At 37.5% G+C, this 144179-nt stretch overlaps 7 protein-coding genes and 1 long non-coding RNA gene across 16 annotated transcripts; 5 read left to right on the top strand and 3 right to left on the bottom strand.

Moving 5' to 3' along the window:
• The first annotated feature begins 38038 nt into the window (after positions 1 to 38038).
• LOC145057857 (RING/FYVE/PHD zinc finger superfamily protein) lies at positions 38039 to 42697 on the top strand. The gene is made up of 6 exons (XM_079005767.1): positions 38039 to 39301; positions 39449 to 39777; positions 40251 to 41529; positions 41808 to 41878; positions 42003 to 42125; positions 42219 to 42697. The coding sequence occupies exons 1-6, from the start codon at positions 38458 to 38460 to the stop codon at positions 42579 to 42581; spliced, it is 3009 nt and encodes a 1002-aa protein (XP_078861893.1). The 5' UTR covers positions 38039 to 38457; the 3' UTR covers positions 42582 to 42697.
• Positions 42698 to 42758: 61 nt separating this feature from the next.
• LOC145057858 (glucan endo-1,3-beta-glucosidase 11-like) lies at positions 42759 to 44431 on the bottom strand. Its single transcript, XM_079005768.1, has 2 exons — positions 43097 to 44431; positions 42759 to 43014 (listed from the first exon to the last, which is right to left on the bottom strand). The coding sequence occupies exons 1-2, from the start codon at positions 44255 to 44257 to the stop codon at positions 42931 to 42933; spliced, it is 1245 nt and encodes a 414-aa protein (XP_078861894.1). The 5' UTR covers positions 44258 to 44431; the 3' UTR covers positions 42759 to 42930.
• A 21415-nt stretch (positions 44432 to 65846) lies between these two features.
• LOC145056620 (soluble inorganic pyrophosphatase PPA1-like) lies at positions 65847 to 67701 on the top strand. The gene is made up of 8 exons (XM_079004319.1): positions 65847 to 66059; positions 66295 to 66396; positions 66476 to 66504; positions 66598 to 66771; positions 66878 to 66943; positions 67026 to 67146; positions 67287 to 67368; positions 67483 to 67701. Exons 1-8 carry the CDS (start codon positions 65894 to 65896, stop codon positions 67523 to 67525), a joined length of 783 nt encoding a protein of 260 aa, XP_078860445.1. The 5' UTR covers positions 65847 to 65893; the 3' UTR covers positions 67526 to 67701.
• Positions 67702 to 68867: 1166 nt separating this feature from the next.
• Positions 68868 to 71601, bottom strand: AME3 (Protein kinase superfamily protein). 3 transcript variants are annotated; one of them, XM_079004316.1, is made up of 12 exons: positions 71200 to 71601; positions 71021 to 71117; positions 70895 to 70921; positions 70654 to 70807; positions 70532 to 70580; positions 70241 to 70355; positions 70035 to 70126; positions 69799 to 69946; positions 69654 to 69718; positions 69451 to 69548; positions 69259 to 69361; positions 68868 to 69162 (listed from the first exon to the last, which is right to left on the bottom strand). In XM_079004316.1, exons 1-12 carry the CDS (start codon positions 71314 to 71316, stop codon positions 69016 to 69018), a joined length of 1212 nt encoding a protein of 403 aa, XP_078860442.1. In that variant the 5' UTR covers positions 71317 to 71601; the 3' UTR covers positions 68868 to 69015. The 3 variants fall into 3 exon arrangements, with proteins under 3 accessions (XP_078860442.1, XP_078860443.1, XP_078860444.1); XM_079004317.1 differs by lacking the exon at positions 70241 to 70355 and having other exon boundaries at positions 70532 to 70807; positions 71200 to 71600; XM_079004318.1 differs by lacking the exon at positions 70241 to 70355 and having other exon boundaries at positions 70654 to 70921; positions 71200 to 71224.
• Positions 71602 to 75175: 3574 nt separating this feature from the next.
• On the top strand, positions 75176 to 76767 carry GLB3 (hemoglobin 3). Its single transcript, XM_079006846.1, has 4 exons — positions 75176 to 75495; positions 75964 to 76094; positions 76215 to 76359; positions 76442 to 76767. The coding sequence occupies exons 1-4, from the start codon at positions 75359 to 75361 to the stop codon at positions 76539 to 76541; spliced, it is 513 nt and encodes a 170-aa protein (XP_078862972.1). The 5' UTR covers positions 75176 to 75358; the 3' UTR covers positions 76542 to 76767.
• An 8088-nt stretch (positions 76768 to 84855) lies between these two features.
• Positions 84856 to 94400, bottom strand: LOC145060602 (uncharacterized). 2 transcript variants are annotated; one of them, XR_013686827.1, is made up of 12 exons: positions 94272 to 94400; positions 91742 to 92139; positions 88646 to 88817; positions 86577 to 88555; positions 86465 to 86491; positions 86270 to 86362; positions 86108 to 86186; positions 85934 to 86024; positions 85729 to 85831; positions 85508 to 85624; positions 85284 to 85415; positions 84856 to 85213 (listed from the first exon to the last, which is right to left on the bottom strand). XR_013686827.1 is itself a non-coding variant. In XM_079008249.1 (11 exons), the coding sequence occupies exons 2-11, from the start codon at positions 92084 to 92086 to the stop codon at positions 85365 to 85367; spliced, it is 3057 nt and encodes a 1018-aa protein (XP_078864375.1). In that variant the 5' UTR covers positions 92087 to 92139; positions 94272 to 94400; the 3' UTR covers positions 85283 to 85364. The 2 variants fall into 2 exon arrangements, 1 of the variants encoding a protein (XP_078864375.1); XM_079008249.1 differs by lacking the exon at positions 84856 to 85213 and having other exon boundaries at positions 85283 to 85415.
• A 28308-nt stretch (positions 94401 to 122708) lies between these two features.
• ATS9 (non-ATPase subunit 9) lies at positions 122709 to 125652 on the top strand. 2 transcript variants are annotated; one of them, XM_079005188.1, is made up of 3 exons: positions 122709 to 122866; positions 123551 to 124561; positions 125276 to 125652. In XM_079005188.1, the coding sequence occupies exons 2-3, from the start codon at positions 123558 to 123560 to the stop codon at positions 125535 to 125537; spliced, it is 1266 nt and encodes a 421-aa protein (XP_078861314.1). In that variant the 5' UTR covers positions 122709 to 122866; positions 123551 to 123557; the 3' UTR covers positions 125538 to 125652. The 2 variants fall into 2 exon arrangements, with proteins under 2 accessions (XP_078861314.1, XP_078861315.1); XM_079005189.1 differs by having other exon boundaries at positions 122725 to 122866; positions 123556 to 124561.
• Positions 125653 to 131406: 5754 nt separating this feature from the next.
• Positions 131407 to 134025, top strand: LOC145058284 (uncharacterized). Of its 5 annotated transcripts, XR_013686310.1 has the most exons (6): positions 131408 to 131605; positions 131802 to 131928; positions 132023 to 132264; positions 132680 to 132757; positions 132903 to 133133; positions 133282 to 133541. It is a non-coding gene; the product is annotated as an uncharacterized LOC145058284 (long non-coding RNA). The 5 variants fall into 5 exon arrangements; XR_013686309.1 differs by having other exon boundaries at positions 131407 to 131928; positions 132857 to 133133; XR_013686311.1 differs by lacking the exon at positions 133282 to 133541 and adding an exon at positions 133841 to 134025 and having other exon boundaries at positions 131408 to 131928.
• The last annotated feature ends 10154 nt before the right edge of the window (positions 134026 to 144179 follow it).

The raw sequence follows: 144179 nt of genomic DNA on the forward strand, positions 1-144179 counted from the left end.
CCCTAGCCGCCATATCCATTGTTGAGCCAATTATTGCCTTGAAGAGTGCATTAAAGCTTGGAGAAGGAAGAAGGATCTTGGAGGTGCAAGAAGGGGCTTTAGATCTGGGATTTGGAAGATATTTCTGAACATTTGGAGGTAATAAACTAGTTCTTAGACTCCTTTGCACCTAGATCTATGTGTGAGTTTTGGGGCTTTTAGCCATGATTAGTATCCATTTGAGTTAGAAGCCAGATCTGAAGTTGCTACTTCGAATCTAAGCATATTGTGGCCTTGTGAAGCATAAATTATCTGCCCTTGAGTTGATTTTGGAGCCTCTTTGCCTTAAACGCTAGTTTATGGTGTATTTATCCTAGATCTCCTTCTCTACATGTAAAGTTTGCAACTTTACGTGAGGAATAGGCTTGGGAAGGGTAGATCTATAGTTTGGAGTCCATGCATGACTCAAAAGTCCTCTGCATGTATGAAGATCTAAATGGACTCGGCGAGTCCTTTGAGTGGACTCGGCGAGTAGCATGAAGATTAGGAGGAACTCGACGAGTGTGATGAACAACTCATCGAGTCGGATGAAGTTGGGCAGGAACTCGGCGAGTTTGAAGAACAACCCGACGAGTCTGTTGAAGGTTGTCTTGAACTCGGCGAGTCTGTTCTTGGACTCGGCGAGTCTGGTCGCGAAACCCCAAACCCTTCGAGTTGAGACTCGATTTAGTGAATCGGGTGGAGACTCGGTGAGTTGGACAGGTCAGGACTCGGAAATCGGTAGACTCGGCGAGTCATGGACTGACTCGGCAAGCCGAGTCGTGAATGGAAGGACTCTGAACTTATGAACTCGGCGAGTCGGTAGGTTGACTCGGCGAGTAGGGTTGACCTGGGAGGTTGACTTTGACTTTGACCAGGACTTTGACCAGAGTTGACTTGGTTGTCTTTCAGGGGTCAGTTAGACTAAGTGTTGCATTGATATTGATTAGGGGTGGCAAATTGGGCCATCGTGTCATGTTTTTGTCTGACACGACACGATACGACAAGGTTTTATGTAACACGAACACGACACGACATGATCTCGTGTTTTTTTAACTAACACGAAAACGAACCAATTAAAAAACGACATACACGACACGACACGACAAAGATAACATGAAATAAAAATTAATGTATTTAATTAATATTTATTCATACATAACACGACAAACACGAAAAACACGACAAAAAATGTTAAATCGTGTCAATTTCGTGTCAAATTTTGAACACGAACACGACACAACACGACGTCGTGTTTTTTACACCTGACACGAACACGACACGAACACGAATTTCAATTTCAATTTCGTCTCAATTTTGTTACGTTTCGTGTATTTTTGTCGTGTCGTGTCATCAATTGCCACCCCTAATATTGATAGCTCGGGGAGCTAGTGGAGCAGGAGTTCAGAGAGTTACCGGGCAACAGCTAGTGGGATCATCAGTGTGTTCAGCCAGTGCAGGTGAGTTTCCCTTTGTGTGAATGGGTCTACGGCCAAAATGCCGACCCATGTAGTTATGAGTAGAAGACCCGGGGGTTAGCCCTAGGCACAGTATGCTAGTATGATATTCAGGACGAGGTCCAATGATAGAGGGCGGGTGGCCAAGGAATGGTTTATGTGATAGTTTATACTTGTTGTCTGTGTGATACTTGTATGTGCCTGGTAGGGAGGTGAGTGTGGGCGAGGTCCCGTAACTCACCAATAGCAGAGTGTGGATGGTGTTCCACATCTCAGTATCAGCAGATCAGGGGCGAGGCCCAAGTTAGGGAAGGAGTGAAGGTGGGCTGGGCCCGTACCTCACTATCAGCAGGAGTATGGACGGGGTTCCATGACTCATCAGTAGCAGGACAAGGGCGAGGCCTAGAGACAGGTGAGGCCTTAGGACAACAACTGTTAGTATGTGTTTAGCTTATGTGATGTGACATGTTTATGTGCTATTATATGTTAGCGGACGAGACCCTGTGACAGGCGAGGCCTAAGTGAAACAAATATGTATCCGAGCGGGGCTCGAAGCCAGGCAGTGCCTGGAGCGGCGAGGCCGTTGTAGCGGGCGAGGCCTGAGGTAGGGGCGAGGCCCGGGATAACGGGTGTGGCCCAGTATATGTAGTATGTGATTATGCATGGTATGTGGTAGGGTGGGGAACTCACTAAGCTTTGTGCTTACGGTTTTCAGTTTTGGTTTCAGGTACTTCCGGTAGCGGAGGGAAGAGCTCGGCGTGATCGCATGGCACACACCATAGATTAGACAGCCTGGGAATGTTTCACTCTGATAACGAACATGTGTTTTGGAAACTAATACCCTGATTATGTTTTGAATCGATGATTTTGCTTTAAGTAATGTTTTATTAAAAGAATTTTTAGTCTTAAATTTTGGGACGTTGCACCCAATTCATACTCGCGGACTAGGGACGAATGGCTATGTCTAACCCATGCTCTTGGATCAATGACAAATGTTAGAGTTCTACCCTCCATGTATATCTCACCCATACTCTTAAGGAGATACTACCCAATATTCATCTTAATTAATTTAGGTCTATTTTGTAAGTCCAAAATCATCATATATTATCAGATATGTTCTTAACACGCATTCTAGACAATAGAAAATATCTCAAACATAAACTCTTTAATAGATATTTAATACTTTAATTGATAACTGTATTAAAATCATGCCCATGAAAGGGACTACGCACTCACTTGTTAAAGTGATGACTTGAAACTCGGACAACTCTTCGCTTCTAGCAACTGTCTTTTCCTTTGACATAACCTAGTATCATTATCACTATGTCTTAGTCTAATATTTCTTGCAACTAACTATTAGTATAGATTCATCATTAATTCAAAGTCTACTTATCTATAGCTGATAAGGGACAACTAGGTAAGATCATATCAGAGGTATGGTCCGTTTGGTATACAAAGTATACTGTTTGGAAAGCCCACTTTAAATACCTCACTAAATCTTGCCTTGTCATCATCCCCGTAAGTAGATCAATCAGTATAACGACTTGGAATCACTGATAAATCTTTTTTATAGGTTCATAATAATGATAATGAACTTAAACCTAAGTTGTACTTAAAGCATGGTAAGTATAACTCAGCTTACAGGTGGTTTAGTGAAAAACCAGACTTTACGTGGGCAGAACTTCTAATCCGAAATCTCTATTTCTCAGGACTTTCTGAGGCTCCGGAGCTTCGCTACTAGCACTTAGGAAGTGCTAGAGAAAGGCCTAGGGACCTTGGGAGGGTTTTGGAAGAGATTGGATGAAAATGTATGAAGAAAAGAGTGAAAATCGCCTTTATTTATAGGCTGCCAGGAGGCCCAGTACGTTGGGCGTACTCAACTTACGTATGGCGTACTGGGGCCACATGTCATCATCTGGTGGCAAGTCGTGGGGAGAAAGGGGTGTTCCAGATCGCGACATGTGTCACACTCTTGTTAGTCCATAAATTAATTATCTTGTAAAATCCATAACTTTTCCATACGAACTCCATTTTGACATTCGTTATATCCAGGCTTAGCTATCCACGAGATCTACAACTTTCCTTTATAATCTGTCGACTAATTTTCATTTTATTTTTAAAGTTATATTTTAACAGACTTAGACAGTTAAAGTCCGTTAAAAATTCATAATTTTGTCAATTGATGTCCGTTTTCAATGGTCTTTATATCGTTGAACTCCTATTAACGAGATCTTCAATCCTCGTTTAGATTGTTTCGGATAAAAATCATCCGATCTAAAATTCGATTTCTGAGTTGTATACAGCTACGTTGAATCTTAAAAAAATCATAACTTCCTATAATGAAGTCAAATTTAGACGTTCTCTATATGCAAGCTCTCTGTTTAACAACTACTATGACTTTTGTTTAGACCTCTTAGGCTAAAAAGTAATTTATCAAAAATTCACTTTTTACGATACGCAGAGCCGTGTCAGTTAAATCGTGAATCTTCGAAGAAGCATAACTTCTTCATACGAAGTCGAATTTTAGTGTTCTTTATATATACGTAATCCTTGTCACATACACTATAACTTTTATTAATTTTATTTGTCGTAAATAATCTTCTATAAAAAATTCATTTTTGATGCGTATTATCACTAAATTGACTAGCCCGAATTGGTGGGCGTTACAATTATCTCCCACTTAGGATGATTACGTCTCGAAATCATCAACAAAACAAGGCTTATATAATGACTCTGCACATTATCTTTCCATCCTAGGTGATAATTGTAACTCTCATGTCTTTTCTAACGAGTTTTTAACTCTTAGATTTCTTGGTGATTGATGGTGCTTAATCTTGTACTCGCTCTTCCTTCTAAATTCGATCTTCATTAGAGACTCTTGCTCCTTCTTAACCTATGATAAGATCTTTATTTCAACTACGGTAATAGAATGATGGGTCATGTTCTAACGACCTCTCATCGTATGATGCAATGGCTAGACTCAAGTCTTTTGATTCAGACTCCAACATGGATGACACCTTCCTTCATGGTCTAATGTGATATAATCACATTACAGCAATTCTAGCTACAGGTTGCTTAGCTTTACCGACGATCGCGACACTTATATCGACTGTTTTGATTATCCTTTCTTTTAACCTCCTGAATTGAGTCATATATTACATCGAACATGGTTCTCTGAACCAATTAACTTATTTTTTAGACATATTATCAAGTCGGACTTGATTTGATATGACCACTAAGGTTTGGAATAACAGTCATTTTTGTAGTCATTACTGAAATGATGACAACGACAGAAACAAACGAAACAAACTCAAATACTAATGCCTTAGTAACCTCGTGACTTTCATTGATCTAAGTGTAAGTCTTGTGCTTCCGGTAGTATAGGCATCTACTACCTTTCACACCTACTCATACTCTTCCCTAGAATTGCCTCGCACTCCCCAAGTTCTTATTTCTTAAAATCACAAAATGATTTAAAACATACGAATGTGTCCAAATAATCATAAAAATTTCCCTAGACTCTACTAGGACTTCTTCCATGCATATCTTCAACAACAATTCCACTTCAACTCGGTTAGTGGTGGAAACACCATACGATGGGATAACTTCATGAATTACACCAAAAGTTGTATCATCGATATCTTCTGATAGGTAACATCCACTATTGTAGGCCTCCTTATTTCCTCCATTAGCTCGGTCTAACATGGTTCAAATTATAGCATGAAATTCTACCTTTGTGATACATTCGGGTGCAGGTGCAACGACCGATGCTTGACCCATCACATGCTTAGGCTCAGGCTGTCGACTTCCATTAATATTTCCTAGTATGCTACAATTCTTTACAAGGATGTTCTATACACCAAATCATGTGTTCGGTTTATTAATACAAGAATATAAATATGGAAGGTTTTAGACGTATAATCCTCCTTATTACTCTGAAAAGTTACATGTCAGTTCTAATACCGTAATTAAACGTTTAGAAATCTCAACACATAAAATTTCCAGATCCGGTCGGATATAGACCATAGATTCAATCAAATAATAGCATCATAAAGCATATAAGGCATATTATATCTATAACATAAATCATTTAGCACATGAAAGCAATTTAGGCATCTTTCCTAAATAAACTAGTGCTCGTGTCTATTTAGGTATACTTCCTAAATATACCCGACACTTATCTCACAATCATCGTTTAGCATTCTAAGTTTAAGTCTATAAATCTTCAAATATTCCTAGTTCGCTTAAACTAATGCTCTGATACCAACTATGACATCCCCAATTTCACGGCCAGAAAAGACCGATTATTTATGCTTATTTAAAATCAGAGTATCCTCTTTGAGGAATAATATTTCGAAATTTGTTCCCAAAAACATGATAATTATATTATCAAATCATTTTCGAAGAAATTTATTTTATTTTTATTAAAATGTTGGGATGTCATTTTCAATACATAAACATAAGCATAACAAAATATTACAAGCCTGATTGTAATTAAGCTAGTGGCCTAATACTTCTTGAACCTGTCAGCATAATGTATCTTTTATATCACTACCTGTGATACAATAAACTGAGTGGGTCAGTTGGGAAACCTGGTGAGTACATATGGATTTCAATCCCACAATGTTATAACACACACACACACACACACACATATATATATATATATATATATATATTAGAACTCGCAAGATATAATTTTACCTTATATAATCAATTTACCCCACCCCGTCATTCCTCACCACGATACAATCCATACTTTTGGATCTAAAATGAATGGATTTACTTAATTCATACTCTCGGATCGGGTATGAATGACTATGTCTAATCTGTGCTCTTGGATTAATGACAAATGACTATGCCCAATCCATACTCTCGGATCTTGCATTTAGACATTATACTGGACGGTCATCGTATTTTTTGTAATATCATATGCAGGAACTATAAACTTGACTAGAAAGGAACAGACTAGGTCAAAAGCACATGGTCAAAGCCTTATGAATGTTCAATACTATCAAAAAAAGCGGGTCAAGCATGGATCAAGGAAGATGCCTAGAAGTCAGAATATTTGTTATTGTCACTATGTGTGAAAGCCCCATTGATCATCATTCACACACACGCATACTCAAACCTTTACTGTCACTCTCATTCGTCGACACTTGAGCACTTTTACACCTACTACAAGATCAGCTATGTAATGCCCAGTTTTTCATACCAGGTACACCCTAAAATTTTATTTCTCATTTAAATTTTACAAATAATTTTGTTGTACATTGGCACTCTGGAATACAAGAAGTAATCACTAGGGATCGTATTGGTCACAAGCACATGATCCGAGTCGGGCCACAATAAACTACCTCCAAAATAATCATAACAACAACATAAGTATCACGACTTAGTGAATAACAACTATTGTAACATAAATCACATAAATCATATATGCATATAACAACTCAATATCAATGATAAACAACAAATAAATTACACCACATAATGTTGCTCACATACCCTCTTATAAAATCTAGTGTTAATTAGTTTCTCAATAATAATCAGTTTATCATTAGTAATCATTTTCTTAATAATAACCCAATTATCAATATTGATTTATCTTTCCAGAATGATCTATCTCTCGATAATCATCTATATCGCAACAATAATGTATCTCTTAATAAGGAATCAATTTCTCAATCATGAGTTATCTCTCATCAATGATCGTACTCTCATTAATAATCTATCTCTCATCAATGATCTATCTCTAATCAATGATCAATCTCTCAATCGTGATCAAGATCATAATCGATGATATATCTCTCAATCATGATCTAACTATCACTCATGATCTATCTTTCAATAATCAATCTCTCCATCATGATATATCCTTCAATAATGATCAATTATTTAAATTACAATATATTCACATATAGTGAAACATCGATATCTCAATAATGAGTATTAGAGTAGTGTTACTTACTTGAGATTGGTCAATTCCTAGAGGTTCTAGTATCTGTGACCTCGTTCCCAATTTTAGTTTTGTAACTATTAAAACAATTACCACATACCATTCAATAACCTACTCACCAAATCAACCATCTCAATAGTCATAACTTCCAAATCATGCTATCGATATATCAAAACTTGTTTACAACTTATATTCAAAGTGTAAACATAGTTTTTTTTTACTAATTAACACTATGGGTTTAACCATCAAGATTATACCATAATATGACTTCAAAGTGTATGGGGTTTATCCCAACATATGTTTGAAATACACAAATTAATTGTTGCATAAGGTTACCCTCGATGTCGGTATCATAAAAACCAAGGCTCGTAACAATCGTTGAGCCTCCTGTAGGATTAATCTATCCAAAATTTGCCTCTTTTCACCCCCTAAACCGATCTCTGAGTTCTTGTTATTCATTTGACTTAAAATAATGAAATAGGTGCTTTAAAAACGTTACTTTTTTTAAGTCAGTTACACCATGTCGTGGATGTATCAGCACTACACCGTGGTGTCACGGTTATTTTGTTTCAACTTCGAACGGTCATAACTTGCTCATACGAACTTCGTTTTCAACGATCTTTATTTCCACACGACTTTCTTGGAGTGAACTAAAACATTCCTTCACTACTCTTTTGCTAGTTGTAGCTTTACTGTTATAACATAATATGTAAAAAGGTGTACATATTACCTTGCCAAAAACATTGTTGTTGCACTACTTGAGTTTACCCATGGACATATTTACGCCTATTGAGAGAAAAACTTTAACATTGATTTGCGGAAATGTAAGTTAATCTCAATGGATCTTTTAGAATGTGAAATAATAAGGAAGAATATAACAACAAGATTACTCGGTAAATATAAGCAAGTAGTAATACTTAGTTGAATCGTAAAAAGGTTTGCATTCAAACACACGTTAGTAAATGACGAACAACATAAGCAAGAGATAATGAAGACTTGTAGTCAATAGAGAGTAATACAATAAAAGTCTAGAGATGGTGTTTATATCGATCAACGTGATCATTTATTTATAGCAAAACGTGTTACATGATAAGCAATAAAATACTCCAAATTCAAGGTGTTAACCTTTAATGAAATGATTTCTAGAGCCCGAGAGCGGGAGACTTGTTTAGAGCACCTTGGGAAGAGGGGTATTATGTGGGAGGTCTACGGACAGGGTCCCACGGAAGGGTTATGCAGCATTTTCAGGATTCAATGGTTTTAGCAACCGTTAGTGATTGACGGACGAAAGCGCCAAGGGAAGTAGCTCGTCGCCGAGGTATTAGTTGGAGCATCTATCTATTGGTCTTCAGGACTTGAGTGTGGGGTCATTCAAGCATTAGGGATTGCCAGTTTCACTAGGATTCAGGAAGTGTTCATCTGATTCTTAGAAATGTATGATCATTTGGGATTGGCTAGTAATGGAGCACTAGTTAGAAAGAGTTGTTTGTCATTAGATCGGTCTTTGGGAAGTGAGAAGGATTGGGAATCCTCTGATTTTCATGTATTGTGAAGGCTTAGTCAAATATAAGTGGGGGAGAGTTACCCCGGGATGCAGAAGCGGGAGCAGTTTTGAAACGGGGATAAGTTTCACAACCCGACAGGGAGAATGGAGGCCCTAGTGGCTGCTTGGTTTGAGGGTTGTGTTAGTTGGGGGTTCGCTAAAACTCTCCAGCATAAGAAACACATCTTCTTGGTGATTGATAACATAATTTGGGGAACCAGGTTGGGATCCTAGTCATGAATTGAGTTCAGTTCGGGTGTTCGGTCGAGTGTGTGCTCGACTATGAGGGTTTTTGGTTTGATAGATTGAGGGTTTTGTTAGCTACTAGGGCTCGACAGTACATTCAGCACGGGTGTGCGGGTTATTTAGCATATGTGGTAGATACGCGAGTTAGGGATCAGACCATCGTTTCCTGAGAGGGTGGGCAATCATCATGAGATCTGGAGTTAGGCCGAGATTATAGTCCACAAATTGGATCAGGAGTTTGAAACCCCGAGTGGGGGAGAACCGACTACATCGGAAAGGGCACCAAGATGGGTCCAGGTTTATGATCAACAGACTTAGAGCGGTCCGGATAGACTGGAGGCCAGCGGGGCGTACCAGTCAGGTCGAAGGCTCGGAGAACACTCCAGACATGCTGAAGGTTCTAAGAGTGGTCCAGATAGGCTGTAGGCCCGGTGATGAGGTCCAGTCATGCTAAAGACTATGTATGTATTTTGTTAGATCTACGTTCTAGTATTAAGCGTGCTGCTTTGTGATTATAGCTTGTGGAATTGTATGTTAGTTATGCTTGCTGGTTACCACTTATAAAGTGCCTTAGGAATCGTCAGTGGTCAGGTAGGAGAGCCTGGAAACTCTTGAGTCGCAATTTTCTCCAAGAATGGAATCATTGTTTGTTTGTTGATGAGAGGAACGTCGATTAGGCCCTTCGAGCAGGAGAGGAAAGTGGATATCTACAGGACCGAAGGATGGGCCACTGACGAGAAGATGACAGCGTTGATAGGTCATCGGAAGTAGTAAGGGTTGAGGGGATTATCAGTTAGATACCATAATAAATCCAAGAAAACTTTTGGTTCATAGAGTGAATCGCAAGTTATATGAGAAAGGTATAATGTCGTCAACGGGAAGTCGAGGGTTGATGTGTTAGAGCGTCCCTGTCTTTCAAGTCCTGAGAACCAGGTTAGATCTTGCTCCTAATTATCTATGGAAACACTTTGTGTCGGGAGGGTTGAGGCGGTCCTGTCCGATGCAGTAGGCCAGGATACCCGGTGTGGGCCGACTGTAAGTCGTAGGCACGAAGGCCAGGAGGAGCGGTAGAGTTGAGGCGGTAGGCAGACAAACCCTGAGGACTTCAATCCGGCGGTCGATCGGATTCAACATAATGATATTCTAGCCCGAGGCTGATCGGGCCGTAACAGGCATTGTGGTTATGCAATTAGCAGTCGACTATTACTATACGTGGATTCAGAAGCCAAAGGACGCATCATCCTTTCAGCACAAAAAGAGTTCGCTTTAGGAAGAGGGGAAGTTGGGTTTCCGATACTTTGGATCATCATGATTATTGTCAGTTTTGGCAAGGCAACATATAGCTTATACCTTTCAAAGAAGCTCATTCATATTCGCGACAATTTTCAAATTTGGCAACTGCAAAAGGCGCAAACTGGATAAGGAGGTTGTTGTACCACTGGGTGATGTTTGGGGTCAGAGAGCACTTAAACTATGTAGGGAGACCAGTGGCAGCATCGGAAAGGATCCGAGTAGACTTAGGAGTCGGAGTTCGAGATGCGGGAGCATTATCCTAAATTGTTCGTCGTAGCAGGCTTCGAGGACGAAGCCTAGTTCAAGTGTGCGAGAGTTGTAACATCCCAAGATTTGTCATTTATAGTCCCTGGGGATGGAAGGGTGAAGCCATGAGAAGCCTAAGGACTAAATTGCAATTTAGGGATCAGGAGGAGTACGTTGCGTGTACATAAGGGTACGTTGAGCGTACTAGACGTGCCCTAGTACGCTGGGCATACACTTGTGTACGCTGGGCGTACTTATGTTAGAGGAAACCCTAATATTTAGGGTTGGGGGCTACATAAACATCCTTATGGCTCATTTTCTCTCATCATTCCTAGCCTCCATATTCCATAAACGTCCCAAACCCTTGTTTTGTGTGTGAGTGTGAGTTAGTGTGTTTTAAGCTCTTGAAGGTGAAGGAATTGCATCAAATAGTTGGAGGAGGAAGGAAAGCTTGTAGATCTGAAGTTTCCTTGTGCTATAGAAGCTTCAAAAGGTAAAAAGCTTCAAACTTTATGCTTGTATGATATAGATCTTGCAATGCCAGTTTTATGGAACCATTTCTTGTCCCAAAAGTCCCAAGTTGGTGCAAGTTATGATTTGGATGAGATGAGCTGTCCTTTCCGACCTTAGAAAGGGTCCTAAGTGATAAAAATGAGGTTCCACTGGCTTAGGATGTCCCAAGCACGTAGTAGAAAGGTCTTAATGGATTAAGACCATGTGTTAAGAACTTTCTTGACGTCCAAAGTGTTAAAGTTTGAGACTTTATGATTATTAGGCATATTTGGTCGATGGATCTGAAGTTTGTACTTAAGTGCTTAAGCCATTAAGCAATTGTTAGGGTTTTGGAAAAACCCCGCGTACGCCCAGCGTACTGGGTCAACCACCCCGATGGCGGTCAACGTTAGGAAGAGTACGCCCAACGTACCAGAGGAGTACGCCCTGCGTACGTCCTCTTTTAGGATTTTGACAAATTGGGATTCGGGATTGGGCCGCCTTTAGACTAGTTGGACTTGGGCCTGGATGGGCTTTCTGGATAAGAGTATTTTGGGACAGCTTTGGTAGTGAGTCCTTGAAAGAGGCCCAATTAGGGAGTTGGTCCTAATTTGGAAAATTGGCCCAATGATGAGCCTTATATATGCGGGCTTATGGATCATGGATTGGCATTGGGCCTTGGCCCAAATTGGGGAAAAGGGCAAAATGGACTATGAATAGTTAAAGGACTCTTGGTCAAGATTGGTATTCCCATTTATTGACTTAATATTCATTATTTGGATAGTTCGGGATTTTTGGTGAGACAATGATTCGGGAGTTTGATTCTTCAGTTCAAATCGACATTGCGAGGTGAGTTCTCCTCACTATATCAACATGGTCTAGGGCACCAATGCCGACCCTTGTCAGATCTGCATTCGGGTTTATTGCATGATATGTTGATTGATTTACATCATGGTAGTTAGGATGGTTGTTGTCTTAGAGATTGGTTAGATCAATATCCTGGTTATAGGATGGTTGTTATGTTAGTGATCGGTTAGATTTGTATCATAGTTATAGGATGGTTGCCATGATTAGTGATATGTTAGATCTGCATTTTTACTTGTTTATATGTATGTGCACATGTTTGTTGGTTTGGGGAAAAGGGATGAGGCAGGTCCTGCTGTGTGTAGTAGGCCAAGACACCCTGGGCGGACCTGGTAGACTACAGGCCCAGGCCGGGCAAATCTAGTCAGACCGAAGGCCCAATGAGCGGTCCGGATAGGTTGAAGGCCTGAGGTGGGTTGTCCAGACATGCCGAGGGCTTGGAGAGCGGTCCAGATAGACTGAGGACCTGGAGTCGGTCCAATCATATTGATGGCTCATTATGCATGTTGTTTGCTTATATGTTTATATGGTATGGTTATATCGGTATGCCGTTGGTATTTTGGGGGTAACTCACTAAGCCTTCGAGCTTACGTTTATTGATTATTGTTTCAGGTACTTCTGATGATCGCGGGAAGGCGAAGGCGTGACCGTACACTTCCTCGATTTATGATTATGATTTCTGGGAACTCTGATAAGAAACTATTTTGAAAACACTTTGTAATAATCAATGGCTTTTTAAATGTTTTAAAAAGTTTTAAATTTTCATGAATTTTTATGGATGCTACAAGCGTAGGTTGAGCACCCAGATATGCCTGAAAATATGTTTATGATTTATATGTGGTATGGTGGGGGGAAACTTAGTAAGCTTCGTGCTTACGGTTTTTTAGTTTTGGTTTCAGGTACCTCCAGGTCGAAGGGGAAAGGGCCAGCTTGATCGCATCGCATCACACCATGATTTTCCGCATTAGTGATTTTGGGATGATGACTATGATGATGATTTTGGATGTATTGTTGGATTGCACAACTAAACTATTTTATGTTTACATATGGTTTATTTTATATGATTGATCAACTTAAAAATAAAATTTTCTGGTTTTATATTGTAAGGGTGTTACAAGTTGGTATCAGAGCCTTGGTTTGAGGGATTCGGACACACCTTCGGGGTGTCTGGATTCAAATCGAGGGTTTGAGAGAATTTTACAAGAAAAATATTTTTTCTAAAATTTAAAATAAGGATTTTAGATAAAGAACAAGGAGTGTGATGCGTGCAATCGGTCGAGCTCAAGTAAGTTTTCCCCAAGATACCATACATGTTCGTTATGATATATGTTATGATTATGAGAATTGCATGCTAGATTAGGGCTAAGGATCTAGGAAGGATACCTTGTATGCCTATTATATGTGTATGAGAATTGCATGCTAGATTAGGGCTAAGGATCTAGGAAGGATGCCTCTTATGCATGTTGTATGTGTCTCTTGAACTGCATGCTAGTACTGATTAGTCAGTGCTACGACGGCCTGATTAGGATATGCTTGGTTTTGGTTACTCAATGCTCGAATGATGCTTGCTTTGTGCTATTAAGAGTTCTAGTTATCTCTAACTAACTAGTTACCGAATACACTAAGTTACATATTGCGAGGACTAAATAATTTCAGAAGGTTAGGTTTAGCCCTATTACACAGCTCATTTTTTAGTCCAACCGTTGTAGGGAGTGACCTCTCATTCGATGAATTATCTGGTCCTAGTAATATAAAATGATGTTCGCGAGCTAGTTAGGGAGAGGTAGCAGGGGCATCTTACGCAACTGGTGGCAGAGAGTAGGTTGGAGATTACCCTAGGGTAAGCCTAGGATGAGATTAGTACCATGAGTGATCTGATTGCGAGTTGTATGTGTGGATAAGGAGCAACTTTGGTGACCCAATGCAAACCAAGGGGAAAGTATAGATAGATGCTGAAGGAAGTATGGGATCATACTACTGAAAGCAAAGGATCCGTACTCGACTCTTGGAGAGCTGCGGGGAACCAGGAGTGGTAGAGTGTAAGATCCTTCAATGATTATGTATAATCCTGACAATTGTATGGTTTGTTTCAGAATGGTGGTGACACATCATGGAGCAGGAGGCTCAGGATCTGGTCTGGTTCGGGTACGAGTTCTGAGCCGATTGATAAGCAATTGCACGAGTTCATTGCATCTGAGATTACGAGAGGCATCCTTGAGTCGACCCTAGTGATTTTTGGGTCGATCAGGGAGGGTATCATTAAGATGATGGAGGATCGCCTTAGGGCATTCAGGAGTGACATGACACCTAGCCAGTCGAGGACTCGTATGCTCTCCTTCAAGGATTACAAGGGATGCAGAGCACCAAACTTCAGCGGGGTGAAGGACCCTATTGCAGCCAGACGATGTATAGCGGATATCGAGTGTGATTAGATGACTAGCTTCTGCCCTGAGGGGTCGAAGGCCAAGTTTTCTGCGAGGTGTTTGATGGATTGAGCTAGGGACTGGTGGGAGGATGTCGGTTACGCATTAGGAGGCCCAACCATTATGACCATGACCTAGCCAGATTTCGTGACCCGATTCTGAGCCGAGTTTGCACCAGATGTGGAGATTCAATGGTTAGAAAGAGAGTTCCTGGACATGAGACAGACGACTGAGACTGTGGTGGATATCACCGATAAATTCAGGAGAGGGCTTTGTTGGTGCCCCAGTACGCAGCTGACGAGGAGATGAAGAAGACTCGATACCACGATATGCTTAGACCAGAGATCAGAGAGTTTGTTAGTTACTCGGTGTGCCTGACACTGGACAACATGATAGCCAGGGCACACGAGAGGGAGATTGATATGGAGCATATAGAGAAGAGGAAGGCGGCGTCTGGGCACACAGGAGGGGTTTCTACGAAGAAACCCAAGGGATTCGACTTGAGGTCAAAGGGACATCAGGTCTGGGGCCGCTGTGGGAAATGCGGCAAGCCACATGAGGGAGCTTGTAGGTTGGCGAGCTCAGGTTGCTACAAGTGTGGCAAGACCGGACACTTTAGCAAGGATTGTACCGCTCCCACTCCAACTATTCCGACATCAGATCTGATTTGCTTCCATTTCAATCAGAAGGGCCACATGAAGGTCCACTGTCCAAGCTTAGCATTAGGAGCGCAAGTGATGGCACCGACTCCAGTGACCCTGCGGATCACAGACGGCCAGTAGGGCAAGACGGATGCTCCAATGGTGAGGAGCCGAGCCTTTCAGTTGACCGTCGAGGAGGCACGGGCCGCACCAGATGTGATGACGGGTATGTTTCTTTCCCTTAACTCTTATTTTACATTATGACACTACTTACATTTTTATATGTCTTGTTTTAGGATCGTACCTCATGAATGATATTCCTTTTTGGGTGTTATTTGACTCGAGTGCCACCGAATCTTTCGTATCTCTTATGCTCAACAAGAAGTTTCATGAGTCTTCGAGCATGTTAGACTACCCACTAGAGATGGAGATCGTAGATAAGCGGTCCGTTCATGCATCGAGGGTTCATTGAGGTTGTGTTTTGAGGATGTACGATGAGTGCTACGCTATCGACTTGGTTCCCATCCTTCTACGCGGGAACAAAGTCATAGTAGGGATGGATTGGTTGAGCCCTAATGGGTAGTGATTGATTGCGAGCACTAGATTCTACGACTGCGGACCCCAAGTGAGGGATAGTTGGTGGTCCATGGGGAGAGAGCTCATCGCGACCATGTTTTATGTTCGGCTGCTAGGGCCAGACGTTATCTCCATCAGGGTTGCTCGGGGTTAGTCACTTACGTTAGGGATACATGGGAGCAGGATAGAGCGACGATTAATGAGGTACCAGTTATTCGTGAGTACCCAGATGTATTTCTGTAGAAGCTACCTAGGGTGTCTCCGGAGTGCCAGGTGGAGTTTCGGATCGATATGGTTCCCGGTGCAACTCCCATAACCAAGGCACCATATCGATTGGCCTCACCAGAGATGCAGGAGTTTTCTACACAGCTAAAAGAGCTGTTAAACAAGGGGTTCATCTGGCCGAGTAGCTCGTCGTGGAGTGCATCGATCCTGTTCGTGAAAAAGAAGGATGGGTTGCACCGGATGTGCATAGACTACCGGGAGTTGAACATGCTAACTGTGAAGAACTATTACCCACTCCTAATGATCGATGATCTATTCGACCAGCTTCAGGGGCGTCTTGGTTTTCAAGATTGATCTGCGCTCAAGATACCACCAGATGAGGGTCAGGGAGGAGGATGTGCAGAAGACGGCCTTTCGAACTCGATATGGGCACTATGAGTTTGTGGTGATGCCTTTTGGGCTCACCAATGCCCTGGCTGCGTTCATGGACCTCATGAACCGCGTGTGCAGGCCGATGTTAGACAGGTTGGTGATAACGTTTATCGATGATATCCTGGTCTACTCCAAGACCCAGGAGCAGCATGAAGGGCACTTCTAAGAGGTGTTGGATACCCTGAGGACGGAGACTTGTACACAAAGTTCTCCAATTGCAATTTCAGGTTGCACGAGGTGCAGTTTATGGGGCACCTTGTCAACCAGAACGGTATTCTGGTCAATCCGGTCAAGGTGGAGGTCGTGATGAGATGGGAGGTTCCATGATCTCCATCCGAGATTCTGAGCTTCCTTGGTTTAGCAGGCTATTATCAGAGATTCATTCAGGATTTCTCCAAGATAGCGGTACCCCTGACCCGGTTGACGAAGAAGGTTGTTGTCTTTCATTGGGGGCCTGAACAATAGGCAGCGTTCGAGACTTTGAGGCAGAAGTCGTGTGAGGCGCTGATCTTAGCCCATCCATAGGGCGTTGAGGATTTTATAGTGTACTGTGATGCGTCTATCACGGGTTTGGGTGCAGTGTTGATGCAGAGAGGGCACGTCATCGCTTACGCCTTGAGGCAGTTGAAGCCTCACGAGGCGAATTACTCGACGCACGACCTGGAGTTGGGTTCAATTGTTTTTGCCCTCAAGATTTGGCGACACTACCTCTATGGGGTCTATTGTACCATTTACACGGATCACAAGAGCTTGAGGTACTTGATGGACCATCCAAATCCGAACATGAGACAGGGACGGTGGTTGGACGTGGTGAAGGATTACGATTGCGAGATCCTCTACCACTCAGGGAAGGCCAATGTTGTGACCTATGCACTTATCTGCAAGGCATTTGCGGCCCCAATCAGAGACATCTGCCTGAGGATGAAAGTAGTGACTCTGCTTTTGGAGCAGATTCGAGAGGCTCGGCAGGAGGCTATGAATGAGGAACACCGAAAGAGTGAGCGTATAGTGGGTCAGATTTCCTCCTTCGACTATGATAGTTGTGGGCTATTGATACTCCATCATAGAGTGTGGGTTCCATACACGGGCGGTGTGTTTCAAATCCTGATGGAGGAGGCGCACGAATCCATATTTTCCATCCATCTCGGGGCGACGAAGATGTATAGAGATCTCTATCCTGATTACTGGTGGCCCTGCATAAAGCGGGATGTAGTCTGGTACGTCGAGAGGTGCTTGACCTGCAGGAAGGTCAAGGCCGAACACCAGAGACCTAAGGCAAGACACAGTTGTTGGATATCCCTATGTGGAAATGGAAGGATATTGCCATGGACTTCATTACGAAGTTACCTCAGACGGCGCGTGGAGTTGAGGCGATATGGGTCATTGTGGATCGATTAACCAAGAGCGCCCATTTCGTACCGATTCGGCAGAGTATTTCGGCCGAGAAGTTGGCAAAAATCTACATCAGGGAGATAGTAGCTCGACACGGGGTGCCAGTTTCTGTGATTTATGACAGGGATGTGCGGTTCACTTCCAGATTTTGGAATAAATTTCATGATGAGTTGGCGACTCGTCTGCACTTCAGCACGACTTTCCACCCACAAACGGATGGTCAAATCGAGCGGACCATCCAGGCCGTGGAGGATATGCTATGGGCATACATTTTAGACTTTGGTGGTAGCTGGGATACCTCCCTTCCCTTGGTAGATTTTTCCTATAATAATAACTACCACGCTAGTATCGAACGGTCTTCCTTTGAGATGCTTTACGGGAGGAAGTGCAGGACCCCATTATGTTGGGGTGAGGTTGGTCAGAGGGTCATGGGGAGTACCGAGGTGGTACTCAAGACGAAGGAGAAGATCCTGAAAGTCCGGAGTAGACTCCAAACGGCCGAGAGTCAGCAGATTAGCTACGTTGACAGACGCCGATCTGACTTGGAGTTTCAGGTCAGGGATATGGTCCTTCTGAAGGTCTCACCTTGGAAAGGTGTCATCCGCTCCAGAAAACAGGGCAAGCTGGGCCCCAGGTATATTGGACCTTTCAGGGTGGTGTTCTGGGTGGGCAAGGTAGCATATCGGTTGGACCTTCCAGAAGAGCTTAGACACAACCACAACACTTTTCATACTTCGCAGTTGTGGAAGTGCATAGTCGATGATTCCACGGTGGTTCCTTTGGAGGACATACAGGTGGATGACTGCCTGAACTACATCGAGAGGCCTGTATCCATTCTTGACAGGAAGACGAAGGCTCTGAGAAACAAGGAATTAGAACTGGTGAAGGTGTAGTGGCAACACTGTAAGGGATCGGAATGGAGATGGGAGCCAGAGGACGAGAAGAAGGAGCATTACCCCGAGCTATTCCCAGCAGCAACAGCAGACTTCGAGGACGAAGTCTAATTCAAGTGGGGGAGATTTGTAACGTCCGGGATCTGTCAGGTATTATGTTGCTTTTTATTCAAGTTATAATTATGAAATGTTGGGACTTTTAGGGATGGGCGTATAGAGTGTACGCACGACGTACATATATGAGGCGCGGAACAGGGAGTCCCCAAACGTATGTTGGGCGTATCCATGCGTATGTTGGGCGTAGAATGATCAGATGTAAACCCTAAATTTTATGGTTTTCCTCCTGTTTAAAACAACTTATAAACCTCCAAACCCTTATCCTCTCAGCCTCCCTTGTTCTCTCAGTGCCCAACTCGAACCCTAACTCCATTGCATATATCTTGAGATTACTTTGAGCATTTTGGTGTGGTTTTGGTAGTTTTGAAGAGCAAGGAGTTTGAAGAAGCAACAAGGACTTGAAGAAAACTTGTAGATCCAGAAGTTTGGCATCTTTTCTGACCTATTTGAGGTATCAAGATCCAACATTGACCATTGCATGCTTAGTTGTAGTTTTGGTGTGTTTTATGTGACATTTTGACTCCATAGTTGAGATTTCTTGTATTTTGGTAGTTCCAACCCATAAGAGTTGTCCTTTTGAGCTCTTTGAAGCATTTAGAGTCATAAAAATCAGGCTTTGATGGTTAAGCCACAACCATGCAAGTGTTAGATGGTCACAAAGTGTGTTTAAGGACTTAAATAATGTCTTAACCCCCATCCATGCATGCAAGGGCATAAAGTTTTTAACTTTATGGTTTAGGACGTCTTAACGTACCTAGATCTATGTTTTGTACATTGCGACTTAATGGATTAAGTCACAAGAGGAGTTCTAAGGAAATTAGCCAGTACGTTGGGCGTACCCCTGGTACGTTGCGCGTACTGGGTCAACCTCCCTGAAGTGGTCAAGACCAATGTACGTTGGGCGTACATGCCAGGTACGTCGCGCGTACGCATGCAGATTGGATAAATGAGTATTTGGGCCTTACGATGTTGGGCCTGGAAATTGTTGGGCCTCATGACCCACTGTGGAGTAAGTCTTCTGGTCCTAGACCTAAGATATATGGTATTGGGCGTTAATGAGACTTATTGGGCCTTGAAACTTAAATGGATAGACTTGGGCCTTAATTTAATTAGGATTTGGGCCTTGGGAGAAAGAGTAGGCCAAGGATTAGGAAACCTTGCCTTGGGATATGAATTAGAAGTTTGGGCAATAAGGGAGTTCTATTTTGACCCAATGACTGACTAGGGAATTTATTATGCTTTAGGGAGAGCAGTTACGAGCCAGCCGAGGAGTACGATTTCAGCATATACAATGAGGTGAGTCTCCCTTCGTAGAAATCGTGGGTCGAAGGCACCAATGTTGGCCCACTAGTACTAATACGACTTAGTAATTGTCTTTGTGATAATTATTAAGGCGGTATGTATTGTTTGATGCTTATGTGTGATATACATGATTTATATGCTAGTGGTAGGGGTGAAACAGACCCCGTAATCAATTGGAATAAAACTGATGGGTAGGTCGGGCACCCAGGTATGCCTGACAGGGGTAGGTCGGACACCTCGGTATGTTTGACATGGGTAGGTTGAGCACCCATGTATGCTCAACAAGGTAGTTCGGGCACCCATATATGCCTGACAATATGTTTATGATATGTATGTAGTATGGTAGGGGAAACTCACTAAGCTTCGTGCTTACGGTTTTCAGTTTTGGTTTCAGGTACTTCCAGGTCGAAGGGGAAAGAGTCAGCTTGATCGCATTGCATCACACCACGATTTTCCGCATTAGTGATTTTGAGATTATGACTCTGATGATGATTTTGTATGTATTGTTGGATTACACAACTAAACTATTTCATGTTTACATGGTTTTGGGACCCCATCCCCTGCATCGGACCGAAGTCCGAAACTAACTGCATCGGACCGAAGTCTGAAACTGACTGGGACCCCGTCCCCTGCATCGGACCGAAGTCCGGAGACTGACTGAACATAGCATAGCATAAACATATCAACTAGCATGAATACATATACTGCATATTGCATCGGACCAAAGTCCGGAACACATAACACAAAACATGCTTGAATCACAAAGACATCATGCACTCTAACTACTGCATCGGAACGAGGTCCGAAACTACTGTTAACTAAACGGGCCGACATTATGGCCGTAGACCCGTTCCTACTGGAAGGAAACTCACCTCACAAAGCTGGCTGCTGAGATGCTAGATCTGAAGCTGTTTGACTACTGCTCCGGAACTTCCCGGCTACAAATCCCATAAACACTAAATCAAAATATTGATAACAAATCTCAGGGTAAAATGACTATTTACCCCTGGACAAGTCAACTTCCAGGTCAAAGTTAACTTTTAGTTGACCAGACTCGTCGAGTCCCCATCATCCATTCTAATCCTCTACTCGCTTCTACTCGTCGAGTTTGGCAAAGACTCGTCGGGTTCTTCTTCGATGCTAACATCGAGTCTAATCTTCATCCGACTCGTCGAGTTGTATGAACAACTCATCGAGTCCCCTTTCAACAAAAGAACACACCCAGTCTTTGACTCGCCGAGTCGTATGAACAACTCGTCAAATCCGACTGCTTCCAGATCCAAGTCTTACTCACTGAGTCCTTACTCTACTCACTGATTCACCCTAAACTCTCAAATCGGGGAAATAACCGAGGACTCATGATTCAACTCGTCGAGTCTAAAGAACAACTCGCCGAGTCCCAAACATGCCATTACTATATAGTCGATTTCTCTTGATTCCAAAGCATCCAATTCATAGATCTGGGTTCCTAGGACTGATTTCACACGTAAAGTTTCTAACTTTTCGTTCATGCATGCTCATAATAAGCTAAAATACACAATAAGGAGCTAAAAGAGGAGATCTAGGTTTGGAATGGGTGTTTAGCTCAATAAAGGTGGCAACCTTGAGCTTAAGGAGTCCTGAAATGCTTAGATCTGAAACCCATTCATCTTAACTACCCATAAATCGACCTCAAAGTCTAGAAAAGCCTCAAAAATAACCCTAGCAAGCTTTTAAGGAGATCTACATAATGACAAGCAAAGATTCGAGCTTATACCTTAATGGAAGCTGGAATCACACAATAAACTCATATATTCTTTGCTTCTCTTGAGAACCCCTCTTCTCTCCTCTTCTTCTAACTTCAAAATGCACCAAAATCCTCCACAAAATGAGAAATACTCCAAGGATGCTTAAAGGGAGGCTAGGGTTTAGTGAGGGACGTTCTGAGGGTGATGGAGGCTGCTTTGGGGCGCATAATCATATTTAAATAGGGTGCAAACCCTTACAATTAGGGTTTCATCCAGATTGGCAGACTCGCCAAGTCCAAGGATATGGACTCGTCGAGTAGCCAGCTTAAAACACGGGCAGAACCCGTCTCTACTCGACAATTTGGGCTACAGACTCGTCGAGTACCCCTCTAGAATTGAAACATAATTTATTTAAATCACATACCAGAAAATGGGGCTTTACAACTCTTCCTCACTTGTCTTAGACTTCGTCCTCGAAGTTTGCTGTTGCTGAATCCGGGATTAACTCTGGATAATGCTCCCTCATCTCCTCCTCGGTCTCCCACATCCACTCTGAACCCTTTCGATGCTTTCACTGCACCTTCACTAACCAAACCTCCTTGTTCCTCAAGGTATTCGACTTCCGATCTAAGATCGCAAATGGTCTCTAGATATAATTAAGGCTTCTATCAAACTGAATATCCTCCAAGGGTACAAATGATGACTCGTCCACCAAACACTTCCTCAACTAAGAAACATGGAAAGTGTTGTGGATCTGGCTAAGCTCTACTGGAAGGTCCAACCGATAAGCAACCCGACCCACCCGGGCCATAACCCTAAAAGGACCAATAAACCTGGGGCCCAGCTTGCCCCTCTTCCGGAACCTGATAACACCTTTCTAGGGTGATACCTTCAGGATGACCATATCTCCCACCTGAAACTCCAAGTCCGAACGCCTCCTGTCGGCGTAACTCTTCTGTTGACTATGCACAGTCTACAGTCTGCTATGGACCTGCTGGATCAACTTTGTGGTCTTGAGCACCACCTCGGTACTCCCGATGACTCGCTGACCGACCTCGCCCCAACAAATCGGGGTCCTACACTTTCTCCCGTAGAGCATCTCGAAGGAAGGGCGATCAATACTAGCGTGGTAACTGTTGTTATATGAAAATTCCGCTAATGGAAGATACATATCCCAACTACCACCGAAATCTAGGACACATGCTCGAAGCATCTCCTCGAGAGTCTGAATCGTCCTCTCGCTCTGCCCGTCCGTCTGGGGGTGGAAAGCGGTGCTAAAATGAAGACGAGTCCCCATCTTGTCATGAAACCGCTTCCAAAACCTAGAAGTAAAACGGACGTCTTGGTCTAATACTATTGATACAGTCACCCCATGTCGTGCCACTACCTCGCGCACATAGATATCGGCTAACTTCTCGGCCGATATGCTCTCCTGAATTGGTATGAAATGCGCGCTCTTGGTCAGCCGATCCACTATGACCCAAATCGAATCAACTCCACGTGCGGTCCCGACAAGCAAAGATTCGACCTTATACCTTAATGGAAGCTGGAATGACACAATAAACTCGAATCTTCTTTGCTTCTCTTGAGAACCCCTCTTCTCTCCTCTTCTTCTAGCTTCAAAATGCACCAAAATCCTCCACAAAATGAGAAATACTCCAAGAATGCTTAAAGGGAGGCTAGGGTTTAGTGAGGGACGTTCTGAGGGTGATGGAGGCTGGTTTGGGGCGCATAATGATGTTTAAATAGGGTGCAAACACTTGAAATTAGGGTTTCATCCAGACTGGCAGACTCGTCGAGTCCAAGGATATGGACTCGTCGAGTAGCCAGCTTAAAACACGGGCATAACCCGTCTCTTCTCGACGAGTTGGGCTATAGACTCGTGAGTACCCCTCTAGAATTGAAACTTACTTTATTTAAATCACAAACCATAAATGGGGCGTTGCACCATAGTATGTTGTTATTATATATGTGCTACTTGTTGTGTATTGGTATTTTAAGGGAAACTCACTAAGCTTTGGGCTTACAGTTTTAGATTATGTTTCAAGTACTTCAGGGGATCACGGGAAGGTGAAGGCGTGATCGTGCACCTCCTCATGTTTTATTTTACGATTTTGCGATTTTTCTGATATGGAACTTATTTTTAAAACAATTTGTAAACAATGATGGTTTGTGGTTTGGTTTAAAAAGTTTAAATTTTCAAGAATTTTATGAATGTTACACTATTAAGACACATAAAAAGACACGTAGGAACTATTTTGATAACCAAATGAATGGTCAAAAACATGGTCTTCTATAAAGAAAAATTGCACACGTGAAATCATTATAATTGAAGTGAAAGAAACATGAATTTTTGACACCAAACGGAGGGCGGTTTATCCAAAAATCCAACCAAAATCTTAATCACCAATACCAGCATATAAGAGAACATTTTTGGGAGAATTTTTACAGAAAAACTAGCCTAGAACATGTCTGGAAATTCGGCCATATGAGAAGTCATTATAATTGAAATGAAAGAGATCAAAGAAACAAGAAGCGTTACACCAAAAGAAAGTAATTTGACTCCAAAACTTTGAGCAATTCATGGACCTGATTAATACTACCTCCGTCCAAATTTGATAGTCCACTTTTGACTTTTGAAGTCTTTTTTCTTCAATTTTGACCTTAAATATTTTTACTTTTGATAGATAATACTTGATGCAAAATATATGAATGGATTGTATTTTAAATGTTTTTTCATTTCTATAAGTTTTATCAAGTAATATACAACACAAATAAAAGTATTTACGGTCAAAGTTGAAGAAAAAAGACTTAAAAAGTCAAAAGTGGACTATCAATTTGGGACGGAGGGAGTAACACTTTTGAGGGTGTACATAACAAGATTTTGACAACAATAAACTATCAAAATACGCCCAATGAAACTAGATTTTAATCATATGAACATTCAAAGATTGTATGGAGAAAGAAGATATGATCAATAACACCACAAAGGAAGAAACTAACAATGCTATCAACCAATTCTCATCAATTGGTGAATAAGTTTCATAAGAGAGGAATCAAAGGCTTACCAAAATCAATTCTCTAAACCAATTAAAGCACAAAATCGCAGCTCCTTACACCACTTCTACCCCGGTTCTCTCTTAATGTCAATACCTACTTCTCCTTCGTTAGCAATTGACCTTCACGACTTTTTTTCTTTCTTTGGATCGACGCACACCAAAAAGCGAAGAAGACACGATTGTTTGGTTTCTTGGACTACATAAACGCACACACACATCTAAGAAAAAAAATGCATGATGCCTTAATACTTAATCACGTCCAACAAATTTTGTAGGTTTTTAAAAAAAAAAATCCAATTAGACCCCTCAAGTGCCATAGCTAAATTCCAACCCCTCCTAACCCTAATAAATTAATTAATTAACTTTCTTTTTATGACACCTTGGCCCTCCATTCTATTAAAACCCTTTAAAGGATTATTATTTAAATACCTTATTTCTCTCAAAACCATTTAATTCCATTATTTTCTCTTAATTATTGTATAAATATTTTAGATATTAGTTACATCTTTTTTTAAATAATAATAATTAACACTTTTTTATTTAATTTATTTCAATTTATAACCTAGAATCGAAATTACTTTACGAAACTATATATTGGACTAACAGAAAAGCTAACGTCATTAACAACAGGAGTTTCGGTCGTTACACCAAGTAACTCTCGTAGATGCTACTCATGGTCGCTCCCTGGTCTTGGAGTAGACCAAAAAAAACAATAATTGACTAATCGAGCATCAGTCTACATACTCGATTCATCAGATCCATAAATGTTGTAGGTGCATTGGTGAGCCCAAACGGCATCACCACGAACTCGTAATCTCCATATCGAGTTCGAAACATTGTCTTCTTTACATCTTCCTCTCTGACCCTCGTCTGGTGGTATCCCGACATCAAATTAATCTTGGAAAACCAAGATGCACCTTAAATTTTATTAAATAGATCATCAATCTTAGGGAATGGATAACTATTCTTCACCGTCAACTTATTCAGTTCTCAATAATCTATGCACATTCGATGAGAACCATCCTTCTTCTTTAAAAATAAAATCGATGCTCCCCAGGGGTGAACTGGTCACTCGGATAAACTACTTTCCTAAGAGCTCTTGAAGCTAAGAGGACAACTCATGCATCTCGAGTGGTGCAAGGCAATACGACGCCTTAGCAATCGGGGCCGCACCGGGGACCATATCGATCCAAAACCCAACTTTCCTCATGGGAGGCACACCAGGAAACTCCTTCCGGAAAACATCTAGAAATTCCCTAACCACCGGCACATCCATAACTAACTTCTTCCCCTCAACGCGAGTGTCAACCACATATGGGAGATAACCCGAACATCCATGTTGGAGATACTAACTAGCCCTGGCGGTCGAATAAAAAGTTTATCCAACCCTAGTACCCTCGCCATAAGTTGTTAGTTCTCCCCCACTTGGGGTTCGAAACACCACTAGCTGCCTCACACAATCAATTGCAGCTACAAACCTGCTCACCAGTCCATCCCCACAATCACGCACACATTTCCCATAGGGATGGGAATTAGGTCCATGGGGGAGGGCACCCCGAAAATCTCCAAAGTATAATCCTGAAAAACACTCAAAGTGGAAACCTTTTATTCATTGGCGATGTAAACTCGCAATGGACACTCCAACGCTCCAAGGGCCATAAGGAAATACTCACTGAAGGACTGAGATACAAAGGACCGAATCGTACCCGAGTCGATCAACACAAGAACATACAATGAATCCACTAAGAAGGTACCTATCAGAATCACAAATATAAGCATACAAAAATTTAACTTGACAGAATAATAAATGAATACATACCAGTAACGACGTCAGGCACCACCCTGGCCTCCTTTATAGTAAGTTGAAACACACGACCCCTAGCCCTCAGGGCCTCAACCTTCCCGTGACGGCCATCCATAATCCAAAGAGTAGTCAAAGTCGGTACCTGCACTGGCATCATAGTAAGATCTAACAGCAGTGAAGAATATTTTTCGATATTTGAAAGGCACTACTTCGTTAGGTTTGTGGTATCCTTCAAAAACAGGGTTCTTTGTACAAGCTTATTCAGATGCAGATCTTGGAGGATGCAGTCTTGATCGAAAAAGCACAACTGGTGGATGTCAATTACTAGATGGAAAATTGGTCAGTTGGCAATCAAAGAAGCAAACATGTGTTTCGATATCTACGGCCGAGGCTGAATATGTTGCTGCAGCTGTGTGTACATCACAAATTATTTGGATTCAAAGTCAATTACGTGATTATGCTATAAATATGAAAAAGATTCCTTTATATTGTGATTCACAAAGTGCAATAAGAATTTGTCATAATCTTGTGCAGCATTCGAAGACTAAGCACATTGATCTCAGATATCATTTCATAAAAGATCATGTGGAAGAAGGGAATATTGAAGTTCATTTTGTGAAAACAACGGAACAATTGGCAAATATTTTTACAAAGGCATTGGATGAAAAATCATTTCTTCGTATCTTAGAAGGATTGGGTATGATTGATGGAAATTCACTTACATGTGATCAAAGCAAAGAGTGATGGATCTGAATGATTTGGTGAACTGACGGACAGGGTGATTAAGTGTTAAGAGGTTACTATTCATGGTTAACGCTTCGAATGGTTCACATTCGTATGATTTATTCAATGTTGCAGTTCATATTCAGAGACTATTGTTCCAAGTCAACGGTTCGGATGCTTCGTGTTCGTATGTTTAGAAGATAATACATATCTCAACTAAGGTTAGAATTCTCGTTTTTTTTATTTTCTTCGCTTTCGAAAAACCTGAAAAATCAAAAATATTGTCTTTTGATTAATTTTTTTTTTGAAAAATCAAAAATCCAAAAAGATTTTATTTTGTTATGTTTTTAATTTTGAAAAAAAAAATCCAAAATTATTTTATTTTGTTATGTTTTTAATTTTGAAAAATTCAAAAAAAATCACAAAAATATTTTTGTTTTCTTTGTTCTTTAAACTTTGTGTGCTGAGAATTTAATACAGGGCTAAAATGCGAAGAGCTCATATTTGTGTCTTCTATGGGAAGGTATGATTTCGATAAATTGTGTACTAGTTAGGACGTCCCTAGAAGCATGCTGCTTCATGTTGCCTCAAGCCTCATATGACTCTATGTGTGGGAAATGAAAGCCTTGATGAAATTATCTCATGAAAATTTCTTCCCAACAAGGCTTGTATTCGCATAAGTCAACAAGAGCTACCTTACTCTTCTCAAATGAGTTAAGAGTTTTCTATTTTGTCCATTATAACAGAGGTACATTTTGATTCTTATCCAATCTTTTTATACCAAACAATTTCTTTATCCAAATTTTTGAAGAGATTTGTCCTTGAGGTCTTTGATCAAACCAATCAAAACTTAGACAAATCACAAGTCTGTGTTTATGATCTAACATCATGAGTCCGTGATGGAGGTGAAACCCAAATATCATAAACCTTAAGGAATTGACGGGGAACTATGTTCCAGAACTTACGAAACATTTGTTTCAGTACCTTTTATACTCAAAATCATATTCATTTTTTTAGTGATCTTAATCAAACATTCGAAACCTACGATGTTTGTTCCCAACAAGATCCAGCATAAATTTTTTTTTTGTATGAATATGATTTCTGTGTGAGTATATTTCGAAAATCCTAGTTACTTTGAATATCATTCGAAACCAACTTGTCACTGACTACATTGGTCACACAAATAATTTCGGTTACAATTTATCATCTTATGTTAAGGTTGATATGTAACGAAATTTTCGAAGCCACCCTTATGCCTTATAAAAGAAACCCTTCGAAACTTCTCTACAAGTTATCGATTGTAATTCACGGGAAACCAAGCAAGCTGTTAATTATCTCTCTTGATAATTTTCGAAGAAATATTTGCCCGGGATTCAACATTTTTGTGTCAAATTAAATTTTTGACATCACAGGTTTCCAAATTTTTTTTTATTTGTTTCTTCTCTAATTTTTTTTGGAACACAGCACACACGAAATCCTTGAGGTTTGAGTATTACCAACTCAATCTGATGATTTCAAATCTCTGGCATATGACTTCGTTTTTTCAACCCAAAAGCGAAAGAGCCTTACCTCTATTCGAAGGAATCCGACGGTTACACTCTTTTGGGGAATATCAAACAGTCTTGTCTCTTGGTGACGTATGGTATACGATACGAGTTTTAGGCGTGCTGACAGTTACGATTGTTACTTTTTGATGAGTACGACCCGTCTTTCAAGGCGCCATGTCAGCAAGCATTTAATGAATCCCGCTTCAAATTCAAAATTCTAGGGTTACATATAAAAAGGGAACTCAGAGGTCTATAACACTTTACGCGATCAAACATTCTCAGTCATACAAGTTCTCTTTACAATTCATCTCTCAAACACTTATCTTCTTCAATCATCTTGATCATACTCATCAATGGCGACTCACAAACAAGACAGTGTTACATCATCACCAACAACTGAAGAAGTCGTTAGTGTTCCAATCTTGAAGATCCAAGGTTCAAATTACCAAGTGGAGTCGGATTTATCCAAATACCCGGATGAACTCAAAATGTTGGTGGTTGCTTTACAGAATTCAGTTTTGTCCAAAGCTATGTTTGATTTCTTTGTTGTTCCTATGTCGTGGTTATCAAAGGCTGCTTCCACTGAATCGTACAACAAGGAGACTGGTTGCGTGGAATTTACAATGGTGAATGATACTCGTATTAGGGTATCTAAGCGGTTATTTTGCAAAATTTTGGGGATTCCGAATACTGGTATGTATCACGAAATTTCATCTTCCAAAGTAGTGTTCATGTTCAACGAAATGGGACATCAACCTCCATTGACGCGTATCAGTGACTTTAAGAAGTCTGGATTACCTACGGTATGGAATTTCTTGTTCGACATTTTTCTTCGATGTCTTAATAGAAGAACCGTAGGTCTTGACAAAGGACGAATGGAAGTTTATGCAATGGTGGCATGGATTTATTATGATCTGAATGTTGATTACTCTGAACAGTTGTGGATAGAGTTTTTAACAAGTATTTCCAAGACAAGTGCCAAGCAGGGAATCTCATGTGCTCGATATTGGAGTTTGATCATTCAATATGTTTACAACAAGGAGAAGATCGAAGTTCCCGATTTTGAAGAAAAAGTAGTGTTTCACATGTATGGCAGTCCGAAGGAAGTTGCTGATGATCCTGAGGTTTTTACATCCATAGCTCGTATTCCGGATGCGATGCTCAAGAAGGTGGATCTAACAAATGAAGTTTTGGTGTCATATTTGCAATCAATTGACACAACAGTTGTGACAGGAATGTTGTATGAAGAAGAGAAGAGGAAATCCAAGAAATCGAAGAAGACAGATGTTAGGTCTTCGGAAAAAGTGGTGAAGGATGAGAAGAAGAAGAAGAAATCTCCACTAACTAAATCTGCTACAAGTGAAGATGTTTCTCTCATTTTAACAACAGTTGTTGATACACCTGTTATTGAAGCATCCCCTTCGAAAGAAACTATTCCATCGAAGACAGGAGTTTTTCGTCGAGTAAAAATAAAGCGAAAGTCTTCGTCTCAGCTTGTTAAGAAAACACAAGTTACACATCAGGGAGTAACTGTTAGGGAAATTCCAGCTCCGGTGTCTCCATCATCCAAAAAGCGAAGGGCTGAAGATCTTGCAAAATTTCTAAAGAATAACATTTTTCGATATTTCAAATTTCATATCACAAACTTTCGAAGTTGAAGGTTGATCAGTGTCAATTTTTACCAATAAATCTTCACATTTATCTTTCCCTTAAAAAGAATTTGCTACATTTATTACAGACAATTGAGAACAATCTACATCCTCTAAATCACTAATTTCACTAATATTATCAGAATTATCTTCAATATCAACGAAATTAGATTCTCAATTAGATGTAGAATTCTCAGTCTTTTTCAAAATTCGAATCTGTTCAGATTTAGTTAAGGTTTCATTCACAATGTTTACTAAATCATTAGCATCAAGACAATCTTCGACTTTAGCAATTCCATATCTAAACCTATCATCTGGAACTTTGTTAAAATCAGAAATTTCTTTTTCACAATCATATGAAATACTATCTACCTTAGCTCTGTCATAAGCTAAAAATGGTAGCAATTTTCTATGTTGTTCCGTACTTATCTCACTTGAATGGTGTAATTCAGTTAATTTTCCATATAGTCTTTTTGCAGAATTACAAAAAATATTTCTTTGAGCTAACAACAAATTTATTTCTTTTGAAAAATTCTCCCTACCTGCCATAATATTCGATACTTGCAGTTCTAAGTAATCAATCCTAGTGACTTTTGAATCTAACTTCTTTCTTGTCTCTAGTAATTGATCACTTAACTTTTTCGCTTCATTGCTAGCAGACACAACAATTGAATCAAAGTAAGTAACAGTTTCATCAAAAGATATTAATTCAGAATTATATGCAGAAACATGAATATTAAAGGATTCAAGAATATTATGTACCTTTGTTGTCATCGGTGACTTGTCAGTAGACTTCAATACGAAGCATTGCCCACGCACTTCGTAAGTCTGTTCTTCGTCTGAATCCTCTTCCATCTTTGCAAACATGGCTCCATGTGATGGATTTTTCATCTCGTCATCATCAGAACCTGAAGACCATATTTGATATGTACCATCCGATTCAGTTTCTCCATAAGCTACCAGAGATAGATTCTTTGCCTTTAACTTCACTTCCTCAAGCTTCTATGTATAATAAGCTTCATCCTTTGTTTTATTTTTCTTTTCTTCCCTCTTTCTTAACAAGCAATCTACTGCCAAGTGATTAGCACCATTGCAATAATGGCAATTAATCCCCGTATCACCTTTTAACATCTTTTCCATTTTCTCCATTTCGCTCTTCGAATCCTTCTTTACTTCTTTTAGCTTTTCATCCACTCTGTTTTTGTTTTCAAAATTACCCTTCGAATCCGATGACTTGTTCTTTGTATTAAAAGGTTTCTTAAAAAATTTCTTTACTCGATTGTTTGAGTAAAATGCAACAGCCTCATCTTCAGAATTCATCAGAAAACCTTCTTCTTCATCAGACTTTAATTTTTCACTCTCTCTTTCTAAACCCTTCGAAATGAGTGCCAATAGTCCACCAAGACTTGCCATTGTTTCCTCAGCTATTTCATTAACCTCATTTTCATGAGATTTCAACTGATTGTACAAGTCATTTAATGTCGAAGTGTCAAAACTCTGCTGATTTTTCACCATCATACTTACACTTCTCCATTCCTTTCGAAGTCCCATTACAAAAATCAAGTTGAACTCCATTGATGACCTTATGATACTATAACGATTACAACGGTAGATTAACTCGTTGAATCGATCATAGTAAACTTCAATGGATTCAGATTCCTTCTGTTTGAAATCCTTGAGTTCCACTAGACATTGTTTCACAGATGTGATCTTTGTCTTTTCACTGCCTTGAAATTTGTCTTTGAGATTGTTCCAGATTTCTTTAGCTGTTGTACATGTCCTGACATAATTGTACACAACAGGAGGCAAAGCACCTCTTAATTCCCTCATGCATTTCTTCTCCAGTTGTTTTAAACGATTAGATTGATTTTCAACCTCTGAACTGCTTGAAGATGCACTGATTGTCTGAACTGTTGCAGGTGGATTTATTTCATCTGAAATGCAATTCCATAAATCCTCATCCAGTCTGTTCAAGTAGTCTTGCATACGATCTGCCCATTGATCATAATATTCTGGAATTAGTATCGGAATCTTTGTGGATGATCCAAGTAAATGAGAAAATGATGTCATTGAGTTAAGATTGAATGACGCCATTGTTGTACGGAATAAAACTTCAACAATAATATGAAAACTTTGAGAATTTGAAATCAAATTGTATATTTCAGATTAGAATCACACTACAAACAACCGATTCACAAAAATATTCGCAGAATCATATCCTAGACCTAGATCAAGAAGAATTTTCACATAGAAAAAGAACGAAAACTTTTTGAATCAAACAATAGATTCAAAAATCTTTTTGAACGTATGAAAATCAGATCACAGAAAGGATTCCTGCTCTGATACCAATTGATGAGATTTGGAATCGAGTTTGAATGTAATTCGAGTATGAATTGAGTAAATGATTTCAAAAGAAGAACAGAGAAGTAAATAGAATATTTGATCAGCTCGTATTATGCTTTTCAGTTTACAGAATACAATGACTAAACTGTAAATCTCCGTTCTAGACTTCTTTGAATACTATTACAGACCCCTATTTATAGGAGAACAAAAGCATAACAATACTAAGGACTAAGAGTTAAGACTTGACTTTATAATGCCTTAGTAAAATAACAATACATCCGAAGACCTATATATACGAAGACAACAGATACTTCGTAACAATCAAACTGACCCTTCGACTATTACAACATTCTAGTCCTTACAGAAAGGGACAATTAGCCTTGACATGGCCAACCTGATCACAATGGTAACAAATCATGGTGCTCTAAAGTGGAGCCTCTTGATGAAAGTCCCTCGTATAGTGACCCTCCTTGCCGAAATCGCGACATCTTGTCGATGATCGGCATGCTCCATCATGCATGATATGACCTTATTTAACTATATATTTTAGGTCATTATCTTAATAAATTTGATTAAAATATTATATTATCATATATATGATAGTTAATATGCTTGAAAATGTTTAATTACAATTAAAATGGGAGCTAGGATGCAAAAGGAGGAGAACGGAGCCGAAAAAGACGCAAAAAGGATGTTGTTGGTAGCTCGACCCCTCATCAGTGTTTTGACCATATCTCATGACTCATAACTCTGATTGACGAGATTCAAAATGTTATGGAAACTATAAAAAAATTTAGGAAAAATTTTGTGTTTATGACAAATTCACGCCGTAGTAAAGTCATCTCCACGGCGTGGCAAATTCAGTTTTTGCGTGGCGCGAAGATTCCATCTCCCACGACGTGGCAAGTTGTTGGCCATGCCGTGGAGATGAAAAATATATAAAAATATGATATTTCCAAACCTAACCAGGTTGAGGGTTTTGGCAGCCTATAAGTGCGACTTTTCCTTCGTTTTGAATTCCATAAACCCTCTAAGGGTCGATTTTGAAGCTAGAAATTCAATCGGATCAAGGATTTGAAGATTCAAGTGCTAATACATCGAGATTTCACTTTGGGTTTGCTTGATGATCATGTCTTGCAATATTTTGGTGATTTTTTCTACTTTCGTTTACTGAATATGGTGTAAAACCTTACTTTCACTAGATATTGATGAACCCTTATTGATATGCTTTGATTTTGTTATTTTGAATTAATTGAGTTTGGTTTTTACTTGTGTTTGATAGATCTTCAAGCTAACATGTTAAAGTTATGATTTTTATCTCTTATCTCCAACTTATGTATAGTTGGATGACCATTCCAGTTGCATAAACTTGATATTTAGCTATTTATGATCATTGAATAGTTAGATCTAGTAATTGAACAAATCCTAGGGTTAGGTTATATTGATTAGTAACTTTGACTGTGTTATAGAGCATTAATTATCCATATTATGTGTTTGTATTGTTTTTCTTGATTATAGATAGGTAATCATAAGATCTTATCATTCATAGTCCAAATAATCTTTAAAATCAATTTAATGTTCAACTTGTGTTTGACCATTGTATAGTAATTCATGAATTAGTAAACACTAGGAGTCGGAACTTGATAGCCAGTAATATTACAATTTGGTAATCAACTCATTAATCCATTGTACTTTTAATAAATTAAACACAAAAACTTGGGGAATTTGTATTCTAGTGGAAGTACTTATCTTTTGTTTTAATTTAGTTATATACTTCATTTGATTAGTAGAGCGTTAAAACTAGTTTAATTTAGTTTACACAAAAACCTTATCTTTACTTTTCTGTTATTAATTTAATTAAAATTTTAATTATTTGATCTAAACCATTCTCGTTCCATGTGTTTGACACCCTTTCTTACCTTAAACTATATTACTTCACGACAATGTACACTGTCTATTTGTGTTTAAGACTAGTTGAGATTAGATATGACTTTATAAATAAAAAACCAGTGCATAAAAACACATCAATGCATCTTCCCACACTTACCACAAGTGCGGCCCTTTTGGCCTCCAGATCATGAATCGGCGGGCCTGAACCGCTTCATTGTTGGTTGGGTCTGAACTGGGGTTTGCCACTTCTCTCTCGTTTGCGTCTTAATCTCAATATCTCTCTTCATAGCAAAAGACTAAATCTTGGAGAGGGAACGATATTGTTGTGTCGACACAAAGTTACGGATCTCCTTTTTGAACATGCTCAAGTAACAGGACATCTGAGCCTGCTCCGAAGTTGCATACTCGGGGAAAAAGGAATCTCTCAGTAAACATCTTGGTGATCTCCGTCACCGACTCTATCGTCTGCTTCATCGATAGGTACTCATGGGCTAACCTCTCCCTCTCAACCAATGGAACATACTTAGTGTGGAACATCTTCGTGAACTGATCCCAAGTCACTACGGCCTTCTTCACATGAGAATAAGCACTGGTCACCAGCTTCCACCAATCATTCAGCCGGTCGCCACGTCGTGACCACCCACTGGTCACGTCGTGGCATAATAAAGACAAAATAATTACAAATCAGACTCCCGTCACGTCGTGACGACCAAAGTGTCACGTCATTAGGAACATTCTACACAGATTAATGCCTTAAGCTCTTAATCTTTTAAGCCATGCAACCAATCCTTCTAGAAGGTTTTCTCCATCTATGAATACCATAAAAATTGTAGCTTTTTAGACATGCATGTCGCAAACACAAACTAGGTCAAAATGAAGGGAAAATAAGATTAGATCTCATGCATGAAACCTAAAGCTCTTAATATTCCAGATCTGGGACAAATGGTATCAAAGGAGTATTGAGAAGTCATAAAGTTGCTAACTTTATGAGATCCTAACTCTCAAACTTCCATAAATATTGAGAAAAGTGAGCCAAACACTAGATCTTATTATCTTGAGCTAAAAAGGCAGAAACTTGAGGACTTACAAGATTCCTAATGAAACTCAAGATGATGATGGAGTGGCTAGCAAGCTAAAATGATGCATTAAATATTAAATGCCTTCTCTTCTTCTTCAAGGCTTCAAATCACCAAAAATGGAGCTCAAAGACCAATAATGGAATATTATGGTTTCTGGATGGTGAAGGGTGGTGATGGAGGCTGAGGGAGAGCAAACCCTAGCCCTCACTTCTCATGAATAAGGAGACAACCCCCAAATTAGGGTTTTGGCGTGGAAGGGCTGTCACGTCGTGACCCATATGTGGACATGTCGTGACAACTAAACAGGATGCACGTTTTCTCGGGCACCTCGCGACAGAGTAGTGCTCACGTCGTGACCAAGGTTTAAATCCTTAAAATTTTACTTAATAACTCGAAAGCAATGCTTACCTGGAACTGAGTGTTACAAATTCACACATCCATGAAGCAAAATATCAAACCAAACATTTTGAATCTAACTGATTCAAAGTCTAACTCTTAAGAGAACAATTATGAAACTTACCAAACCATTTTTAAACTTTTCATAACATAAAGTTAATACTTGGACAAAACTGCAAGATTGGTTCCTGTGGTATTCAAAAAACTTTGGATAGGGAAAAAGTTTCCAACTTGCATGGAAGGTCCAAAATCAAAACTTTTCCTTGATCTTGGTCCAAGAAAACTTGAAAAGACGATTATGCCCTTTTATTTTCTTTTTTATATTTTTATAATTATTCTAATACTATTTTAATTAAAAAATAAAGAAAAAAGAAAAAAGAAAAAATATTATCCCCCATCCCACCCACCCACCTCTCTCTCTCTCTCAATGTGGAAATCCATACTATAAATCATAGAAATCCATACCAAAAATCCAATCAACAAATTCAAATCCACAATTCTCTCTTTTGCCTCCGAGCTATTTGATATATCACGACTTTGTACAATTGGGATGGATCGATATGTACATACTAATCTAGCCTACCTCTCTTTACTAGTATTGCTTATAATTTCAGATCTCTTTCTCTCACAGTTGCAGTTGCAAGTTAGAATCCAAAAGAAAAAAATTATATGCCTAGCTCCTACTCTGAATCTTATTTTTACAGGTTTGAGTGTAAGGAAAATGAGAAAAGTGGTCCTTTTTCTTCTTCTTCTTTGCATGATTTATGTATTGTGATTGCAAGTGGGTAGTGTAAAGAAAACGAGAAAAATGATATGCTTACCCCACCACAAATCTTCTTCTTCGCTCGTCTCTGCCTCCGCTTCCACCTTCTCCTTTGTTAATCTCTTCTTCTCCGCTTTCGCTGACCTCTGTGCTTCTCTGCCACAGATCGATAAAGTTGTATTAGTTAAGTCGATTCAATGCCTTAGTTTTTACTGATGAACTTGAATCCCTAAATATCCAGAAGTTGAAGTGAAATCATAAAATGGTTTTCGATTTAATCACTGAAGATGGAGCTAGTGAAGTTGCGATGTCGTCGATTTAATGGTGGCGGTGGAGGAAATCAAAGACTAATGATTTAAATTTATGTATTCATGGGCATCTGATAGGGTTTACCTGGGCTACCATAAAGATTGCATTTTCTTTTAGCTAGACTTGATGAATTAGTCATGATTTATGACTCTAACCATGTGATTCATCAGGTGTTTTTCAAAGATAATGAAACCCAACAAAAACAATTCAGTAGTTCACAAATAAGATGAAGTTCAAAAGGAGTTATGTCACTATAAGAGAAAGAGAGAGAGAGGGAGAGAGAGGGAGGGAGGTGGGGGATAATTTTTTTTCTTTATTTTTAGTTAAAATAATATTATAAAAAAGAAAATAAAATAGCATAATCGTCTTTTCAAGTTTTTTTGGACCAAAATCACATAATTGTTTTGATTTTGGATATTTCATACAAATTGAAAACTTTTTAGACCCTATCCAAAGTTTTTTGAATACCAAACACAAATATAGTTTGTCAAATACTTGAAAACAAGAATTTTACTGGGCCAAACTACACATCTTTGATGGGCAGGCCCATCTACATTTTGGAGTTTGGTGTTTGGACAAACATCGTCGGAAAACAAATTCCCAAAATCAATTTTGAGTTGACGGACGCCACGCCACTCAATTTCATAACCCGCGTATTCCAAATTGCTTATCTTTCTTCTTCATTCCGACTACTTTCACGTCCACATAGACGTCACCAGATAAAAATCGTCGTCTTTGCTTGCTACTTCAAGAATTCCAGGCATCGCAAAAGGCGCCATCGGCCATATAAGATTGTTTTACCCCTTCAACTGGTTTTCTCACGGTGTAAATTCTCCAATTCGGGTATTTTTTTTTTTCTTTTCTCTTAAATTCGTCTTTTTTCGAACCCCCCTTTGATCGATTTTTAAGAAAGCGAACCACTTGGTTTCTGCAAGTGTGAAAAAGTTAAATAGACCGTGATAGATGAAACGGGCGACGGGTTAGCGGGGGTGGTATTGGTTTTTTGGTTCATTTTTGGAGTTTCGGGTTTTTTAGAACTAGGGTTTGGGATGAAAAGCCGATCTCATCGTCTGCCGACGATTTCGGACACACCGGATGACTGGGTGGACGAGTCTTGGACGGTGGATTGTGTGTGTGGGGTTAATTTTGATGATGGAGAAGAAATGGTCGATTGTGATGAATGTGGTGTTTGGGTGCATACCAGGTGTTCGAGATATGTCAAAAGTGAGAAACTCTTTTCTTGTGATAAGTGCAAAAGCAAGAAGCTTAGGAAAGAGAGTGAGGAAACGGAGGTTGCACAATTGTTGGTTGAGTTGCCTACAAAAACATTGAGAATGGATAATCCGTATCCCATGAGTTGCCCTCCTCAAAGCTCATTTCAGGTTTGGACTGAGATTCCTTTAGAAGAAAAGGTACACGTGCAGGGTATTCCTGGTGGTGATCCTGCATTGTTTAGTGGGGTGTCTCCACTTTTCGGTCAACAGCTTTGGAAGTGCACAGGATATGTTCCAAAAAAGTTTAATTCTCAATACAGGGAGTTCCCTTGTTGGGATGAAAGACAAGATGATGATGATGATGATGATGATGATGACAAAGACAATGAAGGACTTGAAAATCCTGCCTGTAAAGGGGCTGATGCCTTGTTTTCATTGTCAACTTCTGGTGGCAATAAAAGTCATGTTAATGAAGGAGGTGTTTTGGATATGGGCCCACCAACTACTGATACTAAGAAGCAAGATGTGAGAAAGGAAAGGAGCTTATTGAAGCCTATTGTGATTCATTCAAGCAACCAAAAGAAAGCTGATTCTAAGGTAATCAAGGACCAAAACAGGAAGAAAAATGTCAAAGCGATGGATAAAGATGGAGATTCTAAGAAGAGATCTTTTGAATCAGGTATTCTTCTCTAATTTCCCTTGTTTTTAGATTTGGTGTTTGGTGTATAGTGATAGTATGTTATCTGCATGAAATTTGTGAATACTAATCAATAATATACTATGGAAGCAAGATTAATAATACATGTTTACTTTACCATGATACTAGTGTCCACCATGTCAAGTGATGCAAAACAATCAGAATCATATGAAGGCAAAGATCATAAGGCTTCCAAGACTGATAAACAAAGCTTTAAACCTGAAAGTTCAAGAACAGATGTGCAGGACAATCATAAATCAGAAGATAACATCCCTTTATCTAGTGGACAACCTTCAGAGAGTGTACCCATTGTTGATTCAATACTAAATCCTTCAAAAGAAGCAAAACAAATGCAAGAAAATGATGGAAATCAAGTTCCTACAAATGTGGAGATTTCTGATGGCATTGCATCATCACTAAAACAGAATCCTGTGGAAACTAGTAGCATTAAAGATGAGGTATGTGACAATGAACCCTGGAATATTATTACACCTACCTGCAAATCACTTAACTTATAAGCTGCTAAGAACTTCATATGACATTCTCCTGAAAACCGAAAGAATCTTGCTTTTCTTTGTTTGTAAGGTTATGGCTGCTGGTTGACGAATATCTATATATTGAAACTATTTTACCCTTCCTCACCAAACTCTGTCCTGTGTTAAATAGGATTTAGTTACAAGTTTGTGCTATGCCAAAATGTGTCTATAGTTGGGAAATAATTTTCATGTTCATTTTTCTTTTACTTAGGTTAAACTTGTTTATTTAAAAGACGAGTGAATCTTATTCCTGTGAAAATGTATATATAAGAAAGAAGTTATTTGAAGTATGGAATCTGTTTAACTTTATTTTGTTGATCTTGATGGAAGTTGGGTTCTATATACTTTTTTGAATTGCATTTTATCTGTAACACTCTTTCATTTTTCTTATTTAGGTTAAGCATGATGATGTTGATGATGCAAATAACAATGAAAGAACTTGTAGCACAAGTAATGGAACTCAGCCCAACATAACCAATCTAGAAAAACCAGATTTGACCCCAAATGTCGATCTTCATATTCCATCACCACCAATTGAAGTAAAACCAGTAGAAACCACTCATCCTGAAAAGACTTCTAATTACCAAAATGCCCCTGCTAGTGATTCAAAGTTAGATAGCTCCAAGACCTTGCCCCAAGATATAAAAACTTCTGATGATCGTTTATCTCCAATTTCTGAAGTGAAGAAGGAATCTGCATCTGTATCCGTGTCACATTCACAGATCCATAAGGTGCAAAATCATGTTGATACTCATACTCAATCAGAAGGCCCACCCAAATCACATGGATCTGTTACAAATCAACGCAAAATTACAGGTAAGCCCTCATCAAAATCATCTATTCCAGAAAAGCCAAGATATTCCAACTCAGAGGGAAAACAGAAAGAAAACAATAGTAAGATCAAAAAAGATAATGCCGATGTTTCTGAGAAGCCAAAAAAAATTGTAAAAGAACTTCCGAAATCGTCCTCTACTTCTGCACTAAAATCATCACATTTGAGCAAATCTTCACATGTACCCAAAAAGAACTCATCTGATTCCAAAGATCCTGCAGTCTTATCAACATCTAAAGCCACCACCACCACCACCCCCACCCCAGATTCCGGTGACTCTGCAAATTCATTGAGATGTGAAAGTGGTGGTGGTGCAAATGAACAGAACAACAAAAGCACTTCAGAATCATCACAAAAAGGTGAAAAGGCTAATCAGATAAACAACAGCAGACAACAGGCTGCAATTAAACATGTTGTTCACCCTCCTCCATCTACAAACTTAAGTGATGAAGAGCTTGCTTTGCTTCTTCATCAAGAGCTGAATAGCTCTCCAAGAGTTCCTCGGGTGCCACGTATGCGCCATGCTGGCAGCTTACCTCAGCTAGCTTCAACCACACCCACAAGCACGTTAATGAAACGGACATCAAGTTCTGGAGGAAAGGATATGAATAATGGGCCAAGAAAAAGAAACAAGGATGTAACAAATAATGTTGAGGGGGCAAAAAAGGGTTCTAGGAGACATGAGATTGTGAAAAATAATGGATCAACGAATAAGAGTGTGCCACCTGTCGCAACAACTGTAAGCAGTGGGCCATCTTCTTCTAATGAAGCTAATGAACATAACATGTCATCACCTCAAAATGCTTCTGATGATGAAATTCCTACCCATCGCACTTTACCAGGTCTGTTTACAATTTACATAAAAACATTCCTGAGTAAATTACATTTTTGGTCCCTGAGTATAGATGATTTTTGGCAATTTTGGTCATAAAATAGTCATTTTACTTAAAACATGGACTAAAAACATTATAGAAACCTCAAATGACGACCAAGTTTGCAAGAGAAAACTTTTTGGGACCAAAATTGAAAAATCCAGCTATACTCGGGGACCAAAAATGTAATCGACCCTAAAATCTTGAGATTAATATATATTTTGTGTGACATGTCTGTTGTTGTACAGGCTTGATTGCTGAGATTATGAGCAAAGGAAAGCGAATGACATATGAAGAACTCTGCAATGCAGTTCTACCGGTATAATTTTGTTTTAATTTTACAAAATAAATAGATCCTTAAACTGAATATTTTATATAAAAGCCACCATTAAACCTATATGCTTTAATTGTTGATTAATATGCATCATGATATTAATTTTCAGCATTGGCCTAATTTACGTAAGCATAATGGAGAGAGATATGCGTATTCAAGTCACTCGCAAGCTGTTCTTGATTGTTTAAGGAACCGAAGTGAATGGTCAAGATTGGTTGATCGTGGTCCGAAGGTAAAAACCTAAAACCCTAAATCCTAAATCCTGAACCGAGTGTTTGTTATATATTTCAAATAAAACATTTTGGTATCTGTATTTTTGTTGCAGACAAATGCAGGTAGGAAAAGACGAAAGTCTGAAGTTGATGCACAAAATGTTGAATCTGAAGAAGAAGAAGCAGCAGCAGCAGAAGAAGAAGATGATGATTATAGCACAGATAGGAACACAAAGGATGTAGATAATAACAAGAGTGTAGGTGATGAACTCCCAAAAGGAAAAAGAAAAGCTAGAAAACACAGGCGACTTGCTATGCAAGGAACACGGATCAAAAGGAGACGAAAAGCTGAAGTTGTTAGTGATGATGATGTTGATTCATCTTCTTCTTCTGATTCTAGTGAAGAAAGTGCATTCAGTGATGAAGGTGGAAAAACGTCGGTTGCAAATGAAGCGTCTGCCAGCTCAGAGTCATAATGTTTACTATTACCAGTTGACTTTTGTTGTATGATATTAGTGTTAGATGTATAACTAGAGCTTGTATTATTAAAAAGATAAATCTTTCTAACGTGATTCTTATCTTTATAGATAAAGAGGCTAAATGGGTAATGATTTCTATCTGAATAAACTTTGATTATCGCTTAACCCATTAAGTTGCAAAAAGATGATATATAAAGATGAGAGGATACAATTATACATGAATATGCAAAACCTAAAGCATCGAATGAAAGAATAGAAATGGATACTAATAATAATAATAAAGAAATACAATTTTCCTCCCTTCTTCTCTCTTTATTGATTGTAATCGTCTCTGATTGATGGCTTTTCATGGCAATGAAATCGAAATCGAAATCAAGATCAAACCCACCCCCGATAATATTCCGATACTTCTCCTCCAAATGAGTCTTTCCTGTAAAAAAAAGATGCTTCAGGTTTGGAATAAAAAGATTCTCTGTAAAAAGGAAATGGAATAAAGGGAAAAAGAAACTCACAGCCGACGAGATTGACATGTAGCCGTTGTTTGGGTTTTCCGGCGGCAAAATATACGACGGCGGCGTAGGCGTGTTTGTTCCAGAGTTGTTGTGGCCGGAATTACCTCCTCCGGTGGATATACCGGAGAATCCGAGACCATAAGCCGGAGTTCCATCTGGTTTAAATAAACCATAGTTTCTCTCTGAAGTTGGTCCGGGTTTTAAATTCTCATTAAACATAGCAAACACGAAAATGTTTAAATCGTATTCAGGCATCGCCGGTGTTCCTTTCTTCTGACTCACCACCTTCAATAAGTTTCCGTTGTATTTCTTAGCATTTTCCGGTGTCGCTCCGACTTCATCATCATCTCCCTTTGAAGGCCACCCGGTTTCCGATATCTGAACCGGAAGCTTCTTGTACCCTAACGAACCAAGAGCTGCATACACAGCGTCAATCTGAGCAAACAACATATTGTCGTAATGCAAATTGTTTCCGGAATCAACAATTCCGTCGTTGGGCTGAAACAGAACGAAATCCAACGAGATTTGTTTCGGATTAGCCTTGTATGCAAAGAAAGGGTAAGCGTTGATCAGAAATGGGGAACATGTTTTCGAAAGAAAGTCCAAAATAGGAGAAAGGCATCCTTTTAAATCTTCCCGGAAAGCTCCGGCCGACGGCGGATAAGAGGTTTCAAGTATGGCGAGAGAATGTGCGGTGGTGACGGTAACCTGCCGGTCCAATTTCAGGTTAATTAGGGCAGTGTGTATACTCTGCATCGCCGGAAGTAAACAACCAGAAAGAGAGGTATCATTGAAGGTCAAAACTTCATTGCCGACAGCAATGGAGGTGATTTTAGTTGCAGGGAGGTAAGCTTGGACGTTTGACTTGACCCACGATTGAGCTTCGGTGGGATCTTGCATTTTTGTTAAGTACTCATTACCAAGGCCGACGATGAACTCAACGCCAGTGTTGGCAAAAGCTTTAAGGACATCGGGATCTGCATCATAGAGCTTCACTCTGGTGGCGCCAATGGACTTGACTAACGGAACCACCTTTTCCGGCGAGGGAAGATTGTTGGCAATTTGGCCGTAGTTGATCCCTATTGACGACACTAACACCAGTAGGTTGCCGGAAAAGAGAAGGAAGATGAAGTGGAGGAGGTGAGTGGTGAAACGTTCCATGGATGACTGGATGAGTGGACTTCCAGTGATCGATCGAAAGTGGTGGTGGTGGTGATATTGAAGATAAGCCAAGTGACACCGACTGCTAGTAGTGACGCATTTAGACGTTACTTTCGTGGACAAAAATTAACCGAAACAAATGGCATGTACTTTGATATGCTCCTTTTTACTATTTTCTGTGCCAATAATAAAAAATATATGTATATAATATCAAAAGAAGAGAATAATTGAAGAGCAAGAAAACATGTGATTGTCAATTCATATGTCACACTAGATGAATTAAATGGCTCTTTTAATGATTTAAATTAATATTGTTTGGTGTTTAATGGAAGATATTTTTTGGAGTTTGTTGAAATGTTAGATACAAGTCCCATTCATGTTAATGTGTTCAAACCGGTAGAAGGGAAACATGTAATATCTATATTTTTTCATGGGCTAGAGGTCTTCACACTGGTGCAAGTTGTTTTTAAACCTCACGCTTCAAAGAACAAAACATGAATAATCAACATGCACTTATAACTTTAGGGTTTGATATTTTTGGTTTATTTGCACAAGATCCTAGGGGTGAGAAAAACCGCACCGCAATTAAAATTAACTGCATAAACCGCAATCGATAAACCGTAACCATAATAAAAACTGATGGTGAGGTTTTCTGTTTTTCAAAAACCGCAAATTTGCGGTGCGGTGCAGTTATTGGTTTTCAGAAACCGCAAAAAAATTGCACTGCACCGCATATATTATATGCAAATTTTTTATTAATTATTAATATATTAAATATTAAAAATAAGATAAGTTTCATGAATGAAAGATGAATAAAATATTAGAAGACAAAAGTGTTAGTTTTTTGCTATGTTTAACTTTGAAAAATGGTGAAATTAAACAATTTTAAAAAATTTATTGTTAATTACTATTGATTTGACGTTTTTAAGATATTAACGATTTCTGATTTAAGTTAATTGTCTTATACATTATGGTTTTTTTTGTTATTACAAGTAATATGTTTGAACTTTTCAAACCGTTTGAGCTCTAAACTGTGGTTAAAAACCACACAAAATAACCGCACTAAATTCATGCAGTTAGAAAAAACAAAATCACATCGCAAAAATAACTCCCTAACCGCACTGCAAAAATAACCACATCAAGCGGTTTTGAAATTAGATTAACCGCATTTGCGGTTAGTTGTGATGTTTTTGGCTAATAACCGCACCAAATCGCACCACGCTCACCCCTACAAGATCCTGTGGAGTTCTTCAATAAAGTTTAACAAGTCATATATAGTAATTTTATGACCCCAAGATCTATGGATATAGTTTTAAAAAAAACTAATTTTTTTTTACAAAAAAAAAAATTAAGGGTTCAACTTGTTGTCTGTTTATCCTCTATATAAAACTTTTATTATAATTCTTAGATTAATAAAAAGTTCAATAATTTAACAAAAATTCAAAACTGCATATATCCAACTAAATTTTAGATATTAAATGAGTGTCTATCAAAAGGTTGGCATTTTCAAACTATCAAAAGCTTTAGAAAAACTACATTTATTTTAGAAGTTTACCCAGCGGATAAAGTTTGGGCTAAATTTATTCGGCTAATCAAATTATGGCCGGATATACTACATATATTTTAATTTAATTTAATTACGAATTGATTTTTAAATAAATTTATTCGGCTAATCATTTGAAAGATTTTGTGTTGGAATTTTCTCAAAGAAAACTACGATTTCTTGTCCATGTTTTCTTCTTTCTTCCAAAATTGAGACATGTTGTATTAGTGATATTCAAGTAATCCATGTTTTATTATGTCTCCCAAAACTGAGACATGTTTTATTAGCGATATTCAAGTTTACTTGATTTATAATTGTTAAGGTGGTAATAGTGTCATGTTCAGGTTGATGGGCCAGAAAACATGATCCGGACCAAATATGGACAAGATCTACACAAATTTGTAGGTTTGAGCGTCATAATTTTGTTCATCAGTTATATTCAAGTTCACCGGGGGTTTGTAGGTCATAATCGGATTCACAAGTCATTGTCATACAAGAGCATTTATACATCACCTTCATACATATTAAACATACTTCATACTTTTTATAAAATTATTTACGTTTATTTTTAATCAATAAATCTTAGAGTAAGTTATAGTTTTGGTCCCTGTGATTTAAAGAAATTACACTGTACATCCTTATTTCATTTAAAAATACCATTTTACCCTCTATATATATATATATATATATATATATATATATATATATATATATATATATATATATATATATATATATAAAGGATAGTTCAAATAAAAACAGCAAATAGTGCGAAAACGTAAAAACACTATTTTTATGTTATTATTTTGCAATTAATTTTGTATCTACAGCTTTATGTTATTATTCAACAATGAATAAACGAATAGTCATAGGTTAAATTACAATTAGAATTTACTACAAAAATGCACATACATAAATTTATAATAGAATAATAACATTCCAATGAATATATGAATAATCAAACGTTACTATTCAATCGAGAATTAGTTCAACACTACACATATACAACACTACACATTTACGTTCTCACACTATTTATTGTTTTTATTTGAACTTACTTTTATATATATATATATATATATATATATATATATATATATATATATATATATATATTTGTGTGTGTGAAAATGATATAGGTTTTAAAAATTTATAAGTAGTGTAAGTACGCCAACAACAACTCCCTTCGCTATCGTCATCTCTTGTCTTTTCTGTATCAATATGTGATTTAGGGCATGCAATCAATCAACAACCCTTTTACATCTATATTTCAAATCTATACTCAATTTGCAGATCTAAATTTTGACAACTCTTCTCTCTTCTTCGGTGGTGATAAACGATGGTTGAAAAGCTGAGACAGAAGATAGGACACAAATATAGTGTTTTGATTCTACATCCTAGTCCCTGGATTTTGCATCGATGTAGGGATTTCATGACTAATTTTAGGTTTTGAGACTTCATCTCGAAAATCAGTGCTGATTAAAAGGTTTTAAATTAGGATTTGGTGTTGATTATAGGTTCTAGATTCTGGTTCTAGTATCAAATTTGGGTTTGAGTTTTAAATTTTGGTTACAGTATCAAATTTGGTGTTGACAAGTGGTGGTTAGTGATGGTGCCTATGGTGAAAGGAGATTGTTGTCGATGATGATTATGAGATAGTTGCCCGAATTGAGAAATAGGACAGGGAATAAAGAGAAAATGAGAGAGATATAGAATTATAGATAGATGAAACTGATATAAGTTTTTAAAATTTATAATTAATCTAATTTAATTGAAATGTTATAAAAAAATGAAAGAAAAAAAAAATAGCAATATAGTATTTTAAAAAGAAATGAGGGACTAAACATGCTTTTGGGACACTTAAACGAAAACCATTAATGGCTAACGGCGTAAAAATGGAAACACAGGGACGATTCGAATTAATTTTTAAAATATGGACTAAACGTGTGTTTTTTGGTACCTAACACATAATTTACTCTATGTTTTTTAACCTAATATAATTAAATTGAAAAATAACAAATATATTTTTTAACCTAATATAACTAAAAGGACGGATCAACGTATAAACAACCTATAGGCCTACCTACCAACCCAAACACAACCTATAAACCTACCTACCAACCCGAACACGAACCTATAGACCTACCTACCAACCTAAACACGACCCGACATAACCTATAGACCTACGTACTAACCCGAACACGAACCTATAGACCTACCAACCAACCCGAACACGACCCGACATAACCTATAAACCTACCTACTAACCCGAACACGAACCTATAGACCTACCTACCAACCCAAACACGATCCGAACGAGAAAATGATTCTAACCCTTTTAAAGTCAACCCAAACACATTACTTTGTATACCCTAATTGTATCTTCTAGATATACCCATATACAAACAATTTATGTATTAGGACCCTCCACATAGTTGCAAACCTCTATCAAATTCGCTTCTGTACAAACAATTTATATATCTTCTGTTTGTTAACTTTAATTCTAGCAATTTGCAGTCACGTTTCGGGTAAGTAGAATCTTGTTCGAACTACAGATTCAAGATTCATTTCTCAAGGTTTGATTGAAATGAACATTTTACCCATATACACAATTTGACGATTTGGGTTTTGATGATATTTACATATGTTGTTACTGATTACGTTATACAAGAACACTTTCCTGCTGGAAAATTGGACCGGAGTTCTCCCGTTCATCCATCCATGGCTTCTTGTCCCACCGAAGTTACAAGAATTCACCAAATTAACACCAATTAAGTATTATTTGATCCAAAATTAGGCCAAAAACTTATGTAAATTCAGAATCGATAAAGAGAAGAATGTCAAATTCAAACAGTAATACAATCGGCGCCCAACAAATGGGATTTTACACTCTGATAGAATACAAAAAGAAAAAAGAAATAAGAAACCTGAAACCCCAATCCATCACACCAAATCAAAACGTCACAAGCTAACAACCAATTGGTCCTTTCCAAATTGTAAAAACGAAAAGAAAAAGATTGCGACTTTGGCATGATGGAACCTGAAATTGCCTAATCTCTCATCTGTGGGCTGTCACCAATGTCTCGATGAACCTTAATCCATCGAATCTAGGTGCGAATTTCTCCTTCTCTACTACACTGCTTTCCCCACTATTTCGCACTTTCAATTCCTGTTAAACCATTCCAACCCAATCACATCCATATCTTTTAGGTTTCAGTTTCTTTAACAAAAATCATGAAATTTGGGGAAAGTGTTGTGTACCTGAGCAGTTGCATTGGAATGGGAGGAGGAGAGAACCGCGGTGGAGGCAGCGAGGACAGATGCGACGACGGTGGAAGAACAAACCTTCAGCATGATGGAATTAGACGAAATCCGACGACCGCCGCGCCGGATCTCGACGTATTCTTGTAATTAAATTGGTAAAGAGAATTACAAGAAAGAGGGATTGACAGTTTTATACGTCGATTTGTGGATTAAACTCGATTTAATTCTACTTTGGGTTCCGTCTATGCGGCTACCCACCACGGTCTAATAAAGAAGTACAAGTTTTGTTAAGCAACGTACAAATTCTTTTTGCTTCATATTTATGAAGTTGTTTTAGGGTTGGCCGGTTTTAGGTTTTCACGGTTAGATAGCGACCGATTCAACTTTAAGATGGTTTGGTTTGCTTTGGGTAGGTTAGGTTAGGTTAGGTTAGGTTGACCCTTGTTGATTGCTTTTGAACAAGGCAAATCATAAAGATCGACAAAATGAGAACGGTGATATAGCAAAATAACTTAGTTTTTAATATGGGAAATCGAGTAATTTAACCTTATAAACGACTTTAAAAAAACAATCTGTTTTTTTTTTTAAATGATCACTTGTTGCAGAATATCGTATTCCGGGGTTTGTACAGCCATTCTGAAGTTTGGTCGTTCAACGAATTCCATAATACAATACTCTGAAGTATTTATTTTTGTTATGCAGTTGGTGGTGGTTGGTAGAGTTTGGGTCCGGAATCCGACACCATCGTACGTTTCGAACTGAAAAGTACATTCCAGACTGTAATCCGACATGCCCATACACTCCAGAGGGAAATTCGAGAGAGGCAAAAATAGAATATTTGTGTGTTTTTCTTAGAGTTGGCAAAAATCGATCCAACCCGTCAATCTAACCCGAACCCAACCCAAAATTAACGGGTTGGGTTGAGATTTTCAACCCATTTAAGTTAATTAGGTCAACTCGTATAACTCATTTAATTAAATATGTTGGGTTGGGTAAAATTATCAACATGTCAACCCATTTAATTTTAATATATATTTAATTTAATAACTACTTGAATATTATCATGTATTAATCAAAATATTAATTTATAAATTATAATGTTGTATTATTATTTATGTTTTATAAAAATTCAATCATAATTTCTATCTTTTTTTTTAACGTTGATAATACTAGCTACTCTCCAAAATCACTTTGAAATTAAAACATTTTTAATGTTATTTGAACAATTTATTTGTATTTATAAATTGAGATTATTCTTTTGTCATACTTAGAAAGTTTTATTAATGTACGAAACTAAATTAAGTGGTATACTATTCAGTTACTTAATTAATTTATTTGATTTTAAATGGGTTAATCCAAGTTTAACTAATTTATTTAATAGGTTAAGTCGAGAACTAAATAAACAGGTTAACCTGGTGACAACTCACTTATCTAAAAGGTTGGGTTGTGTTGAAAATATCAACCAATTTAATAATTCCAACCCAATTATTAAATTGGTTTAACTCGAACTCAACCCAGGTTGACCCGTTGTCAACTCTAGTTTTTCTACCCTATATGCAATTCGTTTGTTTGTTTGGTAGTTTTCTTATATGTTTCAAAATGAGTATGTATACGAAATTTGTAGCACCTGGTTTCTGATACGTAAATCTTATTTGAGCATTTTCCATTTTTTTTAGCCTTGGACTCGACGAGTCATAGGTCCGACTCGTCGAGTAGAGACGGGACCCCGGGACACGTTTAAGTTGGTGACTCGGCGAGTCCATATTTCGGACTCGACGAGTCACCGCTGTTGGATGAAACCCTAAGTTTCAGGGGTTTGCACCATATTTAAACAACATATCCGCCCCAAGCCAGCCCCCATTCCCCCCCAGAGCTTCCAACCCTCGTTCTAAGCTATTCATTGAAGAGTTTGAAGCAATTGTTGTGTGTTCTTGAAGGTTTTGAGGCAAAAGGGAAGTAGATCAAGAGGAAGGGAAGGAATCCAAGCATCTTTGTGCTCTCTCAGTAGTTCCTTTGAGGTATAACCCGTTTTCCCCCTGTTTCTATGCTTATTACTTTATTTAAGTCATTCTTGAGCCAATCCCCAAGCTTGTATGTGCAAATTATTTCGTAATAAGCTGATTGGCCCTTAGATCTAGGCATGGTTGAGCTCCAGGAGCTCAGATATGTTGCCTTTATGGACCCTCATTGTATGAAGACCCTAGATCTACCCTTTTGGGTGCATTTTGAAACCTAAAACCCTTATTGGTGAATATCTACACGTAAAGTTGGAAACTTTACGTGTGATTCATGCTCTAGGAACCCAGATCTGTGAATGGCATGGACTGGAATCGAGCAAATCCGTGTAGTTAATGGTTGCATGGCAACGACTCGGCGAGTCGTTCATCTGACTCGGCAAGTCGGTTCGCGAGTCTCCGAGTTTGTCCCCTTTTCGTAGTGTCGAGTGAGCAGTGAGTCACGGGGTGTGACTCAATGAGTCGGAAGCTGAACTCATCTATGGAGGAACTCGGCGAGTCAATGCCCTGACTTGGCGAGTTCAAGGCAATCTCCTTAGATCAAGAATGAACTCGGCGAACTGTTCATACAACTCGGCGAGTCTTAGCATAAGTGTTCATCGGATGAAGATGAACGCGACGAGTTGTTCATACAACTCGGCGAGTAGGATGAAGGACTTGAATATCAGTTTAGAAGGAGAACTCGTCGAGTTATCGCCTAACTCGACGAGTAGAAACGAGATTCAGGACAATCGTTTGGGTAGGGACTCGGCGAGTTGGAGAGCCAACTCGGCAAGTCGGGTCAACTGAAAGTCGACCCTGACTTTGACCTAGGGCATGATCAGGGGTAAAATGGTCATTTTACCCAAAGGACAGTTAGCAGTGTTTGATTGAGTATGTTGTGGGAATTACAGTCGGAGGATTTCCGGAGCAGCAGCAGCAGCAGTAGACAGTCAGTGCCCGAACAGATCAGCAACTACTTTGAGGTGAGTTACCTTCCAGTAGCGGTGGGTCTAAGGCCACAATTCCGTCCCACCAGTAGGAGACGTATGATAGATGATTGTCTATGTGATATCATCTAGGTTTTCTACTACCTGATATGTTATATGCTAGCATGATATGTTATATGTGATAGTAGTATAGTTTGGTTGTTAGGACCGAAGGGTAGTTCAGACACCCCAGATATGTCTGATAATATGTTAAGTTATGAAATGTGATAGTAGTAGCAGTAGGGGGTGAAATAGTTCCTGAGGATCGGTTGTCAGGACCCACGGGTAGTCAGCACCCCAGAATGGCTTGACACGGGTAGGACGGCACCCCAGAATGGCTGCACGGGTAGTCGACACCCCAGAATGGCCGTACCGGGTAGTCAGGCACCCCAGAATAGCCTGGCAGTATGTATGATATGTGTTGTATGGTATGTGGTACGATGGGGGAACTCACTAAGCTTTGTGCTTACGTTTTTCAGTTTTGGTTTCAGTTACCTCTTCAGCTAGGGGAAAGGAGTCGGCGCGGTAGCAGCATGTCACACACACACACTCTTTGATTCCGCACTTATGAGTTTACGTTGGGATTGATACTCTGATATTTCGATTGGATGTATGATTTGGCTTTTAGACATGGTTTACGTTATGATATGGTTTGATCAAACAATGTTTTCAATTATTAAAGTTTTCTAAAGTAATGTTTTAAAAACGAAATTTTTGGACGTGAAAATTGGGTCGTTACAAAATTCTTTCGAGTGTCATTTTCTAGTGGATATCAATGGCAACGTTTCGACGGATTTATGCAATATATTGTTCTAGACTACACATGTTTTGGTGTAGATATAAACAATGATATCAACTTCGTTGGGTAAATTACGTTGGTTGTTTCCAAGTCCAGGTTACACACTAATCAAATATGTCTATCTTTTCAATGTCTTTGATCAAATATAGTTATGCAGATTTTTGACGATAGTGATGTTAGATAATTTCTTAGTTTTGTTAATCGTATGCCTCCTAAAACAATACAGTTGTTTGTTGTTAATAATGTTATGAAAAGTGGCATTCATCAATTTTTCTTGGAAAATCGTTCTGATAGAAATGGGTCTTTCGGTGTTGGACGTAACCAAATTTGTAATTTATTACCTATGACAACTAACCATGTTCCTTCTTATAATAGCCCTATAGATGAGGGTGATTATAGGTATAAAGGTAAGGTTGTTGATGATGTTTCTCCAACAGTTGATGTTGATGAATCTGCAAATGATGAACAAAAACTAATGTTGTTAGTGGATTATGGTAATATAATTCTACACGGAGAGCCGCTTAAACATTTCTAGAGTTACACTGAATTTAATGAGGATGATACTAAAGGTGAACAGAAGGAAACTAAGCCCTTACAACCCCAAAAACCACAACAGGAAAAGTTTCCTTCTTATTTTTCCGATTTTGGAGAAACAAAAACCACCCATTGGGGTATGCATGAACCTTTACCATTGCCTGAATTAGCTCAACAAAAACATAAAGGTGCCACAACCCACAATTATACTTCCTATGTAAAGTTATTACAACTCTTCAAAAGCAAAGAAGAACTTAAGATTAATTTAGGACTCAAAAGTGTTATTGAAGGCTTATAAGTGGTTAAACTATCGGAGAAACACACTTGCTTAAACACACAACTACGTCCCCATCATCAACAAGCCTACAAAAAGGTATTAGTCACTTCTTGAAGGAAATATTAGCTAATAGTACATGTAATATGTTACAGGGGAAATAAATACAACCAACTTTAAATGACCATCTTAGTGTGTATATATTTCATATTGGCAAGCATGGAGTGCTAAAATGTATGCTCTAAATCTGTTGAGATGGACCCCTGAAGAAAGCTTTCAAAGACTATCTTTATATTGTTATAACTTGGAGAAGAACAATCCAGGGACGCTTACACATATAGAGACAAGTTATGACAACAAATTTGAATACTTTTTCATGGTTGTTGGTTGCATGATAATATTTCTAATATAACAAGTTCTTTATATTTATTTTTGTTACATGTGTGATTGCTTTAAAGAGTAATATATTAATATTAATTATTTTTTAGGTTCGAGCGTTTCAAACCTGTTTGCGTCCTATTATTATCATTAACGGAGCACACCTTAAAGGGAAACACATGGGCACGGTGTTCCAAGTAGTAGACATGGATTGTAATAATCAAATCCTCCATATTGCATTTGGTGTTGGGAAAACTGAAAGTGGGGAGTCATGGATATATTTTTTTTATCAAGACTCAAAGAATGTATTTGGGGCATGCCCTCTTTGGTTATCATATCAGACAAAGCCAATTTAATTGAAATGGCCATTCAAGTTATGTTCCTGATGACACATCCCAAAAATAATGACCAAAAATTTCATTTTTAATTATTAAATAAACCATAGTTATTAATATCATTCCATCCAAAAACATAAGTCATAGTATCAAATCAGAGTATCATATCAAAACAACATAGTGAACATCCTAGGCTAAACATCATGGTGTGTGCAATGTAGTCATCCCGAACTCTTCCCTTTGGTACCAGAAGTACCTAAAACCAAAACTGAAAACTGTAAGCACGAAGCTTAGTGAATTTCCCCCAAACTACCACATACCATACACATAATCATACTACTAGGAGATATGTGCCTCACCCACACTCCGCTAACTATGAGATATGTGCCTCGCCTACACGCAGTTATCTATGAGATATTGGCCTCGCCCACACTCAGCTATCTATGAGATACCGGCCTCGCCCACACTCAGTTATCTATGAGATACATGCCTCGCCCACACTCAGTTAAATAAGCACACATACAAGTATCACACAGACAACAAGTATAACCCAAAATCTAACAATCTATTACATATCCATACTCAAGCAATGTTAAGATATAGGCCTTGCCCACACTTAGTTACTAATTTACACACATAACATATACGAATCGGAATTGGTGCCTTCGACCCATTCAAACCAGGAGGAAACTCACCTCGCAAAGCTGAATGTAGAATCTCACGGTACGTAATCTCTAATGGCTGCTCCGACGACTCCCCGAGCTATCAGTGCAAAATACCACTTAGTCAAAATTCAATAATCCTTCTTAGGGTAAAATGACCATTTACCTCTTATCTAATTCGGACCATAATCTAGGTCCAAATCTATAACATGCATGGTCCAATTCTCTATATCCTTTCCAAGCCCAATAAGGCCTAATTTTCTAAATTGGGCCCAACTCCTCAAATGGGCCTTCCCTTAAGCCCAAACATATCCTTAGCCCAAAAACTAATTTCTGATAGCCCATGATGGTCCATAATAGCAATGTCCATGGATCGGCCCAAACCAAGCCCCAAATGACGAAAACCCATATTTAGTGAGTACGGGGGGCGTACTCCTCTGTACGCTAAGCGTACAACTTGCATGGCTTATACGTTGCACGTACGGGCTTGTACGCCCAGCGTACTAACCCGTTAAGCCATAAACTCCAAAAAGGCTTAATCCCTTAAGACCTTAAGCTTCAAACACATATTTGAGTCCAATAAAGTGTCTTAACCCATAAATTTGATTACTTGGTGGCTTGCAACCCACCAAATGGACCCAAAATTGAATTATGACAACCAACTTCCATAGAAATGACTAAAACTCATGCATGGCAACAATAAGACCTTCAAGATGGTAACTTTCTGTCCTTGGGACTCATATAGCACTAAGGATGGCAACCCTAAGCCTATAAATGGATTTGGACCATAAAAATCCATTCTTGGGACCAAAAAGGTCCAAAACACCATTACCATAGATCTAAGCATACATGAGGCAAGTTGTGAGCTTTTTACCTCAAATGAGTACTAAATGATGATGATATCTCAGATATTTGAGCTCAAGCTACATAAGTTCTTCTTCATCAACTTCTTCTTTCTCCTTCCAAGCTCTAAACCACCAAAATGGGCTTCACAAGATCAAAATCACACAAGGACGAGGAATGCTAGGCTTTATAGGGTTTTTGAGTTTGAGAGACTGGTAAAGAGGCTAGGGTTTGGGACATAATGATGTATTTATATGACTTAAACCCTAAAAATTAGGGTTATGGGTCGGCTCGCGTACACACATCAACCCCCCCCCCCCCCCCCCCCCATCATCCAATGTTGTCACTACGCCCCGCGAACGCCAAGCTTACGACCAGCATACGTCCTCAGTCGAACTACTCACTAACGGACCAACTCAAATAGTCCCACACTACTCTCATAGTCCAACAATTAATTACAAAATTAAATAATTTAGCATTACCTCGAACCACGGATGTTACACCTGAATGCATATCATAGACTCTATTGTCGTCATTTGTTGATGAATATGAGAACAAAGATCGGAAAACAAGAGAGAACATAGATTTTGTTTTGGGAGGTTGCAGAAGCTTATCGACAGTCTAACTTCAAAAAAAGTTGGGTAGGCTACGTCATCCACTAAATGAAGACTGTCGTACATGGTTAGACAAAATCTATTACGAGAGATGGACAGGGTTGTGTTTCCCTGTGGTTTGGTATGGTATTATGACATCAAACAACGTCGAGTCCATCAACGCGTTATCATGAAACGCACGGAAACTACCAATAACAATGTTGATTGATTTCTTTCGAGCAACTATACAACAATGGTGGTGTCAGAGACATAATGTTGGAGCTAACTATTTATATTATAATACTTCCATGATAATTGTAGTATACTTTATTGGGCATGAAAACATATAGGTAAATGTTTTTTATAATTGAAATCAAAAAAGATATTACTAAGTATGCTAAGAAGGTAATCGATAGGAGGATCAACAAATCCTCTAGTTTCCGGGTATACCAGATTGATCAAAGCAGATATGATGTGGCTGACCAAATGAAAAATGTATTGTAAACTTGAAATCTCATTACTGCACATGTGTGAAATGACAATTGTCAGGTATACATTGTTATCATGGTATGGCGGTATTCAAGGAACTGAGATATCAACTGTGACATCCCTTATTTTCAGAACCATTTTTTTCTTTATGTTTAAAAAATCATAATATCTTGGTTTGCGTAAAATCCCAATATATTAAAACATTTTGAGTACAATTGATTGTCTCAAACTAAGGATGCCATAATCGATACAATAAATAAGTTATAGCGTGAAGACTTAACGGTCCTGAAACCTTTTGTTGTTTCTCTTCAATCACTCAGTATCCTATTCATACCTTCAACGGTCTTAACACCGCTATATGTGATGTATATAAATTGAATGGGTCAGGTTGAGAAACCTGATGAGATACATAGGGTTTCCAATTCCACAATGTTATTATGATAATAACCCATAATTAATAATCTCGCAAAACCAACTACTATAAAAAATATAGATATATCCTATAGGTATAAGACAAAGAATATAGGTACATCCTATAGGTATAAGACAAAGAATATAGGTACATCCTATAGGTATAATACAATCTACCCTTAGTACCCATCCCGTCGATTCTCACATAACGATCCTATAGCAATGATCCTATGAGATCTATTCTAATGGATCACTGTAAGCAAGGAATTGACTATACTGCTTCAGGGAATTCTCTGACAACAAGTGAGGATCAATAAAGACAACAAATGAGGGGAATGGAGTACTCAAATGAACATACAATCCTTTTCTCTAGATCAATATAATTCATTAACATGGCAAGACAGTTAAGTCAGGGGTGATCATCAATACTCTTTGTAACAACCCAAAAATACGGCCCAAAAATTTCTTTTAAAATTAGTAATAAAACCATATTCATCAAACGTCATACAAGAGTCATAAAGAATTTATCCCAAACATAATAAAAACAACACTGTGCGGAAAATCTGTCTCATATCTATGTCATACCAAAATCAAAGAAACTAAATCAACTCCCAGGCTAAAAAGCTGAAGTTGTGGTGTGTGCGATGCCATCAACCCGAGCTCTTCCCTCTGCTAGCAGAAGTACCTGAAACCAAAACTGAAACTGTAAGCACGAAGCTTAGTGAGCTCCCCCAAACTACCACATACCATACAATACATATAAAGCACATACTGGGCCTTGCCCACTGCATTAGACCGAAGTCTGGAACTAGCTGCATCAGACCGAAGTCCGGAACTGATCGGGACCTTGTCCCCTGCATCGGACCAGAGTCCGGAACTAACTGCATCGGACCGAAATCCGGAACTGACTGCATCGGACCGAAGTCCGGAACTAACTGCATCGGACCGAAGTCCGGAACTGACTGATCATGACATAGCATAACACATAACAACTATTATAATCACATATACTGCATACTGTATCAGACCGAAGTCCGGAACACATATCACAATTATGCTTGAATCACAAAGACATCAAGCACTCTAGCTACTGCATCAGACCAAAGTCCGGAACTACTGATAATTAAACGGGCCGGCGTTGTGGCCTTAGACCCGTTCCTACTGAAGGGAAACTCACCTCGTGAACTGGCTGCTGAGTGAATAGCTCTGAGGGCTAACTGTTGCTGCTCCGGTATCTCCCCGGCTACAAGTCCATAAACACACTCAATCAAATACTAAACACTGCGCTGGGTAAAATGACTCTTTTACCCTTGGTCAAAGTCAACTATTGGTCAAGGTCAACTCTCAGTCAAAGTCAACCCACAGTTGACCTGACTCGCCGAGTTGGGCCGCCAACTCGCCGAGTCCCTATTCTCACTCCTCGACCCTACTCGCTGCTACTCGTCGAGTATGGCATCGACTCGACGAGTACTCATTCGTTCCAAGAACTCAGACAATCTTCATCCGACTCGCCGAGTCATATGAACAACTCGACGAGTTGTTCTTGAGCTTAAGAAGATTGCCTTGGACTCGCCGAGTTGTATGAACAACTCGCCGAGTCCCTCCATTACTGAGTCTACCCTCAAACTCGCTGAGTCCACTCCACTACTCACTGGGCCCACTCGACACCGCTCAAAAGGAAGAAATCTGGGACTAGCGACTCGACTCGCCGAGTCGTTCTTCCGACTCGCCGAGTCACCGCCATGCAATTATTCTACACTCGATTCTGCTCGAATCCAATACATACAAATGATAGATCTGAGTCCAATAAGCTGATTTACCACGTAAAGTTTCCAACTTTACGTATACAAACACATGAACAAGGGAATAAAGGCTAAAAGATGCTTAAAAGGGGTAGATCTAAGGTTAATATGCAAAATAGCCCCATAAAGGCAATAGATCTGAGCTCTACAACTCCTAAATGAACAGATCTAAGGTTATCTCGGCATAAGAGAGCTTCCATATCAACATAAGGCTTTGAGAAGGCATTAACAAGATCTAGAAAGGGTTTTAAGGCATAAAAGAGAAGGAAAACGAATACCTCAAAGAGCTCTTGCTTTCCCTTGAATCTCTGCTCTATAGTCCTTCTCCTTGCTCCTTTCTTCTTCTCCTTCTTCAAGCCTTCACAATAGCACACAAAATCACTTAGAATCACTCAAGAACGAATTAGGGTTTTCTCACAGTTTTTGAGGGTGAAGGAGGCGAGATTGGGGGCTATAAGGTGGCTTAAATAGTGGGCAACCCGGGGATTTAGGGTTTCTCCCAGACGGACAGACTCACCGAGTCCAGAATATGGACTCGCCGAGTCTCCAGCTAACACGTGCTCGAAATCCCGACCCTACTCGGCGAGTCAGGCTATGAACTCGCCGAGTCCCTCTTGCAAAAATTCAAAATAAATACCAAGGAATTATCATACCGGAGACGGGTCGTTACACTCTTCTAGATGAATTACACATACCTAGTAGTGGTCTGATCATAAGTGTTATCGAACAAAGTTCCATCCTCAGACACACCTTATCTGGCTGTCTAAAAGGTGGGGGATACTAATATAGTACTCTGGTACGTAATCTGTACCCCGAAACATAATAGTGTCGAAAAAGACTTTGTACAAAATAATACTCATGGTACATAATAGTACCCCGACACAAGTAATACCTGAGAAACAGAGCTCTACTCTCCATTCCAATCTCACGTACACCCTAATATAAAAATACCCAATGTCCAAACTTAATTGAACTAAGCATCTCTTTGGGTCTTAGTCTATAACTAGACAAGATTACAATACCCATAATCAACCTTCAACACAAATTTTCTGCCTATGTAATATCTTTACATTACATGGTATAACTAAGCACTATTTCAACTTGAACTAAACATTCTTTATAAGTCTTACTCCATCATTAGGCAAGACTATAATGCTTGAAATCATCATCCAAAAATTGTTTTCCTGTTTATGTCATGCTATTGCAATATAGTACATAACTATTATCTAACTTAATTGGATCTAAGCATCCTTTATACGTATTGGTTTAGAAACTAGACTAGACTACAATCCCTATAATCAACATTCAATACCAAATCTATTTAGACAACATTATCCTAACTTAATGTATATACTTAACACAAAGTATTAGGTATTTAATATACATTTAATCTTTTAAGTAATAATACTTCTATTAAGATTATCATGTAATAATATATATACACTTAAACACATATATAACTAAAACGCCCCAAAATACTTGTAAAATTTTCATTTTCAAAACACATAAAAGCGATATGATGTGTGTAAACTCACTTAGTTTTAAACCTACTTTTAATTATCAAATAACACACAAAAGGCAGTGAACCTATCAATTGTGGTATAGCTAAATAAGCAGGGTATCGAACACAGGGAACGACAAATTAAACTAAAAACTAATTTAATCTAAGTTAATTAAGAAGTAGGGGTTTTCTCTAGTTTTACAAGACTAGAAACTTACTAACTATTACTAATTTAAGACTTAGAAAATAACGACTTAACTAGATTCAATAATTGGAAAGAAACTTCTGTTTAGTTCAACTCGGTTAACTCTATGGTTGATTTCAAGGTAATGGTGCAATGGATTAATTCTTTCGTTGGTTACCGATTCAAGTGATTAGATTCGTGTTCACTACCCTAATCCTTAGCAAACAAACTAACTTAAACAGTGACCAATTGTCTAATTTAATTATATTCACTAGATTAATTATTCGGGTTAAGTTAGACTTGCAATAGTTAACTAATTTATTCTTTTAATTAACTCCTTGTTTGATGGTCATCTTACAAGCTTGCACATGAATTTACTCAATTTTCTTATTAATTCTAGTTTCATGTTCGTTAATCCTAGACATATAGCATAGTGATCACATAGCATATGAGGTCAATAATCAATAGATGTTCATGCTAATTAATTACCTTCCTATTAACAGAAAATAAATTATCATTCACACACAAGGTTCTTTAGCAAGCTAAAATAACAAAAAATCACCAACTTCGAATTAATCCTACCAATCAATCAAACCATATTGTCAACTTTGTATCCCCAAACAGAAGTCTAAAGGTTTTAGCTCATAATTAAAGTAAATAACAGCAAACAAACAAAGTCAAGTTGCTTAATCATAATGACAAAACAAAAGAATAAGTGTAATGATGAAATTTGCCTTAATTACTCTCCGGAATTGAATTCTAGCTTCCTTCGTCGTCTTCTAGGGTTTCTCTGGCTTCTCAATCGTAGCAAAATACTTCTGAATCGTCCCACAACTCTCCTCTATCGATCTGTGGAATTATCTTTAAATATCCGAATCGACTCGTCGAGTCAAGTGGTGACTCGTCGAGTCCCTCTCACATTCCCCGTATTGTGATAACTCTCTAGGATCCCGAGTCATTATCTTCTCGATTCTTTGATTGAACTCGCCGAGTAGCCGATTTGACTCGCCGAGTAGATGCCATTTTTAGTGTTTTTCTTCTTTATTCCATTCTTGATCTTCTAACTGTTTCTCCCGCTTCCTTTCGCTTCCGAGCTTCATCTTTGGACTGAAAAACATAATTTAACACTTTTAAGTACCTTTTGTCCATAATATGCAATAATTTAGCTAATAAATGAGTAAAAATGTATACTTAATATGAACTAATTATGCACATATCACGATACAAGCAACTGTTTTCAAAACCAAACAATGTAAAAAGTATTCTAAAAAATCAAAGTGAATCAAATAAAAATTATGGAACAATCTTCAGGGGATGTTGTGTAATCATGTCGGGCCATTCCCTTTGGAACTAGAAGTACATGAAACATTTAAATGACAAAATCGTAAGCACAAAGCTTAGTGAGTTCCCCAAAATACCACATACCATAGATAACACAACAAGTCTATCTCAACCTCGAGTGAATGCTATGGGCCAAATCATAGTCTTACCATCACTTTCTGCCATGGGGCAAATCATTGTTGATGATATATAGTCCATTTGCATGGCCTAGAAAGCTCTAGCACGCCAGCCTTGCTTGGCGCTCCCTTGCCAGCCTTACTGGGGACTCTCCTGCAGGCCCGGTGCACGTCCGCTGGCCTCGCCCGGTGTGCCGCCATCCTTTCCTGGTGCGCGCTCGCCAGCCTTGCCTGGGGCGCGCCCGCCAGCCCCGCCCGACGCCTCCAGGCGGCCTTGCCCAACTCATTGCTAGTTAGGCCTGAATTGGGCTGGCCCAAGGCCTGACCTAATTCCCCTTGACCTAATTGTCCACTATAAATAGAATAGTGCCTCCTCCATAGAGGGGGGGACTCTCCCCTTTGGCTCAGCCGCTACCCTAGACATCCCCCATGGCTCAACCGCCACCCTATACTCCGGCCGGGTGGCTCAGCCGCCACCCTCCCCCGTCAACCACCATACACTACCCCTACCATCAACACTAAGATGGTTCTCTCTAGCTAAAGAGAACCATCTCAGATCTACCAGATGATCTAACTTAACCGTCAGAGCCCGCTCCCGGGGCACAGTCCCTGGGGTGGCTCTAACGGCCTTGTCTGTTGTGACCTCACAGATCTGTCTCCGACGTAAGTGCACATCCTTAAAGCAGGTGGTCGGAGCCGAAGACGCATCATTTGGCGCCATCCGTGGGACTCGAACCCACGACCACTCATTTACAACGTTGCAGAAATGTGCTGCGGCCACTCATTTGATGGTTATGGGGGAGTCACTCGACACCATGGACGACTATATGAGAATGTCTGAAAGAACAACAAGGGAGAGATTGTATACATTGTCAAGGGGTGTTGTTGAAACATTTGGAGACGTGTATTTGAGGAAACCTTCGTTGCACGATTTGCAAGAACTGTAAGCGGCGCAAGAAGAACGTCACGGGTTTCCCGGAATGATCGGAAGCATTGATGGCACACACTGGAAATGGAAAAATTGTCTGGTAGCATGGAAAGGGCAATACACAAGTGGTCATCACGGATCGCCTTCGTTGATTTTAGAGGTTGTTTCTTCTCAAGATTTATGGATCTGACATGCATTTTTTGGAGTTGCGGGTTCCAACAACGACGACAACGTTCTTGATCAATCACCAATGTTTAATGATCTTTTGAATGGAAAGGCCCCGGATGCTCCTTTCACTGTGAATGGAAACAAATACAAATATGGGTATTACCTTACAGATAGAATATATCCTTAGTATTCCATATTCGTGAAGGCATTCCGACACCCGGTTGAAGAAAGAGACAAAATTTTAAGAGAAGACAAGAAGGAGCACGTAAGGATGTGGAACGTGCTTTTGGAGTGCTAAATGCGAAGTGACATATAGTTGAACATGCAACACAATCATTGGATTTAGAAACTCTACGATATATCATGTATGCATGTATCATAATGCATAACATGGTAGTACAAGATAAAAGACGAAATATTGCACTAAGGGTGTTGATCGGGTAAAATTTTCGGGTTTCGGGTAGAACGAGTCGGGTAGTTCGGGTATTTTCTTAAAATAATAATACCCGATACTCGACCTATATTGTAATTCGGGTTCTCGGGTTTCAGGTATTCAGGTTTTAGGTCGGATCAGGTATTTTTGGGTATACCCAAAAATTACTTAAGTGTCACTTATTAATTTTTTTTTTTAATTCTTTTTTGCATTTCGGTTGCTTTAATAAAAAATTGGGTAACAAAATATTTCATACAATTAACAAGTACATATACGATAACAATACAAGTCATTATAATATGTTGTGTGATTTTTGGATTCCATTTCAAATTTTGATAAAAAAAAAACAGTTGATGGAGTACATGATCAATGTTTGATCAAATTTGGATTAACCAACCATGTTACATGATTTTATTCAAAAGGTGAGTACATAAAAGTTATAAATAAAAATATTTAGCATGTTATCTAAATTGCATGGACCAATTATATAGCTATATTTCAATTCACAAAGAAGAAATAACAAAACAAACATGTGTATAGTTGAAAAAAAAAAAGAAATAGACCTCTAGTGCACAAAGAAAATGAAGGAGAATCTAACATCTTATTCATTTTCATTATATTTGTTGTAACATTTTGTTCAAAACTTCATTTCATTTTTAATAATTTCTTTTGTATTTATTATATACTGTTCAAATAATAAAGCCATATAACATTTGGTTTAAACTACAAGGAACATTAATTATGTAAAATAATGATACAACTTTAATAGTTATTATAACTAGTGTATTATTTAGTTTTTTTTTTCTAAATCGGGTATTCGGGTATACCTGAATTTTTTTTAAACCTACCCAATACCCGACCTATTTAAATATTGGGTTACCCGATTACCTGAATTTTCAAACCCAAAACCCGATTTACCCGACCCGATCTACCTGAATTCAAAACGGGTCGGGTCGGGTAATCGGGTATTGGGTATTTTCAACAGGCCTATATTGCACACTATATCCCAACGGAGCCCATACACGTTCAATTTCAACCAGGAGCATCAGAGTATTTGAATAGAGTCGTTGACATTCAGGACACAAATAAACACAGGCAACTTCGAAAGGACTTGACGAATTATATCTTCCATGGTACCGATAACGAATAGCGTTTAGTTTTTTAAGAAAATATTTTTTTTAACATATAGCATTGTATTTTTTTTGAATTTGGATATTATATGTAACTTAATTTCTATGTTATTTTTAATTTTTAAAAAATATTTTTTTCTATGTTATTTATAATTTTTAATCATTATGTTTTATTTATTATGTTATATTTAAAATATATTCATTTAAATTAAAAAAATTGAAAAAAATAAAAAAAAAATTATAAATTGGAAAAAAAATTGGTGCTATAACAAGATGTAACATGGTGATCATTTTTCCATTTGATGTTATAAGACCACTGGTGATGTGTCATCAAAATAATGTTATTACTAGTTATCAGACACTCGATTCTCTAACATAATAAAAACATAAGCACGCCATAGTACAATAAACTCCTTCAAAATATGTACTTCTTGATCATCTAAGCAATCTATATCTCCGTCAAATTCGTCCCTTGCCACCGTCGCTTGATCAATAAATGAGACTTATATGCCAATCATTTTTTTGAGTTCAATGAATATTGATGTCACTTGATCAATATTTTGTTGAGTTCAATGAGTATTGATGTTTAGATGTATTTTTACTTTTAGTTATTAATTATTTTATTTTTTAACTATTATTTATTTGTTTGATTGTAAACCGTATGAACTCGAAACAAATATAAACAATTATATTTTACTTGACATTATATGATATATATTTTTATTTAAAAAAATCTATAAATTCAGAATATTTCTTCAAAATAGTTATCACAATTCACACATGTTTTCGTTGAAAACCAAACAACGAAAGACATACAAAACCTTTATCACGTTGACAATGTCAGAAGCACCTCGTCAATATAAGTCTTGAACGAACAACACAACACACTTTTTATGCCAACCCTGACCTGGCCTGCCAACCCGCTATGTATGCCACCTTGTCTCCACGTTCATTTGACTTCCTACTCCAAAATCCAAACGACCAAACCCCTCTTTCTCTATATATATTCCCCCCCCTTCCGTTTCTCCTCCTCAACCTGCCCTACTCCGGCGACTATTTCAACCCCTCTTCATTTCTAACTTACGATCAAGGTACGAACTTTGTTTCTGTTTATTTGATGTTCGTTTATGCAAAATCGCATCATCTTCCATGTTTAAGATCTCCAATCTTTACTTTAGGGTTCATTCGATCCCACAACCAGTAGCTGCTTTGTTATTAGTATGCAGATTCTCTAAGTTTTCAAATTAGTAAAAGGGATATTTGATAGTTTTATACGATAATCATTATACTGTATCCAATTTATATTGACAATAGTGGATGATACAGATATGAGTGAACAGAAGCGTACCCCTCGTTTGAACGAAAGGATCCTATCTTCCTTATCAAGGAGATCCGTCGCTGCTCATCCATGGCATGATCTTGAGATTGGTATCTTAATTTCATCGATTCTATTAACTTAATTTTTTTTTCTCAATTTATGATTACTAAACCCTGCATGCCTACACAGGACCCGGAGCTCCCCAAATTGTCAATGTGGTAAGTTAATCTTGTTAAATGTACCCAATCTGTATGAAACTTCGCTTCATCTGTATGAAAATTACATATTGAATTGGGTTGATCTGTAAACAGGTTATTGAGATCACAAAAGGAAGCAAAGTGAAATATGAACTTGATAAGAAAACTGGGCTCATCAAGGTTGATCGCATCTTATATTCATCTGTTGTCTACCCTCATAACTATGGCTTCATTCCTCGCACCCTATGTGAAGATAATGACCCCATGGATGTTCTTGTCCTAATGCAGGTATTTAAGTGGATTTAATTATGGTGTTTAACTATTTATGTGGATTTATAATTAGGAAATATATATATCTTTGAAAGTTAGTAATTGGGTACACTTGTAATTGCAGGAGCCTGTGCTTCCAGGATGTTTTCTTAGAGCTAGGGCCATTGGACTGATGCCTATGATCGATCAGGTGCTCTATCATTATCATTATCATTTATTGTTCATTTTTATTTGGTGAAATTTATGAACAATTTTTTTTTTTTGGAATTTAGGGAGAAAAAGATGACAAGATTATTGCAGTATGTGCTGATGATCCAGAGTATCGTCACTACACTGATATTAGCCAGCTGGCACCTCATCGTTTGGCTGAGATCCGCCGATTTTTTGAGGACTGTATCCTTTTTTAAATAATTGAAATTAATTAAAGAAGAATTCTATTATAATAAGTATGTTGCTATTTCTTGTATATATGTTAACATAAATTTGGTTTGGGTTGAAAAGATGTAATGGATTTTCTTGACGAAGAATATAAGACAAGAAAAATGAGAACAAAGAGGTTGCAGTGGATGAGTTTCTGCCTTCGGATACTGCTCATGATGCCATTCAATACTCAATGTAAGCTCTCTTTCTATTTGATTATGTACATATAATATATGTATATCATTTGTTTATGGCATTATGGTAATTGATTGATTGTTGATGAAAATGACGATTTTGTCCTGGGTGTAGGGATCTTTATGCTGAGTACATCATGCAGACGTTGAGGAAATAGATGGTGATGGGGCCATAACTTATATATCCACCATCCATAGTTATTGATGGTGGCAATTTTTCTCATTTTGTGTTGGACTATGAAAGAATGATTTTTGTTTTTGTTATTTTTCTATTATCACCGATTATGTAATACTCATTGGATAAATCAAATTTGGTATGATGTTTATTATGAAATCAAGAAGTGTTGTATGGGAAAATGATGTTTAAAAAATATGTGAGAAAATGAAGGTATTTTTGGGAAAATGGAAGTAAAAACTAAAAAGTAAAGGTCATATTTATGGATACTCATTTTTCTAAGTAGTTTTTTTTTTCGTTACAAATATTCATTTTTCTTGTAACGAGCCTTAATTGCCCTAGTCATTTTCTCGCACAATGGTTGTGCGTGGACACAATATGTCACGCACTAAACCTTAAACCCTAAAGTTTATTTTAGATGACTCTAAAATGAATAACCTAAGTGATACTCAAAATCCTAAAGACACTAATTATCCACATGTAAAGCATCATAGAGTTGATGTTCATTTATTCATAACTTATATACTCATATTTAAAACTTGTCATGTTCCTTCCTTTGTAAAGTACTCATTCGATCATTCAGTAAAGTATCACATACAAGACCAAATCGCACCAGGATCATAATCAAATCACACATGATACACCAAATACATTTAAATGTTATGTTTTTAAATTTTTTTTCAGCACCACTCCCTAAAAATGGAAAAGAATGGCGAAAGGGCTTCACTCCCTTTATCCTATGAAATCGAGTCGCTCTATATAGCTTGGAATTTGCATATAATATTAAAAGATACGCGTACAACACAAAACTTAAACTCTTAGACACGAGAAGATTTAATGTTCGTATTTTGAATTGTTTGAGATCTTAGGACCATTAAAAAATGGCATGTAATACTTAAGGTGGCAGTTTTCAAAAGTTATCACTAACTAACATCACCAATTAGATGGAACTTGTTTGATAGAAATGTAACAACACTCCATACAACCAGAATTGTATTTACATAACAGACTGACACTGACACTGACACAAACACTTGCATAAATTCTAGATACACTGAAATAATCAGGCATCACTAAAATCACCAATAGAGATGAGAATGTTAATCGTCCGGATATGTTCATAAAAACACAGTTCACTATGTGTCAAGTATCATCATATTATTACGACCTTATTCACTTGGGTAAATAATTTACAAGTCACAAACACAAAAAACATAACCTCGTTAACATTAAGATAAAAATCCCTTCATAATTAAAACATAACAACATAAACTAAATGTAGAGAGATAGATGCCTTTCCAACTCTCCATTTTGAAGTACAATGATTCTCAAATTTTGTTGAATCTTAACTAATATATTTTGTAAATATGGTTTAACAAAATCCCAAATAAACCAAAATACTAATGAGATGACATCTTTTGTATGTTTTTTAATCTTTAACATCCCAAAATCAGATAACTGACTTAATACCTGTTAAGCATGAGTGTTCCTAAAGAAGGGATGATCAAGAGCTTCTTCAGCAGTCAGACGTTCTTCAGGATCAAACTTCAATAATCCATACAACAAATCAACAATACATGATCTCAAACCTCCATATGAAACACACCCTGATATCATATTCTGCATTATAATTATAACATCACATTAAATTAAACATCATTTCATACTTTACTTCATTTTGTTAAATATTTAAAAAAAAAAAAAAAAAAAGGAAACCTTGAGGCGATCTAGCTTCCTCACTGCTCTAATACTCTCCCTAGAAACCGCACCTTCCGGCCACTTTAATCTTGATCTTCTGAAGTATTTTTCTGCACCCTGGCTGCAATAACCAGTACAAAGAACAAAATCATATTTTTAATAATTATCTTGAACTTTTTTTTTTTTACCAAAATAGGTCTTTGATCTTACTTGGCTCTCTGAACCATATGCTCTGGTAAAGGGCCTAATACCCTCTCCATCATTGCCAAGTGTTCTAAATTCTCATGAGTCTGAAACAAAGCTTCACCCTGAAAGATTTCATCATCATATCTTGTATAAGTACATGATGAAATGATATATGGAAATCAGTGTATTAAACTTACTAGAAACATGAACAAGAAAAGAAAACAAACCGTGAATAATTCAACAAGAATACAGCCAATACTCCACATGTCGCATGGGTAGCTCCATCCAATACCTGTGATATTGATAAATTCACTAATTAGGGTTAAAGATTAAGGAGTGTGGATTAGGGATTTAGGGTTTATGAAGACTAACCTAGAATAACTTCAGGTGCACGGTAGTGTCTTGTAGAAACAATGGAACTATGTTTTTGATTATCATAAGCAGTACTTCCAAAATCAATTAACTTAATCTCACTTGACTTTGGCAAGCATCTGAAATGTGTTTCACCTTGTGAAGTCCTCTGCAACATTTCAAGATAAAATTATCAAAAAAAGAACAAATCTGCCAGTTGCATTATGTCTCCAACTTCAAAAAGGTCATTCATTTACCTTGTATCCAGGAAGCTTTAAATAATCAGAAGACACAAGAAGGATATTCTCTGGCTTCAAGTCAGTATGGATCAACCCTAAACTATGCATATCTGCAATATATGATGCATAACAAATGAATGTTATCCAAAAAAGATTGTGAGAATTCTTATTACTTACACCTATTTTTTATGACAAGAAAAGACTATTAAGAATAATCTACACACATGCTACAGATTCCAAAAGCTGACGTCCAATTTCACGAACAAGATCCACAGGGAATGGGCAGTATTTATTTCTCTTTAAGAAATCAAATAAACTTGGTCCAAGCTTCTCAAACACCTGATCACCATTAAAATGCATTCAAAGGAGGTTTCATGTTCACTTAGGCTAGTTATCAACCTCTGTAAATTCATATTCTAACAAGCATCACGTATATTAAAGCAACTTATCAACAAAGAAGTAGCATGATTGACAAAAACAGGAGAACAAAGTCATCAAGAATTCAAGACACTTACTATGCATATATGATTGCGGTAATCGAACCAGTTCAGGATCTGGACACAGCTGCAGAAATAATTGAAGAGATGATAACATCCATGAATGATGAAGAACTGATACAAAGGTGAAAGAAACATACTGTGATCTTCCTTTATGATTCTTAGCAAGTTGTTCGAGTACATCAACTTCAATCATTGCAGCATCACGATATTTTCTTATGCTTCGGACTACCTTGATTGCTACATATCCACGGGTTTCACGATCCCAACATTCCAAAACTCGACCAAAGGTGCCTACAGCACTAGCAATTTGCTGATACCCACAAAAGAAGAGTGATAAAAATATAAGATTTTGCAGACAGCGGACACTTTACAGCTAACCTTCACCCATCTTGCTCAGTATTTTATCTGAATGAAATCGTTACAAAAAAATTAAATTGTCATTTGATGTGATATGAAGAGGTCAAAGAAGCGATAGCAAGGAATTCAAGGACAAAGAAAACTCACATCTTGGAGTTAGATTCTCTCCAAGATTGTACGTATAATGTCCCTCACGATCATCCTTTCTTTTGGGCGGCGAGATATGGCGCTGCCGTACTTCAGCCTACAAAGAAAATCTCACCGTGAACCAAGAAACCCTAACCCTAATGTTTCCCAACAGCATCAAGCGAGTATCAAAAACCAACCTCTTGTTGTTCTGCTGGGGATGCTGCCACATCCCATGTAAGACGTCTTCGTTTCTTGTTGTGTTGCTGCTCCTTCTCTTCTACCATCAGAAATCCTGAAGAATCAATCGGGACCATTCGAACACCCACAGATAAATTCCTCTCTGCAACCAAAAAAAGGTAAATTTTTGCAACACTATAGTTCAAACTGAATTATAATATAGAAGCTTTCTTCTGAGTAGTTTGGATTTCAGATTTAGGGTTTGCAACGAAGGGGGAGGAAGACAAAATTAGGGATTTTGAAGGGATAATCGTGCACTACGGTCTTCGTTACACGTATTCGTATTACGTGGTAACCCGGTCGGAACCCGCTTGGGTTTGTGAGACCGACGAATATGTGTCCGGATCATTTACGAAAATGTGGACTTTTTTTTACTATGGGGGTGATACTTCCACAAATACATTTTTATGCATCCGCAATAATTATATTTATCGACAATTATACCCTCGTTATAATTATAACTTTTCTTGTTCTCAAACCTACGTCCATGCAACCTCTCTCTATTTTGTCTCTTCCCTAAATCACAATGACGCAATCTTAACAATTTTATTTTAAGAAACTCAGACAACATCATTTATAATATGCGAGCTTGAAGTCTTGAAAGAAACATATTACATATGTGCATGGAATTGTAGGGTTTTAGTGAGTATAAGTAGTGACGGAGCTTGAATTTTTTTTTTTTTTTGAGGGAGAGGAGGAGGAGGAGAAGTATAATATGTATAGAAATAGGATGACTGGGTCGGTCAAAGCCTAAGTTTTATATTTTTAAGTCTAATATGTATAAAATTTAATAGATATGAATTATTTATAATAAAAAAACAAAGGGGGTCACGGCCTCTTCTAGCCCTAAAGAAGCTCCTCCTCTGAGTGTAGGTGTGTGTATCATCATCTACACTTAAACATTTTTAACTACCATTTCTTCACTTCCACTAAATCATATGGATTCATCGAACATAAGGACAAATCGTTTACATCCAATTCCATTATAATCAACCCCATAAAGAACTAAAAAAAAAAAAACCGTCACACCTCCAAACCAAGGATGGCGGAAACGTTCGGGGTTGGAGAACTTCTTGTATAGTATCATAACAACAATTGTAATAGTGATTAAAGTAAACACAACCAACATAAATATAATTGAAAGAGTTACATCATTATATATATGAGTTTACATGTTTCCAAATCAATTACATTATGTTGACAAAAATGAAATGTTTGACGTCTTAACGTCCCATCCTCAAAAGCTCTCGATTACCTGTTTATGGATTTCCTGAGAATACAAGTAGTTTTGAAAAAATGTCAACACAAGGTTGGTGAATTCATAAGCTTTTAAAGGTGATACTAAAATCCTTTCCTTGTAAAAGTAATGTTTGTTCAAGAAAAATCTCATATTTTCTTACGTAATGCATTGTAATCTTAAAAGTCAAGACCGAAATGTACAAGTATTTTACCATATTTAAGGAAATTTGTGCAAGTTTAAATCAACATAAACTCGTTAAATTTAAAAGTAAAACCCGTAAATCTTATGTTTGTTAATACCACATGTGAGTTATTATAACCATACTATGACTCAGACGGCCTCGTAATACGACGTTCTTCAGGCGTCGCAAGTTAAATGACACTTGTCACCTCAGACCTGCCGGTCTAGCTGTTACATGCAGCTCAGGTGTGGGTTTGTCAGACCCAATATAGATCTATACACAACTATCACATTTTCCCTATAAGAGACTCTGGTTACAATTTACAGGATTTTTGATTTTGTTACATGGATGTAACACGAAGCGAATGTCTCACAAATTTATTCATTAGCAGATTTACGTGAACTGAGAACGTTTGGTAAAGAGTTTGATATGTAATGAAACATAAACTATACCTATTATAGTTTATCATAATCGTTTATAATGTAAAAAGCAACATAAACTATACTTCCATAGTTTATCTAATATTTGCATGCCATAGTTGTAAACTTCGTTTATAACATTAAACTAATTTACCATTCTTGAGGAGGTAAAAATCTATTTGTCTACTGATACATGACTAATTACCAAGTCAAAATGGCATATAATGTAATAACATATGATCACACAATGATATACACCTTGCTCAACAAGTTAAAAGGTGGAATGAAATTGATAACATTTTTGTGTTGTTAACATTTTCTATTGTTGTTCTTAGAAACTTTATAGAAAAATTATCAAAGGTCCAAATCAAAATCTGTAAATTCTGGGAGTTTGGAAATTGAGTCTAGTTTGTTCATAAATTTTATTATGATTTTTAATGACCTCCAACTTGTGTGAAAAAGCCCATAATCACAGACTGGTCCAGATTCGTTATTGAAATGATAGGTAGTTTTGTAAAAATCACCATAAATTGTAGAAAAATCATATGGAGGTGTGCAAGTAGTCATTTTAAATCTAAGAACTTGAACTATTTGCACCTAGTACAGTTTTGAAAACTAAAATGTTTAAGTTGCCCAAAACAGTCCATGAATGGAGTCCAACTTTTCTGATGAAAGCTGTTGGAAGAGTTTAGTTGTGTTCTTGTTGTTTTAACTTGTATTCCGCCCCTTAAAACTTAAGAAAAAGTGAAAAGATTGGGGTATGAACTCACCTTGAGTGATTTTAGTGGATGATTGTTGAAGAAGAGAAGTGTTCAACTCAAGAACACTTAGAGGATTGCTTGAAGATTCGAGAATCTAACACCAATGTGATGGAATTTGTGTAAGCAATCTATGATTGGAGTAGAAGGAAGTGTAATAATCACAAGGAAGATGATGATACTTACCAAATGAAGAAGAAAAGTCTTGGAAAGTGCTTGAAATTCTCGGACTTGAGAGAGGAGAGTTGAGAGAAAAGGGGTTTGATCTTTTGGTGGAATAAGTGAAAATGAGTGAAGTGTGGGAAATGAGGGTGAGTGTTCCAACTCTTAGAACGTGGGAATGGCTGGAAAATGATGAGAAAGGACATTGACATGACTAGGGATGGTAGGGAGGGGTGTGGGTTGGTCATGGAGTGGGTATGAGTGGTTGCTTGTGTCATAAACTAAAGAAAAGTCAATACTCTACCTCTTGTACTTCACACACTCTTCTTGGATAAGATTTATCCCCAAAAACGTGGTTTTATTAATAAATATGGGGTCTTATATGTTAAAATAAAGTTTTGGGTGAAAATCTCGCGTTAAAATGATGAAAAACGGGCTTAAAATGAAGTCGTAGTAAAAAACCGGGAAAAATTGGGCTTCCTGCGAGACCTCTCGGTCCTGGCCGAGGTTCGGTACCTTCTAGTCATGGACCGAAGGGCGGTTTTTTTATGATGTTCGTAGTGGCACCGACAACACCTAACTTGTATATACACAGTGCAAAAAGTTTCGAAGTTTTTTAATTCTACTATCGTGGCACTATTAAAATTTCTCATGTCGTCCTTACTATGAAATTATATGGCCGGCCCTGATTGATCGTTTGATATAATGTTTGTTCCTTTTGCATTCGATACATTTGGTTTTCTCGCACCAGAGGCGGTGGAGCTCCTTAATAGAGTCCAACGGGTCATGCATTCTAATGTTATATCTCCTAGATCCACAAATGTTGTTTTTAAAAAAATTGGTTTTGCCATCCAGAAAAGGCTAGCGGCGCAGCTTGTTGCCCGTTTGCCTTCAATCGATATGTATTGAACTTTTGTATATGATTACATGTAAAATGATTAACAAGATAATCTTGTTGATATGATGTTATTCGCAAACCAAACATCGAAAAAAAAACACATGGATAATGTGTGTTAAGAAATTTTCATAAGCTATTCGTGGTTTTTAAATTTTTGTCTAGATTCATAATAAACAAATTGAGATATGTTTCATGCTTGTATAGTTGATAAAAAGTGTATTATATTTTGATAAAAACACGTAATTTCATCGCATAAATAAATGATTGACCAATAAAGAAGAAGCAGCCCACAGATTCTTCAAAACCCCATTTACTGCGTGTAGTTCGTTGGAGACATCGGCTCCATAATCTCGCGTTTCCCCAACGCGACGCACACGAGCCTATAAGAACAATCAATCTCCCATTCATAACATCCTCAATTCTTCATTGCACGCATTGAGTTGAGACTTGGGAGCATCGATATGCAGAGTCTGCAACAGAAAGCTTCAGAGTGGAGTGGCGTTGACCAGGAAGATGCCTTCTCCATTGACGAGGTTAATCTTTTTGAGAAGCTAGGGCTTCAGACTTTCATCAATCTCTCCACTGATTTCTACACAAGGTATTCTTTTTCAAACCCCACTTTGTTATTTGGGGGTATGAGAATCATTATTGTTTTACTTGATGGGTTTTCGGTAAAATCCGTGAAGATTCATAGTTGTGCTTCTATAATCATCGTTTTATGCGTTATTTGGGGTCCTTGCTGATTCAAATAATGGGTGTTTGAGAAAATTAATGGATACAAATCCACACTTTTGAATATTGATTGTTTGAGATTAGTGCTTGACTTCTGCACTCAAACTGATCATTACTGATTACCACCTCCGAAATTATGCAAACTTCTTAACTGCTTATGAGAAACTCTGAATAAAACGTATAATTATCTAAGAAAGATACTAAATTTAGATACTTGGTGTTGGATTAGTATCAAAATGCATATAATTTTACAACCAAGCGGGTTTCAAGGATTTAGAGTAATGTTGCTTATTTATTGACTTGATTTGTATTCCTAAAATGCTGCAATGACTAGGGTTTATGATGATGAAGAAGAGTGGTTTAGGTCTATTTTCGCTGACTCAAAAAAGGAAGATGCCATTCAGAATCAATACGAGTTTTTTGTGCAAAGAATGGGAGGACCTCCTCTGTACTCTCAAAGGAAAGGTAACCATACTTTAGCATATCTTCAAGACCTAAATGAAAGAAATAGCAACATATTTTCATATATTTCTACTTTCATCTTCATTCTTGTTCTTGAATACTCAAAAAAACGATTGTGTGCAGGCCACCCTGCTCTGATAGGGCGGCACCGCCCATTTCCGGTGACTCATAAGGCGGCAGAGAGGTGGCTACACCACATGCAACAAGCATTAGATAACACTACAGACATTGATCATGATTCAAAAACCAGAATGCTAAATTTCTTCAGGTAAAGAGAGCTCACTAATCACCATTGAGTATACTTTTTTTTTCTTCCCAAAATGCCCTTCTCACTTTTGATGGTTTTGCAGGCATACTGCATATTTTTTGGTGGCTGGTAATGATCTGAAAAGTCAAAGCCAAGGAGCTCCACCTTGTAAGAATGGAACCAACAAACCAGCTGCAGAATAATTCTATTCTTTTTTTTTTAGAAATCTGTTACTGGAAAAGAGACATAGATGTCATTTAACTTCAAATAAATTAGTTTTTTAATGATAAATGTTCTTCAATACACAATATGCTTATGGTTTTATTCATGCTTCCAAAAGAGGGGGCTGCATGTTTGTGCTTTTATTACTTATGTTTGTAGAATATTTAAATTATTATGATAAGTGTTTAAATTAGGTTTTGTGATTTATGGATGTTTATTTTATGCATAATTTTAAGTACAAAATCCCATGATAAATCTGTTAGACTCTAATGTTTTCCTACTTTTAACTCCTATTTTGTTCTTGATTTATTTGTCTTCATGAAGATGAAGATGATCGCAATTTTGTTCATTAATTTTTATCACCATGAGAGACAGTGGCGAATCTAGAAGAGACTAGCACGTGGTTCCTAATTAAGTAAAGTCGAAAAAACTAAAAGTCAATAATGCATGTGACAAATCGTGTCGGGTTGAACGATTAAAAGTCACTTTACTTGACCCCTAAAACTGGATTTTTATATAAAAAAACCATAATTTTGCACAATTAAATCTCCTTTTTATTAAAGAGTACATTTGCAATAATTATTTCTTACAAACAACAATGTGAGATGAGTTGTGTTACTTTTCAAGTTTCATTATAATCATTCACCATCCATTTTATAACATCAAATAATTACATCTTTTTTTTTATCCTCTGTGTGGGATAAGTTTTGATAAATATTAACCATTTGTTATGTAAATTTAAATATAAACCTTCCACCATTTCTTTTTTTATTTGTTTACTTATCTTGTCAAATAATATAAGGTATGTCATACCCTTTTTTAAAGATGTTCCCTAAAATTTATTCAATACAATTACTATATAAAACTAAAAAATAGGTGGGTCCTAGGACCCACCTTTGTTACAGGTAGCTACGCCGCTGATGAGAGACCGATATGATTTTGGAAATGAAGATTGGATTTGAAGAACATGGGAACATGTGTTTAGAATTTAGATGCCATTTTTTTGTTATCTTTTTGAGAGTTTTTTCAAACAAAAACAGTTTTTAAAAATTGAAAACACTATTGAATGAGCTTTTTCCAAGGAACTTGTAGATAATATAGAAATTCATAAATAAGCAAATAAAACAGTTTTATTGTAGAGATGCAAATAATATAGAAATTCATAAATAAGCAAATAAAAAAAGTTTTATTGTAGAGATGCAAATAGCTTTTCGGTTGAAACTTTTTAATAAAAAAAAATATACTAAAAAGCTATCATATTATAGATGTTCTTAATGATGGTGGGTGATAGTTGCAAATGTGTCATATCTGTTGTACACTAAAATTTATATATATTTATTTAGAGACAGATAATAGAAATAATTTGTTACATAACTGAATTTATATTTTTATTTGTGAAAATATATTAGAAAGTCTAACAAAAAAAATTATAATTAAAAAAAAAGGCTAAGCAAAAAGCTCAAGCATTGTTACAAACAAAAGTTAGAAATTAGATATACACCAACTAACCAGCCAATCTATTTTATCGAAGATTAGATCTATTATTAATCCAATTTATTTTATTAAGTATAAATTGAAAGCTTAACAGTTAACACCCGTTTTGAGTTTTGAGTTGAACTCTCCTATTGATGAGAGAGAGAGAGAGAGAGAGAGAGAGAGAGAGAGATTATGAACTTGTGTATGTGACCATAAGTTTGGGTAATTAAGCATTGTTAAAACAATTTTAATATTTATAATTTTGGAACAAAATTATAATTAAACAACTAAATCCTTAGGCAATGCTTTTATATATTTTTACTTTAAGAGCTCTTCACTAATTAAAATGACCACGTAAGACCTCTTATATCACATCCTAACTATATTCTTTTGCAATATTTAAAGATGACCGCCAAATCACAAATGTGCATTGATAATAACTAATGTTGCTTGTTTTTTCTAATAGAATGTTCTTATTGATTTTTTGTGAAATTTGTCACAATAATTTATGACAAAACTTCTCAACCACATACAACATGTATTCTTGCAAATTACCCCAATTAGTAATTAATTTATATTTGCAAGCTACAGAATTATAAATGGATAATATTGGTTAACATGTTCCTTAGTCACTTTCTTCTCTTTTCTACTTAACAAATTATAATCCAAATGTTTTTGTTTTGAAAATGTTTATTAGATCATTTAAGAAGTCCAATTAAATTTAGGGGGTGTTTGGATAGGGAAAAAGTAGGCTACTTATTGTTTATTGCTTAATCTCACCGCAATAAGCAAATTTAAGTGTTTGGATAGGAGTTTTTAAAAATCAGTCTATTGCTGTAGGAATAAGCTAAATAAGCTTATTTTAATAAGCAAGGGGGGAATGCTTATTGCTTATTGATCATTTTACTCATATAAGCTGTTTTATTTGTCAAACACTTTAAATGCTTATTGCTTATTGCTTATTCCCACCGCAATAAGCTAAAAACTATTTATCCAAACACACCATTCAAAAGAAAAAGAGTTCCAATCTCCTTTGATATCAACAAAGGTGATTCCTGTTGTAAACTTTTCTGACAAAGAATTTTAGTGTCCAATGCTTGATGCTCACAAGTCCACCAAGGTCATAAGGACTTTTAACCCTAGACCATTTCAAAGATATTTATATGTTAGTCCAGACGGAGACAGAGTGGGTGAGGGAAGGGGTGCGGGAGGCTTTCCCTCTCACCTGAACACCGCACCTTGACCGATGGAAAGGTGGTGAGGGAAGGAGATGGGGGAGCCGGTTGTCCCATTTTCTATTGGCTGATTTTTTTATCTTTTTTATTATTTATTAAATTATATACCTACTAAAAAATTATACAAAATATATCAAAGTTCATAGTTTTTAATTCCCTATAAAATGAGTATAATATTTGTATGAAATATATTAAAAAAAAAAGTGAAGAAGCTTCTCACCCATTCTTTGGGTTTAGGTGAGGGAAAGAAAAGTGAGAGAAAGATGTTGTGGTCCACAAAAAGCGAGGGGAGTTTCTCACCCACACCCTCCAGTCTTAGAAACTATGTAGAGTTGTGAAGAAATCCAAGAGATCGACTTAAAAGGTGTAGGTAATTTATTGTGCATAGGGACCATATTGTAGTGTATATCCAAATAAAAATATTTATCAACAATTAAAAAGAAATATAAATTGCGAAAAAATATTTGTTGCCAATATGGACACTTCTGGACCCCAAAATTCCACCATGTTGAAAAGGGAATTCAAATTAAGCAAGGGTTTATCGATGTCCAAAAAAACATTTCATCCATTACATTGAAATTGCAGAAATAAATCTAGGTTATATTTGACATACCGGCTATAGTTGAAAAGCTAGTTGGAAGATATAAAATGACATTTAGAATAATAAGTTTTTTTTTTTAAATTAATAATGGATATATTTAGAATATTTTAAAAAAGCTCTTGAAAGCTAGTCTAAAACCTTATTTGACGCAAATAAACTAGCTTCTTTGTAACATCCATAAAAATCATGCCAAATTTAAACTTTTTAAAACATTTTCAAAACCAAGATTATTACAAAACATGTTTCCAAAATAGTATAATGTCAGAGTATCCCAAAATTAAGTCATAAAAACATGAGATATGAGGAGTTGTACAATCACGCCTTCGTCTTCCCACGATCATCAAAAGTATCTGAAACAATAACCGATAAATGTAAGCTCGAAGGCTTAGTGAGTTACCCCAAAAATACCAACGCCATACATATATAACCATATCATATAAACATATAAGCAAACAACATGCATAATGAGCCATCAGTCTGACGGGACCGACACCTGGTCCTCAGTTTATCTGGACCGCTCTCCGAGCCCTCGGCACGTTTGGACCGCCCTCATCGGGGCCTTCAACCAATCCGGACAGCTCACTGGGCCTTCGGCCTAACTAGATTTGCCCGACCCGAGCCTGCCATCTACCCGGTCCGCCTAAGGTGTCTTGGCCTGCTGCACACAGCAGGACCTGCCTCAACCCTTTCCCCAAACCAACAAACATGTGCACATACATATAAACAAGTAAGCATGCAGATCTAACAGATCACTAATCATGACAACCATCCTATAACCAGGATACCGATCTAACCGATCACTAACATAGCAACCATCTTATAACCAGATACCGATCCAATAGATCTCTAACATAGCATCCATCCTGTAACCAGGATACTAATTTAACCAATCTCTAACATAACAACCATCATATAACCAAGATATATATATCATATAGTATAACGTGTAATAAACCCATATATAAATCCAAAAAGGGTCGGCATTGGTGCCTTAGACCCAATTGATATAGTGAGGATAACTCACCTCACAACTGTCACGCTGAAGCGATAAGCTCAAACTCTCGGATCACCGTCACTAACTCCACCACCTATATTCACCATAGAACTATATCCATAAATTTTCAATTTCCCAAAATGCCCCAGAAGTCAACTAGTCAGTCCTTGGTCAAAGTCCAAGTCAATGGTCAAGGTCAACAGTCCATGTTGACCCGACTCGTCGAGTGCAGTTCACCGACTCGTCGAGTCCTTCCTGAACTCGAGAAGTCGTGAAATCCTCCATCGACTCGTCGAGTTTCCCTGCAACTCGCCGAGTTCATGGATGTTCAAAAGTCGGGAAACCCCTAGCTGACTCGCCGAGCCTTCTTACTGACTCGCCGAGTCCATGCGGAAACCCTTGCACGACAATCTTCATCTGACTCGCCGAGTTGACCATGTAACTCGCCGAGTCCCTTCAGTCCTTTTTCCATTCAAATGCTTTTTAAGCCATTTCAAATCTCCATAACGTAGATCTGAGCTCCTAAGGCATACTTCTTATGTAAAGTTGCAAACTTTACATACATGCAAGGTGATAATGACTTAAATCAAGCTAAAGAAGAGATTCTAGGTAAGGGAAATACACTAGCATGCTAAAGACTGAGACTTTATGATTGTAAGGACAAAGATGAGCCTAGATCTGAAGTTGCAACTTCAGATCTTGGTTCATCACTTGAAATGAAGTACCAACATACCAAAATGGCCAAAAAACTCAAATATAGAAGGATCTAGCTAGAAGAAGATCAAGGTAATGACTTGATACCTTCAAATGATGCTAAACTGGGGTAGACTTCAGATCCACACATGTTCCTTGCCTCAAACTTCTTGATCTTCAAGCTCCTCTCACCAAGATCCACCTTCCAAGCTTAAAGCACACAAGTATGGAAAGAAAACGGCGATTTAGGGTTTTTGGACTCACAAGGGGATGTAAAAGAGGCTAATGACCCTTTAAATAGGGTGCAAAACCTCGAAAATTAGGGTTTCATCCTCCAGCTCCAACTCGTCGAGCCGTGTCCCCCGACTCACCGAGTTAGTCACTTAAATTCGCAGTCCAAAAGTGTTCCTACTCGACGAGTCAGGGCCTCCAACTCGTCGAGTAGACTTTTCAATATGAAAGAATAAAGCTGAAAATTAATACTTGAGAGTTGGAGCATTACATTCTTGTAATTTGTATAAAACCATAAAAATAGCTTATTGTAGCTTATAAACTAGTTTTTTATAAGCTACTTTTAAATAGTTTTTTAGAAGTTTATGAAACTTTTTCAAAAATATTCCAAATATGTGTTTAATTATATGTAAAGCTGGTTTTTAGTTATATATCTAAATGTCAATTTATGTCATTTTACATTTGTAAATCTAGCTTATCAGTTTTTTTTATCAAACACTAATATAAGCTAGCTAGTTATGACAACTTAAAAAAAAAAAAACTCGAAAAATAAATTAGTTGTAACGTGTCAAACATACAATCTTAGTTATAATTTAGTTAAATGTTAATTAATGTAACATCTAGACCTCTCACTTTTTCCATGTCACCTTATCGTCATCGGCGTGTTATTTTTCTTTCACGACTATATGAAATAGCCACGCCTCACTCTCTTTTTTTTAAATAAATATATAAAATTATAATTTAATATTTTTGTAAGTATTTAATATAACAAAAAATGAATATTTCATTAATTCAATAATAAATAACATTACATAAAAAACGATAATTAAATAAAAAACAATATAAAATAATTATACTTGATATATTTTTTCCTCTCTTGCCCTTAAAACAGTGACAAGTTCGTCTTCCGAAACATAGTCAACACGTTATTTTTTGATTATTTTCTTACGTTTTTTGTTACTTTGCTTGCGCTTTTTCTTTCTTGGTCGATTTCTCTTTTCGAAAACAACTTCAATATTCATGTTATATAATTCAAAACTATCTTTTGTATGTCATCAACTTTGTTGGCTCCCGATTCATTAGACGGATACCTTTTTTTTTGCCTTATCTCTACCTATCGGACCGACTATCGCTTCAAGTTCAAGTTCATCATCTTGGTTCAACTCAAACCCGAAACGAGCATCCGATGAAATTGTGCAACTCTTCTTAGTAATTTTTGTTCTTTTTGAACCACCTTCTTCGTGTTTTCCACAATTGTCTTTCCATTTCTGGCAACCGAATAAAAACATCCAAATATCGACAAATTTGAATGACATCCTTTTATTGTTGATCTTAAATATTTCTATGACCGTCTCGAAAAAATTTGTATCATTTTCCCCGCTTTTTGTTGACATTTCAAGTTGTTATACATCCATTGAACTTTTTAACCGTCATGTTCATACCACGAAACTTGGTTGTATATTGGTGTTTTAAACGGTACTCACCACGACCCATTTATTTATGAAACTGCTCTATAATGTGTAGCCAAAAACAATCGTTCGCTTGCACATTTCCATGCTCGTGATCCTCGGAAATGTCGACACTTTTCCTTTTCCTTTCGAGTCGAATGGTCACGGGTGAGTTGGGTTGCGTTTCCCATAGAAACTCAATTTCCGACTCAATAGGAGGTTGTCTTCCAAAACTTACTCTGTGAGAGGGGAAAATTTGTGAAATAAGGTAGGACCAACAAGTTGCATAGAGTAATATTGTGATACATTTTGATAATGATATTGTTGGGTTTGGGGGTTGAGGTGCAGGTGAAAATATAAGAACATTTAGTTGTGGCTGGTAAATCGACTGATAAGCACAAAAATATGTTGAATCATTGTCGTCGAACCACTTCTACACGATTTGTTTCGGGCGGATCTTGAAGTGAGATTGGTGGAAACGTTGTGTGGATTTATTTTGGTAAATAGAGGTTTGAATAGTGATAAAATTTGGTAGAAAGTTTTGTGAAATAATAAATAAAATGTATATATTTATTAAGTTAAAAAAATTAAAAAGAAACAAAAGAAGTGGGGTATTCTTCTTCTACAGAGTACCTCACTCCACTACTGCTTACCAAACGGTGTGGTGTGCATCGCACCACCACAGTGAGTGGTGTGTGGTGTTAGTACACCTCAAGGCCTTATGTGTTGTTGAAATTTTGTCAAAAGGTGACCATGAGAATATTCTGGCAATATAACAATATGTATCACTTTCACAAGTCATTAAATTAGGGATGTGTTGGGCTCAGAAATCGAAATAACCGAAAACCGACAACATAATGTGTAAGAAACCGATGAACAGACCGATATAAGTAGGGATGTCAAAAAATCTCGTGGGACCTCGATCCCGTAAGGGCCCCGTCCAGTATGGGGACATTTGTTGAAAAAAAAACCAGAGAAGGGGGCGGGGGCATGGTTAACCCCCGTTTTAATTTCGGGGGCGGTGGCGGGGGTTGGTAGTCCCGTCCCAAAAACCCCGTGAGGGCCCGTTAATAAATTATATAAATTGACATATATTAATTATATAAATATAATAAATAATAAAATGATTTTTACGTACAAAAATTTAACAAAAAACATGTTTTTAAGTTGTTTTGTAACATGTAAAATTATGTTATAAATATCTATTTGTTACCCAAAAAATAGTTTCTTTTAGCCCAAATAAGATAGTTCAAAATCAATCGAGGGGAATAGGGGCGGAGGCGGGGATCAGAAGGGGAATTCGGGGGCAGGGGCGGGGATGGACTAGATATAAGGGAATTGGTTCCGGTTCCACTTCTAGTTTGGTTCAGGTATGGTAGGTATGGTGCCGGTTACGACCGAAATTTAATGGCATCTTGGCTTTAGAACCCGAAATACCTTAAACTCGATGAGCTTGAAAACTGAAATTGGAGGATTGCAAGAACTGATAACGGTATACCAATTCAGTTCCAATTGGTTCCGGTTCTTTGGTTAAATCATTCATCCCTATATAAGATCATATGACTTGATGTTTGATGATTTGTCCACTAGTAAAGTCCACAAGCAAGCAAATTAACAAGCACTAATCATGATTTTTTTTTTCTTTTAATGGTTAACTCGCACACCAACTAATCTTCACATTTCTCCTAAGGAGGACTTTGAACCCTCTACCATCACGTTACCAAGTAAAGAAAGAATGACCATTTTGGTGAAGGATGTTAAATAAAGGTAAAAAGAAAAAAGTTAAAAAGTAAATATAGAGATAAAAAGAAAAAAAAATGGTAGATACCATTTTTGGATCCCACAAAAAGCAAGTGGATTCAAGAAGGATCCATCAAAATACATGTTACCACCAGCTATCATCTGGGAACTACCAGGCATTCATCGTCCGTGGCTCCTTCCTTCAAGGTGGTGCTGTACAAACCCTAATTTTTTCCTGCAAATCAAGAATTATTATTTAATATTCATAATAACCCACATTAAAATTAATAGGTCATCAAGCATACCTCAAAACTATTTCTAAACTATCAACAAACCCACTCCTTTTGCAGAAGCATGTTTCATCAAAATCAAACTCCCTGCTGTGCTCATTTTTTTACAAGCTTCTCCTCCACCTCGCTTACCTCATTTCCTTGAAGCTAAAATGGATCAAACAACAAAGGGTTCAATGCACAAATATATAAAAAAGATGATAGACAGTATATGTGTAAAAATGATGACAAATTCTAACCTTGTAAATCATCTCCCACCATTTTTTGGACTTTGATTGCATTAAAAACCACTCCATGGCCATGTCATATTCAATAGTATTTGGTTGTGAAAAATGTGATGTGGATACTGCTTCTTCCTGAAGAATCAAACCAACAAATCATCACTTCACTAACATATCACATGCATACATGCATACATACATACATACATTGATAAGAGAGAAAGAGAGGGAATATATACCATCTCACGTTGATTGATTTTAATCCTATCAATAGAAAGATGGCCAAAAAACTTGCAAGTTTTTCTTGGTATGATTGGAGGACAAGGGGTACCAACAAGAGGCCTGTCAATAAAAAATGATAATTAAAATTTTTGATATAACATGAACAAGTTTCAACTATAATTTTCAACCATAAAAAAACTGATAAAAGCTAAAAAAAACTACCTCCCATTTGATAACATCAAGCAGTCTTCATCTAGTTTTGCAAGGACCCTGTGTGCTGCTTCCTTTGTCTTGAGTAGAACAAGAGCTTGATCTAAAAAAATAAAAGTTTTTAATTCTCGACTTATAGTAAATATGTTTCCATTTCCTTTTCCAAAAAAAAAAAAAACAACTTACAACAGTGTGGGCTAGATATTACAGAGTGTGGTAGAATCTTGGCTTCACAGTTTTCCGTAAAAGCATGCCAAACTAGATCCTAAGATGTAAAAAAAAAAACAGTGAAATTTAATAAAAAGAAAAAACCAACATATGATTCAATATTAATAATTAATATTATACCTCAACTTCTCCTGAAGTATAGTCTGGATCAACATTATGAAGCAGTATGGCTGATCCTTGATCATATGCACTCTTTAAACTTTGCTCCCAAGGCTACATATATACATCAAATTGAAAACAACACCAAATTAAAACAAAATGTATAAAATAAATGAGACTTGTACTAAATTAGGTTAAATAACATCATATACTTACAAGTCGCTCAAACCAACCACTTTCATCCTGTAAATAAAAAATAAAAAAAATTATGTCCTTATTGGAATTTTACTATAAAAAAAAAAAAAACAATTCCTAAAAAGCAACTTACAGCATTTGGTTTTGGACCAACAACGAACTCCTTGTACATGTCCTTGGGTGATTGGCTCATGGAAAGCTTCTTTTTGCTCTCATTGGATTCAGATTGATTCTCTTTATTAATATTATTATTAGTCCCAACAACAATAGATTTTGATTTTCCTTCACTTGCTACTAACAAATTCTTCCCATTACTTCCATTGGAATTAATGATAGAGCTGTTTTTCTTATTATCTGGTATCTTAAAAGAACCTTCAGCCTTTGTTTTCTTCAATCTCCTGCCTTCCAATTCATCTGAAATCTTTCCCTTATTATTATTATTATTATTTCCGTTTGCTTTTTCTTCTTGTGTGCCTGATGTTCCCAAATTATTCACATTGCGAGCTGACTTAACTTCATCTTTTGATTTCTTGGAGGGCAAACCCGTCGATTTCTCAATCTTTTCACCTACAACCTCAACCTGTTTTTGTTTTTCATTGCGAGGTGACTTAACTTCATCTTTTGATTTCTTGGAGGGCAAATCCGTCAATTTCTCAATCTTTTCACCTACAACATCAACATGTTTTCGTTTTTCATTGGGTGCTGACTTATCTTCAACTTTAGATTTCAATTTCTCAATCTTTTCACCTTCAACCTCAACCTGTTTTTGTTTTTCATTGGGTGCTGACTTATCTTCAACTTTAGATTTCTTGGAGGGCAAATCCGTCAATTTCTCAATCTTTTCACCTACAACATCAACATGTTTTTGTTTTTCATTGGGTGCTGACTTATCTTCAACTTTAGATTTCAATTTCTCAATCTTTTCACCTTCAACCTCAACCTGTTTTTGTTTTTCATTGGGTGCTGACTTATCTTCAACTTTAGATTTCTTGGAGGGCAAATCCGTCAATTTCTCAATCTTTTCACCTACAACATCAACATGTTTTTGTTTTTCATTGGGTGCTGACTTATCTTCAACTTTAGATTTCAATTTCTCAATCTTTTCACCTTCAACCTCAACCTGTTTTTGTTTTTCATTGGGTGCTGACTTATCTTCAACTTTAGATTTCTTGGAGGGCAAATCCGTCAATTTCTCAATCTTTTCACCTTCGACCTCAACCTGTTTTGGTTTTTCATTGCGAGGTGACTTAACTTCATCTTTTGATTTCTTGGAGGGCAAATCCGTCAATTTCTCAATCTTTTCACCTACAACATCAACATGTTTTTGTTTTTCATTGGGTGCTGACTTATCTTCAACTTTAGATTTCTTGGAAGGCAAATCCGTCAATTTCTCAATCTTTTCGCCTTCAACCTCAACTTGTTTTTGTTTTTCATTGGCAACTAATTTAGACTTCATTTTCTTTAAGGGTCGATCATCTAATTTATCTGATTCCATTGGAGTCTTTTTTCTCTCCTTAGAGACTTTACTCACTTTTGTTTCATCTTTCTCTTTACTCGACTTCAAATTATCCTTGTCAGTTTTAACTACAGAAGTATCAGTTTTACCTATGTCTGAATTTTTGCCACCTGTCCTCACATTATTGTCAACCTTGGATTTCTTGGAGGGCATCACATCCTTCAATCCCACAGAATCCCGATCAACTTCTACTACTTCAACCTGTTTTTCTTTGGGAGGGTTTTTATCGTCAAGTTTCATTTTCTTCGAGGGCTGCTCATGTAATTTATCAGATCCTGTAGTAGAGCTCTTCTTTCTCTTGTTAGCTTCCATCGCATCCTTATCAGCTTTTTCATCTATTTTGGGATTTGTTTTTTCTAAAAGAGCTACAGATGTTGTTTCAGCTGCCAAAATTGGAATATTTTTGTCTTGAGCATCATCATCTTTAAGGTTGTTAGTGTTAGGCAGGGTTTTTGTTAAAAGCAGTTGATTTGGTTCACTACTAGTAGTAAGGGTAATGGTGTTATGGTTTTCCTCCTTTTTGTCAGTAGAGGTAGTAGTAGTTTCAGGGAGAGTGCTGATGCTTTCATCCTCCCTTCTGTTAAATATGTGTTTAACTGTAACAAAGTTGAAAATTGAATACAACTTAGTTTTGAAAAGCAAAAGTTTAAGGTAGAAGAATATTTGAGTAGACAAGACATACATACTTTCAATCCCACCGATTTTTTCTTCATCCATGTTATCCAATATTGTACAGCTTTCAACATCAAAAGTACGATAAAAGATGAAGTCTGCTGCTTTAAGTTCTTCATCTGAAGGTTGAGGATTCCTCGAGTCCTTTGACACACAAACAACATTGCATTTACCAGCAATGGCTTCCTGCTCAAATAATGATGAGAATTAGCATGTGTTGTGAATCATCACACTCATCCAACATACATATATAGGTTGAATTCAAAATTTAGATAAAAAAGGCACCGTATAAAATTTTCCCCTTAGTTTCAGTAAAAAAATCTTCTCGTCGCACAAAAGTCAACTATATGTCTTAATGTAAAATGTAATGGTTAACATCATTCTAAAAAAAAACATTCTTTATGGACATAAACTCTCCTTTGAATGCAATATTTGCTCTCTAATACATACTTCTACTCTACTCCCATCATTACGTACAATGGCAAACTCCCAAGTATCTAACCTAAGCCTTTAGCTCAATCCTAAATTCTAATGGGAAAAACTGTCACCAACTAGGGTTTAGATACATGTCATAGAGAGATAGATAATATTTATCGCATATACCCTTCTAGCTTCCAGAGTCCTCCAAATCATCATCTCTCATGGGACACTATCATACGATGTTTCCAGGCCGATAAAACATCATATGAAGATCCCTATTTCTTCCACTATTTTTATCTAATGGAATATGGTCGCACCCCCATTTTATTCACGTGAGATGTATATATATAGATACAAATATTACAGTTTTGGTACCTCAACTATTATAAACATGACAATATATAATTCCTAGTCTAATATTATCCATAAGGCGACGCCGCCTGAGGAGGTAGAGTCATCGACCTCCCTAGCAAGAAGCCGATTTAATTTTTTATGCGGTTGGCGACTTAACCTCCAACACTCTCTCCTATAGTAATAGTTTTAGGGTATGACTAAGAAGCTTTCTACCATGACAGTTGTCATTTATTATTGTATATTGGTATCACAGTACTCGATCTCTCCACTCCTTTGGCATTTTGGTCGTTGTTAAAATAATGTGAAGAGGTTTGTCACCACCAAACTCCCTCCTACCCACCCACGACACAACCACACACCGATAGGGATTTAGTCTAGACCTATGGTTTTGTCCCTCATCGATACTGCTCTCTTCACTTGCTCATTTTTAACCTTCATGCAGAAACACTAACTTTATGTCTGTTAAACGTCGTTTAATGCCATCCACATTCTTATCCCTCACCAAACAAAGTTGCCTTGTTATGTAAAAGACAAAAAGTAACTAACCACCTTCCTCTTAATTTCCTTATCTTTCACTACAACACAATCGTTGTCATTCTTAATATACCTTGCATTTCCTATATCCCTTTTTCTTTGTTTCTGGCTTTTGTGTCCAATCATATGTGCATCTCTTCATATGTTTCACCTCTTGTTTGGCATCCTTATATTTTTCCTTCGCCCCACCTCTTTCCCTATCCACTCGATAAAAATTCCTTAAAGTGAGTTTATTTTTCCTAGACCTAAACTTGGACCTCGCTCTATCATCATGAGTCTTTATGATTTCATACATGACATTCAAAGTGCGTCTTTGGCAAGCTCTAGTGGTGTAGGCAACACTACTCTACAATCCATAACAACTCAAAGTGCGTCTGTGGCAAGCTCTAGTGGTGTAGGCAACACTATTCCATAACAACTCTACAATCCTCAAATGATCATTTCCAAAATTCGTTCTAGAACAACCATGCTCTTAAAAGCCTCAATTACCTCCAAGATTATTGTCACCAATAGTATTGTCGTGTTTGCCAAGGTGTAATCATCCAGAGACAACACGTACTTGAAAGACAAAAAAAAAAATTGTAAACAAACAAGTATGTCTATTTTTAAGAGGTATACTAGCAAATGTTTATCAAACCGATAGTTTTTTTCGATGATAAGCACAAGATACACCTTCACTCTTTAAATAGAACTAGCTAAACATAGAAGTACTAAAGTCACCCTTTGCTAGTTGTTTTGCGACTTAAGACTAAGATACACAAATACATACTTGTTCCCATGTGTTAGGCCGACTTATCTCAAAAGAGCATAGACCTATAGTCCTAAACATCATAAGTCTATATTAGTTAACTTTTTCAAAGCCCTCTTCCATTCTAGAGTGTTTTTGATCACTACACCACTATACGATTTGCAAACAGCATACACAATAGACTTAACCTACGTCTTTTATGTGCATCTATCTATCTAAGGCACAAAAGAAGCTTGAATTGGTGTTATATCCTATATGGGAGACATAGATCGCATTATAATGTTTTCTTAAGCAAAATAGAACTTGATTATGCATATCCTTAATTACATAAACATATTGGCTAACGACCTTAGGATAAAGAACTAAAGCTATCTCTTTACATCGTCTCATGCTCCTCTAATCAATACTTTTCATTGTAACATTCTTGATATAGATAGTCAATGTAATACACTAATACGTTATTCCTAAGTCGTTATGTTTCCTACATGCCTACATAGAGGATCAAGGAAAGAAATTAGATAGTTTAAAGAATCACAAAGAAGTTAATTTGGTATGTAGGCAAAGAAAGCTTCTTGATGGGGTAAATAACCGCTTGAGCACACTCGGTTCCATCTTATATTCGAAATTGTTTATTTTTTTAATACTTAGCTAATTCAAAATACTTATTACAAGATTCCAAATAAATGTAATAATGAGAAAGTCAAACATAACAAATATAGGTATCGACCATCTCTTAGAACGTCGAGTAGGTTTTATTATCATGATACGTCCAACATTTGATGATAGTAGTTGTCATTCACTAATTATGACACTGCTAGTATCACAATTCCATAAATGATTGTACACAACAAATGCTCATACCAAGTTTAGTATACAAGATGCGATAGTAGTAATCACAAATTGTTAAGTGACAACTACTAACAAAACATAGAAACTTTGAAGTCACGTTGAGTGGTATCTTGTTCTCAAAAAATTTAAAACTTGTGTATATATCCATAAAATAACTTGAGAAAAATAAATGATAGAAAATATAATATGTGAAAACTTCAATTACCAAAGGACTAATGTTGGTTAGACCAACACCTTCACCGGAGGCAAAAAGAATTTCATTCTCGAGAGTCCTTGTATCTCCAAGCCACTTGGAGATCTCTTCTGGGCGAAAAAACCAATGGACTTTAACTTTCTTTGACTTGTCAGCATTCTCCCATATTTTTGTCAACTTGCCAATATAAGGTTCTCGTAAACCTTCCTTGTACATATACACACAATCATATAACACATACTCCACTCCGTCGTATATGAAAGATCCATAAAATTGAACCTCTTTATTTTTACCACCACGGCCTTTCTTTATAAGCCACTTAAACTCAAGGTTAGCATCTTCATCAACTTTTTCCATATAGAATATGCAACACTCCACCAATTTGATGGTAGATGCAAACAATTCTAAACCTGAAAACAAGACATAATTAAGAAAACATCAAAATCTACAACTAGAATCATTTTGTTTAACCAACTACATGTCCGTCTTTAGCCATCAAGCACGAATACATTACTAACTTGATAATAGTAACGTATGATAGATCCATCAACTCCCATCTTGCTTGTTTGCAAGTATAAGAAAGAAAACCATTAAGCATCATGCACTAATAGTCTAATACTAAACACTAACATTTGCATATGATTTAGAAAGGGAGAAGAAGAAAGAAGGGACCATTATGATATTAAAATCATGATATCTCAAGACGACTCTAAAAAGGATCGGAGATTAGAGAAATATGAGCACAACTCTACCATGTGAAAAGGTAGAGGTAGAGCAGGAGAAACACTACTAAAGCCAAACTCAAAACCATCGCCATGTAAATATCTTGATCGGAAAAAAAAAAGGCAAACATGAAGTACGCCTTCATTACTATCTCAACTCATTATTCATTTGGAATGCCAATAAGAAGGGAAGAAGCAAAAGAACAAAGATCGAGAAGTTATGATAACCTCAAAAGGATATATATAATGGGATAATCAATATGCACGCTTACTAATGCTTGGTTTGTCGAGTTTAACATGTACCATTATCCATATACATTCCATCTTCATAAAGGAACTAGAAGGATCCTTATGATGACAATTGTCATTATCACATGAATAAAATAGTGACACAATATGACATAGTTGCATGATGTAATAAGCATGGCCACAATCCAACAAAAAACCAATTTACATCACTTCCCCTTTCCATAAACCCCACTCAAGGTCGTTAAAATGGTCAACCTACAAGCAAGCTTAGCTATGGCCACAAGCTAAAACTAAATTGCATTCCAAGTCAAACTATCAAACCCCTATCGCTAAGCATTAATTCCTTTGGTTTGCATAACTCTTTGTTAATTCTTAACGATTTCTACAATGTTAATAAAATCTCATGCCATATTGCTGATTGTACACCTAATGAATCTCCATCGACAAAAAAAACAAGTTAGTTCGTCTCTAACCCTCGTGTTGTGGGTATAGCTTCATGTTCACCCTAAACACCATGCAATAGAAAGAGGGTAAATAAACTCCACATCGATAATTACACAGTAGTTGGATGGTAAAGAGTACATATAATGTTTGTCGATTCAACACTTGGCTTTTTGTCTATGCTATGAATGTTCACTAAAATGCTTTTGTTGATAATACATCATCAATTCGGTAAAATTTGGAATTGGGCTTGGTACTGTCACACAAGATAAAAACCAGGATGATGGAAAAGGGACCGCTTCAAGTGAATGTATTGGTTGTAATTTCTAACCATAAAAAGTAAGTATATAGAAGAAGACCATAACATAAAAACTTGTAAGTACTTCTACATGAGGATTTAGTTCAGAAAGTTTCAACTTGAACAATATTATCAACAAAAGCATTTTAGTGAACATTCATAGGTACGATTATCCCATCCGGATTTTGGTTTTTTCATTTTTAAAGATGTTTTACAGTCAACAACATTAGCGTGGTTTTCGTCCATTATCTGTGAATTACATATAGTATCGACATTTAAACAACAAACCAATTTCATTAACCTTCCTAAATGATATAGTATCAACATTTAAACAACAAACCAATTTCATTAACCTTCCTAAATGATTTAATTTAACAAATTTTTAATCAATCATTCATACTGTTCATGAACTATAGTTAATCAAAACAGAAAAAATAGAACAACAATGGAAGAAAACAACACAAATCAGAAGAAACAAATTGGAATAATTTCACAAATGGGTACCTGTTAACACAAATGGGTCCCTGTGAACAAAAAATTTCATCACTTTAATCAATATTTCATTCATATTTCATCAATTTCACTAATTATTATTCAATAATTCATCAATTTCACAAATCTATACCTGTTAACACAATATATCATCAATTTTCGTCAACACAGATCCATACACTCTCAAAGGTATGATAATCAATATTTCAGAACATCACAGGTATCAAAATGGAAGGAACAAATCACATACAGTGCAAGGAAAATCGAAAATCGACATTTTCTTTGCTAATGAAAATCGAAAATCAACACAAACGAAAACAAAATCGGAGTTTAAACTGACCTGATCGGAGACGGAGAAAGGAGACGCCGGCAGAGAAGATCGCCGATGGCTTGAACGATGGATCCGTGAACGAAGAGAAGAGAAGAACGAGGGTGAGACAAAACGAGAACGAGAGTAATGAACGTATCCAATTAGGGTAGTCGGGTATAAAAGTAATTTAAGTTTTAAAAATACTTTTCAAAACACTCATTTTCTTTTTATCAAAAAGTTTTTTTCATTTTACCAAACACTTTTTAGCTTCTTTTTTATTTTTAAGAAAAAAAAAAGTTAAAAGTTATTTTAAAAGATAACACAAACAACCTCTAATAATCATTGTTGTTTTACTTGATGGGTTTTTGGTAAAATCCGTAAAGATTCATAATTGTGCTTCTATAATCATCGTTTTATGTGTTATTTTGGGTCCTTGCTAAGTCAGATAATGGGTGTTTGAGAAAATTAATGGATACAAATCCACACTTTTGAATATTGATTGTTTGAGATTAGTGCCTGACTTCTGCATTCAAACTAATCATTACTGATTACCACCTCCGAAATTATGCAAACTTCTTAATTGCTTATGAGAAACTCTGAATAAAACGTATAATTATCTAAGAAAGATACTAAATTTAGATATGTGGTGTTGGATTGGTATCAAAATGCATATAATTTTACAGCCAAGCGGGTTTCAAGGATTTAGAGTAATGTTGCTTATTTATTGACTTGATTTGTATTCCTAAAATGCTGCAATGACTAGGGTTTATGATGATGAAGAAGAGCGGTTCACGTCTATTTTCGCTAACTCAAAAAAGGAAGATGTCATTCAGAATCAATACGAGTTTTTTGTGCAAAGAATGGGAGGACCTCCTTTGTACTCTCAAAGGAAAGGTAACCATACTTTAGCATATCTTCAAGACCTAAATGAAAGAAATAGCAACTTATTTTCATATATTTCTGCTTTCATCTTCATTCTTGTTCTTGAATACTAAAAAAAACGGTTGTGTGCAGGCCACCCTGCTCTCATAGGGCGACACCGCCCATTTCTGGTGACTCGTAATGTGGCAGAGAGGTGGTACACCACATGCAACAAGCATTAGATAACACTACAGACATTGATCATGATTCAAAAACCAAAATGCTAAATTTCTTCAGGTAAAGAGAGCTCACTAATCACCATTTAGCATTTTTTTCTTCCCAAAATGCCCTTCTCACTTTTGATGGTTTTGCATGCATACTACATATTTTTTGGTGGTTGGTAATGATCTGAAAAGTCAAAGCCAAGGAGCTCCACCTTGTAAGAATGGAACCAACAAACAAGCTGCAGAATAATTTTATTCTTTTTTTTTCTGAAAAATGTGATATAAAGAAATTTGTTACTGGAAAAGAGACATAGATGTCATTTAACTTCAAATAAGTTAGTTTTTTAATGATAAATGTTCTTCAATACACAATATGCTTATGGTTTTATTCATGCTTCCAAAAGAAGGGGTTGGATGTTTGTGCTTTTATTACCTATGTTTATAGAATCTTTAAATTATTATGATAAGTGTTTAAATTAGGTTTTGTGATTTATGGATGTTTATTTTATGTATAATGGATAATGACTTAAAAGGGTAATATATTTTTTGATTTGTAAACATTTGGTCACTAAGTTTTTTTTTTCGTCCACATTTACCCCCTTCAACTTGTTAAACTGTACACATTCAGTCCTTATGATCGGTTACTCCAGGTTGGCCAGGAAAAATGACTTAATAGGGTAATATATTTCTCATTTTGTACGCATTTAGTCCTTAATATTTTTGTACACATTTAGTGCAACATCCCAAAAATACAACCCAAAAATTTCATTTTTAAAACACTAATAAAACCATCAACCATCCAAAATCATAAGTAAATCATAATCATGTATCATAAAACATCATAGTATCTGTCTTAAATCAAAATCTCATATCAAATCATCAGAGTGAACTCCCAGGCTGTGATTGTGGTGTGTGTCATGCGATCAACCCGAGCCCTTCCCTTTGCTAGTGGAAGTACATGTAACCAAAACTGAAAACTGTAAGCACAAAGCTTAGTGAGCTCCCCCAAACTACCACATACCATACAATAACATAAATAACACATACTGGGCCTTGCCCACTGCACCGGTCCCCGCCCGACATCGGACCGAAGTCCGGCATAATATGGGCCCCGCCCACTGCATTGGGCCCCACCCGGCATCAGACCGAAGTCCGGAATAACTTGGGCCCCGCCCGACATCAGACCGAAGTCTAGAATAAACTGAACATAACATAACATGAACATATAGCATAATATCATACTGCATCGGGCTTGCCCAACATCGGACCGAAGTCTGGATCATATAACACATATCACAAACATGCATGAATCACGAAGACATCAAGCATACATACTATTGCATCGGGCCCCGCCCGGCATCGGATTGAAGTCCGAAACTACTATCATCTAAACGGGTCGGCATTGTGGCCGTAGATCCGTTCCTGCTGGAAGGAAACTCACCTCGTATAACTGGTTGCAGAGAGAAATCCCTGTTTGTTGCTCTGGCAACTCTCCGGCTACAATCACATAACATTTTGAATCAACTGATGATTCCTCATGGAGTAAATAACTAATTTACCCCTTGGTTAAAGTCAATGTCCTGGTCAAAGTCAACTTCCAGGGTGACTCTACTCGTCGAGTCCTACTATGGACTCGCCGAGTTCCCTAACTCACAATTCTCCAACTTGCGACTCGACTCGCCGAGTCGGGGCATAGACTCGTCGAGTCCCTCTACTTCCAGATCCTTGTCCTAACTTACTGAGTCCTCTTCCACTCACTAATTCAACTCACAACTCTCAAATTGGAGAAATCGGGAGTTTGTGCTCCGACTCGCCGAGTCCAATGAACGACTCGTCGAGTCCTATGCATGTCTTCACTATACAGTTAATTCTAATCGATTCCAGTGCATCCAATTCATAAATCTAAGCTTCTAGGGCCGATATAACACGTAAAGTTGCCAACTTTACGTACATGCATAGAGGTATGAAGCTAAAACACCAAAATAAGCTAGAAATGGGAACCCAGGGTTTGGAACAAGGCCTTGCTTTGCATAAAGGTAGCTACTTTGAGCTCTTGGAGCTCAATGATGTCCAGATCTATAGTTCCCTACCCTAAGGGAGCTCCAAACTCGATTTTGGACCTTGAAATGTCCCAAAAGTGGCAAAACAAGCATATATGAAGATCTACTAGGTATATGAACAAGGTAGAGGCTTTATTACCGAATGAAGTAGCAAATGGAAACTAGCTTCTGGATCTCCTTCTTCTCCTTTGCACCTTCTCTCTTTCCTTCTCTTCTACATTTTCAAGAATACAACCAAACACTCAAAATCAAGAAGGAAACACTCAAACTCGCCAATGGAGGGCTAGGGTTTTGAAGGGGAACGCTCTAGAGGTGCTGGAGGTTGGGATGGGGGCTATAAGGACATTTAAATAGGGTAAAAATCCTAAGGATTAGGGTTTCATCCAGACTGGCCTACTCGTCAAGTCAAGACGTGGACTCGCCGAGTAGGTCACTTAAACCAGCGTCCAATCCTGGCATCTACTCGACGAGTTAGGGCTACTACTTGTCGAGTAGCTCTTTATAAAAAAAACATTTAATGAATTAATATGTACTAGGAACAGGGCGTTACATTTAGTCTTTAATATTTTTTGTTTCAAAATAAGTCATTTTGTTTTTGTACTCATTCAGTACTTATGAATGATTTCTTTAAGTTTTTTTCACGACATCTTACGTGGGACAATCATTGATGAAGTGTGTGGGGTTGTTGATGTTTATGTGTAACGTCTAATTTTTACAACAAAAAATTTTCATTTTTAAATAAGACAAAAGTCCCTAATTATAAATCCATTATTAAGAAAAAACGTTTATTCCAAAATACATTTATCGAAAATCAGAGTAATATAAGAAACGCGGAATCCTCAATATTGTTGATGAGTGTGTAATTGTAACGCCCGTAGATCCGGGCTAGTTAATTAGAGACGATAAGCATCAAAAATGACTTTTTGATGAAAGATTATTTAGAAGGATTAATCTTAACTAAGTTGTAGTATATTTCACAAGGTTTCCGTGCATATAAAGAACGCCGAAATCCGAGTTATAACGAAGAAGTTATGACATGTCGAAGTTTCGCGACAGAACCGGCACGACACAGCACGACGTAAATAGTTAATTTATTTTAGAGTGATATTTGGCCTTAGTGATCTAAATGAAAGTCATAGAATACGTTAAACTGAGAGCGTGCATAAAAAGAACGTCTAAATCTGACTTCGGATGAGGAAGTTATGATTTTTCGAAGTTTCAGCATTAGCAGTATGCAACCCAAAACTCGAGATTGAGGTTGAGTGATATTTAGCCAAAACTTTCTAAATGAGAATTTAAGATCTCATCAATAGTATTCCAATGATAAAAAGAAAGACGAAAACGGAGTTCAGATGAAGGAGTTATGAATTTCAAACGGAGTTTTACTGTCCTGGCCTACTAAAAATAATATATTAATAATATATTTAAATTAAAGTCAAAATTAGCCAACGGAGTCTAAACGAGAGTTGTATATCATAATCTCACATATGCGTGGATATAAAGAACGTCGAAAACAGAGTTCATATGCGAAAGTTATGAGTTTCTGAAGTTCGGGGCGCGAAACCCCAAAACTGTCAGAGTTCACGACGTGAACTCAGTATTTATGACTTCTAGAGCCTGACAGACGCAAGTGGTGATGACGTACTTGATGACTATTGAATTCACGACGTGAGAACTTAAAATTCACGACGTGAGAGCTGAAAATGACCCTATAAATAGAAATCGAGGGTCAGCCGATTTTGGTTGCTCTATCTCTTCTCTCCCACTCCCGATACACCCTCTAAGCCCTATTTTACCCCCCCCCCCCCCGAAGCCCCGATTTCATCCTGAGACCCAAAGCGAGTCTCGAAGCCCGAAGATCCCGAGAAGTGAAGAGTTTCCGAGCCGAAGCTCTATCCGCGAGAAACCCGGTGTGTGAAGATCTCCCAGATCTACTGAAGAATGCTACTTCTACAAGCCGTAGTGCTGCCCGATCATCTTCTGATCAGGTGAGTGTGTGGTCACAATATTCTAACACATAAATATTAAGTATTTGCTATAAAATACGTGCTATGTGTATAATATATTGTTGTTTATTTGAGATGATTGTGGAATGGATGAATTATATAAGTTTTAATGAGTTAAACTATATATGTATTTTGTATCTAAAAATATGTTGGGTAGAACATGAGTAGATGAGGTTGTTGGTAGGTGATAAAAGGTGGGTTGGACCATGAGATAAAATAATAAAAAGATAAACTTGTTTTAGATCCGAGAGTATGGATCAGAGCAGGAGGTTAGTTTTAGATCCAAGGGTATGAATCAGATCAAGAGGTTAGTTTTAGGTCTGGGAATATGGATTAGGTAATGAGGCAAATTTAAGATTCGGGAGTACGGATTATGTATTTTAGAACTACATATTCATTCGATAAGGTATCATGTGTATAGTCCCTTTTAGGAATGTGATCTTAAATATGAATATTGATTATAATATGAAATATACATATGTATGTGAAGTATTTGTCATTGTCCGAAATACGTGTTAGATATATTTGATAATATACAACGTGCGAATCAGATATGGTTCAATATGTGTTAAGATGTGTATATATGATACTATTACTTAAAACCTTGTGTTAAGTATACACTAGTTAGCGTTTCCTAAACGGAGATAGTATCAAAAATTGATTATAAACATTGTAGGTTTGCCTAGTGATGGGTTAAGACTTAAATGGGATGTTTAGTTCAATTAAGATTGGAATTTGGGTAGTCTCTTATTAAGAGTACATGTGGGGTGAGATTGATGATCAGTGGAGTACGTCCTACGTACAGATGTACATTTTATGTACGAAGTATTTTTCAAAGCTCTGTGTCTTGGGTGCTGCTTGTGCCAGGGTACTATTATGTTCTCGGGTACGATTCTTTCGCATACCAGAGTACTATAATGTGCCAGAAGTACTATCTTGTACAAAGTCTTTTTAACAATTTTGTGTGTCGGTTACGGGAGCGTACGGGAGTACTCTAGTAGTATTTCCCCATACTTTTATTTTGAGAGAGCTTTGGAGTCAACGTTTCTTTTATGAGGTGATCGACCGAGCTTCATATGTCAGCGTTTTCTTTCACGAAGTAATTAAGGGAACTTCGTAGACTGCCTAATAAAGTGTGTCGGTAATAGACCACTGCTAGGTATGTCTGGTGTTATATTGCTGGATAGGGTGCGTCTGGGGGTGAAATACCTCATGTATTCAGGCCACTGCTAGGCAAAGTTCGATGTTGGGATAGGTAGAGTCTGGGGGTATAATACCTCATGATAGTCGGACCACGCCTAGGCATTATTATCTAGATAACTACCTCTGACTTAAAATGTCTTGTGGTTCTTTCTTTTACGAACAAAGGTTTGTGGTGAAACTTATTCCATTCCCCTCGTTTGATGTCTTTATTGATCCTCGTTTGCTGCTAGGGAATTTCCGAAGCAGCTTCGTCAGTTGTTGTTCATATCGATTTCCTTAGGCTAGATCTCGTAAGATCATTGTATAGGGTCAGTATGTGGGGATCGACGGGATGGGATAGATCGTTTTAGAAATATGGTTTATATGCGTTAATAATATTAGTGGTTTTGCAGGATCGAGCTATACATTATTATCATCATTGTTTGAACTAAAAGCTTTTGTACTCTGTGTTCCTTCGGTGATTGGGTTCACCAGGGATATTTGAACTAAGAGTTCATTAGGTGTTTTTGAACTAGGTGTTCATTAATTATCGTGAACTACGAGTTCACCATATGTAATCTAAGAACCTTTGCATCACTAAAATTTGTGCCAATTCCTTAGGGCGATCCTTAGGAATGAATGGGAGAAGGGTAATCGGTTCTTAGGATAAATATTTAAGAAATAAATGGAGATAGAGGGGGTGGGTAATTGGATTGATTATTTGATAATTAAATACAATAATTATATTATTGTCGGTTGAAAACCCTATATGCTCACCAGGCTCTCAAGCCTGACCCTCTCAGTTTTCTTTGTATTACAGGTCATGGCACGAGAGCATAAGTTGGATGACATAACGAGAGATTTTTGATTATAGGCCAGTAGTTATGAATAACTGTTGTAAGGTCTATTTTGTTATGTTTATGCTTTTGGTCTATATTGAACATGACATCCCGAGATTTTGTTATAAAATGAAAATACATTTCTTTAAAGAAATGCTTTGATAAATCTTTATCATATTTTGGGAACAAATTCCGCAACTGTTTTCTTTAAAAGATTACTCTGATTTAAAAAAAAACAAAGCATAAACAAATCGGTCTTTTCTAGCCGTGAAATTGGGGATGTCACAGTACAATCATGTCTTCGCCTTCCCACGATCAACGATAGAACCTGAAAACATAAACAACTGGGTAAACACAAAGTTTAGTGAATTTTTCTCAAAATGTTCGATACAACAAATGTATTATCATGCATAACGAGCCCACACTCATCAGATTGGAATACCTTGGCCCAGTCAATTATCGGACTGGAATGCCAACATGCAATAGGTCCAATCAGTCATCAGACTGGAATACCCAGGGTTTATCAGTATGCTGCCTTGACTCAAACGCTCTTCTCGAGCCTCCGTGCCTACACCTTACAGCCGACCCGCACAAGGTATCTTAGGCTACAATATATAGCAGGACCACCTTAACGTATCCCACCACCATATGATTATCCCACGTAAGATGTCGTGAGAAAAACCTAAAGAAATCATTCATAAGTACTAAATGAGTACAAAAACAAATATGACTTATTTTGCAAATATATATATATATATATATATATATATATATATTAAGGACTAAATGTATACAAAAATATTAAGGACTAAATGTGTACAAAGCGAGAAATATATTACCCTATTAAGTTATTTTTACCGACTAACCTAGAGTAGGCGGTCATAAGGACTAAATGTGTACAGTTTAATAAGTTAAAGGGGTAAATGTGGAACAAAAATGAAAGTCAGTGACTAAATGTGTACGAATCAAAAAATACATTACCCTTTTAAGTCATTATCCTTATGCATAATTTTAAGTACAAAACCCATGATAAATCTTTTAGACTCTAATGTTTTCCTACTTAACTCCTATTTTGTTCTTGATTTATTTGTCTTTATGAAGTTGGAGATTATTGCAATTTTGTTCATTAATTTTTATCACCATGAAAGACCGATATGATTTTGGAAACTTGGAAGCTGAAGATTGGATTTGAGGAACATGGGAACATGTGTTTAGAATTTAGATGCCATTTTTTTGTTATCTTTTTGAGAGTTTTTTCAAACAAAAACAGTTGTTAAAAATTGATAACACTATTGGATGAGCTTTTTCCAATGAACTTGTTAATTAAAAAGTTTTTGTTAGATTTTCAACCGATTATAAATATAGAAACTCATAAATAAGCAAATTAAAAAAGTTTTATTGTATAGATGCAAATAGCTTTTCCGTTGAAACTTTTTAATAACAAAAATATTGTAACATCCGAAAATTCAGGTATTATATTTATTCATTTTATTTTGAGTTTTGTGGAAGAACTCGGCGAGTTGGTGCGAAGACTCGCCGAGTAGAGACGCGATTTCTCACCCGGATTAATGACCGGACTCGACGAGTCACATTGGTGGACTCGGCGAGTCTGCGCTGTTTAATGAAACCTTAATTTCTTGGGTTTGGGGCTTATTTAAAGGGCCTTATGGCCGTCATTTGTGCTCACCAGTCCCCAGAGTGAAACCCTAGTGAGCTTGAGCGTTTGGAGTGAGATAAGGAGCCATTGTTGACCTTGGAGGTGTTATCTAACAAGGGAAAGGAAGCAATAGCCAAGGGGAAACAAGAGGATCAACTTTCTGAAGATCTAAGGTTCATAACATCACGTTTGAGGTACTATTTTCGAACCATTCTCTGTTATGATGATGTTCATGTTGATTTAGGGCTTATTGAGCCCTTTTGTGGCTAGATCTAGTACTTCCTTGGTCCCTTAAGCGAGTTAGGTTCTGGATCTGGACCCTTGGAGGTCCAGAGTGTCCCTTTGTCCAAGCTTTTTATGAATCCATGGAGTTTTTGGATTGGGGTCTTTGTGCTTGAGTTCAAAACACCATTTACGAGTCATTAGGTGTGTTATGAGGGCCAAGACATGAACTTTACGGGATGAATAAGCTTGGAAGGACTGGATCTATGAGTTAGTGAAGCAGATCTGACCTCAGAAGGTCGTTTGGGGTTGTGCATGGAATGCACTCGCCGAGTCCATTTTCAGACTCGACGAGTTGGTGCGGGTTGTTCAGTGATTTCGAACCATGGTTTGAGTAATCGAGTCGGGTGAGTGACTCGGTGAGTCGGAAGGGACTCAGAGGAATCGGGTCCCCATAGAGACTCGGCGAGTCCACGCCAGACTCGGCGAGTTGAGTTGATCGTTGACCATTGACCAGAGTTGACCATTGTTGACTTGATAGGGTTAGTCAACCTTAGTTGGGAAAGTGTTAATTAGAGATGTATTGTGTTATAGGAGGACTATAGCTCGGGAGATCGAGCACTAGTGATTTCAGGGATTTGCGAGTTATCGAGATACGCAAGGTGAGTCATCTCACTATACTTTACCTTGAGTAGGTAATCAGAGTTATGTGACAATGTGTATGTTATGTGTTGTACTGCATTATTTCTAAGTGATTTATGTTGTGCATGTTTATAGAGTTGGAACCGGAAGGTTCACAGAGTTAGAACCAGAGGGTTCACATAGTAGGGTCCACGGACCCATAGAGTTATAGCCTCGAGTGGCTAATATGTGCTATGTGTGGTATTTTGGGGAACTCACTAAGCTTTGTGCTTACAGTGTTTGGTGTTATTTGTTTCAGGTACTAGTGATGACCGCGGAAAGGCGCCGGCCTGATCAATACACACACGGGATTTTTATGTTATGAGATCTTGGGATTTTTATATGTTATGGATTTGAGTTTCAAACACTGATGTTTTTATGAATACTAAATGAATTATGCTTTTATAAAATGCGAAAAATTGTTTTGAAATTTACAGTGTTACAAGTTGGTATCAGAGCCTTGGTTTGAGGGATTCGAGTACACCTTCAGGCGTATTTGAACTCAAACTGAGGATTTGAGAAATATTTTCAAAAAGAGTAAAAGATTTTTGGAAAACGTAGAGCAGAGTCGTGTGTACGATCAGTCCGCGCCCGAATGGTGATTTCCCAAGATACCCTTATATTATGTGTTATTATATTGATATGATGTATTCTCATGCTAGAGTAGGCTAGGTGCTCCTATTAGGACTAGAGTGGCCTGATTTGTGATGCCTAATGCCTTAGCCTAGGGAGAGGTGAGCTGCTATGAGATGCTTGAGAGTGAGTAGGTAGCAGCGAGGAGCTTATGAGAGATCGGTTAGAGAGTGGATTATGCATAATAGAGTACTTGGAACTGGGGATCCGGAGAGGAGGACTTGGGGCGTATTCTGATACGGTGCGGACAGTAGTATTGGGCCCGTACTACTGAAAGCACCAGGGCGGTGTACAACCCAAGTAAGAATCTTTGGACTGCCAAGGATCAAGGAGGGATGATTTGTCAAGTGTGAGTATGCTCGAATGGATTCTAATTTATCGTATGTTGTATTTCAGAGGTAGATCATGATGAGGACACGTCTTATGCCTGAGATTAGTGGGGCCAGTGATGAGGAGATCCGTCGGATCATCCATGAGGAGGTGGCTGCGGCCATCAGGGCAGAGATACCTGAGATGTTCGGGTCTATTAAGACCACGTTGATTGAGACTTTCGATGAGCGTTATGCTGCTCTTTCTGAGGCTGCTGTTGCAACGGCCACCGCAGCTATTGCTGCCGCGAGGCCGCAGGGTGGTGATGTGTTGCTGTTCCAAGAGTTCAGCAACACAAAACCGCCGGAGTTTGACGGGACCCAGGACCCAATGGCGGCTATGAGATGGATTTCAGACATAGAGGGGTGTTTCTTTACTTGCTCATCTCCTGAGCATTTGAGAGTCCGGTTCGCGCTGAACCAGCTTCGCTTGGGAGCGAAGGACTGGTGGAAGTTTGTGACGGCGCACTTTACGCCTGCTGAGCTTGCGGCAGTGACCTGGGAGAGGTTCACTGCCATGTTCCGAGATGAGTACGTTCCCCAGGTGGAGAGGGAGCATTTGGCCCAGGAGTTTCTGACCCTCAAGCAGGGTATTGAGTCTGTTACGGTGATTACCAGGATGTTCCACGAGAGGGCGATGTTCTGCCCTGAGCACGTGTCCACTGAGCAGGCACGTATGAGCCGATATTTGAGTATCTTGAAGAGAGACATTCGGGAGTTCGTGGCGAACTCCTCGTACCGGACATTTGCCGAGCTTCAGGCAAATGCCCGGAAGAGGGAGATTGAGCTAGAGACTCATGCTAGGGAGGAGGCGAAGTCTCAGTGGAGGGATCGGCGACCGACACAGTCTCAGCCGGCAGCCAAGCGGGCAAGCCCACTGATCCCAAATCAGGGAGCTAGAAGGGTCGCACTTGTGGAAAGTGCGGCAAGGGTCATGATGGAGTTTGTAGAGCTGGATCTTGCTACAAGTGTGGCAAGGAGGGACATATGGCCAAGGACTGCCCCAAGGGGTTTGCAGTGTGTTTTCACTGCAACCAGACCGGACACCGGAAGGCAGAGTGTCCGCAGTTGCGGGGATCAGCTCAGGGAGCACCTCAGGGATCTGCCCCTGCCGCCATCAGAGCCACCGAGAGTCGGCCAGTGAAGGCCGAGACGCCGAGGGCATGAGGGAGAGCCTTTCAGTTGACTGCGGAGGAGGTCCGCGCAGCGCCCGATGTCGTGGCTGGTATGTATTCTTTCGTGTATTTATTTTGATGTTGAGATATTATGCTTATATTATGTTATGTGTAGGTACTTTTCTTGTGAATTTTGTACCTGCCTTGGTGTTATTTGACTCGGGTGCGAGTCGGTATTTTGTATCTTTGGCTTTTAGTCAGCATATCAGTATTAGTCGTGAGGCGTTGAGTCGGCCTCTGAGAGTTTCCATAGCTGACGATAGAGTGATATATGCCATGGAGGTGATCCGTGGGTGCGTATTCGAGATTTTCGGTGTTGAGTTCCCGATTGATTTGGTTCCTATTGCGATGGGTGATGTCTGTGTCATTATGGGCATGGACTGGTTGAGCAGATTCGGTGCGGTTATCGACTGCGAGCGACAGTTGGTGACCATACGAGACCCCGGTGGGGGAGTTCTTACGGTGTACGGCGAGGGTACACGTTCTGGGTAAGTGTTTTGTTCGGCCGCTAGGGTGAGGCAGTGTCTACAGCAGGGCTGTAAGGGCTTTGTGGCGTATGTGATGGATACGCGGGTTGATTCGGAGAGGCCGAGGTCAGTTGAGGAGGTTCCGATAGTGCGTGAGTTCCCGAATGTATTTCTAGAGGAGTTACCGGGTGTGCCTCCCGTGAGGCAGGTGGAGTTCAGTATCGATTTGGTTCTAGGGGCCGTGCCTATTGCCAAGGTGCCTTATCGCCTTGCACCTCCAGAGATGCAAGAGTTATCCTCGCAGCTTCAGGAGCTGCTGGGAAAGGGATTTATTTGGCCGAACAGCTCGCCGTGGGGAGCGCCTATCCTTTTTGTAAAGAAGAAGGATGGTTCACACCGGATGTGTATTGATTACCGAGAGTTGAACAAGCTGACAGTCAAGAACCGTTACCCGTTGCCGAGGATCGACGATTTGTTCGATTAGTTGCAGGGAGCATCTTGGTTCTCCAAGATCGATTTGAGGTCTGGATATCATCAGGTGAGGGTGCGAGATGAGGACATCCAGAAGACAGCGTCCAGGACGTGTTATGGGCATTACGAGTTTGTGGTGATGCCTTTCGGGCTCACCAATGCCCCGACAGTGTTCATGGATCTCATGAACCGAGTGTGCAGACCGATGTTGGATCGGTCGGTGATTGTATTCATCGACGACATTTTGGTATATTCGAGATCTAGAGAGCAGCATGAGGAGCATTTGAGGGAGATCCTCGGAGTTCTGAGATCGGAGAGGCTTTATGCCAAATTCTCCAAGTGTGATTTCTGGTTGCGAGAGGTCCAGTTCCTAGGGCATCTCGTTAACCAGAAAGGGATATTGGTCGAACCCGCCAAAGTTAAGGCAGTGATGAGTTGGGAGGTACCGAGGTCACCCTCTGAGATCAGGAGTTTCTTAGGGTTGGCAGGTTATTATCGGAGATTTATCAGGGATTTCTCTAAGATCGCAGTGCCACTCACCAGGTTGACCCGGAAGGGTGTCGCTTTTTCATGGGGCCCCGAGCAGCAGGCCTCCTTTGAGACGCTTCGCCAAAGGTTATGCGAAGCCCCGGTGTTAGCCCTCCCGGAGGGGATGGAGGACTTTGTGATATACTGTGATGCGTCGATCTTGGGGTTGGGAGCGGTGCTGATGCAGAGAGGGCATGTGATAGCATACGCATCGAGGTAGTTGAAGCCTCATGAAACGAGGTATCCCACCCATGATCTAGAGTTGGGGGCAGTGGTGTTCGCCCTCAAAATTTGGCGTCACTATCTGTATGGGGTTCGGTGTACGATATACACAGACTATAAGAGCCTGAAGTATTTGATGGATCAACCTAACCTAAATATGCGGCATAGGAGGTGGTTGGATGTGGTCAAGGATTATGATTGTGAGATCCTGTACCATCCGGGCAAGGCTAATGTGGTAGCCGACACCCTGAGTCGCAGGGTAGAGAGCGCCCCATTACGAGATGTAGGTTTGCGGTTGACCGTGATGGCTCCGGTGTTGGACGCCATTCGTGGAGCACAGGCTAAGGCCATGAGATCGAAGAACCAGAAAAGAGAGCGAGTTGTTGGATTGGTATCGGATTTCGTTACCGATGGTCGGGGGCTTATGACATTTCAGGGGCGTATATGGGTGCCGTTTGTGGGAGGGATGCGTAGCATTTTGATGGAAGAGGCTCATCGGTCGAAATTCTTGATCCATCCTGGGGCCACTAAGATGTATTTAGACTTGAGGAGAGAGTATTGGTGGATCTGTATGAAGAGGGATGTTGCGTGGTTTGTGGAGAGGTGCTTAACCTGCCGTAGGGTTAAGGCCGAGCACCAGAGACCGCATGGTAAGTTGCAACTGTTGGAGGTTCCCGAATGGAAGTGGGAACAGATTACTATGGATTTTATCACCAAATTGCCAAGGACTGCTAGGGGAGTCGATGCAATTTGGGTGATTGTGGGTAGGTTGACAAAGAGCGTCCACTTCCTTGCTATCAGTGAGAGTTCTTCCGCAGAGAAATTAGCAGAGATGTACGTGAGGGAAGTGGTATCTCGGCATGGAGTGCCGATCTCGATTGTTTCAGATCGGGATGTGCGTTTTACTTCCAGATTCTGGAAGAAGTTTCACGAGAAGTTGGGTACTAGGTTGCATTTTAGTACCGCATATCACCCCCAGACTGACGGACAGAGTGAGCGGACGATTCAGACGCTCGAGGACATGCTCCGGGCATGTGTGTTGGACTTTGGGGGGAGTTGGGACACGTATTTGCCCTTGGCAGAGTTTTCCTACAACAACAACCATCATTCGAGCATTGGTATGCCGCCCTTTGAGCTGTTGTATGGGAGGAGGTGTCGGACCCCCATTTGCTGGGGAGAGGTCGGGCAGCGTGTTATGGGTAGCACAGAGATTGTGCTTCAGACGACAGGGCAGATACAGCGGGTCAGACAGAGATTGTTGACCACTCAGAGCCGCCAGAAGAATTATGCGGATAGACGTCGATTCGAGCTCGAGTTCCAGGTTGGTGATTATGTTCTCCTGAAGGTATCTCCTTGGAAAGGAGTGATCCGATTCAGGAAGAGGGGCAAGCTAAGGCCCCGATATATTGGGTCGTTCAGAGTGATCGCGAGGGTGGGCAGGGTAGCGTATCGTTTGGAGCTACCTGCGGAATTGGAGCGGATTCATAATACCTTCCATGTGTCTCAGTTGAGGAAGTGTATAGCCGACGAGTCGGTGGTTGTGCCGTTAGAGGACATTCAGGTGGATGCGAGCCTGAACTACGCAGAGAGACCAGTTGCGATTGTGGATCGAAAGATCAAGGTTCTGAGGAACAAGGAGGTGCCTCTGGTACAGGTTCAGTGGCAACATCGGAAGGGATCCGAGTTGACCTGGGAGCCAGAGCGTGAGATGCGGGAGCAGCATCCGAAGCTATTTCAGGAATGAGACTTCGAGGGCGAAGTCAGATTAAATTGGGGGAGAATTGTAACATCCTGAAATTCAGGTATTATATTTATTCATTTTATTTTGAGTTTTGTGGAAGAACTCGGCGAGTTGGTGCGAAGACTCGCCGAGTAGAGACGCGATTTCTCACCCGGATTAATGACCGGACTCGACGAGTCACATTGGTGGACTCGGCAATTCTATGCTGTTTAATGAAACCCTAATTTCTCGGGTTTGGGGCATATTTAAAGGGCATTATGGCCGTCATTTGTGCTCACCAGTCCCCAGAGTGAAACCCTAGTGAGCTTGAGCGTTTGGAGTGAGATAAGGAGCCATTGTTGACCTTGGAGGTGTTATCTAACAAGGGAAAGGAAGCAATAGCCAAGGGGAAACAAGAGGATCAACTTCCTGAAGATCTGAGGTTCAGAACATCATGTTTGAGGTACTATTTTTGAACCATTCTCTGTTATGATGATGTTCATGTTGATTTAGGGCTTATTGAGCCCTTTTGTGGCTAGATCTAGTGCTTCCTTGGTCCCTTAAGCGAGTTAGGTTCTGGATCTGGACCCTTGGAGGTCCAGAGTGTCCCTTTGTCCAAGCTTTTTATGAATCCATGGAGGTTTTCGATTGGGGTCTTTGTGCTTGAGGTCAAAACACCATTTACGAGTCATTAGGTGTGTTATGAGCGCCAAGACATGAACTTTACGTGATGAATAAGCTTGGAAGGACTGGATCTATGAGTTAGTGAAGCAGATCTGACCTCAGAAGGTCGTTTGGGGTTGTGCATGGAATGCACTCGCCGAGTCCATTTCCAGACTCGACGAGTTGGTGTGGGTTGTTCAGTGATTTCGAACCAGGGTTTGAGTAACCGAGTCGGGTGAGTGACTCGGTGAGTCGGAAGGGACTCAGAAGAACTGGGTCCCCGTAGAGACTCGGCGAGTCCACTCCAGACTCGGCGAGTTGAGTTGACCGTTGACCATTGACCAGAGTTGACCAGTGTTGACTTGATAGGGTTAGTCAACCTTAGTTGGGAAAGTGTTAATTAGAGATGTATTGTGTTATAGGAGGACTATAGCTCGGGAGATCGAGCACTAGTGATTTCAGGGATTTGCAAGTAATCGAGATACACGAGGTGAGTCATCTCACTATACTTTACCTTGAGTAGGTAATCAGAGTTATGTGACAGAGTATTTGTATGTTATATGTATGTTATGTGTTGTACTGCATTATTTCTAAGTGATTTATGTTGTGCATGTTTATAGAGTTGGAACCAGAAGGTTCACAGAGTTAGAACCAGAACGTTCACAGAGTAGGGTCCACGGACCCACAGAGTTATAGCCTCGAGTGGCTAATATGTGCTATGTGTGGTATTTTGGGGAACTCGCTAAGCTTTGTACTTACAGTGTTTGGTGCTATTTGTTTCAGGTACTAGTGATGACCGCGGGAAGGCGCCGACCTGATCAGTACACACACAAGATTTTTATGTTATGAGATCTTGGGATTTTTATATGTTATGGATTTGAGTTTCAAACACTGATGTTTTTATAAATACTAAATGAATTATGCTTTTATAAAATGCGAAAAATTGTTTTGAAATTTACGGTGTTACAAATATACTTAAAAGCTCTCATATTTGTGGATGTTCTTAATGATGGTGGGTGATAGTTGCAAATGTGTCATATCCGTTATACAGTAAAATTTATATATATTTATTTAGAGATAGATAATAGAAATAATTTGTTACATAACTGAATTTATATTTTTATTTGTGAAAATGTATTAGAAAGTCTAATAAAAAATAGGCTTTTTATTTTATAAGTTTTTTTATGCAATATTAATAAAAAAAAAGGCTAAGCAAAAAGCTCAAGCATTGTTACAAACAAACGTTAGAAATTGGACATACACCAACTAACTAGCCAATATATTTTATCGAAGATTAGATCTATTATTAATCCAATTTATTTTATAAGTATAAATTGAAAGCTTAATAGTTAACACCCATTTTGAGTTTTGAGTTGAACTCTCCTAGTAATGAGAGTGTGTGTGTGTGTGAACTTGTGTATGTGACCAAAAGTTTGGGTAATTAAACATTGTTAAAACAATTTTAAAATTTATTATTTTGGAACAAAATTAAAATTAAACAACTAAATCCTTAGGCAATGCTTTTTACTAAGGGATATGACTAAGGCCATGTTTGATAGACCTCTTACCGGGGTCCAGTAAGTGGTAATCTCGTACCCGGTCCGAGTCAGGGTGTTTGTTTCTCCAAATTGGACCTCTTATTCAGTCCATGAGTCTTTGACCGAATCATACTTGCAAAGTCGATGACTTGAAATATTAACTCACTTTCCCCCTTATAGTAGACGCAAATTCTCCATCCTGTCCAATCTATCTATCGCGCATCTTATTTCCTTCCACCAACACTGGACCTATTTCTATTTATCCGACGCTCCAATCAATTTCATGAAATCAATTTGGTAGGTTTGTGGAAATCAGTTAGCGGAATTGCTTTGGATCAATTCATGAAATCGTTTTTGAAATCGATTGGTATGAAATTCTAAAATCGATTGTTGATATCTTCGTTAAACTGTCATCTACATTCTCCGCTTTTCACCATTGATTCACCTTCTAGTGTTCTAGTTTTCTATTATTAACACCATAATTATCAGTTTTAGAGATGTTAGAGGGATGACATGTGGTTTTTTCTTGTTTGGAGAAGTGATGGAAGGTACAGGGATGAAAACAACCTCGTATTTGAGAAACAGTTCCAAATTGGGCCCAGACCTCTACATGGTCTTACTCTAAGGCCCAACCATTTAGTCCAGTCCAAACATTTGGCATTTCACTTGGTCCAACCTCTCATAATCCTCAAGGCCCATTGATGGCCCATCTATGGTCCAATTTTCCAAATTGGGCCAAAGCCTTTCCAATGGGTCTTATCCTAAAGCCTATCCAAATATTTTAATCCATATGCTTGTTCTTGGATGGCCCATCAATAACCCAATCACTAAAGCCCAAAAGAAAGGCCCAACTCAAGGCCCAAGTAAAATTAGAGTTTTCACATGAAATAACGATTAAGGTTAAGTGTTTCTTACTAACCCATTAAGGACTTAATCCATTAAGTCAAATATTGCCTTAGGTTAATTGCAAATGATTATTAATTAACATTTTCAGTCTAATAAATAATTCCAGTGCAGGTCCCGATAAAATTCCCAAAATTAGGGTTTCATCACATTAGGGTTTTCCAAACCCTAATTAGGGTTTCCAACCCAAATACTAGCCTATTAGTCCAATAGTTAGGCTTTTAGGTAAATTAGGGCTTCATTGGGCCTATTACGGTTAAACAAGTCGGACACCATCCGCTACCACCTTGGGTAGTGGTGGTCAACAGCGGCTCACGGCTGCGGTCACCACATCGTGGTGGTGGTTATGACTTTTAGCTAAAAAATATTCAAGCATCCCAAAATGACAATCACACACAAAAAAGCACACAGCCTCCCAAGGTGGCGGCTGGTGGCGGCAGAACGGTAGCGCGAGTTGGCAACCACCACCTCACGATGGTGACAAGTTGTTTTCTTTGATAATCCGGCCATACAATACATTTTACATTGAAATACCCAAACACACACACATAAAATAACACACACACAACCACTCTTATGGTGGCACATGGTGGCAGCCACAACCTCACGGTGGTGGTGATGGTTGTCCTCGTGAATTCCAGCTAAACGAAACCACATACAACACCCTATTTTGTTTTCTATATAAACCCACCCACCCACTTGGTGGCGTACGGCAGCGGTAGTAACACAAGAAGGCGACTAACGGCGGTGTTGACGGCGGCATCCACCATGGTGGTTCTTCACTACATACGCTCATCAGAGAATGCGCACACTTCGTCCGACCCTATTACATCTACACTCACGCACCCGCTTCGCGATTCCACGAACCCAACCACCATTCCATGGTGGCATGCGTCAGACGGAGGGCGTCAGCCTCCATACGACAGTGGTGATGCAGCCATCAGGAGGGAAATGAAGAGGGGAGAAGGTGGTTCAAACCCACCAAGTATAGTAGCAGCAGTAGCGAAGAGGCGACTGCTCGTGGTCCTCATCAGCAGCTCCATCTTCAACAGCAACGATGCAACGACGGGTGGAGGTACGAACCTGACAGCTGTAACGCCCGTAGATCTAGACTAGTCAATTTAGAGACAATAAACATAAAAAAAGAGTTTTTGATGGAAGAATATTTAGAAGGATTAATCTTAACCACGTTTTTTTATATGTTAAAAGGGTTCCGTACATATAAAGAACGCCGAAATCCGAGCTATAACGAAGAAGTTATGACCTGTCGAAGTTTCGCGACGGAACCGGGAAGCGTAAATAGTGAATTTACGATAGAACAAATTTTAGCCTTATCGATCTAAACGAAAGTCATAGAATATGTTAAACCAAGAGCGTCCATGAAAAGAACGCCCAAATCTGAGTTCGTATGAGGAAGTTATGATTTTTTGAAGTTTCTGCTTAGCGGTGTACAACCCCAAGTTCGAATATTAAATTGAGTGGTTTTTAGCCGACACAACCTAAACGAGAATCGAAGATCTCATTATTAGTAGATTAACGATAAAAAGACAGATGAAAACGGACGTCGAATGAAGAAATTATGAGATTTTAACGGACCAATCATGTCCCGGCCTGTTAATAATATAACTTTTAAAATAAAGTCAAAATTAACCGACGAAGTCTAAACAAAAGTTGTAGAGTACGCTCCCGCCTACGAGTGGATATAAAGAACGTCGAAAACAGGGCTCGTATGAGGAAGATACGGATTTTTGAAGTTGGAACTCGAATTTGCGAAGCTGGTGCGAATAGTGATGACGTGGCTCGATCTGGACCGTCCATTGCTACTCGGAGGACCCGCTTCGGATGAGTGACATGCCACCCTTCGCATTACGCCCAGCATCCGAAATGGAGTATGCCCAACATACTTTGGTCTCATGCGGTTCCGAGGCATCCACGTCGCACCATCTGGAGATCGCCACGTAGCAGCCTTCTCTGAAGTTACGCCCAGTGTAGTCCGAGGTTCAACCACTATAAATAGAAGTGCGAGGCTGCCGACTTCTTCACTCCAAAATCACTTCTCTCTCTAACTTATTTCTCTCTCTAACCCATTCCAACCCCCTAGGCCCTAGCACTTGAAGGAAGTCCCGAGGCTCCCGGAGTCTCGAGAAAAAGGGTCTTTCGGTTCGGAAACGCTGCTCCAATCGAAACCCGATTTTCTATAAAACCCGTTGTAATTGAGCTACGCCTACGCTATTTTTTATATAGTTTTTATTTAATTATACTAACATTATTAGGAACTTATAATAAGTACTTGGGCTATTGTTATGGGTTATATAAATATTGTTTAACGCTTATATAATAGTAATAGTAGCTAGACTATTAATTAGTCGCGATTAACGTTAGACTAAACTCTAGTGGTATTGATACTAGGTTTTGTCAAGGGAAAATTGTTTTGAGATTACGAAGCGTTGTCCGAGTACCGAGTCACCACCTTAACAAGTGAGTGCATAGTTACTTTCATCTTACACATATATATGAAGTATTTTATACAAACTACGTGCTATGTGTGCATATTATCTGTATACTTGCTATCTATTCTGGATGAATGATTTTTATACAAGTTTTAAATGATTTAAACTGTATATGTATTTTTTTTATCTACAAAATATGTTGGGTAAAACATGGGTAGATGAAATATGAGTTAGATGATGAAATGAGAGGTGATATAGACCGTGAGATAAGGGTGAGATTGTAAACCATGATAGAAGCCTTTTTACCCTTGTGTTGGCCCCGTCATTCAACAGAGTATGGATGACTACCACGGACTATTTTAGACAGTCCAGTGGACACAAGCAAGCTTGCAACCTGTAGGTGTTTTGAACTGTGTGCTCATCAGCTGTACTCTAAAAAACTCCTTGACATGTGTTGTGAGAGGAGTCTCGGAAACGACACTGTCGATAGACGAGATTAACCCTGACGACTATGCAACATAGTGCCTAAACCCCTTGACATGTGTTGTGAGAGGAGTCTCGAAATCGATATTGTTGACAAAAGAGAATAACCCTGGCGACTATGAGACTTAGTGCCTATTGAGTAAACCATGGCAACGATGGACTTCGTGCATATTCCTTAGGACGATCCTTAGGAATAAATGAACAAGAAATATATGATTCTTAGGGTAAATCCTTAAGAGTAAAGAAGATAACGGGAATGGGTAATTGGGTTGATTAATTGTTTGATGATTAAACATAATAATTATATTACTATGGGTTGAAAACCCTATGTACTCACCAGGTTTCCCAACCTGACCCACTCAGTTTATTTATATCACAGGTGTTGATATGAAGTCACATTACACTGAGAGATTAGGGAGATATAAATCACTAGTGATAATGAATGTAAGTTCTGTTTATGCTCATGTTTCTGTATTGACGATGACATCCCAAATGTTTTAAAATGAATAAAAATATTTTTCTTCGAAAATGCTTTGATAACGTATTTATCGTGTTTTACTGGGAACAAATTCCCCGCAACATTTTTATTAAAAGAGGTACTATGATTTTTATAAAGCATAAATAAAAGCGGTCTTTTCTGGCCGTGAAAATAGGGATGTCACAACAACATTGGAGGATCGCTCGCTAGCCCTGATGGTCTTCAGTTTCTCCGGTCATGGTGGATGTCATCGTTGGTCTCGGTTGATCGGAACAGGCGAAAGGGTGGTGGCGTCGGAGATAAGAGGAAGTGAAGGTGGCCGCTTGGAATATCCGGTCTATGAAAATACAAGTGAAAGCTTGAAGAAAATATAAAATGCGAACTTTCGCGCCTTCGAAAAGGCTTTAATTAAAGTGGATTTCGGGAATGGGTGCGTCCTCTTAGCTTTAACTTGTCGCTATCTCAATCACTGAATTCAATTTCCATTTTTTTTATTGTACGGGTGCCGAGGGGCTTATATATAAAGCGAAAGCCCTCCGGACAGAGGGAATGTGTAACACCCGCAGATCCGGGCTAGTTAAATTAGAGGCAATAAGTGTCGAAAACAACTTTTCGACAGAAGCTTATAAATAATTTGAACCAAGTTGTAGTATATGTCACTAGGTTTCCATACATATAAAGACCGCCGAAATCCGAGTTATAACGAAGAAGTTATGACCCGTCGAAGTTTCGCGACGGAACCGGCTCGATACCGGGAGGCGTAAATAGTGAATTTACGATAGAGCGAGATTTAGCCTTGGCGCTCTAAACAAAAGTCGTAGAATATGTTAAACTAAGAACTTCGATAAAAAGAACGCCCAAATCTGACTTCGTATGAAGAAGTTATGATTTTTCGAAGTTTCGGATTAGCAGTGTACAACCCGAAATTCGAATATTAGATCGAGCGATTTTTAGTCGACACGACCTGAACAAGAATCAAAGATCTAGTTAAGAGTAGCATAACGAGAAAAAGATGGGCGAAAACGGACGTCGGATGAAGAAGTTATGAGGATTTAACGGACCAATCCTATCCCGGCCTGTTAAAAATATAACTTTAAAAATAAAGTCAAAATTAGCCGACAGGGTCTAAACAAAAGTTGTAGAGTACGTCTCCACCTACGCGTGGATATAAAGAACGTCAAAAACGGAGTTCGTATGAACGAGTTACAAATTATAATAGCATATTTACGTATTAAAATAAAGTATAAATCATATATACGTACACATATATATACATATGTATATATCATTAGAAAGGTATCGACGATGCGGTCATTATAAGACTAATGTTGAGTTCTTTCGACATTAGTTTAGTGCAAATATTGTTAAATCTATTTAAAATAGTATTATAAAGGGGTGTTTAGTTGTTTATATAACTATAAGGTCATTAGGTAATTATGGAGGGTAGTTTTTGTAAATTCAATTACTATAAATAAGAGGCTTAGGCTCTCATATTTCTTGCATCATTCTCTTGATTCAAGCGTTTTTCTCTCCTTATCCCCCGAGCATTTCGGTCCCTCGTGATTCGACTTCTCTTTTTGTAGTTTTAGTATAGTAAGGTGAGCGCTGAAGCGCTGCACGAATCTTTCTTAGAAAGATTCAGCGACGAAGTTCTGCCCCTACAGAGCCCGACTCCTAGCTAAAATCCTCTTGTAAGTAAGTTATGCTTACCCTATTTTAAATATAGTTTATATTTAAAATTAGTATTGTTATTATAAATTTATAATAAATATTTAAGCTATTATTATGACTTATATAAGTGTCGTTATAATATATTTTTAACTACTCGCGGTACGGGGAATCTGGTTTAAAGGGCCGCATAGGGTTGTTGGATTTCAGAAGTGCTATATGCCAAAATGGTCCTGCCCTCCGGTGTTTTATGTCTGGCCCCTGTCTGTACATAGTGGTTGGAAAGTATTGTTTAAACGCTTATATAATAATAATAATAAGACTAATAATTAGTCACGGTAAATATTAGACTAAAATCTAGTGGTAATAATACTAGGTTTCGTCGAAGGAAACTATTTTAAAGTAAACGAAGCGCTGTCCTAGTACCGAGTCACCACCTTCTCAAGTGAGTGCATAGTCTCTTTCATCTTACACATAGATATGAAGTATTTTAATATAAATTACGTGTTGTGTGTGCATATTGTCTGAATACTTGCTGTTTATGCTGGGTGAAAGATTTTTATACATGTTTTAAATGATTTAAACTGTATATGTATTTTATATCTACAAAATGTGTTGGGTAAAACATGGGCAGATGAAATAGTTGTTTTGTGATAACATGATGGGAGACATCAATGTTGTCAGTGATCCAGTCATCTAGTGGAGTATAGATGATGACCATAGGCGATACTAGAGGGTCCGGTGGAACGCTAGTAAGCTCGTAACCTGTAGGTGTTTTTGAACTAGGTGCTCATTAGGTATTTTGAGCTGAGTGTGTTCACTACGTATCTTTGAACTGAGTGTGTTCACTAGGTATTTTGAACTAAGTGTGTTCACTAGTTACTTTTGAACTAAGTGTTTACCAGATGTCTTGGACTACGTGTTCACCAATTGTAATCTATAAGCTTTGGTAACGATGGACTTCGTGCCGATTCCTTAGGATAATCCTTAGGAATGAATGAACGAGAAATAGCTGATTCTTAGGGTAGATCTTTAAGAGTAAAGAAGATAATGGGGATGGGCAATTGGGTTTAATTGCTTGATTGTTTAAACATAATAATTATATTATTGTGGGTTGAAAACCCTATGTACTCACCAAGTTTCCCAACCTGACCCACTCAATTTATTTATATCACAGGTGTTGATATGAAGTCACATTACACTGAGAGATTAAAGAGATGTAGATCACTAGTGTAAATAAATATAAGTTCTGTTTATGCTTATGTTTCTGTATTTACAATGACATCCAAAATGTTTTAAAATCAATAAAATACGTTTATTCGAAAATGTTTTAATAACGTATTTATCGTGTTTTTCTGGGAACAAATTGTAACGCCCGTGTTTCTAGGCTTGCCATTTTAGCAATGTAATAGTCTAGGTTAACCATTGTAACCCCAATTTGAAATAATAAAAATGTATTATTTGTGAATTATGTGGATTATGTGATTTATGTGTTTATTTTCTTAATTATTATAACTTAATGAATTAAGAATAAAATAAGCGTCAAAATTAAAGTGTGAGATAAGCCCGATATCTTTGCATAAAGTTGTAGTGGTTGAAACAAGGATTCCGGAGATATAAGGAATGCCAAAATCCGAGTTATAATGAAGAAGTTATGACCTGTCGAAGTTTCGCGACAGAACCGGCACGACGTCGAGTGACGTAAAAATATGAATTTAAGATAGAGCGATGTTTAGCCTTAGCGATCTAAACGAAAGTCGTAGATTTCGTTAAACCGAGAGCGTGCATAAAAGGAACACCCAAATCTGACTTCGTATGAGGAAGTTATGATTTTTCTAAGTTTTGACTTAGCAGTATGCAGCCCGAATACTCGATTTGAGATCGAGCAGCTTTTAGCCAAAACAATCTAAATGAGAATCGAAGATCTCGTTGTTAGTAGCGAAGCGACGGAAAGATAGGCGAGAACGGACGTCGGACGAAGAAGTTATGATTTAATAACGAAGTTTTCCTGTCCGAGCCTTCTAAAAATAAATAATAAAAATAAAAGTCAAAATTAGCCGACGGAGTCTAAATGAAAGTTGTAGAGTATGGTCTGACCTTCGCGTGGATATAAAGAACGTCGAAAACGGAGCTCGTATGCGAAAGTTACGCAATTTAGAAGTTCGACGAGTCAATTACGCCCCGTGTAATTGAGTACGCCCCGCGTACTCAGTCGGATGCAACTTGTCTGACCAATACTCGAGTGCCACCAGTCGACGCACGCAGTGACGTCAAAGTACGCCCCGCGTAACCGAGTACGCCCTGCGTAATTTGAGATTACGCCCCGCGTAATCCCAGACCCTCAGCCTATAAATAGAACTCGAAATCAGCCATTTTCTCTTGTTCAAACTCTTCCCTCTCTCTAAGTTTTGCCTCGATTTGCGTGCCAATCATATCCCGAAGCCCCAGTATCATTCTCGAGCCCCGAAGCAAGATCCGAAGCCCCGAGGATCCCGAAGAGCGTTATTCCCGAGCCGAAGCCCTGCCCGCGAGGAGCCCGGTTTTTGTGAAGATCTTCCAGATCTACGGAGAGACACTACTTCTGCAAGCCGTAGTGCTGCCCGATCGTCTTCCGATCAAGTGAGTGTATAGTCCCTTTTCAATACGCAATATTATACAAGTAATCGTTAAACGTATTTAAGAATACGGGATGTGAGTGTGTAGTTATTTTCTCTCCAACGCAATATTATGAAGTATTTAATATAAAATACGTGCTACGTGTATATATTTTGTGGTTATATGTGTGAATGTATATTCTCTACGAAATATGTGATTTGTGTGTATGCCTCATCTGTTATGTGGAATATGTATTGATTAAAACATGTTATACAGGTTTTTAAACAATGTATAAAAATGTATATTTTTATCTACTAATATGTTGGGTAGAACATGGGTAGATAATTGGTGTGAAATAAACAGATGAGAGGCCTCGGTGTTATTGGTGTTATTCTAGTCATTCAGCAGAGTATGGATGACGACCACGGACTATTCTAGACTGTCCCGTGGAACACTAGCAGGCTCATTACCTGTAGGTGTTGTGAACGACGTGTTCACCGGTGTACTCTATCCCCTACATGGTTGCCTATAGGACACTTATTGTCGAGGAAGCCCCTCTGCAGTAATGTCCGTCCCGATGAAAATCCTGAAATAAGTTCCTTATAATAGACGTTATTTTTAGGAACGTAAGGTGAGGATAATGGGAATGGGTAATCGGGTTTATTGTTGATTGATGAAATTAAATATAATTATTGTGGGTTTGAAAACCCTATATGCTCACCAGGCTCCCAAGCCTGACCCACTCAGTTGATTTGTATTACAGGAAGTGGCGCAAGAGCTTAAGATGGGCGAATCATCAAGTCATTTTTGTTTACAAGTCTGCATATGTATATATTTGTTGAACGACTTGTAATATCATCGTTTATGCTTTATGATCTATATCGGAACATGACATCCCGACTTTTGATTATGAAATGAAATCATATTTCTATATGAAATGTTTTGATAAATATCTATTTTATCATGTTTTGTTTTTGGGAACAAATTCCGCATCTCTTTTAAAATCAAACGGATTTACTCTGAAAATGTTTTAAAAAGCATAAATGAAATCGGTCTTTTCTGGCCGAGATTTTGGGGATGTCACACAAATTCCGCAACATTTTTACGAAAAGAAGTACTCTGACTTTTATAAAGCATAAACAAAATCGGTCTTTTATGGCCGTGAAAATGGGGATGTCACAATTGGTATCAGAGCATTAGTTTAAGCGAACTAGGAATATGGATTTATTTATAGACTTAAACTTAGAATGCTAAGCGATGATTGTGAGGTGTGAGCACTAGCTTATTTTAGGAATGATGCCTAAATTGCTTTTATGTGCTAAATGATTTGCTATGCTATAGTTTGATCGGATCTATGGTCTGTTGCCGACCGGATCTGGAAACCTTATGTGTTTAGGTCCAAAATTTACTCTTTATCCCCTGTTTCCATAAATCCTTTCATATTGAGTCCAAAAAATATTAAATACCCCCTGACTTCTAAAATCCTTTGCAAAATAAATCTCAAAATTACACTTTAACCCCTTAGAGATTCAAATCTTGTCATTTGGCCCCCCAAAACCAACTCCCAACTAGTTATTATTTAATTTTGGGCCATAATAATATAAAATAGTAATAATAATCACCTATCGGGTTCCGGGTTTATTATTTAATTATTCTATTTTAAACGGAATGTTACAAGTATAAATAAGACAAGGAGGCTCCATGAGAGTATTGCAAGAACCCTCTACATTAACATCATATTAGGATCCATTTGTTGAAAAACAATCGAGCATGATTCAAACATTTAAAATACATCAATGATTGAACAACAACTTTATGCGGTATTTGGTCGATTTAGGTTTAATTTTATAGATTTGTCTCATTTTAATTAGGTTCAAACATATTCAAAGATGATCATATGAGTTAGATGAGTACCAATGCATTGAACACCACATAATGATATTGTTCGACTGGGTTAACAATTGATTACCATTCTCGCGATGTAACTTATCTTGTTTGTTTTCACAACTTACCTCATCAACACATACATCGATGATAACTGAACTAGAGAAAACATATCGACAAAGGCGTGGAGAGTTGGGGTGAGATGGAGGGGAAATGTCTGGTTAGGGTGAGGGGTTTGAACCCATGAACGATAGACATAACAATAAGCATATAATTAAGTCCGTTTTACAAAATCTTAACAACTTGTTTCGTCGAGATGAGCACGAATTATAATATCTAAAACAAAATAAAACCACAGAGACCATAAAGAATAAATAGAATCTCTTGACGACGAAATCCGTAAAAACCACAACATCAGAAGGACCAAATGGTAATTTACTCTAGAAAAAAAAACTCTTCTTTTGTTTTAAATTAAAAAATGAATATAGTTAAGTGGCGAACATAAGAAAAGAATTTAAATTTGTAGCCCTTTCTTTTTTCCCAAGACTTCTTTCTGCATCTCTCTCTATCTTATTCCTTCACACAAACAACGAAACTCCCCGACGTCCGTTATCTCCGATCCCGATCATCGTTACGCCTTCACTCCGGTATTCATTCATTCGATTTGATTTTCCTTTCTTTTAATTTAACTAAGAAGTTCTTATTTTTTTATTATGGGTTCTTAGTGTTAGTCGATCTAATGATATCATAGTAGTTAACTTGAGTTATGATTTAGGGTTTTTGCCCAACCTAAGTCGTGCTTATGTTTACTTCACTCCGTTGTAAAATTGCTTAATTTTCTGTAGTTTCTTTTCCAATTCTATTCAGCATTTGACATTAGGGTTTCTCAATGTTTTTTCCTTAAGCACGATCTGTTGAATGGATTACTCGAAGTTCGTCCGTCTAGTTATTTTTTCATCCTATTTTGGGGGTTTAATTTCTATGACCTGATTAGAGAAGGACCTACGAGATTGAGATGAGACCTAAAGTTGTAATGAAATTTAAGGCTTTGTAAGACCTAAAGTTTTTGTAACTTAGAATATGTTTTTTGCTCTTCATTGATATATTCATGGCAACTTGAATTAGGATTTAGTGTTTTTAGGACATATAATTTATCTGAACCCATGGGTAGCATCAATTGCTATCTCTGTTCTATGTTGAGGCACTCTCTGTCACTTTATAGTCATTATGAAATTTCAAATTTCCAAGAATTGCCTTTCATCTCTTTTGTGGGTTGAGTTTATAGCATGATGTTGATCACTTGGAACTTTTTGTTGTTTGTTTTTTTTCAGCATAGATATGGCTTCATCATATCTTCCAGCCACAACAGAATCACTTGATCTGGCTTCAGAAGCCAAAAACCGACCTGAAGCCATCACCATACTCTACCGCATTCTAGAAAACCCTGCATCTTCTTCTGAATCACTGCGTGTTAAAGAACAAGCAATTGCAAAACTCTCAGAACACCTCAGAGAAGAAAACAGAGGAGAAGATCTCCGTGGTCTTTTAACCACACTAAGACCATTCTTTTCACTCATCCCCAAAGCCAAAACAGCAAAAATTGTAAGAGGAATCATAGATTCCGTTGCAAAGATACCAAATTCCACTGACCTTCAAATATCATTATGTAAAGAAATGGTGGAATGGACCCGATCTGAGAAACGTACGTTCTTGAGGCAACGTGTTGAAGCAAGACTTGCTGCTTTGTTAATGGACAGCAAGGAGTATTCAGAAGCTTTAACTCTTCTTTCTGGTTTGGTAAAGGAAGTGAGAAGATTGGATGACAAGTTGCTTCTTGTTGACATTGACTTGTTAGAAAGTAAATTGCATTTCTCATTGAGAAACCTCCCAAAGGCAAAAGCTGCACTTACTGCTGCTAGAACAGCTGCAAATGCAATCTATGTCCCACCTGCACAACAGGGAACCATTGATCTACAGAGTGGGATTCTTCATGCTGAAGAGAAGGATTATAAAACTGCATACAGTTATTTCTTTGAGGCTTTTGAGGCGTTTAATGCACTTGATGATCCTAGAGCAGTTTATAGTTTGAAGTATATGTTGCTATGTAAGATCATGGTGAACCAGGCTGATGATGTGGCAGGGATAATTTCGTCAAAAGCTTTGAAGTTTTTAGGCCCGGAACTTGATGCAATGAAAGCTGTTGCTGATGCTTATTCAAAAAGGTCTTTGAAGTTGTTTGAAACTGCTCTTCAAGATTTCAAGGCACAGTTGGATGAAGACCCAATTGTTCATAGGCATCTTTCCTCCCTCTATGACACACTGTTGGAGCAAAACTTGTGCAGGTTAGCAACTTAGTACTATTATTGTTAGAGTAAATTGCAATTTTGGTCCCTGGTGTTAGCATTTTTTCTGGGTTTGGTCCCCAAAAGAATCGGTTTGCACTTTTGCTGTCTCATAACCATTTTGCCCTTGGACTAAATCTGAAATATACAGTATACCACTTTGTAAACGGTCATTTTAAATGTTAAATAATTTTAAAACTTAATCCTTTTTAAGATCTTGTAAAATAATTCATGTTACATTTTGGAAAATGGTTTAATAACAAGATTAAGAGAAAAATTACAAAATTGGTCCATGTTGTTTTTTTTGGTTTGGTCCAAGAGCAAAATGGACATATGAAAAAGCTAACAGCTGATTAGTTAGGTTTAAGAGTAAATCACATTTTTTATCCCTGGGTATAGCTAGCTGGCTTTGTAAATTTTGCTCTACAAAAGTTTTCTTTTGCAATTTTGGTCCCAAAAGTGGTATAGAACATTTAAGAAAAAAAATTTAGCTGTACTCGGGAACCAAAAAATGTAATTAGTAAAAATTTCAAAATTGGTCCATGTGGTATAGAGTTTTCTTGAGGTTTGGCCAAGGGCAAAATGGTCATTTTTTTAGAAAGAAAAAACTAAGAATCAATTAGTTAGATTTTACAATCTAGGGAAGGAGCAACAATTGTAATTTAGTAGTGATTGATTTGTGAAATTGGTTAAAAAAAAAAAAAACAATTGCAGGTTGATTGAGCCATTTTCAAGGGTTGAGATTGGTCACATTGCGAGCCTGATTGAGCTGCCGTTGGATCATGTGGAGAAGAAACTGTCGCAAATGATTTTGGACAAAAAGTTTGCAGGGACACTGGACCAGGGTGTTGGGTGCCTCATCATCTTTGATGATCCAAAGACTGATGCGATCTTTCCTGCTACTCTGGAGACCATTCAGAACATGGGTAAAGTTGTTGACAGCTTGTTTGTCAGATCTGCCAAGATCATGGCATAATCTTTCTTGCTTCTTTGTACTTTGAGATTTGATTAAGAAGACTTAAGACTTTTGTTAGACAGTAATCATGTCTTGTTAAATCTTTCTACTTTTATTATCATCTTTACTTGTTGCATTTTGTTCCTACCTACCTACCTACATGCTTTAATACAATTATTATACAAAGATCTTGTTTCACTTTTTGCCTACTCAAATGGTTGTGCGTATATATGCCAAAAAACAGACACAGACAGTGTAACCCGTTTTGATTAAACGGCTTGACAGGTCAAATAACATGACCCATATCAATACCCGTTTGATGTTGGACTATTGCATTACTATTGTAGTGTTGATTTGGTTATATGACATTCGATCCAATTTTGATTCAAATATCAATACACGGATAAAAAGTAAAAACTTAGAAGCCTTCATGCAAAAGAGACGAAATTCTCATTTCTTCTCCCAAAAATAAAATTCATTCATATTCAAAAGAGTGAAAAAAAACAAAAATATGCTTTTTTATAAATCTAGGTTGACTGATTGACCTGTGAACCTGCCAGCGACCCATTTATTACACAGGAGGTTATGCAGGTCAAAGTCTGGTATGTAACTGCTCGCAATCGGTTAAGCTAAGGATACCAAACCTCGCCCCTCTGATCAACTCTTCTCAAAACCTCATTCATTCAATAGATGTCTAATTTGGAATCCCAACCCCAAACAAATTTCAGGTCAATTTTGGACCGAAATTGAGGGCTCGGTTAGGCATTGCTTGCATTCAACCTTTTGGGTTTTACTTTTTAGTAAACTTTAGTTTAAAGGGGATAATATACTAAATTTTTTCCTTAAACACCGAGTTAACTTAATTAAGCATCCAAGTGTTTAAATGTACTTCCTTAATTCCATGATATATATGGCAAATTAATCCTTAAGTTTGACTGGATTTTTACCACGTTGAAACTTGAAACCAATATTTCTCTTTAACACCAATTAACCCATGCATGTAATAGATTCAGATATAAGTACTAAATTTACAAAACAAAACATGAAAAAAAAAAGTCTTGGAACTAACTTCAACAAACATACCGTTACTGATTACACTAGCAAATCTTTCCTTGATGGATTAGCAAAACGAGCTGAAAAAGATCGACATAACAAGTCAGTATTTTCCCTCACAGACCCTTCATCAAAATTTCTCATATAATCATCTCGATTATATGAGTAAACATAACATGTAATCTTCCCCTTGTTCTTCTTCTTTTTCTTTGTGTCGACATTCTTCCTTACAACAATCTTTCTCCAAAAACTTAGCCATGTAATTGGCTCTGGTTGAGATGATTGAGAACTTGATTCTTTCCGTGAGTAATTCTGACCCAATCGGAGACTCCGGCTCCGGGATTTCTGCCAACTTCCACAAATGTCCATTGCAACAAATTAAAGATGGTAGGAGTTAACGACCTTATTTTATCACTTACCAAGGTGCATTTGTTCATACTATATATGGAAATACATTCTAACTTTTTTCTTTATATTTTACAAAAAGCAAAAGTGTCTTGACATATAAAATATACACATAAGATATGGATTTTTTTTTTACTTTAGTCACAAGGCTTCAGTTTGATTGTTTGTTTATAGAGAGGGAAGAAGAAGCCACCCTTTCAACAACGGCTTGGCTTCGATATAAGGAGGTCCCGTTTTAAAAAAACCAAAAATAATAATAATATTATCGTTTCTGGCATATCTAATTGCTTTATTACATATATCAGTCTGATTTTAATCATTTTACATAAAACCAAGTCAAGTTTAATCATATTTTATCTATAATTGGAAAAATAATAACATAAAAAGCTATTCATAAAAAGATTGATAGAAAGCATCGAGAAAATGCATCCCAATGTTTATAACCTCTTAAACATTTTTATCAGGAAAATCAACATATATAATATTTAATTGAGAAACATGATTTCCTTATCCTTTCCTAATTTTGTTACCGGTTTATAGGTTTTCATGATTTAAGTTCGGATTTGAGCATATTGTTTTTTAGTTGTTAGAGATAAGATAACCTAAAACATTTTGAAACTGAAACACATGGAAAACGTGCAAGTGAACATGAATGTCTTTTACATTTACTCATTGCTTCATCTAGCCATATTTTAAACCATCGTTGCATATTTTGTATAAAAAATAATATTGTTGCATAAATTGAAAAAAAAAGCATCAAACATTATTACATAAATAAGTAATTAACCCTATTTTATTAACTATTAACATAGTTTTCTCACACATCTCATTTTGAATTGTGGAATTTGATAATATGCCATAGACCTTTTTGTTATCTCCGATTGTGTGAACCACATTAATGTTTTATTTTATGTTGCATCCTTTAATTATATTTGTCGCTCGAAACCCTAACAAATAGTATCATAGTTATCGTTGAAAATGAGAATGTTAAGATCGATATATGGTCATGATTTTAGCTTATGAAAGATGTATATCTGAAATTATCTTTCTCAGAAAAAATTACATGAACTCTTGTTGAGATGTGGACTATAATTTCGAAGGATAGTGAATTCCGAAGGTGGTAGAATTTTGAAGGAGGGCAATTTAGGCTTCTTCCTGAAGCGCAATATCAACTTCAATATAGAGTAAAATTCAAAGTCAGTTTCAACGAAGATTGAAAACATTCTGAAGAAGCAAAGTCTAAGTGGAAGCACAGACTCAATTAGCTATTCTGAAGCTTGGATTATGCAAGAAGTCGAAGCTTCGATATTCTTCGGTACAATTTTGGAGGATAAGTTTGATTTTGCGCTATCCTGTTAGAAGGTCCATTGCCCAATCCCGAAATCTAGGTTAATACAACTATAAATACATCTCATTTAAGAAATCAAAGCTCGAAACCTCAAACAGTTAAACTTATACAACAAATTTCCATATACTTTCACACAATTTTTTCCAAAATTACAGCTCATTGCAACTTCCATATTTTATATGCTAATAACATAATCCACATAAAATTACTCACTTGTCGAGCAACTATGATGAACTCAAATAACGATTTTCCAACACATAAGAGTAAAAACTATACATACATGATACATTGCAAAATAATGACATCAAAGTCTCCTTTATATCTCTAGAAAATATTTAATCAACACAAATACAACCATATACCTTCAAATCCAAGACTTTCACCAAGGAAATCTATATTTATGGAAGTCGTTTATCTTGACAACTCAATAAACTTTGCTTCAATACTTGATAACATAAAGAGACTTTTACATATCTCTCATTTCCATTTTCTCAAGTTAACTCCCTGTTGAATATTTAGAACACGGATGTTATATATCTGTTGCAATATCAGATGAGTGTTGCTAAATTGACACCTCTTAGACATCCTATGAACACTTATATTAAAAGTCAATCTATAACAAACTTTATAATTTATTTTTTCAAAAAAACAATGCAAATTCAACAAATAAAAAAACCTTAAAAATCAAATAGGATGTCTAAATAAAAAAAAAATGAGTTTAAATAATATATATATTTGTGTGTCTTTTTTGGTTTAACAAAAAGGATTTTGTTTTGACAAATTTTTTTTTAATTATTTAAATCAGAGTAGAGAGCCATACATGGCTTGAAAAGCTGACTGGCTCAAGCCAAGCTCTAAATTCAGCTTTAGCCTTTAAATATTCCAAAGCGCATGCCGCCGAAAGAAACGTTCTACTGGTGGTTACAATCATCGAAGCTATCTCGAACTATCAAAAAGAAGGAAATTAATACTAGATTGTGCAACTTCCAATGCAGAATATACAAGTTACCAATATAGCATTGTTTGTAAAATATAATAACTTGTACCACATACAACTAAATGTCTGGGGGAGGCCATTAGGCCTTTTAATGCTTGATATACATAATCAGATAAGAAAAAAAATATACTAGAATGACGTCTTTGCCACCCCCGGTTTCTAGATCAAATGAATATACATGATATATATAGGAATAACCGGTAACAAAATTTTCGGAAGATAACAAACAAAATCAAATCCAACCTTGTTTATTTAGGATTCTAGAAAATAAGAAAACTTAATATCTATAAAAATTCAACGATCTAATCCAAATTATAACAGTTTAACCCAAATTTGAGTTTAAGAAAACTGAAAACTTTAAACCTAGTTTATTTCGGCCTCCAGAATACTATTTCTGGAACTCACCGGAAGAACATCGCCGCCCGTTAAGACCACTGTTGTCTTGTACTCTTTTCCGGTCGTCGGATTGTTCACGTCGTTCGTATCATATGCTCTCTCTCATCTTTGCTAGTCGCCGCCTCGCCGGACTGTTGGCTGTTGAAACTTGACCTCCGAATCCATTGTCGCCGGAGCCTGCACTTTATTTGTTTCCACCATCTTCGTTCTCACTTTACCACTTTACCAGGTACATATATTTGTTTCTTTCTTTTATTTTATATATCGATTATATGATTCATAGACTTATAGTCTCTAGACACTAGGGCACTAGGCAAATAGTAGAAATTAATAAAGTAAAAATTGTGCTTTTGAATTGATTAGACTATCCGTTATACCCACCACTAACCACTATAGTGGTGGGTGCCACATCATCACCACTAGTTACCACTAAAAGGTTGTGATACTCACCACTATATCCCTCTTATTTTTTGATTATTAAAATAATCTATATATATATTAATTAAATTGTAGAGAGAGATGAAAAAATGTATAGAGAGATAGAGAGGAATAGAGAGAGAATGAAGCTGATTGGGTGTGGTGATCCGTGCTCCTCACCACATATGACCACGAAAATGTTCTACCACTAGCCACCACTAACACTATGAGATGGTGTTCACATTTGTGGTTAATGGCCACATAGACCACAGAAGCTCTCGTGATGACCATACTAGAAGACCTTATGACAGCACGTCTGCACACTTTTCTACTCCTCTCACATCACATATTGACATATACATATTGAATTACACATATTGAATTAATATATTAGATATACATATTGAATTAATATATATGTTAAAGTATGTATACATTATTTTATATTTATTAATTTATTATTCATGTTGGTTTATTATATTTATTAGTTTATTATTCATTATTTAGTAAATGTTGATTTATTTGCATATAAATTCATAAGAATTGTACGGTACATGTTGGACTAAGATATATATTTGTTCAAGTTTTGTAACAATCTTTATATTAGTTTTCTTGTTTACACTTTTGATATGTAATTATTTTGAACCAAATAAAACTTGCTAATATAATTTAATTATGAAGTTTTGATATATCATAATATAGTTCAATTATGAAGTTTTGATTCTGACCCTTTAGGTATAGTGCTTGTGTTCCGCCCCTGTGTATAGAGTAACTTGTACCTCGTCCGAATAAAGTTCTACAATCAACAAAGCTATTTAAAGAAAAACATGAAGGGTAAACGCGGTTCATTGTCGAAAAAACTTATGTTTGCTTGATAAAATTTGATTCATTAATGATTCAAACTTCTTCATATTTAAGAAAATAAGATTTCTTAACACTTCAGAAGCTTTTGATTCATTGAGAGTTCGTTTAGAAGTTGTATCAAAATCGTTGAATGTTGACCGATTAATATGAGACCTCTTAACGGTTCTATTCAGAGACTATCAAACAACCCTAAACTACACATAAAAAATAAGTTTAGGTTTTAATAATTCGATTTTTAGGCTTGGTTCTGATTTTTTTCTTTAAAAAATCGAGTATTTTTAACGTATACGAAAAATCAGTAATAACTACAAAAACAGTGGGAAACGTGAAGTAATCATCTGATATATATATATATATATATATATATATATTAAAGGAGAGCACCTTTTAGGAATAGTGCCTAACCATAGTACTGTTCCTCGGGTTACCATAGGGGTTACGGGGTTTCCTTCCCGATTCTTCCGCTCACATTATCTTCCTCAGCTATCTACCCTTTTCATCCCTATCCTCTTCTGCTTCATCTGCTTTGAATCAACCGACTGCCGTTATCTTACTTCCACATCTTCTCTACTCCGATCGGTGGCTTCCAACGAAACATTGTCGTCTCAGGTTTTGCTCCATCTAACTTTCAACGATTCTCCTACCACTTATCTGCATCTTCTCCTCCCACCCACCGACTCATCGATCTTCAACATCAGACTGGTCACAATTAAGACCCAAAAACCTCTCACCACTACCGACCTATACGTCGCTGCTCACAATCTTCTCCACCGACTCACCTCAAAGCTTCCATCTTGGTTTCCAGGTCTTCGTCATACCCTTATGTCGACTGGGCCTCTTCCTTTCGTTTTAGGGCTTTGGGGAGAGGGCAACCCTTGATGATGGTGGTGCGGACCATTGCAGACACTACTGAAAGAAAGCAATTTGATGAGGTAAATTTTCTTCCATACAGGTATACCCTCCAAATTACCCACCCCGGCTCCATCTGCTAGGCTGATTTCAGTCACATTTTTTTGGTGTTGTTAGGATTAGAAGACTGAAACGTACAAGCAGCGACATCTTTTTTGTTGATGATTGCCAGCTTCTGTGTCAATTGTCAAAGAGGTATGTATGGACTTCCTTTTGTTTTCCCTCAATCTATGGTGTTCATGTGTTTGATTATTGTAACTCGATTCCGGTTGTTTTCCTTTCTCAATTTGATTCAAATTCCGTCTTCACGGTACGCTGATGAAGACGAAATTGATTACACTCCCCTGTATCGATAACAGGTTCGCTTTCTATTCCCTTTTATTTTTCCCTTCGTTTTATAAATTAAACCCTTATTATGTGTTCGTAAAAAAGAGAAGTAATGATGAAATTAGCCTAGTTCGTTTTTTTGATTTCATTGATTTTTGAAGAGGAAACCTTTGAAACGCCATTTTCAGATGATAAGTTCATCACACCTTATGTTTTTATTGTTTCTTTCCATAATGGAGGAGTTCCAACTAGCTTTACTCAATTCAGCAGGTGGAATTTTGTTTATCAGTTTTTCATTTGTTTTTTATCAGTTTTTCGTTAGCTTTGATGATCCTTCTCTTCAAAAATAAAAGACAAGAAACACAACATAGTTGATAGTTCTTCCCAATTTAGTTCACTGTTATAAAATATTGTAAAAAATAATCTATTATGTCTATTTTTTTGTAGTAATATGAAGATGCATATTGTAGTTAAAAAAGCTCGTCTTGGACCTGTAATAGCACTCGCATTTTCAAATGATTAAAGGTTTGTTTATGTTCTCTATTTGTTTATTTATTTAACTATTTATTTATTTATTATTAGTGTTTTTTTAAAATTATATAATTTTTTTATATAAATATACAGGGTTTTGGCTTCTGTATCACTCACATGTTATAAATCTAACTCATAGGGCTTCTGGATTCCCCGGACAAGTCGTTCATGGTTTTGCTGCTTTACATGAACACCAATGTTATCTCCAAACCGGATATCACGATTAGAAAGCCACAATGTTCTCCCATATGGTAAATGCTCTCGCCCGTCCGTTTACCATTTCTTCTACATTTGCAGGTTGTTCTATTGGGAAAATAGAGACAACACCGGTCTGTTCCTCCGATTCAGCTCCTGCCAACCATTCCTCCAGGTACAATTTAGAACGAGCTTTACAAAATTCTCAAACCTTTCTTCAACTTTATATGTTTTACCCTTTCGTTGCTTCTCTTCCTTTCCAGATTTGTTTTCAGCTTCTTTATAAGTTTTTTAATTGATTGGTTATGTTTTTAAATTTTCAGTAAATTGGTTAGACTTTTAATGGTTGGTTCCATGTGATGTTCATGTGGCTTTTTCGACTTCAGCCGGTAGTAAATGGTGACGGTGGATTGATTAAGTTTCAAATATGGTTATTGAGTTTTGGATAAATAAACACAACAATGGGACCATTTGTTTGTGCAAAGTCTAATTTAGGGCAATCTTATCAACAACCAATTTAGTTTTTTTTTGTTTCTTAAATTCTTTTTTTGATTTGATTATTATGTTTTAAGGGTTTTTGCTATGAGCTTGACTTTGATGCACGAATAATTCAACTATTTTTTAAGAAACAAGGCTTTAATGCAGCGTATGTCCTATGCCGTGTGATTTCCGTAACTGAAGATGTGTCGTACAAAATCCAATTGATTCAAGGCATCTTTTAAAGACACAAAAAGCTATTAAATTAATCTCCTACACTAATTGAATCAAAGCCTTGATAAATGGCAGTTGCAGCAAAACCATATTTCTGTTTCACTTTTGTTTGTAAATCTATTTTCTTTATATTTAACAAAATATTTTTATAATTTTTGTTTTTGCATTTAGATGACATTTTTTTATTGTTAATGAAATCGAAGAAGACGGTGGAGGGATGGGGTAAGTATGAAGATGTTCTTTCTGTATTTATTGTAGATTCCATTGTACTTTCATTTAAAACTACCTGGATATAAGATTGTATTTTCATTGTTTTCGAAAACCTATTCAAATATAGCATTTTACTTCTTTTGGTAGCATGATCTATCATTACATTTCCATTCATCCGATTGATGGAAAATTACACAGAATAGCAACATACTTTAATTTGGATACCAATTTATGCAATGTACTTCATTATTTGTCTCAGAAAACGAACACATTCCGCCCCGCGCAACGCACGGGTCACCCCTCTAGTTCATTATTGGTAGGGACCGTTTTTCATAAAAACCGATTTTTTGAAAAAAAAAAAATTTACCAAATAGGTTTGGCTTTAAAATTCCAAATTTTTCTAAAATTTTCAATTTTCTAAGTACTTTACTATTTTTTCAGTATACTTTTTTTTTTTTTTTTTTTAACTTTTTGCAATAAAAATGTGTTTTTTGGTTTATTCACATCAAAAGATAGAAGAGAAAAAGAGAAAAGTTGGTATGTATTATTCATTGAAGATTTTTTTTTGTTGCTTATAAACTCTAGATAATGGTTGTTAAGATCCCAATTTTGATCATTAAGATCCTACAAGCCAAAAACGATCCCGGTCTCACTAGGATCTATATGAAACAAGATTTTGATGAGTTTTATAAGTTATAAACATATGTATAATATGGAAAAACACTAACAATTAAGAGGACACATGCAATCTATACGGATCTATGTCTTACATTTTGAAAGCAACATACATGAATAACAAAAACTAGATGAACCCTAATATAATCGAAAACATCAAGTTAGGGTTACATAGCTTTAATTTTTTGTAGTAAACAAATCACTTCTATTCATTGTAGTTGTTGGTCTTGGAAAGTTTAGCACCAAAAGGATGATGCCTCTAATGGCTCACATCCAAATCCTAAAATTAGAAGAAAAAAGGAGAGAGAGGAGGAAGGTATAATTTTGGTTCACAACATTTTAGGAAGTGTGAACCATAGAATTAAGTGCCTCAAGGGTCCTATTTATAGTTTAGGTAACTTATGGACAAAACAAGATTTAAATGATTAAATAATAGATTTAATCATTTACTTATCTACTACCACGAAGCTTCTGGAAACCCTAAAAGAGGTCCCAAAACCATCCATATGATGGTAGGTTCTAGAATTGTCTTTCCTTGCTCAACTATGAACAATTACAATTCACTCGTTGCACCTTTAATTAATTCCAATTAATCATGAATTAATTTCAGATTAATTCTTAATAATAAATTAATTCTCATTTATTTCATATTAATTTATTTTCATACAAATTAACAAATTAATTAATTAATAATTGATCTCACATTAATTTATTAATCACATAATAAATTAACAAACCAATTATGTATTTCCAATTAATATATTAGTCATATAATATATTAACAAATTATTTCCTCATAATTTCCAATTAGTTTATTAATAATATAATAATCTAATAAATTATCCTTTTCTCTAATGTTATTCTAATCAAGTTCTAGTTATGAGGACAACCCAAAAGGACTTTGCTTTTAAATATAAGAATATACGAATTTAGTTATGAGCTTAAACACCTTAATCCAATAGTCCCCCACTTAGATAAGTCTATAACTACAATTGCAAGTATAACCTTGAACTAAACAACAAAGTGTGCTTTCCAAAACCACTGCCGAACTCTGATTCAAATCAAACGTTGATCCTAAGATAAGTGGTCAACTATGCCTGCATTCTACAAGATATCGTATGGACATGAGATATGGATTAGAATCAATCTCATTGGCCGAGATTCTATTTCTCGATTTCCCGATTTATGACGACTGAATTCAGATTACTAATTGAACACATCAACTTACTCCGGGGTCAGCTAAGCACTTCAGATGTTGACAAAAAATCATCGAGGGGCCCAAAGATATCGTGTTTCCTATTAAGGCAAAAGGAATGAATAAACTTTGACTACATAAATGTAACCTTTACTTATCAAATCATACATGATACTATGTTTTGCAACATCATGTTACTGATGCGTTTACGCAACAACAATGCACAACCGACTTGCAAATTATAACTTATGTATCTCTGTTTGAAGAATAGAAGATATTATCATCTTAAATTACTCGTGATAAAATCCATAAAGTAATCTTTAAGCATGGGTTTATCCAATACTCAAAATCGCTATTTTTCTAAGTACTCATGAATATTATAGCAATCTCATGCAATGTCCAGTCTCTATGAATAATCTACAATCGATTCATGATAGTCTTGATTCACTACTTACTTCCAAAAGTATAAACGACTGTGGAACTTTGAATAATAAAATTATTCAGGAAGTAAAACATGCAAAGTGAAGCACAATAATAATTAATTAACTATGGTATCATACCTACTGAATATAAATAAATCCATATTATTTAATCGGGAAATCTCCAAAAAAAAAAGTCATAAAGTTAGACCATAATTTACGAAAAAGTCTTGAACTAAAATTTATTTGCTAAAAAGCATGAATTACCGATAAAAATAGCGATTTAACCCCTTATTCCCGGTTTACCGGTTTCATTACTTATTTGTTTCATTAAAGTCTCATTATTTCACCATAATTTATGAATAAGTCCCAAACTAAAGTTTAGTGATAATTTGGCCCCTTTCTCCAAGTAAAATACATATTATCGGTTTCATTGCTGATTTAGACACCAAGTCCTTAAATTAGATGATAAGATCGATACAATGGGTTATATAATGCTGCACTTACTGTAAAATATTGATATCCATCTCATCGGTTCATTTATGGCTATGTATCTAGGTCAACAATGAAACCAATAAAATGTGTGTTTCTAGGAAAAAATGATAGGAAATGAGCTGGTGTCTGAGATGGATATATTGAGTTACATAGGAATAGATAGACAATTTGATATTTCTTATAAACGTAAAAAGTGATGTAGTTGTTGTTAGTTTATGAAATTATTGCAGTCTTCATTTCATTTATTTTATATTCCAAAAAAAATATACAATACATAAGGATATCCAATTTTATGGTAAACATAGCATTATATAACCCAACATATCAATCTTATTAGTTTATTTAATGACTAGGTGTTCAGGTCAGTAATGACATCGGTAAATGTATGTTACATGGAGAAAATGGCAAAATCATCACTAAATTTTAATTTGGGACTTATTCATAAATTAGGGTAAAATAATAGGATTTTAATGAAACAGGTAAGTAATGAAACCGGTAAATTGGAAAAAAGGGGTCAACATTTTTACCGGTAATTCATTCTTTTTCGTAAACAAATTTTAGTTTGGGACTTTTTCGTAAATTAGGGTAAAATTTTAGGAATTTTCTGGAGATTTTCCTATTTAATCACTATAACAATTACGAATTTATTCATTGTATAATGATTCGAGTAATCAACTAATCATTTGAATTAGATAACATCAGTCATGCCATGTTATGAACATGCATACTATGCCTCTCCATGGTCCTTCCTTTGTGAACAAATAGACTGGACATTACTTTAATGATGCTCATTTCACAATTCCAAATTCTTATCATTATATAAAATGTAGTGAAATTCCAACTTTACATGCATTGATCTCATGTGATGTTGAGGTTCTAAAGTCACAGAGACTGAGGATATTACACAATGTTCCATTGGAACTTGTTATTAGAAACAACTTCATGGTTATGAAGTCTCAAATTCAAGGTACACTCCTTGAACACCTTTATTGCATTAAAGATGCTAACTCACATGTAGATTTTATAAGTATCTCTCATTATGGAAACATTTCTATATTTCCATATTACCAAGAATCATCTCAATCTAACGTGTCACTATGGTCCGTCTTAACAATATCATACTCCCAACTGTCCACAAGCAACTAGTCTTCGGTAAACCTCGGAATGTCCATGGTTGTTGTTTAACAACTTTAGTCACACGAAATTCTAATCTTTTTTCACACAATGCTAAAGGCAGTCGAAAAATTAGAATAAGAGAATATTATAGCATATGTGATCAATCCTATATCCAAAACATATCAGACTCAACTTATTATGTCCTATACAAAGATTTGATATATGTTCAATCTCTTTCTATAATATTTCTACTAGCAGTATACCCGCACCATGCATCGGGATATAATTTTCTACAGTAATTGGATGGTTCCATCGATGTATTATTTCCTTCCGAAAGTCAACCTTAAAAGGTATTAGCTATAGATTTTATAATTTTCTTGCATTATATTGTAAATCTTAGTGTGGTTACAAGATATAATAAGTACTAAATAATGAAAAATAAATAGATTTTATGATTTCTTGCATTATTAGGAAAAAATTAGAATATTAATTTTTAAGTTTGTAAGTAGCCTATCATAACTATATGATATCTTATTCTGACTTTTGACATTGTAATATGATTAATTTTTGAAAAATCAAAGGCAGTTGAGTGATTATAATTTTCTAAAAGCTTGATTTTAACTTGTACAATGACTTTCAAATAGGAAAACTCATACTCTAACAATAACAATCGTTTATAGAGTGATGATCCCTGATAAAAATAACTTTCAAATGGTTGTTTTTTCACTAATTAATTTTTTTGTGTTTAAATATCTTTTGTAACTAATAAGGCGCATTATAAATGCGACCGCTTCCATATACAGTAACAAAACCTACAAGATATAGCCAAATTTCATTCATAATCATTTCACGTCACAATATGCTATAAACTTAATAGACGTGCAACAATAAGGGTCGGTTTTGGACCCACACCCAACCCAACCCATAAATGATCGGTTTCTGAATTTCAGAACCCAATAGGATCGGTTTCTTGGCATCTGAGGTCAGTTTGGGCGGTTTTCCGGTTTCTTGGGTTCAACTTATACACTCACGAAAAGATTTATACCCTCAAACTGTCAGGATTGACAGCTTTAGCGTCAACTGTAAAGGCGATAGAGGGTGAGATGATGGTTTGATTTTCATGAGAAGATTTATAGACAATACCGGAATTCGGGATATAAATTGTACATGAAAAGAAAATTCATGATTCTAAATTTGAATCAATAAACAGGGGATCCGATTTAAGATATACAATTAAGAATTATTATATTGTTCATGCACAATAGGATTGTTCTTTATGTTTAATAATTTATATTATTCAATTTTATAGCTTAACCAATGGTTACATGAAGTGGAGAAATAAATAAAATCAGATTTTCTATTCTAAGTTCCATAATTACTTCCACAATTTAAGGTGTCCGGTTTTTAATTAGTGATTATTTATTGGCAAGATTAGGGGAATGAACTCTTTTAAAACCTAAGATTTAAGAGAGTCGATTTATGCATTTTCTAATTGTACAATATGCTTTAAAACTTATACCTCTTAATTTTCAAGAATTGGCTAATATGCTTAATATAATAGTATAGATATATCGAATCTCCTATTTTGACAATTTTCAACATGATATTCGTATATGTCTTCGACTAAGTTCTATTAAACCATTTGATCTAAAACTTTGGACTTGAGTAAGGTCTGAGTTCCCTCTCCTTTAAGTCCATTATAGTGAAACAATTCCAAACTTTGCAATTTTCAAATTGGAGACATTGTTACCTATGAATATTATTGTCAACATGCAATACTAGCATAATAATTATGCTCCCACTAGCTTTGACATGTACCCAAAAATCAATTGGACTTCTTGAAATCAATACCCTTTGACTTTCTTAATCTTATGTAATTTTTATGCTTCGATAAGTCTCCAACTAGACTTCTTAATCTTATACACCTTAGTTGGAGAATGTGTGTGTGTGTGTGTGTTTAAACCCTTTTCAAGATTGGATAGATATATCTCTTGAAAGTTCAAACAATTCCTTGTCATTCCTCATAATTCGAAATATGAATAGGGACGTTGTAATCATATTGTGAATATGAGAATGCAACTAACACAACCAATATCCATATATATCTTTAAAATTTATCAACGAAAGTCTTTCTTCATAATTATTTTCATGCATTTAAGCAAAACCTTTGCCACCTAGATTTGATGGTGCATATGTTCCCATCCATGTGAATCTATTATTTCCAACCTATAATCATAAGACAAGGTTTAGGAAAAACCAAGTTCAAACCTAGTTTTCCTTCATGGACCGAACTTCACTATTCTAAATTCCCCTTTGGAAGCACAAGGGCCTACTAGTGCTTCCATATTGTTAGGAGCTCACCCATATTGATCAGTGTACTTTCACAGACCAACGCACTTTGCTTTTACATTTAAATGAAAAACATTGAAATCAAAAGACATAAACAATCAAACTGCAAGTGCACAGAATTAAGAATGTGTCAATTAAACACAACAAGCTATCATGTAACAACCCAAAAACCGCGATAAAAAATTTCATTGAAAGACTACCAATTCATTCATAATTTTTTCAAAATCCAAGAGTAAATCACAACATCCAAAACATATCAGAGTACAATTATTCAATTGCAGAAATCATGATGGAAGGATGTTGTGCTGTTAGCCCGGATCCTGGTATGTATTTTAAAACCAAATTATTCATTTTTGCAAAGGGATTTGACGAGTTGGAGGCCCCAAACTCATCGAGTAGGAATGGATTTTGGACGCAGGACTTGAAGTCTACTCGACCAGTTAAGATCCTCAACTCGACAAGTACGGCTGCCAGAGTAAAACCCTAATTTCAGGGTTTTGCACATTATTTAAGCACCTTAACCTCCAAAGGGTGGCCTCATTTGTAGCCTCCATCACTCCAAACCCTAGCCACGGAACCCTAATCCACCTTTGAGTGTTTTTGAGCCCTTGTTGTGTGTTCTTGGTGATTTTGAGGCTTGAGAAGGAAAGAGAAGCTTGAAGATTCAAGAGGAAATGAGTAGATCCAGAAGAAGAGCTGCATTTCTAACTCACTTGAGGTATAAAGTTTATACCTTGGCTTTCCATTGCTTAGATCTTCATTTACGGTTGTATTTTGTTACTTTTGGGCCATATTAAAGTCATTTTCGGGATTTGAGTGCATCATGAGGTTTTAACTTCAGATCTCGGCACTCATGAGCTTATGAGGCTTAAAATTGCCAGCTTTATCAACCCTTGGTATTTCCCCATGCCCTAGATCTCTTATATAGCTTAGTTTTGGTGTTTCTAGCTTCATGACACCATGCATGGACGTAAAGTTAGCAACTTTACGTGGTAACTTAGTCATAGGGGACCAAATCTATGGTTTGGAAGCATTAAACCCGACTAGAAACGACTGAATAGGTTTAGACTATGGTGGACTCGACGAGTTGTTCATACAACTCAACGAGTTGGGTTGTGGTCCCCCAACCTTTTCTGTTACTGAGCAAACTCGTTGAGTCGAGGAGATGACTCTGCGAGTTGGCCATGGTTTTGGGTTATGAAGATTGAGGAACTCGATGAGTTCAAAGAGGGACTCGACGAGTTGTGAGTGAAATGTCCGACTATGTTATGAGGAGGAACTCGACGGGTTCATGAAAGAACTTGACGAGTTGGATCGAGATTTCCAGGGTTTATGGATCGTGAAACTCGATGAATTGAGTCAACCAGGATGTTGACTTTGACTAATACGTTGACTTTAACCAGAAGGTTAACTTTGTCTTGGACTTTGACCAGAGTTGACCCTTAGAGGGGTTATGAGTATGAAAGAGTAATTAAGGAGATTTTATGTGTAGGAGTTTGAGGAGAGTTGATTCCAGAGCCGAGGACAATTCAGCTACTTCACGACATTAAGACGAGTTACCTTCCAATAGAAGTGGGTCGAAGGCACCAATGCCATCCCACTAGTAGTTGTTTGTAGTTGAGACGATTGTCTTTGTGATAATTATCTGGTATGTCACTATCTGTTATGTTTTATGTGCTAGAATGCTATGATATTATGTGATAGTGGTAGGAGGGGTGAAATAGTCCCCGGTTACCGGTTAAAAGAGACTGAAGGGGTAGATAGTACCCATATATGCCTAGCAGTATGTTTATGATATGTTATTATGTGGTAGTAGTAGGGGTGAAATAGTCCCCGTAACCGGTTGAGATAAACCGGAGGGTAGGTCGGGCACCCAGATATTCCTGACAGGGGTAGGTCGGACACTCTGGTATGTCTGACAGGAGTAGGTTGAGCACCCCGGTATGCTCAGCATGGTAGGTCGGGCACCCAGATATGTATGACAGTATGCTTATTGTATGTTATCTGCTATGATGGGGGAACTCACTAAGCTTTGTGCTTACGGTTTTCTGTTTTCGTTTCAGGTCCTTCTTCTTCGAAGGGAAAGGAGCCGACACGGTAGCATCGCATCACACACATGATTTTCTGCATATGAGATTCTTGGGATTTGTACTCTGACATTGTTATTATCTTATGACATGCTTTTGAGATATATGATCTATGGTTTTTACAAAATGAGATATCCTGATGATGTTTTTATAACTTGTTTTATGAATCATCAAATCAAAAATGAAATTTTTGGTCTTGAATTTTGGAATATTACAAGTTGGTATCAAAGACTTGGTTTGAGGGATTCAGACACACTTTCGGAGGTGTCTGGACTCAAATCGAGGGTTTGAAAGATTTTTACAAGAAATTAATTTTTCTAAAAATTAAAATAAAAGAGTTTTGAGAAAGAACAAGGTGTGTGATGCGTGCAATCATCCGAGCTCAAGCAAGTCTCCCCAAGATACCCATACATGTTATGTTATGTTATGATATGAACTGAGAATATGAGAATTGCATGCTAGATTATGGCTAAGGATCTAGGAACGATGCCTTATATTCCTAGTGTATGTATATGAGAAATGCATGTTAGATTAGGGCTAAGGATCTAGGAAGATGCCTTATATGCCTGCTATATGTGCTTATTGAGTTATATGATAGGACTTATTAGTCAGTGATATGATGGCGTGATTAGGAAATGTTTGTTTTTGGTTACTCAAAGCCCGAATATTGCTTGCTTTGTGCTTTGGGAGCTCTATATGTATTTAACTAACTAGTAAACGAATACGTTAAGTTACATATTATAAGGACTAAATAATTTTAGAAGGTTAGGTTAATCCCTATTTCGCCGCTCTTGTTTGAGTCCAACCGCTGTAGGGTAGGACCTCTCATTCGAAGAATTATCTGATCTTAGTGATATGTAATGGTATACGCGAGCTAGTTAGGGAGGGATAACAGGGACTTCTTATGCAGCTGATGGAGGAGAGTGGGTCGGGGATTACCCTAGGGAAATCCTAGGATGAGATTAGCATGGAGAGCAATGGTAGTAGAAGGGACTTGATGAAGTCAAGGAAATCCTTGAGGAGAGTACGGATAGATGTGGAAGGTAGTATGGGGCCGTACTACTGAAAGCATAGGATCTGTACTCAATTTAAGGAGGGCTGAGATAGAACCAAGGAACTTGTAGAGTGTGTGAGACCTATCGAGATTATGTAAGACCCTGAAGATTACGTGTTTTGTTTCAGAATGGTGGTGACACGTCATGGAGCAGGAGGTTTAGGGTCAAGATTAGGTTCATGTTTGGGTGCAGGTTCTGAGCCGGTTGATAATGGACTATACAAGTTCATCGCGTCTGATATTACGAGAGGCATCATTGAGGCGACCCCGGTGATTTTCGGGTCGATCAAGGAAGGGATCATCGAGCTGATGGAGGAGCATCTCAGGGCGTTCAGGAGCGACATGGCATCTGGCCAGTCAGGGACGCGCACACTCTCCTTCAAGGATTTTAAGAGATGTGGCGTGCCAGACTTTTATGGGGTGAAGGACCCCATTGTGGCCAGGAGGTGGATTGCGTACATTGATTCTGCACAATTGACGAGCTTCTGCCCTGAGGGGTTAAAGGTCCGGTATGATGCGGGATGTTTGAGAGACAGAGCTAGAGATTTGTGGGAGGTAGTAAGTGATTCATTGGGAGCCCCGACCATTGAGGCTATGACCTGGTCAGACTTTGTGACCAGGTTTAGGGCTGAGTTTGTGCCGGCTGTAGAGCTTCAGTAGCTGGCCATGGAGTTTCTTGATATGAGGGAGACTACTGAGATGGTGGCGGAGATTACCGCCAAGTTTAGTGAGAGGGCTGTACTGGTGCCTCAGTATGCGGGGGATGAGGAGATGAGGAAGACTTGGTACCACGACATGTTGAGGGCTGACCTCCGGAAACATGTCAGCTACTCGGCATGCCCGACCTTGGATGACATGATAGCGAGGGCGAGGGAGAGGGAGATTGACATAGAGCACATCAGAAAGAGGA

The sequence above is a fragment of the Lactuca serriola genome, chromosome 6 (genome assembly GCF_051521515.1).
Source record: "Lactuca serriola cultivar US96UC23 chromosome 6, Lser_US96UC23_V15, whole genome shotgun sequence".
Lineage (NCBI taxonomy): Eukaryota > Viridiplantae > Streptophyta > Magnoliopsida > Asterales > Asteraceae > Lactuca > Lactuca serriola.

Excerpts from the sequence above, each read along its gene's own strand:
- LOC145057858 (XM_079005768.1), bottom strand. The coding sequence starts at position 44,257 with ATGGAACGTTTCACCACTCACCTCCTCCACTTCATCTTCCTTCTCTTT. Across the intron at positions 43,015-43,096 it reads ACATGTCAATCTCGTCGGCT|GAAAGACTCATTTGGAGGAG; the intron begins GTGAGTTTCTTT and ends TTTTTTTTACAG.
- LOC145057857 (XM_079005767.1), top strand. The coding sequence starts at position 38,458 with ATGAAAAGCCGATCTCATCGTCTGCCGACGATTTCGGACACACCGGAT. Across the intron at positions 39,302-39,448 it reads GAAGAGATCTTTTGAATCAG|TGTCCACCATGTCAAGTGAT; the intron begins GTATTCTTCTCT and ends CCATGATACTAG. Across the intron at positions 41,530-41,807 it reads TACCCATCGCACTTTACCAG|GCTTGATTGCTGAGATTATG; the intron begins GTCTGTTTACAA and ends GTTGTTGTACAG.
- ATS9 (XM_079005188.1), top strand. The coding sequence starts at position 123,558 with ATGGCTTCATCATATCTTCCAGCCACAACAGAATCACTTGATCTGGCT. Across the intron at positions 124,562-125,275 it reads TTGGAGCAAAACTTGTGCAG|GTTGATTGAGCCATTTTCAA; the intron begins GTTAGCAACTTA and ends AAACAATTGCAG.
- AME3 (XM_079004316.1), bottom strand. The coding sequence starts at position 71,316 with ATGGTCCCGATTGATTCTTCAGGATTTCTGATGGTAGAAGAGAAGGAG. Across the intron at positions 69,549-69,653 it reads TTCTTGTTGAATTATTCACG|GGTGAAGCTTTGTTTCAGAC; the intron begins GTTTGTTTTCTT and ends GAAATCTTTCAG. Across the intron at positions 69,163-69,258 it reads GGAAGCTAGATCGCCTCAAG|AATATGATATCAGGGTGTGT; the intron begins GTTTCCTTTTTT and ends ATTATAATGCAG.
- GLB3 (XM_079006846.1), top strand. The coding sequence starts at position 75,359 with ATGCAGAGTCTGCAACAGAAAGCTTCAGAGTGGAGTGGCGTTGACCAG. Across the intron at positions 75,496-75,963 it reads TCCACTGATTTCTACACAAG|GGTTTATGATGATGAAGAAG; the intron begins GTATTCTTTTTC and ends TGCAATGACTAG. Across the intron at positions 76,360-76,441 it reads AGAATGCTAAATTTCTTCAG|GCATACTGCATATTTTTTGG; the intron begins GTAAAGAGAGCT and ends ATGGTTTTGCAG.
- LOC145060602 (XM_079008249.1), bottom strand. The coding sequence starts at position 92,086 with ATGGAAAAAGTTGATGAAGATGCTAACCTTGAGTTTAAGTGGCTTATA. Across the intron at positions 86,363-86,464 it reads GTGGTTGGTTTGAGCGACTT|CCTTGGGAGCAAAGTTTAAA; the intron begins GTAAGTATATGA and ends GTATATATGTAG. Across the intron at positions 85,416-85,507 it reads GGTGGGAGATGATTTACAAG|CTTCAAGGAAATGAGGTAAG; the intron begins GTTAGAATTTGT and ends GATCCATTTTAG.
- LOC145056620 (XM_079004319.1), top strand. The coding sequence starts at position 65,894 with ATGTATGCCACCTTGTCTCCACGTTCATTTGACTTCCTACTCCAAAAT. Across the intron at positions 66,060-66,294 it reads ATTTCTAACTTACGATCAAG|ATATGAGTGAACAGAAGCGT; the intron begins GTACGAACTTTG and ends TGGATGATACAG. Across the intron at positions 66,944-67,025 it reads TGATGCCTATGATCGATCAG|GGAGAAAAAGATGACAAGAT; the intron begins GTGCTCTATCAT and ends TTTGGAATTTAG.